At 51.2% G+C, this 110,981-nt stretch overlaps 5 protein-coding genes, 1 long non-coding RNA gene and 1 pseudogene across 8 annotated transcripts; 5 read left to right on the top strand and 2 right to left on the bottom strand.

The window, feature by feature from the left end:
* Positions 1 to 1,526: 1,526 nt before the first annotated feature.
* Positions 1,527 to 14,393, top strand: TMEM221 (transmembrane protein 221). 2 transcript variants are annotated; one of them, XM_054465975.2, is made up of 4 exons: positions 1,733 to 2,052; positions 4,873 to 4,958; positions 12,982 to 13,212; positions 13,858 to 14,333. In XM_054465975.2, the coding sequence occupies exons 1-4, from the start codon at positions 1,733 to 1,735 to the stop codon at positions 13,917 to 13,919; spliced, it is 699 nt and encodes a 232-aa protein (XP_054321950.1). In that variant the 3' UTR covers positions 13,920 to 14,333. The 2 variants fall into 2 exon arrangements, with proteins under 2 accessions (XP_054321948.2, XP_054321950.1); XM_054465973.2 differs by having other exon boundaries at positions 1,527 to 2,052; positions 12,982 to 14,393.
* Positions 14,394 to 24,142: 9,749 nt separating this feature from the next.
* On the bottom strand, positions 24,143 to 29,571 carry MVB12A (multivesicular body subunit 12A). The gene is made up of 9 exons (XM_054465961.2): positions 29,249 to 29,571; positions 29,063 to 29,161; positions 28,839 to 28,935; positions 26,997 to 27,123; positions 25,836 to 25,955; positions 25,619 to 25,725; positions 25,352 to 25,413; positions 24,738 to 24,794; positions 24,143 to 24,517 (listed from the first exon to the last, which is right to left on the bottom strand). The coding sequence occupies exons 1-9, from the start codon at positions 29,507 to 29,509 to the stop codon at positions 24,455 to 24,457; spliced, it is 993 nt and encodes a 330-aa protein (XP_054321936.2). The 5' UTR covers positions 29,510 to 29,571; the 3' UTR covers positions 24,143 to 24,454.
* A 1,594-nt stretch (positions 29,572 to 31,165) lies between these two features.
* On the top strand, positions 31,166 to 32,542 carry LOC129021033 (high mobility group protein B3-like; annotated as a pseudogene).
* Positions 32,543 to 33,707: 1,165 nt separating this feature from the next.
* On the bottom strand, positions 33,708 to 50,533 carry LOC134738872 (uncharacterized). Of its 2 annotated transcripts, XR_010125052.1 has the most exons (5): positions 50,223 to 50,533; positions 49,910 to 50,129; positions 36,316 to 36,323; positions 36,115 to 36,199; positions 33,708 to 35,053 (listed from the first exon to the last, which is right to left on the bottom strand). It is a non-coding gene; the product is annotated as an uncharacterized LOC134738872 (long non-coding RNA). The 2 variants fall into 2 exon arrangements; XR_010125053.1 differs by having other exon boundaries at positions 36,115 to 36,323; positions 50,448 to 50,533.
* Positions 50,471 to 53,306, top strand: BST2 (bone marrow stromal cell antigen 2). Its single transcript, XM_054465960.2, has 5 exons — positions 50,471 to 50,951; positions 51,807 to 51,873; positions 52,055 to 52,115; positions 52,423 to 52,564; positions 52,907 to 53,306. The coding sequence occupies exons 1-4, from the start codon at positions 50,652 to 50,654 to the stop codon at positions 52,547 to 52,549; spliced, it is 555 nt and encodes a 184-aa protein (XP_054321935.2). The 5' UTR covers positions 50,471 to 50,651; the 3' UTR covers positions 52,550 to 52,564; positions 52,907 to 53,306.
* Positions 53,307 to 62,455: 9,149 nt separating this feature from the next.
* Positions 62,456 to 72,642, top strand: CCDC194 (coiled-coil domain containing 194). Its single transcript, XM_054465959.1, has 5 exons — positions 62,456 to 62,817; positions 64,879 to 64,975; positions 65,381 to 65,513; positions 66,063 to 66,209; positions 70,558 to 72,642. The coding sequence occupies exons 1-5, from the start codon at positions 62,494 to 62,496 to the stop codon at positions 70,580 to 70,582; spliced, it is 726 nt and encodes a 241-aa protein (XP_054321934.1). The 5' UTR covers positions 62,456 to 62,493; the 3' UTR covers positions 70,583 to 72,642.
* A 9,358-nt stretch (positions 72,643 to 82,000) lies between these two features.
* PLVAP (plasmalemma vesicle associated protein) lies at positions 82,001 to 109,038 on the top strand. Its single transcript, XM_054465958.2, has 6 exons — positions 82,001 to 82,832; positions 93,538 to 93,634; positions 93,734 to 94,446; positions 99,677 to 99,737; positions 99,899 to 99,980; positions 108,123 to 109,038. Exons 1-6 carry the CDS (start codon positions 82,464 to 82,466, stop codon positions 108,127 to 108,129), a joined length of 1,329 nt encoding a protein of 442 aa, XP_054321933.1. The 5' UTR covers positions 82,001 to 82,463; the 3' UTR covers positions 108,130 to 109,038.
* Positions 109,039 to 110,981: the final 1,943 nt, after the last annotated feature.

The raw sequence follows: 110,981 nt of genomic DNA, 5'->3' as shown, positions 1-110,981 counted from the left end.
GGGAATGGGGAGTGGCTGCTAATGGGGACAGGGTCTCCTTTTGGGGGGATGAAAATCTTCTGGAGCTAGACAGAGGTAATGGTTATACAACACTAAATGCCACTGAATAAAATGGTTAATTTTATGTTATATAAGTTTTGTCTCGATTTTTTAAAGTGCTGTGGGAATAATTTGGGGGACCAGTTGGGGAAGGGATCCAGGATTCTCCCTAGCCTCCTAGAGGAAGCAACTTTTACCCAAAGCCTTGAAGGAGGTAAGCAGAGGGGAAATCGCAGCCAATGACAGAGTCCCTGGGTTGAGATCAAATGAAAAGTGAATTTTTAAATTTTGTTATTTCTTTTTTGAGACACAGCCTCGCTCTGTCGCTCAGGCTGGAGTGCAGTGGCGTGATCTCAGCTCACTGCAGCCTTGACCTCCTGGGCTCAAGCGATCCACCTGTCTCAGTCCCGAAAGTAGCTGGGTCCACAGGCGTGCATCATCACACCAGGCTAACTTCCTTATTTTTTGTAGAGATGGGGTCTGGCTATGTTGCCCAGGCTGGTCTCAAACTCCTGGGCTCAAGCCATCCTCCTGCCTCAGCCTCCCAAAGTGCTGGGATTACAGTCGTGAACTACCTCACCCAGCCCTTTCTCTCTCTCTCTCTCTTTTTTTTTTTTTTTTTTTTTTTTTGACGGAGTCTTACTCTGTCAGCCAGGCTGGAGTGTGCAGTGGTGCAATCTCGGTTCACTGCAACCTCCGCCTCCCTGATTCAAGCATTCCTCCCACCTCAGCCTCCCGAGTAGCTAGGACTACAGGCCATGCACCACTACGCCTGGCTAATTTTTTTTTTTTTTTTTTTAGTAGAGACAGGGGTTTCACCATGCTGGCCAGGCTGGTCTTGAACTCCTGACCTCAAGTGATCCGCCCACCTCGGACTCCTAAAGTGTTGGGATTACAGGTGAAAGCCACCGCGCCTGGCCTCCTTTCTCTTTTTTATTTTTTATTTTTTTAATTAATTAATTTATTTATTTATTTTGAGACGGAGTCTCGCTCTGTCGCCCAGGCTGTAGTGCAATGGCATGATCTCAGCTCACTGCAACCTCCGCGTCCTGGGTTCAAGCAATTCTCCTGCCTCAGCCTCCCAAGTAGCTATTTACAGGCTCCAGCCATCACGCCCAGCTAATTTTTGTGTTTTTAGTAGAGACGGGGTTTCACCATATTGGCCAGGCTGGTCTGGAACTCTTGACCTTGTGATCCGCCCGCCTCGGCCTCCCAAGGTGCCGGGATTACAGGCGAGAGCCACCGCGCCCGGCCTCCTTTTTCTTGTTTTAAACAACAATACAATCGATGCTTAGGGCGGCAGGGGGCGGGGTGGTGCCCTTTTCTGAACTTAGCGAGCTGTGGGGTTCCCGCGATCCAGTCCCTCGTGGGGCCTCCCCGCCCTGCGCCCCGTGCCAGGCCCCGCCTCACCAGGCCCAGTGGACCAAGAGGGGGCGCCCGCGGTGCCCCAGGAGAGAGGAGAAAAGACTTTGTCCCAAGTTTTCGCGGAGATTCGGCGTCCCGGCTGCGACCAGCACCCGGGAGCCCCCGTCCGTCTGGCGACCCCCAGCCCAGCCCCCGAACTTTCAGACACTCCCTGCAGCCCCGCCCCCTCGGGGACCCCCTGAGGACCCTCGGACTCCCCCCAACTCCCCTGCCCCCTAAAACCACTTCGATTCCTCAACTGTTCCCCCGGCCCGCAGGAACCCCCGCCATGGCCCGCTCTTACGGCGGCAGGGTGCTGGCCGCAATGACCCTGCTGGGCATCGCGGCGGCCGTGCTGGCGGCGCTGGGCGCGCAGCTGCTGTTCCAGCTGCAGGCGGGCCGCGCCGAGCTGCGGGGTCTGCGCGCCGAGGGGCTGGGCCAGGAGCTGGGCGCCGGCCCCGGACTGCCCGAGGACGCTGCCGGGGCGCTGCTGCCGCTCGCCGCCGCGCTGGCCGCGCTGGTGCTTGTGCTGGGGTTCACCTGCTTGCTGCTCGCCGCGCTCTGTGGCCACCTGGGCGCCGAGCTGGCGCGGGGGCCTGGCCCCAGGAGGTAGGGGGACTGGCCTCACCGCCTCGGAGGCCCGGCTGGGGGCTGGGTGAGCCTGGATGAACCTCTTCCCGTCTTTTGGCCTCAGGCTGGGGGGACAGCTTCCCTCCCCACTTCCCTCTCCCCACCACTCCATGTATCTCTGCCTCCCTCCTTTCCTCTCTTCCTCCCTCCCTCCCTCCCTCCATTCTATATTTGTTAAATTTTGCAGCAGGTGCAACCACTGCTGTGTCTCTCGTTTTGCAGATGAGGAAACTGAGGCTCAAAGAGGGTCCAGGATCAGCTTGCCTGTATCTCAAACAGGGGAGGCTGAGCTCTCAGGCTGTCTGGCTTGGAAGTGGGTGGGGGGGCGGGACAGTGCTGGACTTGAACTTGGTTCTGGGTAGAGCCAGCCAGAGCCTGTGTCCTGGCCTGAAATTGAGTTCCTTCCTCAGGGACCTGAACTCAGGGATGTGGTCATTGAGGGACCTCTATCAGGGGCAGTGGTTGTGGAAGGATGAACCCTCCTTGAGCTGAGGACTCCGCTGTCCCACATAGTAGTGTTTCTCTCCAGAACGTCGGGGGAGAGGAGCCCAAATTCTAGTCCAGAATTCTGTGAAATTGAGCAGATGAGAACTCCCACCATTGGGGTAGATCCTATCCAGACCACGTACCTTCCACCCAAGGGACAATGAAATGCATGGGTCCCATGGGTCAGCAAACATGTGTTGGGTGCCTGCCTGCAGGGGAATGGATCTGGCTCAGGGCATCAGAGACAGCGGGGACCAAGTGGACCCAGACCTGCTCTCATGGAGTCACAGAAAATAAGGAAACATAACAAGGGCCAGGCATGGTGGTTCACACCTGCAATCCCAGCACTTTGGGACTTTGGGAGGCAGAGGCAGGAGGATCATTTGAGGCCAGGAATTTTTTTTTTTTTTTTTTTGAGACAGTCTTTCTCTGTCACCCAGGCTGGAGTTCAGTGGCGCTATCTCGGTTCACTGCAGCCTCCACCTCTTGGGTTCAAGCAATTCTCCCACCTTAGCCTCCCGAGTAGCTGGGAATACAGGTGCCCACCACCATACCCAGCTAATTTTTGTATTTTTAGTAGAGGCGGGGTTTCACCATGTTGGCCAGGCTGGTCTCGAACTCCTGACCTCAAATGACCCACCCACCTTGGCCTCCCAAAGTGCTGGGAGGCCAGGAATTTGAGACCAGCCTGGGTAATATAGCAAGACCTTGCCTCTACAAAAAGAAAAAAAATAATAATTAGCTAGGTGTGGTGGTGCATGCCTGTAGTCCCATATACTTGAGAGGCTGAGGCAAGAGGATTCCTTGAGCCCAGGAGGTCAAGGCTGCAGTGAGCCATGATCATGCTTAGAATAACCACTGCACTCTAGTTTGGGCAACATAGTGAGACCCCATCTCTAATAATAATAATAGCAGATGGTAATGAGTGCTGAGAAGGAAAGGAAACAGAGAGATGGGATAGAGAGGAGATAGGACTTTGGGATTTCTTCAGCTTAGGAGGGTTGTGAGTGAGGAGGAAGGTGATGTGATTTAGGTTTTCAATGACCATCTCTAGCCACTGTGCTGAAAAGGGGACAGGAGGGAAGGCAACAGGAAGACGGGGAAGGCGTCCACTTTCATTATACTGGTGGGAGCTGAGTGAGGATGGAAGCTCTCATAGCCTCCATTTCCTCCTCAATCAGTCTCACCTCTTGGGGTCGCTGTTTGTACCATCAATAACAGCACGTGAAACTCAGTAAAATAATGGAAGCCAGGTGTGTAGCAAGTATCTGCACATAGTAGCTGCATCCTGAGTGTTGGGTGTTTGATTGGACTCATGTATATAGATGGATTATAGGGGAAAGAGAATGGATGGTGGACGGATGGAAGGAAGGATGGATGGATGGATGGATGGATGGATGGATGGATGGATGAGGGGTGGATCGATAGTGAATGGGAGATGGATGACCAGTGGATGGGTGGGTGAGGGATGGATAGATAGGATAGCGGAGGGTGTTTGAATGGATGGATGGATTAATAGCACACGGTTAAATGGGTGGAAGGCTGTATATGAGTGCTGGTCGAATAATCAATGAATATGAATGGCAAATGGATGGTGGACACTGACTTGGAAAAATGGAATGGTGGATGGATGGAGCATAGATAAATGGATAGATATCAGATAGGTGGATGGTGGATATCTAAATGATTGTATGGATGGATGAATGGATGGGGCTGATGGATGGATAGATAAGTGGATGGATGAATGAATTGATAAGTGGATGGATGAATAAATGAGTGGATGGATGACTGCGTTGATGGATGGATAAGTGGACGGACAGATGGATGGATGGATGGATGGATAAGTGGATGGATGGATGAATGGAAGGATGGATGGATGGGTGGATGGATGAGTGGACAGATGGATGAATGGGTGGATAAATGGATGAATGGATAAATGGATGGATGGATAAGTGGATGGATGGGTGAATGGGCAGATGGATGGATGGGTGGGTGGATGGATGGATGAGTGGACAGATGGATGAATGGGTGGATAAATGGATGAATGGATAAATGGGTGGATAGATGGATGAATGGGCTGACAGATGCATGAGCTGATGGATGAATGGATGGATAGATGGAGAGTGGATAAGTAAATGGATGTAAATGGGTGGGCGAGTAGATGGATGATGGTTAGGTACTCACATAGATTTTGGGTCCCTGAAAGCTGGCTCCTTGTCTCATTTAAGCTGCTCTCCCTCCCTGTCCTCACTGACCTCCCCCCACCAGCTCCACTTCCTGAACCCTTTATCTTCCTGCTCCCCTTCATTCCAGGTCTGACTGGTTTCTCTACGACTGCCGCCTCCTCAGACACGTGGCCCTTGGCCTTTTCTGCTGTGGGATCTCCGTCTACTTAGCAGGTGTGTGCTGGAATAGAACGTGGGGCATGGGACCCTGGGTTGGGTAGAGAGCAGCAATGGTCCCCTAACTGGGATCAACTCTGCAGGCAGCCTCCTTGAGTTCACCTCCAGGCTCTGACACTTCCTTGCTTTGGTGCCTTGGGCAGTCTCTCTGTGCCTTGATTTCCTCATCAGTACAATGGGAATAACTGTCATTACCTCACAGAATCCCTTGAGGAGATTTTGAGATTTAATCCTCATGAAAGCCCGTAGGACCAGGCATAGTAGCTCACATCTGTAATCCCAGCAATCTGGGAGACTGAGGTAGGAGGATCACTTGAGGCCAGGAGTTTGAGACCAGCCTGGGCAACATAACAAAACCTTATCTCTAAAAAAAAAAAAAAAAATATATATATATATATATATATATATATGGACTTGGTGTGGTGGTACACACCTGTAGTCCCAGCTACTCGAGAGGCTAAGGTGGGAGGATCGCTTGAGCCCAGAAGGTTGAGGCTGCAGTGAGCCATGATCGCACCACTGCACTGCACTCCAGCCTGGGTGATACAGTGAGACCCTATCTCATTAAAAATAATAATAATAATCATAAGCCCATGGATGGTATCTGACTCCAGCAGGGACTCCACAAATGCTAGTTGTCATCAGAACACTTCTGATTCATCAGTTTTATACATTTGTTTGAATAAAAATTTTCATGGCCTGGGTGGTGTCTAAAGATAGCATTTTGGCCAGGCGCAGTGGCTCACGCCTGTAATCCCAGCACTTTGAGGGGCCGAGGCTGGTGGATCACCTGAGGTCAGGAGTTCGAGACCAGCCTGGTCAACATGGTGAAACCCCATCTCTACTAAAACTACAAAAAAAAATAGCCGGGCATGGTGGCGGGTGCCTGTAATCTCAGCTACTCAGGAGGCTGAGGCAGGGGAATCACTTGAACCCCGGGGGGCAGAGGTTGCAGTGAGCCAAGATCGCACCACTGCACTTCAGCCTGGGCAACAAGGGCAAAACTCCGTCTCAAGAAAAAAAAAAAAAGAGCATTTTACAGGTTGGAATGAGTAAAAGCTGTTTTGGTTACAAATATCAATCTCCAGTTCAAAAATGGCTTAAGAAAAAAAACAAGGATACCCCAGATGCCGGAATGCACCACACTGTCCTTCCTTCCTGATTTGTAATAACTTTTCTTCAATCAACTTTCTTTCATTCATCCGGGCTGGTAAAGGAACCAAATCATTAAGTGTCTTTCAAGAGACTCCTAATGCCTTATATTTGGTTTTAGTCTTGAAACAAATGTGTTGATGATGCTGCAGACTCAACGCTGAATCATATATAAGTCCCTGCCAGCCCTGTAAACAATCTGTTTTACAGCAAGAAAAAATATCCCACTGAATGAAAAAACAGGATTTGCTATTACTTTTTTTTTTTTTCATAGTCCCACCACAGAAAAATAGAAGTTTAAAAAGATATTTAGGCCGGGTGCGGTGGCTCACGCCTATAATCCCAGCACTTTGGGAGGCCGAAGTGGGTGAATCACTTGAGGGTAGGAGCTCAAGACCAGCCTGGCCAACATGCTGAACCGCACCCGGTGAAACTTTATCTCAATAAACAAATAAATAAATAAATGTTTAAAAATATATATTTAAAAAAATTTTTTCGATGCGGAGTCTCGCTCTGTCACCCAGGCTGGAGTGCAGTGGTGCGATCTCAGCTCACTGCAAGCTCCGCCTCCTGGGTTCACGCCACTCTCCTTCCTCAGCCTCCCGAGTAGCTGGGACTACAGGTGCCCACCACCACGCCTGGCTAATTTTTTGTATTTTTAGTAGAGATGGGGTTTCACCGTGTTAGCCAGGGTGGTCTCGATCTCCTGACCTCAGGTGATCCACCCACCTCGGCCTCCCAAAGTGCTGGAATTACAGGCGTGAGCCACCGCGCCCGGCCCTGAGCCACCGCTCAGGGCCCTTAAAATATTTTTAATGAGATGTGAGCCTAAGGCTCACTGTGGGAGTTTATATACGTGAAGTGCACGGAACGCTGCATAACTTTTGTTGTTTGACTTAATGAAATGCTCCAGAGGTAGTTTTTTTTAAAAAAGGAGAAGGGATGGATGACTTGTGCATCTGAAATTATCAGGGGAAGCTGGCTTCAGGTGTGGCTGGATGCAGGCGCTCAAATTAGGTTATCAGAAATGCCTCTCGGCCGGGTGTGGTTGCTCACACCTGTAATCCCAGCACTTTGGGAGGCCGAGGCGAGTGGATCACTTGAGGTGGAGTTTGAGACCAGCCTGGGCAACATGGTGAAACCCCATCTCTACTAAGAATACAAAAATTAGCCAAGCATTGTGGCATACCCCTGTAATCCCAGCTACTCCAGAGGCTGAGGCAGGATAATTGTTTGAACCTGGGAGGCAGAGGGTGCACTTAGCCGAGTTCATGCCACTGCACTCCAGCCTGGGCGACAGAGTGAGATGCCATCTAAAAAAAAAAAAAGAAAGAAAGAAAAGAAAGAAATTAGCCAGGCATGGTGGTTCATGCCTGTAGTCCCAGCTACTCAGGAGGCTGAAGGCAGGAGAATCGCTTGAACCCAGGAGGCGGAGGTTGCAGTGAGCCGAGATTGTGCCACTGCACAGCCTGGGTGACAGAGCGAGACCCTGTCTCAAAAATGATGATGACAATAATAATAATAATAATAATAATAGTAATAGAAAAAAGAAATAGAAATGCTTGTCACTTCACCTCTTCATCTGCTGTTCCCTGAGTGGGCTTCTCTCTGAGAAAGATGGCTCTATCTGTAAGCACTTTTGACACGATGCCTGGAGCCTTGAGTCTTTGCACAGGCCAACAGAAATATTAAAGACCTAGGGAATAAGATATCCTCATTCTAAAATACAAGAACAATTACAAAAGGAAAAAAAAGGTAACATTATGTCAGCCTCACTAAGCGTAAAATTGAGAATTCATTCACCTCCCATTTAGATTGTTTTTGAGGCTAGGTGACCTCATTCAGCAAGAATTCCCCAAGCACATCCAACTAATCATCCATTCATTGCTAGCTAGAACTAAAAGAATAATTACAAAATCCCTTTCAAAATGTTTCCAGCAAAAAAAAAAAAAAAAAAAAGTCCTTGGCCTTGCTTTCACATGTGGGACATCATGCAGTGTGATAACTTCCAAAGCAATAGTTCAGAGCCAGAGAACGGTATAAACAGCCTGGAAAGTGCCAAAAAAAAAGTCCCCCATGTGTTCTGGGCCCCTCTCCTACCAATACCCGAGACACTGCAGGAAAATCTATCTGTCCCAGTAGCCCAGGCTAAAGTCTCAGGGCTGACTCTGGCAGGCTGAGCTTGGGCGATGTAATATTCCTCCACCAATCACTAACATCAGGGGAAGCAATTAATGCTCTGATTGGCTGAGCTTGGTCCAATGGGGACATCATTGATGCCAAAGTGGGTTACTGATCCCAAATCCACTCTGCAGTGTAGAGATAGGGGCCAGATCAGGGATTCTCCACTGAGACTGATTCTGGCCTCAGAGGAACTTTTGTCACTGCCTAGAGACATTTTTGGTGGTCGCCACAGAGTTGAGGGTGGGATGCTACTGACATCTAGTGGGTAAAAGCTGCTAAACGTCCTACGATGCACCACCACTAAGAATGGTGCCAACTGTCTGCAGGAGAGGCTGATGGAGGGCTAGCTAGCTCGGGTCCTCAAAGTCCCTTCTTTTTTTTTTTTTTTTTTTTTTTTTTTTCCTCTGAGATGGAGTCTTGCTCTGTTGCCCAGGCTGGAGTGCAGTAGAGTGATCCCAGCTCACTGCAACCACCACCTCCCAGGTTCAAACGATTCTCCTTCCTCAGCCTCCCAAGTACCTGGGATTACAGGAGCCCACCAGCATGCTCGGCTAATTTTTGTATTTTTAGCAGAGACAGGGTTTCATCATGTTGGCCAGGCTGGTCTCAAACTCCTGGCCTCAAGTGATCCGCCCACCTCGGCCTCCCAAAGTGCTGGGGTTACTGGCTCGAGCCACCGTGCCTGGTCCCTCAAGGTCCTTTCTTATTCACATTGGCTGACTGAGGCCAGAGAGAGGTTGTGAATCTCTCAGTGTCCCCCAAGCCTGGGGTGTGGCAAACCTGTGGGCACCGGAGAGTAGAGAGCAGAGGCTGGCTCCTCCACCTTGACCCTCACTGCCACCCCAGGCAGAGACAGATAGAGATGCAGGACCCTGAGAGCTGAGTTGCTGGGGGTGTTTCTGGTTTTGTTTGTTTAGAGACAGGGTCTTGCCATGTAGCCCAGGCTGGACTTGAACTCCTGGCTCAAGCAATCCTCCTGCCTCAGTCTCCCAATCCAAGTAGCTGGGACTACAGGCGTGCACCACCATACCCAGTTAAGTTGCAGTTTCATTGTGGCAAAGTACACATAACAAAAACATTACCATTTTAGGCCGGGCGCGGTGGCTCACGCCTGTAATCCCAGTACTTTAGGAGGCCAAGGCGGGTGGATCACGAGGTCAGGAGATCGAGACCATCCTGGCTAACAAGGTGAAACTCTGTCTCTACTAAAAATACAAAAATTAGCCGGTTGTGGTGGTGGGCGCCTGTAGTCCCAGCTACTCAGGAGGCTGAGGCAGGAGAATGGCGTGAACCCAGGAGGCAGAGCTTGCAGTGAGCTGAGATTGTGCCACTGCACTCCAGCCTGGGCAACAGAGCGAGACTCCGTCTCAAAAAAAAAAAAAAATTACCATTTTAACCAGTGTATTTTATTTCTATTTTTTGAGACAGGGTCTCGTTCTGTCACCCAGGCTGGAGTGCAGTGGTGTGATCATAGCTCACTGCAGCCTCCATGTCCTGGGCTCAAGCAATTATTCTGCCTCAGCCCCGCAACTAGCTGGGACTATAGGCAAGCACTGCTATTCCTGGATAGTTTCTTTTTTGTAGAGACTGGTCTCCCTATGTCACCTGAGCTGGCGTCGAAATCCTGGCCTCAAGCAACCTCTCATCTCGGCTTCCAAAAGTGCTGGGATTACAGGTGTGACCCACCTCGCCCAACCTTTAACCACTTTAAAGTGTACAGTTCAGTGGGATTTAGCACATTCACGGTCTTAGGCAACGATCGCTACTATCTGGTTCCAGAATATTTTCATCACCCAACAGGAAACCCTGTCCCCATTAGCAATCACTCCCCATTCCCCCTTCCTCATCCCTGGCAGCCACTAATCTACTGTCTGTCTCTATGGATTTACTTGTATTTTTTTTTTCTTTTTTCTCGAGACAGCGTCTTGCTCTGTTGCCCAGGGTAGAGTGTAGCGGCACGATCTCGGCTCACTGCAACCTCCACCTCCCAGATTCAAGTGATTCTCCTGCCTCAGCCTCCCAGGTAGCTGGGATTACAGGCACATGCCACCACACCTGGCTACTTTTTATATTTTTAGTAGAGACAGGGTTTCACCATGTTGGCCAGGCTGGTCTCCAACACCTAACTTCAGGTGATCCACCCACCTCGGCCTCCCAAAGTGCTGGGATTACAAGCATGAGCCACTGCGCCCAGCCAGGATTTGCCTGTTCTGGACATTTCAGATCAATGACACCTCACACTCTGTGGCTATTTGCATCTGGCTTCTCTCACTCAGCATGATGTTTTCCTGGTTCATCCACATTGTAGAATGGAACGGTGCCTCATTCCTTACATGCTGCATCAGATTCCCTCATATGGGTATTCCACCAACAGGGAGGCTTTTTTTTTTTTTTTTTTTTTTTAGACGGAGTCTCGCTCTGTCGCCCAGGCTGGAGTGCAGTGGCGCAATCTCGGCTCACTGCAAGCTCTGCCTCCCGGGTTCATACCATTCTCCTGCCTCAGCCTCCCAAGTAGCTGGGACTACAGGCACCCGCCACCACGACTGGCTAATTTTTTGTATTTTTAGTAGAGATGAGGTTTTACCGTGTGAGCCAGGATGGTCTCGATCTCCTGACCTTGTGATCTGCCCACCTCGGCCTCCCGAAGTGTTGGGATTACAGGTGTGAGCCACCGCGCCCGGCCAGGGAGGCTTCTTAAGAGATAGAGCAGGTGGTCGGGCGCAGTGGCTCATGCCTGCAATCCCAGCACTTTGGGAGGCCGAGGCAGGTGGATAACCTGAGGTGAGGAGTTCAAGACCAGCCTGACCAACATGGTGAAACCCCGTCTCTACTAAAAACACAAAATTAGCCAGGCATGGTGGTGCATGCCTATAATCCCAGCTACTCGAGAGGCTGAGGCAGGAGAATTGCTTGAACCCGAGAGGCAGAGGTTGCAGTGAGCTGAGATTGTGCCACTGCACTCCAGCCTCGGCAACAAGAGCAAAACTTAATCTAAAAAAAAAAAAAAAAAAAAAAGAGCAGGTAGGTCCCGTTTCTCCCCAGCTCCAAAATCCCCCTACTCATTGCTCTTAGAAGAAAACCCAGTGGGGCACAGTGGTTCACGCCTGTAATCCCAGCCTTCTTGGCAGGCCAAGGCTAGAGGATCACTTGAGCTCAGGAGTTGGAGACCAGCCTGGGCAACAAGGCGAAACCCTGTCTCTACTAAAAATATAAAAATTAGGCTGGGCCCAGTGGCTCATGCCTGTAATCCCAGCACTTTGGAAGGCCAAGGCGGGCAGATCACCTGAGGTCAGGAGTTCAAGACCAGCCTGGCCAACATGATAAAACCCTGTCTCTACTAAAAATACAAAAATTAGCCGCCATGGTGGCGGGTGCCTGTAATCCCAGCTACTTGGGAGGCTGAGGCATGAGAATCGCTTGAACCCCGGGAAGCGGAGGTTGCAGTGAGCAGAGGTCGCACCAGTGCACTGCAGCCTTGGTGACAGAGCAAGATTCTTTCTCCAAAAAAAAAAAAAAAAATCAGCCAGGCATGGTGGCATGCACCTGTAGTCCCACCTACTCAGGAGGCTGAGGTGGGAGAATCACCTGAGCCTGGGGAGGTTGAGGCAGCAGTGAGCTGTAGCCGAGCCACTGCCTTCCAACCTGGGTGACAGAGCAAGACCCTGTCTCAAAAAAAAAAAAAAAAAAGAAGAAGAACAAGAACAAGAAGAAGAATAAAAAGAAGAAAGAAGGAGAAGAATAAGACCCACACCCCTTTCTGTGGCCCCCAATCCCATCTGGTCCCCAACATCCACTCCTTCCTTAACTCCTCCATCTCTCCCCCACCTCTCCACCTCTCTGCTCCAGCTACACAACCCATTTTTCTTTCTTTTTTCTTTTTGTTCAGACTGAGTCTCACTCTGTCACCCAGGCTGGAGTGCAGTGGTGCGATCTCGGCTCACTGCAGCCTCCATCTGCCAGGCTCAAGCAATTCTCCTGCTTCAGCCTCCTGAGGAGCTGGGATTACAGGCACCCGCCACGATGCCCAGCTAATTTTTGTATTTTTTGTAGAGACAGGGTTTTACCATGTTGCACAGGCTGGTTTCAAACTCCTGACCTCAAGTGATCCACCCGCCTCAGCCTCCCAAAGTGTTAGGATTATAGGCGTGAGCCACTGAGCCCGGCCAGAACCCGTTTTGCTTTTTTCTGAGCCTCAGACACTCTTGGGTGTTTCCACCTCAGGACCTCTGCACTTGCCACGTCCCTGCAGCTGTCATCCTCCTCAGCTCTCCCAGAAGCTGCTGCTTCTTCTCCCAGGGTCTCAGCTCAAATAGCTCCTCCTCAGGGAAGCCCCTGCCCACAGCTGCAGAAATGGGTCTCTTTCTGTTGTCTCCTTCAGAGGCAGCCCTGTGCTTCAGAGCACAGACTCTGGAGCCCACCAGCCTGGGTTAAAATCCCACCTCTGTCACTTCCTGGCTGTGTGGCTTTGAGGAGTCCCCTAACCTCTCTGGGCCCCAGCTTTCTTCTCTGTAAAATGGATGTGATGATGATGCATGCATGGGATGTGGGAGGATTAGATGCCTATTCTATGTGCCCGTCATGTGGCAGGGTTTTTCGTGAGTTCTCCCTGTGTGCAAGAACTCCCTGAGGGCTTGGAGGGCAAATGTTTGTTGACTGAATAAATGAGAGTCGTTTCCTTCCCTAGCACTGTCCATCTATGCCTTGCTACTTTTCGAGATCGAGACAGGCGCAGCAGCCGCTTCCATCCTCGGCTTGGGCGCCCTGGTTCTGGTAGCTGTGCTGACCCACACTCTCCTCCGGGCTGCCCGGGCCGCCCGCCGTGGGCTCCATGAGTTGTCCCCGCCATCCTTTGAAGATGACCTCGCCCGCCCTGCTGAAGTCTCCAAGGCCAGCCCCAGAGCTCAGCCTCAGCAGGGTATCCATCGTCGGACCCCCTATTCAACCTGTCCAGAGCCTGGGGACCCCTTTGGGTCCATGGCCACTGCCACAGCACCTGCAGCCCTGGGTGGAGGCTGGGAGAGCAGTCTGCCTGCATCCCGAATGCACCAGACACTGTCGGCTGGCCTGCGGCACTGGGACGGGGTTACCCACGAGATGTGTCGAATGCTGGGCCACAGACCAGGGAGCACAGGGAAGGACTCCACACTGGTGTGAGCCCAGGGATGAGGAATAGAGACCTGGTGTAAGAAAAGGATACCATAGAGATAGGTTCGGGTTCAGCTGCAGTAGCAGTAGGACTTGATTTTTCTGTCATTTTATTGCATCCTTGGCTTTTGTCCTCAAGGTTGCCTCGTGGCACAAAATAGTTGCCAGAGCTCCAGCCTTCACCTCCTCATTCTGAGGGAAAGTCAGAGGCCAGCGCTGGCTGGGTGTCTCCTGGAAGTTTTCCCATGAAGCCTCGAAACCCTTCTTTTTATATCCCACTGGCCAGAACAGAGTGACTTGCTGCAGGGGAGGCTGGGAAATGCGGCTGTCCAGATGGATGAGATTCTGTTACTGGCAGAAGGGGAGCGGGGGGGCTTAGGCAGTGATTCTCTAAGTGTCTCCATCCATTTTACAGATGAGGAAACCGAGGCCCCAAGAGAGGCAGTGACTCACCAGGGGGCCCACGGCCAGGACTGAGCACCAGAGCCAGGATTCTCACCTGAACCCCGTAATCTCCATGCTGCTGATGTGCAAGTCTCAGACTCTGCAAAATCCGCCGCACCCCCTCGGGCTGTGAACATTTCAAACCCATGTGTGCCAAGCTTGGAGCAGCCCAGGGCCAGGGGCACGGCTGGAGGGCTGGACCCAGGTTCCTGGCTGTGGACTCATGGCTGAGGGCTTAGCCGCTTTGTGCCTCAGTTTCCTCATCTGTAATATGGGGACACGAAGTGGCCCTGTCTCCAAGGGCTCTGACAAGACACATGACTTCATGTGAGGCATTCCGGGGACCCCCACACAATAGGTCCTCAATGTGTGTTAATCGTTCTCATGATGCTGCTGCTGCTTCTGGGGTGTAGGCCTGGGTAGTTTCTGGGGCTCAAGGAAGTAACAGAGGGGTCTCCAAAGGTCTCCTGTCTTGCACAACCCACAAGTAAACTCTGGTGTTCACTATCTGTGTGTTACTCAATATTCAATTGTGCTGCGTGGCCAAGCCCAGGCCCATGGGTGGGACTTGGGTCAGGGGAGGGAAGGGCACGAGTGAGGGCCAGGCCATGCCCCTTGTAGTCCCCAGGCTGGGACACGTGCTCCACCAGTTAGTTTGGTTTGGTTTTGGTTTGAGATGGAGTCTTGCTCTGTTTCCCAGGCTGGAGTGCAGTGGCACGATCTCAGCTCACTGCAACCTCCGTCTCCTAGGTTCAAGCAATTCTCCTGCCTCAGCCTCCCGAGTAGCTGGTCTTACAGGCGCCCGCCACCATGCACGGCTAATTTTTATATTTTTAGTAGAGACAGGTTTCACCATGTTGGCCAGGCTGGTCTCGAACTCCTGACCTCAAGTGATCCCCTGCCTCGGCCTCCCAAAGTGCTGGAGTTACAGGTGTGAGCCACTGCTCCTGGCCTTTTTAAAATTTTTTTGAGATGGAGTTTTGCTCTTGTGGCCCAGGCTGCAGTACAATGGCCCAATCTCGGCTCATTGCAACCTCTGTCTCCCGGGTTCAAGCGATTCTCCTGCCTCAGCCTCCCAAGTAACTGGGACTACAGGCAAGGGCCACCATGCCCGGCTAGTCTTTACATTTTTTGTTTGTTTGTTTGTTTTTGAGACAGAGTCTCACTCTGTCGCCTAGGCTGGAGTGCAGTGGCACGATCTTGGCTCACTGCAACCTCCGCCTCCCTGTTTTAAGTGATTCTCCTGCCTCAGCCTCCCAAGTAGCTGGGACTACAGGCAAGGGCCATCATGCCTGGCTAGTTTTTACATTTTTAGTAGAGATGGTGTTTCACCATGTTGGCCAGCTGGTCTCGAACTCCTGACCTCAAGTGATCCACCCACCTTGGCCCCTCAAAGTGCTACAGGTGTGAGCCACCACGCCTGGCCTGAATTGTATACTTTTAAATGGTTAATTCTATGTTAATGTGATTTTTCACCTCAACACATTTAAAATTTTTTTTTTTTTAAAGAAAGGGATTTGCTCTGTCACCCAGGCTGGAATGCAGTGTTGTGATCATAGCTCACTGCAGCCTCAAACTCCTGGGCTCAAGTGATCCTCCTGACTCAGCATCCACAGTAGCTGGGACTACAGGCATGCACCACTACACCTGGTTAATCTTTGTATTTTTTATTTTTGTAGAGATGGTGTTTTGCTATGTTGCCCAGGCTGGTCTCGAACTCCCAGGCTCAAACAATTCTACCTCAGCCACCCAGTAGCTGGGATTACAGGGGTGTGCCACCATGCTCCCTCCCACACACACAAAAATAAAGCAAGGCTGGCGCAGTGGCTCATGCCTGTAATCCCAGCACTTTGGGAGGCTGCGGTGGGCAGATCACGAAGTCAGGAGTTCAAGACCAGCCTGGCCAACTTGGTGAAACCCTATCTCTACTAAAAATACAAAAATTAGCTGGGCATGGTGACGCAGGCCAGTAATCCCAGCTACTCAGGAGGCTGAGGCATGAGAATTGCTTGAACCGGGACCCAGGAGGTGGAGGCTGCAGTGAGCCGAGATTGTGCCACTGCCCTCCAGTCTGGGCTACAGAGCAAGACTCCGTCCCCCACCAAAACAAAAAAAAAACACACAAAAAACAAAAAATTAGCTGGGCGTGGTGATGGGTGCCTGTAATCACAGCTACTCGGGAGGCTGAGGCAGGAGAATCACTTAAGCCGGGGAGGCGGAGGTTGCAGTGAGCCGAGACCACGCCACTGCTCTCCAGCCTGGCCACAAAGCGAGACTCCATCTCAAAAAATAAATAAATAAAAATAAATAAATAAAAAATTGCACCTTGGGCACCTCAGCAACCTCACCCTAGGCTGGTCCCTGCTTTTCCTCCTGATATCTCGAACTTGAACCTTGGAAATGATAAGGTTCCAACTTGGGAGGCCAGGCTGAAAACCACCCCCCTCGTCTGCACTGCCTGGAAGGGGAGCCGAGTTACTGAGCATCTTCCTATCTCAGCCAGAATCAGGTGAGGCGCAGGGCAAGGCTGGTCCTGGGGCTGCAGCCAAAACCTGCAGACTCCAGGCACCTGATATGGGTTTGGCGTGCAGCTTTCAGAGTGTTCCGGGAGCTGGGCAGACCTGCCTTAAGGAACAGTCATGCAAACTCAGTTTCATTCTTTATAAACAGAGGTGATCTCCCCTACCCGCCAAGCCATAGGCACAAGGCCCCAGTCGAAAAGGGTAGAAATGTCTCCATTAATTCCACGGGCCTCGCAAACACAAGCTCTGTCAGCATTCTGGTATGTTCTAGGGTATGAACAGTATCTGTCAAAGATGTTGTCTTGCGAGAGGATCATCCTTGCGAGAGGCCAGGAGTTCAAGACCAGCCTGGGCAATATAAGTAGACCCCCATCTCTAGGAAACATTAAAAATTAGCCAGGTGTGGTGATGCACACCTGTGGTCCCAGCTACTTGGGAAGCTGAGGCGGGAGGATCAGCAATGATTGAACCAACTGCAATCCAGCCTGGGCAACAGAGCAAGACACCATCTGTTTATAAGAAAAGCAGGCAGGGTGCATTGGCTCACTCCTGTAAGCCCAGCACTTTGGTAGGCCAAGGCAGTCGGATTGCTTGAGGCCAGGAATTCAAGACCAGGCTGGCCAACACGGCAAAACCCCATCTGTACTAAAAATACAAAAATTAGGCCGGCCACGGTGGCTCACGCCTGTAACCCCGGCACTTTGGGAGGCCAAAGTGGGTGGATCATGAGGTCAGGAGTTCAAGACCAGCCTGGCCAACATGGTGAAACCCCATCTCTACTAAAAATGCAAAAATTAGCTGGGCATGGTGGTGGGCATCTGTAGTCCCAGCTACTTGGGAAGCTGAGGCAGGAGAATCGCTTGAACCCCAGAGGCGGAGGTTGCAGTGAGCCGAGATCGTGCCCCTGCACTCCAGTCTGGGCGACAGAATGAGACTCCGTTGCAAAAAAAAAAAAAAATTAGCCACGCATAGCCAGGTGTGACGGCTCATGCCTGTATCCCAGTACTTTGGGAGGCCGAGGCGGGTGGATCACTTGAGGTCAGGAGTTCAAGACCAGCCTGGCCAACATGGTGAATCCTGTCTCTACTAAAAATACAAAATTAGCCAGGTGTGGTGGTGCTTGCCTGTAATCCCAGCTACTTGGGTGGCTGAGGCAGGAGAATCACTTGAACCCAGGAGGCGGAGGTTGCAGTGAGCCGAGATCACACCATTGCACTCCAGCCTGGGCGACAGAGCCAGATGCTGTTTCAAAAAAAAAAAAAAAATTCCATGGGCCTTGCAAACACAAGCTCTGTCAGCATTCTGGTATGTTCTAGAGTGTGGACAGTATCTGTCAAAAATGTTGTCTTGCAAGAGGATCACCTGAGGCCAGGAGTTCAAGACCAGCCTGGGCAACATAGGGAGACTCCATCTCTACAAAAAAATTAAAAATTAGCCAGGCGTGGTGCACACCTGTGGTCCCAGCTACTTGGGAGGCTGAGGCAGGAAGATCAGCAGTGACTGAACTACTGCGATCCAGCCTGGGCAACAGAGCAAGACCCCATCTGTTTAAAAGAAAAGTAGGCAGGGCACAGTGGCTCACTCCTATAATCCCAGCACTTTGGGAGGACAAGGCAATCGGATTGCTTGAGGCTAGGAGTTCAAGACCAGCCTGGCCAACATGGCAAAACCCCATCTCTACTAAAAATACAAAAATTAGCTGGTCATGGCCGGGCGCTGTGGCTCACACCTGTAATCCCAGCACTTTGGGAGGTCAATGTGAGCAGATCGCTTGAGGTCAGCAGTTCCAGACCAGCCTGACCAACATAGTGAAACCTCATCTCTACTAAAAATACAAAAATTAGGCCAGCACGTTGGCTCGTGCCTATAATCCCAGAACTTTGGGAGACCGAGGCGGGTGGATCACTTGAGGCCAGGAGTTCAAGATCAGCATGGCCAACATGGTGAAACCCCGTCTCTAATAAAAATAAAGAAATAAGGACTGGGCACGGTGGCTCACGCATGTAATCCCAACACTTTGGGAGGCCGAGGCGGGCGGATAACCTGAGATCAGGAGTTTGAGACCAGCCTGACCAACATGGTGAAACTCCATCTCTACCAAAAATACAAAAATTAGCCGAGCGCAGTGGTGGGCGCCTGTAATCCCAGCTACTAGGGAGGCTGAGGCAGGAGAATCGCTTGAACCCAGGAGGCAGAGGTTGCAGTGAGCTGAGACTGCACCATTGCACTCCAGCCTGGGCAACAAGAATGAAACTCCATCTCAAAAACAAACAAACAAAAATTTAGCTGCGCGTGGTGGTGGGCACTTGTAGTCCCAGCTACTCGGGAGGCTGAGTCATGAGAATTGCTTGAACCTGGGAGACGGAGGTTGCAGTGGGCCAACATCGCTCCACTGCACTCCAGCCTGGCGACAGAGCGAGACTCCATCTTAAAAAAAAAAAAAAAAAAAAAAAAAAAACCAAAACTACAAAAATTAGCTGGGTGTAGTGGTGCATGCTTGTAATCCCAGCTACTCGGGAGGCTGAGGCAGGAGAATCACTTGAACCCGGGAGGTGGAAGTTGCAGTGAGCCACCGAGACCGCACCACTGCACTCCAGCCTGGGCCACAGAGTGAGACCCGGTCTCAAATAATAATAATAATAATAAAAGAAGAGAAGGATAGGCACAGATCCTGGACTTAGTACTGTGGTTCCCAGAGCCCTCAGCTCCTTCCTCTGTATCCCAAGATGATGTAAGCTCAGCCTAGAAATGTTAGGATTGATGATACCCAAGTCAGAAGCAGTTGGAGTAGGCTCCATCGGGCCCCTCCAACCCTTGCGTGATGCAGTCCCCAGGCCTGCCTGGGCTCAGAGGGCTGGGATTTTGCAGGGTGAGTGGCCCTGTCATCAGTGACAATTGGTCTAGTCGGACCCAAGGCCAGGATGGGTCATCCTCAGGCCCCTGGTCACACACAGACTCCCCAAAATGAGATCTGGGGCTGCTTTTGGGGCAGCTGAGAAGGACGGCAGAGAGGACAAATGGCATTTGCTTTCTGGCTGGATCGGGTTCTGTGGCTGGCGCCAGAGGAGCGTGGGCGAGACCTGGCAGATGATCGGGAGCTAGGAGATGCAGGCAGGTGCCTTAGCACCAGAGACCTAGTTTTTCCAAGGCAGCTGAAGAGTCTGGGGAAAGGGTGTACATTTTGCATCATCCCCGCTCACCTCCCTTTCCAGAAGAACTCACTGTCCCCCATCTCAGATTCCCAGGGCCAGGCCAGGTCTCCGCCCTGACAAAGACTCTCTTCTTGGCCTAACTTGAGTCAGAGTCCTCTGAAATCTCTTCTGCATTGGGCCTTGACCTTGGCTCCCATCCTGTCTTTGATCTGTCTCGCCCAGTTTTAGCAAGAATCCTGCTAAGTCAGTTTCTTGATAGCTGATCGCCCTGGCCTGGCTTCAGCAAGGATCCTATTAAGAGAGTTTAAGGTGACTCCACAAGCCTTTATAATTTTCTATCCACTGACCCCCCTTGCCCTGCTCCGTGGCTATAAATCCCCCCTTGTTGACAACTTCGTGGATTCCGAGTTGAGCTCAATCTTCCATGCAGTAGTCTTGAATAAAGCCTTGTTTACTTTTAACAATCGTCAGAATTATATACGTGTGTGGATTTTTCTTTTTTCTTTTTTCTTTTTTTTTTTTTTGAGAGGGAGTCTCACTCTGTTGCCCAGGCTGGAGTGCAGTGATGTGATCTCGGCTTACTGCAACCTCCGCCTCCCAGGTTCAAGCAATTCTCCTGCCTCAACCTCCCGAGTAGCTGGGACTACAGGCACCCACGACCATGCCCGGCTAATTTTTTTTTTTTTTTTTGTATATGTAGTAGAGATGGGGTTTCACCATGTTGGCCAGGCTGGTCTTGAACGCCTGACCTCGTGATCCGCCCACCTTGGCCTCTCAAAATGCATGGTGGCTCACGCCCGATCATGTGTGTTTTTTTCATAGAGATGGTGTTTCACTGCTGCCCAGGCTGCCCTTAAGCTCCTGAGCTCAACAGATCCTCCCAGCTTGGCCTCCCAAAGCCACTGTTGCACCCAGCCCCCAATTTTTTTTTTTTTTTTGAGACAGGGTCTTGCTCTGTCACCCAGCCAGGAGTGCAGTTACGAAATCATAGCTCACTGCAGCCTTCACCTCCCAGACTCAGGCGATCCTCCCACCTCAGCCTCTCGAGTAGCAGGGACTACAGGCACGTATCACTATGCCCGGCTAATTTTTAATTTGTACAGACAGGGCCTTGCTGTGTTGCCCAAGCTGGTCTCAGACTCCTAGGGGCTCAAGTGATCCTCTCGCCTCAGCCTCCGATAGTGCTGGCATTACAGGCATGAGCCACCATGGCTGGCCAACTTTAATTATTTAAAAGCTTGCATGTTTCTTTAGACAACACCGTCCTCACTGTGAGAAAATGACCCTCCCATTAGGCCGGTTTCTGTACCACTACAACTAACAAAGTCTATTGCCGCTAAGAAATAAGACTTAGCTTTGCTATTTATTTATTCATTTACTTAGAGATAGGGTTTTGCTCTGCACCCAGGCTGTTTACTTTTTTTTTTTTGCACACAGAGTTTCGCTCTTGTTGCCAAGGCTGGAGTGAAATGGTGCGATCTTGGCTCACCATAACCTCTGCCTCCCGGGTTCAAGCGATTCTCCTGCCTCAGCCTCCCGAATAGCTGGGATTACAGGCATGCGCCACCATGCCCCACTAATTTTGCATTTTTAGTAGAGACAGGGGTTTCTCCATGTTGGTCAGGCTGGTCTTGAACTCCCGATCTCAGGTGATCCGTCCGCCTCGGCCTCCCAAAGTGCTGGGATTACAGGTGTGAGACACCGTGCCCTGCCTTACTTATTTATTTATTTAGAGACAGGGTCTCACTCTGTCACACAGGCTGGAGTGCAGTGGCGCAATCATAGCAAACTGCAGCCTCGACCTCCTGGCCTCAAGCGATCTTCGTGCCTCAGCCCCCAAAAGTGCCGGGATTACAGATGTGAGACTCCAAGTATGACAGCCTTAGTTTTTCTTTTTCTTTTTGAGATGGAGTTTCACTCTGGTTGCCAAAGCTGGAGTGCAGTGGTGCAATCTTGGCTCACTGCAACCTTGACCTCCCGGGTTCAAGCAATTCTCCTGCCTCAGCCTCCCAAGCAGCTAGGATTACAGGCATGTGCCACCACACGCAGCTAATTTTTGTATTTTCAGTAGAAACAGGGTTTCACTACGTTGGCCAAGCTGGTCTCGAACTCCTGACCTCAGGTGATCTGCCTGCCTCGGCCTCCCAAAGTGCTGGGATTACAGGTGTGAGCCACCATGCCCAGCCAGCTTTTCTAAACCACAGAGATCTGGTGGATGTTTACAACTGCAGCAGAATGTCGGCCACCACAAGACTACAACAGCCCAGAGGAGAAACAGCAGCACAGCAGCCATCGTACACGTCCATGGGCATGTACTTATGGGAGAAGGAAGGTGTGAGTTTAGGGTGGTGAATTTCTTCTTTTTCTTTTTTTTTTTTTTTTTTGAAATGGAGTTTCACTCTTGTTGCCCAGGCTGGAGTGCAGTGGCACAGTCTCAGCTCACTGCAACCTCCACCCCCCAGGGTTCAAGCGATTCTGCTGCCTCAGCGTCCCAAGTAGCTGGGATTACAGGCACCTGCCACCACGCCTGGCTAATTTTGTATTTTTGGTAGAGATGGGGTTTCACCATGTTGGCCAGGCTGGTCTCGAACTCCTGACCTCAGGTGATCCGCCCGCCTCAGCCTCCCAAAGTGCTGGGATTACAAGCATGAGCCACTGTGCCTGGCCACGTTCTTGTGGTTTTTGTTGGTGATTTTGCTATTGAAATTCCCCCAGACACCGAAATGCTGTCCAGGATTCCTAAGTACCAAAAGGCTGCGATGGCTGGGCTCGGTGGCTCATGCCTGTAATCCCAGCATATTGGGAGCTGAGGCAGGAGGATTGCCCAAGGCCAGGAGTTCAAGACCAGCCTGGGCAATATAGTGAGACCCCCCCCCATCAGTACAAAAAAAAATTTTTAATTAGCCCAGTGTAGCCTGTAGTCCCAGCTACTCAGGAGGCTGAGATTGGAGGATCACCTGAGCCGGGGAGGTCAAGGCTGCAGTGAGCTATGATCACGCCAAAAATAAAATACTTAAAAAAAAAAAAAGTCTGTGATGCACCTCATGGAGAAAATCCGTTATAGAGAAGCTTTATGCAGACATGAGTTTCGGTGCTGTTGGCTGTGAGTTCAATGTAAATGAATCCACCGTAGATATTAAATAAGGTGTTTTTAAACAAATGTACATAAAACAAGGTTGTATGAATTGGTGGATGAAAATGGTGTGGCCTGGGCCGGGCTCAGTGGTTCACGCCTGTAATCCTAGCACTTTGGGAGGCTGAGGCGGGGGATCACTTGAGGTCAGGAGTTTGAGACCAGCCTGGCCAACAAGGTGAAACGCCGTCTCTACTAAAAATACAAAATATAAATTAGCTGGTTATGGTGGCCCGAGCCTGTAGTCCCAGCTACTCGGCAGCAAGGGGTGCAGGCTGAGGCAGGAGAATCACTTGAATCTGGGAGGCAGAGGCTGCAGTCAGCCAAGATCATGCCACTGCACCCAGCCTGGGCGACAACGTGAGATGCTGTCTCAAAAAAAAAAAAAAAAAAAAAAAAAAGGCCCAGGTGCAGTGGCTCACACCTGTAATCCCAGTACTTTGGGAGGCCGAGGAGAGTGGATCACAAGGTCAGGAGATTGAGACCATCCTGGCTAGCACGGTGAAACTCTGTCTCTACTAAAAATACAAAAAAGTAGCTGGGCGTGGTGGCGGGCGCCTGTAGTCCCAGCTACTCAGGAGGCTGAGGCCAGAGAACGGCGTGAACCCGGGAGGCGGAGCTTGCAATGAGCCGAGATCGGCCACTGCACTCCAGCCTGGGCAACAGAGCAAGACTCCGTCTCAAAAAAAAAAGAAAGAAAAGAAAAGAAAAAAGACAGCAATTGCTGGGTTTCAGTCCCAGTTGTGGCCTTAGCATCTCCATCTCAATTTCTCTATCTGGAAAATGGCAACAAAACCTGGGCTTCCCAGTCGGTTGTAGGGAGACTGAATGAGGTAATAATGGTGCATCGCGTGTTGGGGATGTGGCCACTGCAATAGAAACGGTACTTGTTTTATTATTATGCCCAATGATGGAGGGCCGGGACAAGGTCTTCTCTATGATCTAGAATCCAGACTCACTCACTCCCTGAGCCTGTTTCCCACTCTGTAGAATGGAAGACCCAAGCTGGGCGCGATGGTTCACGCCTACAATCCCAGCACTTTGGGAGGCCGAGGCAGGCGGATCACCTGAGATCAGGAGTTCAAGACCAGCCTGGCCAACACAGTGAAACCCCCTCTATAGAAAATACAAAAAATTAGCCGGGCGTGGTGGCGGACGCCTGTAATCCCAACCACTCGGGAGGCTGAGGCAGGAGAATCGCTTGAACCCCAGAGGTGGAGGTTGCAGTGAGCCGAGATCGTGCCACTGTACCCCAGCCTGGGCCACAGACGAAGACCCTGTCTCAGAAAAAAACAAACAACAACAACAAAAACAAAAAACAAAAAAAACCGGAGACCCAGCAGCACCGCCTCCCCACCATGATTTCACCCACTTGCCCGGAGCAAGAGTGGCCGAGTCTCAGTTCCACGTGCCTAGTGTGGACAGGTGGCAGGATCAGGACTCCAGAGGGCGAGAACCAGGTAGTGTTTATTGCCAGGAGGACACCCGCACAGCCTCCGGACCCCAGAGGGTTTTGACACGAATGGCTTAAAGGCACTGGCTTCTGTCCAGCTCCAGCCCTGCCCGGCAGGGCGTGGGGACGGAGACCCCATCACCACACAGCCTCAACCCGCCCCCTCCTCCAGGGCTGCAGCTCCGCCCAATGGCTGAAGATAGCAAATGCCTTGCAGGGCAGAGGTTCCCAGGATGCAGTGAGGCGGGGTGGCCCCAGGCTGGCGGGGAGGTGGCGTAAGGGGGCTTTTTCCGCCGACGGGTGAGGGACTATGAGACGCTGGGGGGCAGGCGGGCAGCCGCGGTCTTCTCCACCACGAAGCCGTAGTTATACTGGGGGACGGGGAGAGCGAGAGTGAGCAGGTGCCAGAGTAAAGAGAGGGCCAAAGCGGGGGTGACTGAGGAATGGCAGAGGGGGTACTTGAGTGGTCTTCTGCCCTGGAGAGATGGGGTGTGTCTGGGGGAAAGTGGGGATGGGGAAAACTGGGACATCCTGGGGCAGATGAGGGGCGCCCCAGCCCCTCAGTCACCTCCTCCCTAGCCCTGCACCCACCTCCTCCTCAATGTCCGCCAGAGACTTGATGGTCAGGTCCCCAAATGCAGAGAAGGCCTGGCGGGCAGAGGTGGGTCAGCCTTGGGCCCGATCTCAACCTGAAACCCCCTTTCCCTCGTCTTCAAGGAGTCCTGCCCCCCCCGACCCCCACACTCCCCCAGTATTCCCTCGGACATCCCTCCCCCTTATTTTTTTTGTTTGTTTTGTTTTGTTTTTAGAGACAAAGTCTCTAAAGCCGTGCCTGGCTAATTTTTGTATTTTCAATAGAGACGGGGTTTCACCATGTTGGCCAGGCTGGTCTCGATCTCCTGGCCTCGAGTGATCCAGCTGCCTTGGTCTCCCAAAGTGCTGGGATCACAGGCGTGAGCCACCATGCCCGGCATCCCTCCCCCTTCTTGTCACAGCCTCTAGCTACTGGTGTCCAGCTGCTTTCTCTGGATGGATCCCTCCCCATTCTGAGACTGAAGACCTTCCAGCTGCCACCTGGAGGTGACACACTCCAGCCCCAACCCAGGATGTGGCCCTCTGTGCTGGGGCACTGGATACAGGGATGTCCTGGAACCCAGAATGGTGATGGCAGGTGCAGACCCAGGCTCCCTGAGACCCCGACTCACCAGGGGGCTACAGCTCTTGCCCTCAAATCGTGGGTGGAGTGTGAAGGGAACCCCATCCATGGCTGAAAAACACATGCGAGGGGAGGAGGTGAGGTGTAGGAACTGCCCACTCCATCCACAGAGGCCCAATCCGCACAGCCTGGCTCCTTCAGTCTTTACAGAATCCAGAGTTGGGAGAGGGAGGTAGGAAGATCCTTCCTGGTCGTGTAATCTCAAGACAGTCACACCCTCCACCTCCATGCCTCAGTTTCCCCACTCTGTGCTCACCTGAGATGCCATAGAGGCTGGAGGCCTCGTAGATGGAGTCATTCCTCCGCAGAGTGGATGCCCGAGAGCCCAGCCTTGACGGTGTCCGCTCCAGGAGGCCGCCCTTACTGGAGGTGGGATAACTCAGGTTAAGTCTCATCCTCCCACAATGGCCACCCCCACTCCAGTGCCTGAGGGCTCACCTTGGCCACCCCCACTCCGGTGCCTGCGGACTCACCTTGGCTGGCTGGCTGCATCCAGAGAGAGGCCCTGCATGTCCCGGCTGAGACCTCGGGGCTTGGGCACTGGCCTCGGGGCCTTGGCCTTCTTGCACCAGATAGCAAAGCCGCCCATGTCCCTGGACCGGGAGGGAAGGTGGGAGGGATGCTGGCCCGGTGTGGGGCTAGGGTTGAGGATAGCCCCTGGAGAAGGCAGGGGACCCGGGCATCCAGGTGACCTCTGCCTTTTGGGGGATTTTTTTTTTTTTTTTTTTTGAGACGGAGTTTCGCTCATGTTGCCCAGGCTGGAGTGCAATGGCGCGATCTAGACTCACTGCAATCTCCACCTCCCAGGTTCAAGCGATTCTCCTGCCTCAGCCTCTGGATTAGCTGGGATTACAGACAACGACGCCCAGCTGATTTTTTTTTTTTTTTTTTTTTTTTTTTCAGTAGAAACAGAGTTTCACCATCTTGGCCAGGCTCATCTCGAACTCTTGACCTCAGGTGATCTGCCCGCCTTGGCCTCCCAAAGTGCTGGGATTACAGGCATGAGCCACCATGCCTGGCCTTTTGGGGGATTTTTGTTTCAGCATCTTGACCCACACCCCAAGCACCACACCAAACTAATACTGCTGGGTTCAAATCACCGCTCTGTCTACTTTATTTTTATTTATTTTATTTTATTTTTGAGATGGAGTCTCGCTCTGTGGCCCCCAGACTGGCGTGCAGTGGCGCGATCTCAACTCACTGCAACCTCCACCTCCCAGGTTCAAGCAATTTTCCTGCCTCAGCCTCCCAAGTAGCTGGGACTACAGGCATGTGCCACCATAACCGGCTAATTTTTTGTATTTTCAGTAGAGATGGGGTTTCAACATGTTAGCCAGGATGGTCTCGATCTCCTGACCTTGTGATCCACCCGCCTCAGCCTCCCAAAGTGCTGAGATTACAGGCGTGAGCCACCGCGCCCAGTCCTGTTCTGTCTACTTTAGACACCAAGTCACTGACCCCTAATGACAGTCCTACAAGATGGTATATATGTCCCGGTTTTAACATGCAGAATCTGAGGCTCAGAAGGTAGAAGAAGGAACAGGAGACCTCAGGGGTGTCCTTGGGGGTCAGATTGGTGAGATCATGAGTTGGGAGGGCAGGGAAGGTGGCTAGACACTGCGGGGTGGCCCTACCCTATTCGAAGGTATCCAGGCACTGTCTTGGTCTTCCCACTCAGCCGGACATCAAACACAGCCGTGTCCGCGGCTCCCAGGGGCAACAGCTTCACACACATGCGTTTCTTCTTGGACACAGAGGCCTCTGGGAGTGGGGGGGGCAGGGGAGTGAGAGAGGGAAGCCAAGTAGGGGTGGGAAGGCCCAAAGATGACTCTAGGATGAGGCTCACCAGTGTGCTGTTTAAGGCAGGCACATGGACAGCACTGGGGATGGGGGTGGGAGGAGTGGTTAAATCATGAATGGTATAGATGAAGGAGGGGATTCCACGCAGCCTTTAGGAGTTGCTGGAGTACGCTGATCTTCGGTGATATGAAGCTGCATTCATGGGGTGGCTAGCTGTGGAATCGGACAGAGCTGGGTGCCCATCCTGGCTCTCAAAACTTACTTTCCATGAGCCCTCTAATCCTATAGAGGTTGGACAACTAGCATCCATGAGCCAAATCTGGCTCAAGGTCTGTTTTCTTTTCTTTTCTTTTTTTTTTTTTTTTTTGAGACAGAGTCTCACTCTGTCGCCCAGGCTGGAGTGCAATGGCGCAATCTCAGCTCACTGCAACCTCCGCCTCCCAGGTTCAAACAATTCCCTTGCCTCAGCCTCCTGAGTAGCTGGGACTACAGGTGCCCGCCACCATGCACAGCTAATTTTGTATTTTTAGTAGAGACGGGGTTTCACCATGTTGGCCAGGCTGGTCTGGAACTCCTGACCTCAGGTGATCTGCCCGCCTCAGCCTCCCAAAGTGCTGGGATTACAGGTGTGAACCACCACACCCAGCCTAAGGCCTGGTTTCATACAGCTCATGTGTTAAAAGTGATTTTTACATTTTTAAGGAATTGTAAAAAAATTGAATATGCAAAACACGTCATCTTCCCTGTAAAGCCTAAAATATTTACTATCAGGCCCTTTATATAAAAGTTTGCCAACTCTAAGAAAAAATAAAGAAAAAAAAAGTTTGGCCGGGTGCGGTGGCTCACGCCTGTAATCCCAGCACTTTGGGAGGCCCAGGCAGATGGATCACCTGAGGTCAGGAGTTCAAAACCAGACTGACCAACATGGAGAAACCCCGTCTCTACTAAAAATACAAAATTAGCCGGGCGTGGTGGCGCATGCCTGTCATCCCAGCTACTCTGGAGGATGAGGCAGGAGAATCGCTTGAACCCGGGAGTCGGAGGTTGCGGTGAGCCGAGATCGCACCATTGCACTCCAGCCTGGGCAACAAGAGCAAAACTCCGTCTCAAGAAAAAAAAAAAAAATAAAGCTTTGCCAACTCTAGTATGAATGAATATAGCCTGAGTCAAATAAAAACGACAAGAAAGGGTGGGAAAGTTCAAGTGGGGCTGGGAGGGCTGCACTACGGTTGTGGGCCCAGAAGAGGAGAGGGGTAGGGAAGGGTGAAGGTGACATCTGAGGGAGAACGAAGAATGAGCTACAAAAAGGAGAGAAAAAGTGCCCCAGGCAGAGGAAGCGGCGTGTGCAGCCTGGAAATGAAAAAGAGAACTGCGCAGTGGTTTTGCTTGGCTATGGTGTAAAAAGACACAAGTAGCACAACAGTAGTGAAACAGGTGGCGTGGACTGAACTCTTAATTCGACGATGGAGGCTGTGCCAATCACATCACACATTTTGAATCAGGACAGGGGATGTCGGTCCACCCTAGGGCAGGGCTCTGAGTCCTCAGCCAACCCTGTCATCACCCCGGGTGCCAGGGGGCAGCCGAGGCTCAGATACCGCGCGCCCGTCGTCCCTCCTCCCCCGCTGCTCCCTGCAAGGGACCCGGACAACTCTCGCCTCCGAAGCAGGGCTTACTGGAATCCATGGGGTCGCAGACCGGGGAGAAGCCCAGCGGCAGGGCGCTCTTGTCCACCACGATCTGGATATCGGCCACCACGTTCTCCTGCGGGTTCTGGGGGTGGAAGGGGGACACGGCGAGGGTGGCCTAGCAGCAGGGACAGCGCACCTGGCATAGGGCACCGTGAATGGACAGGGGAGGTGGACAGACCCTGGTGGTTCCGAAGGTGGGCACCCCTTACCTCTAGGCTGCCCAGAGAACTAAGGCACAGGAAGTAGCCAGATTTCTGCGCGAAGCTCTTGCCAAAGCTGGCGGGTGCCCCCTCGACGGTGCAGGAGATCTACCGGGAGGACGCGGGTCAGCGCCGGACTCCCACCCCACTGCGGCTGCCTCCCCCATTCGACCCCCGCCCCTCGACGCCGCTCACCGCGCTGAAACCCCGCGGCGGGGGTGCAGAGGCCGACGACCAGGCCAGGCCAGCCAGCGGCACGGAGTCTGTCCCGGGTACGGGATCCATCCTGCGAGCCGAGCGCCGAAGGCGGGGTCGCGGGGCACAGCCTCGAACCTCGGTGCAGCCTCCCGACGGCAGCGCTCGCGATCGAACTACAACTCCCAGAAGGCCATGCGGGGCGGAGATTGCCCGGAAGCGCAGTATACGCGTGCCCGAGGAGCTGCTGGCCAATGGCATGGGGAGGCGGAGCCACGGCACCACGCATCGCCAGGGTTGCGCGCGTGAGCGACGATGGCGGAAAAAAGGGCTTGCCGGCTTTCCACGCCCAGCAACTTCCGCCGGAAATGCTACGCCACAGGACCAAGAGACTCGTTCTCTGCAAATCTGCACTACGTTCCCCAGAATTCCTTGCGGCCTCAACAGCTAGTCTAGAGAAAAGCTCGGTGCTTAACGGAAAAGTTGGGAGATTTGTGGCCGCGCGCAGTCGCTCACGCCTGTAATCCCAGCACTTTGGGAGGCGGAGGCGGGCGGATCATGAAGTCAAGAGATCGAGACCATCCTGGCCAACGTGGTGAAACCCCTTCTCTACTAAAAATGCATTGTGAAGAATCTGCAATTCTAGTTCTGGGAAATCATCCCAAAGGAAATCATCTGTGGGATACGCAGCTATTGATTTAAAGAGCGAGTACTATGGACCATCATGAGCCTTGAAATCTTGGGTATAACTTGAAGACTTGTTCACAGGAACAATGCTTTTAAAAAGCGAGGTATAAAAGAATTTATTGCCTGTAGTCCCAGCTACTGAGGATGCCACCAGCAAACCGAGTTACCTCCCCACTTTGTGTAGATGGCAAAGAAGGAACATCCAATCGGAAAAGGCAATCGGGTTTTATTCACTGGCCAGGAATGGAGAAGGAGAGGCTCTCACTTTAACTGCCCCTTCTCCCTCAACAGTAAAAAGCATAACGTTTTATTGTTTCTTCCCCTGGGTACAGGAAAAGAGAGGAATGCTAGCATGTGCAGAGTGGGACTCCAGACACGCAGGCTCAATTCATGAGCCTCAATTCATGGGTTGTCTTCATACAACCCATCTACACAAAATGGAGATTTTCTTTTAAGAGAAGGAATTCTAGCATTATAATTATATATTGATGATCTAAAGTCGACTAGAGGTCGTCTGTTCCAGTTTGTGCTGATTTAGGGATCTTATCTTCCTCTGGTATCTGGTCAGGGGTCAAGAAGCTCTGGTGACATCCCTGGCTGTCTGCAATCTTTAAGCAGCTGTGCCCTTTTTTTTTTTTTTTTGGACTAAAAAAACAATAAGAAAAAGAACTTTCCCAGTTATTTTATCAGGGCTGTCATGGTAACAGGGTAACAGGAGGCTGAGGTGGGAGGATCGCTTGAGTTCAGGAGTTTGAATCTAGCCTGGACAACATAAGGAGACCCCTGTGTTTAAAATGAAAGAAAGGGAAAAAAAGTATTTACTATAATAATATGCTTTTAGGCCTGGCGCGGTGGTTCACACCTGTAATCCCAGCACTTTGGGAGGCCGAGGCGGGCGGATCATCTGAGGTCAGGAGTTTGAGACCAGCCTGACTAACATGGTGAAACCCCGTTTCTACTAAAAATATAAAAAATTATCCAGGCGTGGTGGTGCGCATCTGGAATCCCAGCTACTCGGGAAGCTGAGGCAGGAGGATCACTGGAACCCGGGAGGTGGAGGTTGCAATGAGCTGAGATCGCGCCATTGCACTCCAGCTTAGGCAACAAGAGAGAAACTCGTCTCAATAATAATAATAATAATATGCTTTTTTACACCTATTGGGGGAAAAGTTTAGAAAAATAGGGAAGAAGTGTCCTGCGCTGCCCAGACTAGCAAACAATACAGTCAGGATGGCTAATGGTGACCCCAAGAAACCAAAGGGCAAAATGTCTGTTTATTGTTTCTTTGTGTAGATGTACAGAGAAGACCATAAAAAGAAAAACCGGCCTGCCACAGTGACTCACGCCGGTAATCCCAGCACTTTGGGAGGCCAAGGCAGGCGGATCACGAGGTCAAGAGATCAAGACCATCCTGGCCAACATGGTGAAACCCCGTCTCTACTAAAAATACAAAAATTACCTGGGCATGGTGGCAGGCGCCTGTATTCCCAGCTACTCGGGAGCCTGAGGCAGGAGAATCTCTTGAACCTGGGAGGAGGAAGTTGCAGTGAGCCGAGATTGCGCCACCGCACTCCAGCCCGGGCGACAGAGCGAAACTCCATCTCAAAAAAAAAAAGGAAGAAGAAGAAGAAGAAAAATCCAGAGGTCCCTGTCAATTTTGCAGAATTTTCCAAGAAATATTCTGAGAGTTGGAAGACAGTGTCAGTGAAAGAGAAGTCCAAATTTGATGAAATGGCAAAGGCGGATAAAGTACACTAGGATCGGGAAATGAAGGATTATAGACCAGCTAAAGAGGAAGGAAGAAGAAAGAGCCTAATGTCCCCAAAAGGCCACCGTCTGGACTCTTTTATTTTTTATTTTATTTTATTTATTTATTTTTTAAAATTTATTTATTTATTTATTTATTTATTTTTCTTTTTGAGACGGAGTCTCGCTCTGTTGCCCAGGCTGGAGTGCAGTGGCGCAATCTCGGCTTACTGCAAGCTCTGCCTCCCAGGTTCAAGCGATTCTCCTGCCTCAGCCTCCAGATTAACTGGGACCACAGGCGCGTGCCACCACGTCTGGCTAATTTTTGTATTTTTAGTAGAGATGGGGTTTCACCATGTTGGCCAAGCTGGCCTCAAACTCCTGACCTCAGGTGATCCACTTGCCTTGGCTTCCCAAAGTGCTGGGATTACAAGCATGAGCCATCACACCCAGCCAACTGTCTGGATTCTTCATGTTCTGTTCAGAATTCCACCCCAAGATCAAATCCGCAAACCCTGGCATCTCTATTGGAGATGCGGCAAAAAAAAAAAAAAAAAAAAAAAAAGCTGGGTGAGATGTGGAATAGCTGAAGTGACAGTGAAAAGCAGGCTGACGTCACTAAGGCGGCAAAGCTGAAGAAGAAATATGAGAAAGAGGTTGCTGACTGTAAGTTGAAAGGAAAGTTTGATGGTGCAAAGGGTCCTGCTACAGTTGCCTGGAGAAAAGTGGAAGAGGAAGATGAAGAAAGAAGAGGAGGAAGACAATGGAAGAGAAAAACTGTTTCTATGCCAGGAGTGATGGCTCACTCCTGTAATCCCAGCACTTTGGGAGGCCAAGGCGGGTGGAGGTCAGGAGTTTGAAACCAGCCTGGCCAACATGGTGAAACCCCATCTCTACTAAAAATACAAAACATTAGCAGGGGGTGGTGGTGCACACCTGTCGTCTCAGCTACTCCGGACACTGAGGCAGGAGAATTGCTTGAACCCAGGAGGGGGAGGTTGCAGTGAGCCGAGATCACGCCACTGCACTCCAGCCTGGGTGACAGAGCGAGACTCCGTCTGAAGGGAAAAAAAAAAAAAAAAAAAGGTGGTTGAGACCAGGGCAGTGTCATCCCAGCACTTTGGGAGGCCAAGGTGGACGGATCACTTGAGGTCAGGAGTTGGAGACTAGCCTGGCCAACATGGTGAAACCCCGTCTCTACTAAAAATACAAAACAATTAGCCAGGCTTGGTGGCAGGCGCCTGTAATCCCAGCTACTCCCAAGGCTGAGAGAGGAGAATTGCTTGAGCCCCAGAAGTGGAGGTTTCAGTGAGCAGAAATGGTGCTTCTGCACTCCAGCCTGGGTGACAGAATGAGACTCTGTCTCAAGAGAAAAAAAAAGCAGGCTGGGCACGGTGGCTCAAGCCTGTAATCCCAGCACTTTGGGAGGCTGAGGTGGGTGGATCACAAGGTCAGGAGTTCGAGACCAGCCTGACCAACATGGTGAAATCCTGTCTCTACTAAAAATACAAAAATTAGCCAGGCGTGGTGGCATGCGCCTGTAATCCCAGCTACTCAGGAGGTTGAGGCAGGAGAATCGCTTGAACCCAGAGACAGAGATTGCAGTGAGACCAGATCACACCACTGCACTCCGGCCTGGGCGACAGAGCAAGACTCCGTCTCAAAAAAATAAGTGGTTGAGTTTTTGGCAAGGCCTATTATTTAAACCATAGCCTAAATATCTTCCATAGTTAGCTTGACCCAGTAGCCCAGGAATCATTAAGAGAAAAGTAAGGTGGGGTTTGGATTAGTTTAGTTTACTGTTCTAATGTTCTCACTGATATAACTTTTGCAATGGTGATTTCATCAGTTGGGTGCAGGAAGATTGTGAGGGTTCTTTCGTTTTGTTTTGTTTTTGTTTTTTGAAATGGAGTTTCACTGTTGTTGCTGAGGCTGGAGTGCAAGGGCATGATCTCGGCTCACTGCAACCTCTACCTCCCAGGCTCAAAGTGTTATACCCAAGCGAGTTAGAGAAAACGCCACACTTCGAGACAAATTAAGAGTCCTTTATTTAAGCCGGCAGCTAAGAGAGGGCTTGACGCTCCAAAATTCTCTCGGCCCCAAGGAAGGGGCTTGATTTACTTTTATACCTTGGTTTCGGAAGGGGAGCGGAGCTCAAATGCAATAAATCTACAGAAGTAAAAACATGCAAGAATCGAAAAACAAATGGTTACAGAGAAATAAACAATTTAAAAGACAAATGGTTACAAAAAAAAGCAACGGAACCAGGTGCCGGGCTCTAAATCCTTCATAAGAGTTAGATATGGATGCTATGCCGGACACAGACTCAAGGCTTTATGTTGTTATGTTTTTGAGCAAAATCCTGGGAACTTCATACATTGTTTGTTCCAGTACCTTATCAGTTAATTGGGCTCCTTTGAAATGCTGAGGATCTGCTTACACAGGTTAACTCCTTGAGGAAGGGAGTTGGGTAAGGAGCCCTTAATGTCTTGTAAATCAAGGGGCCAGATGGAGTTCGTCAGGCTTTCCCAGCTAAGGGAGAGTCTATTCATATGGGAAACAAGGCTAGGTAATTAAGGAGACAAAAAGGGAAAATTTAAAAATAGGGTTAGTAAAAACAAGGTTAAAATAGGGTTAGTAAGAAAACAAGGTTAGGCATTACAAAAGGATTTTCCTGTCTCAGCCTCCACTGGGATTACAGGCTCGCACCACCACGCCCAGTTAATTTTTGTATTTTTAGTACAGACAGGGTTTTGCTAGGTCACCCAGGCTGGTCTCGAACTCCTGGACTCAAGCGATCCGCCAGCTTCTGCCTCCCAAAGTGCTGGGATTACAAGGGTGAACCACCCCACTGATCAAGGGGAACATATTAATACTTTGTTTGTTTCTTTGTTTTGAGACGGAGTCTCACTTTCTTGACCAGGCTGGAGTGCAGTGGCATGATCTCAGCTCACTGTAGCCTCCATCTCCCAGGTTCAAGCAATTCTCCTGCCTCAGCCTCCCAAGTAGCTGGGATTATAGACACGCACCACCACACCCGGCTCATTTTTGTATTTTTAGTAGAGACGGGGTTTTACTATGTTGGCCAGGCTCGTCTTGAACTCCTGACCTCAAGTGATCCGCCTGCCTCAGCCTCCCATAGTGCCGGGTTTACAGGCATGAGCCACTGAGCCCAGCCAGAAACATATTAATACTATGAACAACACTCAGCCCTGGGCTGGTTAAGAGGCTGGAGACTGAAAGGTGGTGTTGATTGACCATGGACCCAGGGAAATATCTGCAGTGGGTTAAGGATACTGTGTGTCTTACAAAACAGAGATACAGATGCTGCCTAAGAACCAGGTCCTCCTGGAACCGGTGCCAGGGAAGGATCTGGAAGGAAAAGAAGAATACCTGTGATGGGTGTGAGAGAGGAGTGCCACTCACTGTTCACTGCAGCAGCAGGCGACAGGTGAATTCTGAATTCTTTTTTTTTTCTTTTTGAGACAGAGTCTTGTTCTGTAGCCCAGGCTGGAGTGCAATGGTGCGATCTCAGCTCACTGCGACCTCCGCCTCTCGGGTTCAAGCAGTTCTCCTGCCTCAGCCTTCCAAGTAGCTGAGATTACAGGTGTTCACCACTACGCCCATCTAATTTTTGTATTTTTAGTAGAGACAGGTTTTCACTATTTTGGCCAGGCTGGTCTCGAAGTCCTGACCTCAGGTGATCCACCCACCTCAGCCTCCCAAAGTGCTGGGATTACAGGTGTGAGCCACCACTCCTCACCAAATTCTGAATTATTCTTTATGGGAAGTGAGAGCTTGGGACATAGGCATCCCCTTGGACCCAGTAACCCCACTTCTGGGAGTTCAGTTTAAGGAAAGCCTGCAGTCAAGTCCAAAACTTATCAAATGACAAGGGCAAACTATGATGGGGAGCTGTAATGTACAAAGTGCTAAGCTAGGCACTTTCTATATATTGCTTTTTCCTGTCAAAGAAAATAAAAATATGAGGGCCTTCCAAAGGCAATTTGCCAAAGGAAAAGTTGTTGTTGTTGTTTGCATTGGTTTGTTTGTTTTTGAGACATGGTCTCATTCTGTTGTCCAGGCAGGTGTGCAGTCATGCGAACATGGCTCACTGCATCCTCGATCTCTTGGGCTCAAGGGACCCTCCTACCCAGCCTCCTGAGTGGCAGATCACCTGAGGTCAGGAGTTGGAGACCAGCCTGGCCAACATGGTGAAACCTGGTCTCTACTAAAAATACAAAAATTAGCCAGGCATGGTGGCAGGTGCCTGTAATCCCAGCTACTCAGGAGGCTGAGGCAGGAATTGCTTGAATGCAGAGGCTGCAGTGAGCCGAGATCACACCACTGCACTCCAGCCACCACAGGCGCAGCCACCATGTCCAGCTAATTTTTAAATGTTTTGTTGAGGTGGGGGGTGGGGGGAAACTCACTTTGTTGCTCACGCTAGTCTTGATCTTCTGGGCTCGAGTGATCCTCCTGCCTAAGTGTTGGGATTACAGGCATCTACCACTGCGTCTGTACCAAAGGGAAAGTTAGGTCTGGAGACTGAGCCACACAACGCTGAAGTTCCTTTCCCAAATGCGTGGCTGTTGCTTCCTGATTGTGTTAAGTGGTTAAGCGTTGTACCTTACCCAGATGCCTACAAAAAGAAAAAAAAAAAAAAAAAAAGCCCTCACACATCTCCAGATGATCACCCTCACAAATTGTTCATATGTAAATTCTTTGCTTACCCCTAAATCTTTCCAAGATGTCCAGCCTCCCATAAACAAAGATATGTAACCTTAGGTTTGCAAGCTCTATGTGACCCCTTGTCCACGGAACCAGTCTGTTGAATTTCATCCTGACAGCACTGATTACAAGCTTACTTTCCCTGGTGCAAAACAAAGACAGGATGACATCCATCAGCCCTCCACCAGATCCTGAGACAGCTGCAAAATTAATCTTTCCTTTACTCCTTCTTCAAATGTTTATCTTAGGTATAGCCATAGTTTCAGTTTCCCTGGGCACTAATTAAAGTCAGAATAATGTAACTGATGAGAAATCTCACCGCCTATTTTCTTTTTACTGTTTTCTCTGAGTTGATGGAGATACTGTTTCAGTTTCTAATTTGTGTGGACATTCCAATCGACTGGGAAGCAGCTGTTATCACACCCCTGCTATGAGAAAGCAGAGGTTGGCTGGGGGCAGTGGCTCACACCTGTAATCCCAGCACTTTGGGAGGCTGAGGCGGGTGGAACACTTGAGGCCAGGAGTTTGAGACCAGCCTGGCCAACACGGTGAAACCCCATCTCTACTAAAAATACAAAAATTAGCCGGGCATGATGGCACACACCTTTGATCCCACCTACTCGGGAGGCTGAGGCAGGACAATCACTTGAACCAGGGAGGCGGAGGTTGCAGAGAGTCAAGATTACATCACTGCACTCCAGCCTGGGCAACAGAATGAGACTCCATCTCAAACAAGAAAGAGAGACAGAAAGAGAGAAAGAGCGAAAGAGAGAGAAAGAAAAGCAGAGGCCCGAGGGAAAGGAGCTGGTTCACCACAATGGAATTTGAGCCCAAGTCTGACTCCAAACCTGCACTCAGTTCCCCCCAGGGCAGGGCTTGTCACGTCTGGTGGCACCTCTGACACTTGGGGCTTGGTCATTTACTGTGGGGGGCTGTCCTGTACACTGTAGTGTGTTGAGCAGCATCCCTAGCCTACATCCCTAGATGGCAGGGGCACTCCCAGCCCCCGCGGTGACAATAAAAATGTCTCCTGGAGCAGAATCGCCCCCACCCGCTGAGCGCCCTGGGGCCAGTGACTTCTTACAGGCATGGAGTTCTCAGATGCCCATCCGCGGCCACATCTCAGTATCGCAAAGTAAGTGAACTATACATGTAGTGTAATAAACAGAAATGAAACAGCTGACGGATGGTTGCGGATGATCTTTGCTCCTTAGTTATTTATTTATTTTTTTTTTAGCCAGGTGCAGTGGTTCACACCTATAATCCCAGAACCTTGGGAGGCTGAGGAAAGAGGATGACATGAGCCCAGGAGTTTGAGACAAGCCTGGGCAACATACAGAGATCCTGTCTCTACAAACAATACAAAACTTAGCTGGGCGTGATGGTGGTGAGTGGCTGTAGTCCCAGCTACTCAGGAGGCTGAGGCAGGAGGATCGCTTGAGCCCAGGAGTTTGAGACAAGCCTGGTCAACATAGTGAGACCCCATCTCCACAAAAAATTAAAAAATTAGCCAGGTGTGGTACTGAGCGTCTGTGGTCCCAGCTACTCGGGAGGCTGAGGTGGGAGGATCGCTCGAGCCCAGGAGGTCAAGGCTGCAGCGAGCTATGATCACACCACTGCACTCCAGCCTGGGCGACAGAACAAGAGCCTGTCTTTAATAAATAAATAAAAGAGGGGAAATTGGGTGTAGGGAATGTGGGAAATTCTATTATCCTCACTGTTTTTTTTCTGCAAATCTAAAACTATTCTAAAATAAAATGTTGGCCGGGCACGGTGGCTCACGCCTGTAATCCCAGCACTTTGGGAGGCCGAGGTGGGCAGATCACGAGGTCAGGAGATCGAGACCATCCTGGCCAACATGGTGAAACCCTCTCTCTACTAAAATACAAAAATTAGCTGGGCGTAGTGGTGCATGCCTGTAATCCCAGCTACTTGGGAGGCTGAGGCAGGAGAATTGCTTGAGTCAGGGAGTTGGAGGTTGCAGTGAGTGGAGATCGCGCCACTGCACTCCAGCCTAGGTGACAGAGTAAGACTCTGTCTCAAAAATAAATAAATAAAATAAAATAAAATGTTTCTTTTCTTTCTTTCTTTTTTTTTTTTTTGCGACAGAGTCTCACTCTGTCACCCAGGCTGAAGTGCAGTGGCACAATCTCAGTGCACTGCAACCTCTGCCTCTGGGTTCAAGCGATTCTTCTGCCTCAGCCTCCCGAGTAGCTGGGATTACAGGCACCCGCCACTACGCCTGGCTAGTTTTTGTATTTTTAGTAGAGACAGGGTTTCACCATGTTGGCCAGGCTGGTCTTGAACTCCTGACGTCAGGTGATCCACCCACCTCAGCCTCCAAAGTGCTGGGATTACAGGCATGAACCACTGCGCCCAACTGAAATGTTTCTCTAAAATAATAATAATAATAATAATAAATAAATAAATAAATAAATATATATATATATATATGAAGCTAAAACCAAAAGAATGCCAGTGGCTGGGTGCAGTGGCTTACTCCTGTAATTCCAACACTTTGCGGGGGCTGAGGCAGGAGGATCTTTGGAGCCTAGGAGTTTGAGACCAGCCTGGGAAACATAGTGAGACTCCCATCTCTACAAAAAATAAAAAATTAGCTGGGCGTGGTGGTGCACACCTATAGTCCCAGCTACGCCAGAGGCTGAGGAGAGAGGATCGCTTGAGCCCAGGAGGTCAAGGCTGCAGTGAGCTATGATTGCACCACTGCGCTCCAGCCTGGGCAACAGGACAAGATTCTGTCTCAAAAGAAAATAAAAAAAGAAACAGAATGGTAGCATAACAGTTTCCATTTCTAATTTTATTGCAAAAGTAATTGTGGTTTCTGCCATTACTTTTAGTAAACATAATTAATTAATGCCATTAAAAGTAATGGAAGGCTGGGCGTGGTGGCTCATGGCTGTAAATCCCAGTACTTTGGGAGGCCGAGATGGACGGATCATGAGGTCAGGAGTTCGAGACCAGCCTGGCTAACATGGTGAAACCCCGTCTCTACTAAAAATACAAAAATTAGCTGGGCGTGGTGGCGGGTGCCTGTAATCCCAGCTACTCAGGAGACTGAGGCAGCAGGATTGCTTGAACCCAGGAGGCGGAGGTCAGAGGTTGCCGTGAGACAAGATCATGCCAATGCACCCCAGCCTGAGAGACAGACGGAGACTCCATCTCAGAGAAAAAAAAAAAAGGCTGGGTGCGGTGGCTCAAACCTGTAATCCCAGCAGTTTGGGAGGCTGAGGTGGGCAGATCACCTGAGGTCGGGAGTTTGAGACCAACCTGGCCAACATGGAGAAACCTAAACCTCTCTACTAAAAATACAAAATTAGCCGGGCATGGTGGCGCATGCCTGTAATCCCAGCTACTAGGGAGGCTGAGGCAGGAGAATTGTTTGAACCCAGGAGGCGGAGGTTGCGGTGAGCTAAGATTGCATCATTGCACTCCAGCCTGGGTAACAAGAGTGAAATTCCGTCTCAAAAAAAAAAAAAAGGTAATGGCAGAGGCTGGGGGTGGTGGCTCATGCCTGTAATCCCAGCACTTTGGGAGGCCAAGTCGGGTGGATCCCTTGAGGTCGGGAGTTCGAGACCAGCCAGGCCAACATGGCGATACCCCGTCTCTCCTAAAAATACAAAAAGTAGCTGGGCATGGTGGCAGGCATCTGTAGTCCCAGCTACTCAGGAGGCTGAGGCAGGAGAATCGCTTCAACCCAGGAGGCAGAGGTTGCAGTGAGCCGAGATTACACCACTGCACTCCAGCCTGGGTGACAGAGGGAGAATATATTTAAAAATATAAAATAAAATATAGGCCGGGCACGGTGGCTCACGCTTGTAATCCCAGTACTTGGGGAGTCCAAGTTGGGTGGATCACCTGAGGTCAGAAGTTTGAGACCAGCCTGGCCAACATGGCAAAACCCCATCTCTACTAAAAATGCAAAAAGTAGCCGGGCATGGTGGCAGGCATCTGTAGTCCCAGCTACTCAGGAGGCTGAGGCAGGAGAATCGCTTCAACCCAGGAGGCAGAGGTTGTAGTGATCGAGATCGTACCACTGCACTCCAGCCTGGGCAACAGAGAGAGATTCCCTCTCAAAAAAAAAAGAAAAGTAATGGCAGAAACCGCAATTACTTTTGCACCAACCAATATATAAAAATACATTATATATTTAAAAATATAAAATAAAATATAGGCCGGGTGCAGTGGTTCACGCCTGTAATCTCAGCACTTTGGGAGGCCGAGTCAGACAGATCACCTGAGGTCAGGAGTTCGAGACCAGCCTGGTCAACATGGCAAAACCCTGTCTCTACTAAAAGTACAAAAATAAGCCAGGCATGGCGGTGGGCGCCTGTAATCCCAGCTACTCAGGAGATTGAGGCAGGGGAATCGCTTGAACTCGGGAGGTGGAGGTTGCAGTGAGCCAAGATCGTGCCACTGCACTCCAGCCTGGGCAACAAGAGCGAGACTCCATCTCAAAAAAAAAAATTAATTAATTAATTAAATAAAACAAAATAAAATAAATATATGTACTTAAATATATATATATATATATATTTATTTTTAAATAGAGATAGGATCTCGCTATGTTGACCAGGCTGGTCTCGAACTCCTGGCCTCAAGCAATCTTCCCATCTCAGCCTCCCAAAGTACTAGGATTGCAGGCATGAGCCACTGTACCCATCCCACCATTTGTAATTGTGGGCGGCAAGCCACCCAGGCGCCAAGGCAAGAGACCGAGGACATAAGCTGTTCCAGTATAATAAAATATAAAACAAGAATAGTTATACCAGATATAGATCTTAGAGATATATGTATATCATTAATCATTAGTTTGTAGTAATTACTCTTTATTCCAATACTATAATAATCCTCGCTCTACAATCATAACCTAGGAAAAACCAGGCCATACAGAGATAGGAGCTGAGGGGACATAGTGAGGTGTGACCAGAAGACAAGAATGCGAGCCTTCTGTTATGCCGGGACAGGGCCAGCAGAAGGGCTCCTTGGTCTAGCAGTAACGCCAGCGTCTGGGAAGACGCCCGTTGCCGAGTGGACGGTGGTCTAGCGGTAGTGAAAAGTGTCAAGGAACAACACCTGCTACTTAGCAGACCGGGAAAGGGAGGCTCCCTTTCCCCAGGAGAGTTTAGAGAAGACTCTGCTCCTCCAGCTCTTGTGGAGGGCCTGACATCAGTCAGGCTCGCCCACAGTTATCCGGAGGCCTAACCGTCTCCCTGTGATGCTGTGCTTCAGTGGTCACGCTCCTAGTCCGCCTTCATGTTCCGTCCTGTACACCTGGCTCTGCCTTCTAGATAGCGGTAGTCAATTAGTGAAAGTACTAAAAGTCTCTCATATGCAGAAATAATGGCGTAAGCTGTCTTTCTCTCTGTCTCCTCTCTCTCTATGCCTCGGCTGCCAGGCAGGGAAGGGCCCCCTGTCCAGTGGACATGTGACCCACGTGACCCTACCTATCATTGGAGATGACTCACATTCTTTACCCTGCCCCTTTTGCCTTGTATCCAATAAATAACAGCGCAGCCAGACATTCAGGGCCACTACCGGTCTCCGCGACTTGGTGGTAGTGGTCCCCCGGGCCCAGCTGTCTTTTCTTTTATCTCTTTGTCTTGTGTCTTTATTTCTACACTCTCTCGTCGCCGCACACAGGGAGAGACCCACCGACCCTGTGGGGCTGGTCCCTACATCTGGCGCTCTGACGTGGGGCTCTCCCTCGCTATGTGAAGTTGCACCCTGAGCGCGGGATTCAGCGGAGGAGTTCAACGAGAGATTCCTGAGGATTGCGGTCAATAAGCTTGGTGGTAAGCTAGAGTACTCAGAGTATTCTGGGGACACGATGGGACAAGCCAGTACTAAGTAATCAGACTTGGGTAGAGTCACAGGCTCCCTTGAAGCCTGGTCCCTTTCCTGCAAATCGGACTCAGTTAGAGTCACAGGCTCCCTTGAAGCCTGGTTCCTTTTCTACAAATCAGACTCAGAGTCACAGGCTCCCTTGAAGCCTGGATCCTTTCCTACAAATTGGACTCGGGTAGAGTCACAGGCTCCTTTGAAGCCTGGTCCCTTTCCTATAAATCGGACTTGGTTAGAGTCACAGGCTCCTTTGAAGCCTGGTTCCTTTCCTCCTACTCAGACTTGGCTAGAGTTACAGGCTCCCTTGAAGCCTGGTCTGCACTTGCCGTGGCAGCCTGGTTTTCAGGCCCATGAAAGACCTGCTCAGCAGGTAATCTGGTCTCAGCCTGGCTTTCAGTTTTTCAACTCTCCTTCTATTCAAAATTCTAGCCCTTTTTCTGCTTCTGGTCCGGTCGGGACTGCTGTTGCCAATACTACCGTTGCCGCTCATAAGCAACAAATTACATACAACCCTGAAAATGACACTCCTCTTATAAGGGCTATAGCTCAGGCAAGGGAATACGGGGATCCCAAAGCCTGGCAATTTCCTGTAATTTTACCACCTCCAGTACCTGCCACCCCAGCAGCACAAAATCACCCACAGCCCGTTGATCTTCCTCAGCAGGCGGCTGATTTCATGGTACCTTCACGCTCTGTATTAACATCTTGTTTTTCTGCTTCACAACAAGCAGTCACAGCAGCTGGCTTGGTTATCGCCCCATAAAAAATTCAGATTTCTTCCCCTTATCACTATTTAGGAATGCAGCTAGAGGACAAGGTCATTAAGGCTCAAAAAGTTCAACTCAGACGAGACTCCTTAAAAACTCTAAATGATTTCCAAAAATTACTTGGAGATATTAATTGGATTCGTCCCTCCCTAGGCATTCCTACTTATGCTGTGTCTAATCTTTTTGCAACATTACGGGGCAATCCTGATTTACACAGTAAAAGGTCCTTGACTCCTGAGGCAGATTCTGAATTACAGCTTATAGAACAATGCATTCAACAGTCTCAGGTTACCGGAGTGAATCCACATTTACCTTTTGAAATATTAATTTTTCCCACTGAACATTCTCCAACAGGACTCATTATTCAGGCACATAATTTAATTGAATGGTGTTTTCTTCCACACAACTCTTTATGGACACTAACTATTTATCTAGATCAAATTTCTACCTTAATTGGTCAGGCTCGTTCTCGTCTCCTTCGTCTTTCGGGAACAGAGCCCCAAAAAATCATTGTTCCCCTTACCTGATTACAAGTTCAACAGGCTTTTGCTACTTGCATTGCTTGGCAAGTACATTTGGCAGGCTTCCCGGGTATAACTGATAATTACTATCCTAATGTAAAATTATTTTCGTTCCTTAAACTCACGTCTTGGATTTTTACCTAACATTACTAGAAACACCCCATTATCTAAAGCTGTCACTGTTTTCACTGATGCTTCCTCTAATGGCCGAGCAGCATATATAGGACCCAGAGAACATGTTCTTAGCACAGGAGCTATTTCAGCACAATGAGCTGAACTGCTTGCTGTTATGGCTGTCCTTGAAGATTTCCCTGAACCAGTTAACATTGTCTCTGACTCAGTGTATGTAGTACACGTTGCTCGCAACATTGAAACTGCCTTAATCAAATTTTTGCCTGATAATAACCTATTCTTTCTTTTTCAAAAGTTTCAGTCTGTGCTCAGAGCAAGGTCTGCTCCTTTCTACATTACTCACATTGGGGCCCCCACACCCCTCCCCAGACCCCTCTCAGCAGCAAATGCCAAAGCTGATACATTAGTTACTCCCATTTTTACAGATGCAGAAAATTTTCATGCTTTAACTCATGTCAATGCTGCGAGACTCCGAAAAAAGTTCCCCCTTACATGGAAACAAGCTAAAACCATTATATGTCACTGTCCTACTTGTCAAGTGTTAATTTTACAGCCACTTTCTTCCGGAATTAACCCTAGAGGACTTTCACAGAATGCTCTCTGGCAAATGGACGTGACTCATTATCCTCCTTTTGGCAAGCTTTCTTTTATACGTGTAACTATTGATACCTTTTCTCATTTCATTTGGGCCACTTGTCAAACAGGAGAAAGTACAGCTCATGTTAAACGACATATGCTTTCCTGTTTCTCAGTTATGGGCTGTCCCGAGAAACTAAAAACTGATAACGGCCCCGGCTACACTAGTGCTGCTTTTAAAAAGTTTACTCAAACATGGGCAATTACTCACACAACTGGCATCCCCTATAACTCTCAAGGACAGGCCTTGGTTGAACGAGCCAATAAAACACTCAAAGATCAACTTCCAAAACAGAATACTAAATCAAAGGGAGATGCTGCTACTCCTCATGCCCAATTAAATCTGGCTCTTTTTACACTAAATTTCTTAAATCTAACAAGAAATCAACCTTTTACAGCGGGAGAACAACATTTCACTGGAAATAAATTTGATCCACAAAAAGGAATGTGGGTACGGTGTAAGGATGCAAAAACTAACACATGGGAATTGGGCACGGTCATAATTTGGGGTAGGTGTTTTGCTTGTGTTTCCCCAGGAAAAGGACTACAGCTAGTGTGGGTCCCCTCCCGACAATTAAAATTCCACCATAACTCCAAAGATAAAACGCTCCCACAAACAAAAGGCAAAGACCCATCAGAAACCAAAGAGCAACTTTCACTGCCTGACATATACACTTCATGACCTCCACATTGAGACAAAATCTCGCCATGTGACCTACAACACCTCTCGTTCAACTCCACCAATATGGGGTCATATAAAGGTTTTATCTCATCAAACAGAAAATTTCTTAAAAGAAAAAGGAATCCCAAAAACCACCGGTCATATAATTCTGGCTGCCTTTATGGTAGTCAGTGCAGCGGTAAGTATACCACCGGTTGGGGCAATTCATAATTATACTTACTGGGCATATGTTCCTTTTCCCCCTCTAATTCGGTCTGTCTCCTGGATGGACTCCCCAGCAGAAGTTTACACTAATAATAGTGCATTCATACCGGTCCCTAATGATGCATTCATACCGGTCCCTAATGATGATCGGTTTCCTGCTCAACCGTAAGAAGAAGGTATGCACTTCAATCTGTCAATTGGCTATAAATATCCACCACTATGCATTGGGATGTCACCTGGCTGTTTAGCTTATTCTCACCAGAATTGGATGTGGACTGTACCGTCCTTTACAAAGGATACTTATCAACTACATAATGTGTTCAGTATTAATTCTTTTCAACTTCTCACTGTCAAACTTACTCCACATGAGGAATGGAGAGTTCCTCTCACTACCAAAACTAATAAAACAAAAGGACTGTCAGACTGTCCAAAGAAACCTACAAAGGGGCCTTTTATAGTGACTTCAATTTTATGGGATAATTGTAATGCTCCTAAGGCTGTTGTGCTCCAAAGTCTAGCCACCGGTATTGTTATAGATTGTGCTCCAAAAGGGCATTATTGGTGAGATTGCTCTGGCAAAAATACCTCATGCTCGGAGTTTATTTATTTATTAGATTATATAGAGCATGGATGGCAGTCTTACATGCTGAGACAATGGGTGTCTCCTTACCCATTTAAATGGATGGACGCAGGCATTGCTCCTCCTACACCAAAAATGATTCATCCCTTTGTTACCCCAGAACATCCTGAACTATATAAATTAGCTGCAGCCTTGACAGGAATAAGGATGTGGAACACTACCTATCAACTCCTTCACACTAATACCAAAACACCCACATTCAACATCACCTTCATATCTGAACAGGTGATACCCATCAGGAGCTGTGTCAAACCCCCTTACATGCTGTTGGTTAGAAATATAATTATCATTCCCAATACACAAACTATAGAATGTGATAACTGTAAGCTGTTCACGTGCATTGATGCTACTTTTAATCCCACTACAAGTATTCTCTTGGTAAGGGCTAGGGAGGGGGTATGGATACCAGTTTCTTTACATCGTCCATGGGAGTCTTCCCCCTCTATTTACATAGTCAATGAAGTTCTTAAAGGTATCCTCAAAAGAACAAAGAGATTTATTTTTACTCTTATTGCAGTCATTGCAGGACTAATTGCGGTTACTGCAGCAGCAGCAACTGCTGGAGTTGCCATCGACAGTTCTGTTCAAACCACTCAATATGTTGAAGCATGGCAGAAAAGCTCCTCCAGACTTTGGAATTCTCAGGCTCAAATTGATCAAAAATTAGCTAATCAAATTAATGACCTCTGCCAAAGTGTAATCTGGCTGGGAAATAGAGTTATGAACTTGGAACACCGTATGCAATTACAGTGTGATTGGAATACTTCTGATTATTACATAACACCTTATGCTTATAATAAGATCAACATAGCTGGGAAGAGGTTTCAAGACATTTAAAAGCCTGGAATGATAACTTAATCTTGGATATTTCACAACTTAAAGAGCAAATTTTCGAGGCTTCACAAGCCCATTTATCCACTGTTCCTGGCTCAGACATTTTTGAAGGCATAACTAAACAATTATCTCATTTTTATCCCTTCAAATGGCTCAAACCCTTCGGAAGATCATTGTTGTTACTGGCATTATTAATATTGGTATGCTTATGTTGTCTCCTTTTAGTCTGCAGATGCCTCCAAGGAGTCCCAAACCAAGTCCTAAGTCAACGACAAGCAATGATGGTGATGGCGATCCTAGTTAATAAAAAGGGGGGAGATGTGGGCGGCAAGCCACCCAGGCGCCAAGGCAGGAGACCGAGGACACAAGCTGTTCCAGTATAATAAAATATAAAACAAGAATAGTTATACCAGATATAGATCTTAGAGATATATGAATATCATTAATCATTAGTTTGTAGTAATTACTCTTTATCCCAATATTATAATAATCCTCGCTCTACAATCATAACCTAGGAAAAACCAGGCCATACAGAGATAGGAGCTGAGGGGACATAGTGAGGTGTGATCAGAAGACAAGAGTGGGAGGCTTCTGTTATGCCTGGACAGGGCCAGCAGAAGGGCTCCTTGGTCTAGCAGTAACGCCAGCGTCTGGGAAGACGCCCGTTGCCGAGCGGACGGTGGTCTAGCGGTAGTGAAAAGTGTCAAGGAACAACACCCGCTACTTAGCAGACCGGGAAAGGGAGGCTCCCTTTCCCCAGGGGAGTTTAGAGAAGACTCTGCTCCTCCAGCTCTTGTGGAGGGCCTGACATCAGTCAGGCTCGCCCACAGTTTTCCGGAGGCCTAACCGTCTCCCTGTGATGCTGTGCTTCAGTGGTCACGCTCCTAGTCCGCCTTCATGTTCCGTCCTGTACACCTGGCTCTGCCTTCTAGATAGCGGTAGTCAATTAGTGAAAGTACTAAAAGTCTCTCATGTAGAAATAATGGCATAAGCTGTCTTTCTCTCTGTCTCCTCTCTCTCTCTGCCTCGGCTGCCAGGCAGGGAAGGGCCCCCTGTCCAGTGGACACGTGACCCACGTGACCTTACCTATCGTTGGAGATGACTCACACTCTTTACCCTGCCCCTTTTGCTTTGTATCCAATAAATAACAGCACAGCCAGACATTCGGGGCCACTACCGGTCTCAGCGCATTGGTGGTAGTGGTCCCCCGGGCCCAGCTGTCTTTTCTTTTATCTCTTTGTCTTGTGTCTTTATTTCTACACTCTCTCATCGCCGCACACAGGGAGAGACCCACTGGCCCTGTGGGGCTGGTCCCTAAGGTAATTTTAAAGGGAAGAGCAACAAACTTTCAGTTTGCAGGGCTGGGACTGTTTACAGCTGCAAAATTTAGAGAGGACATCAATCTATTATTATCCACATTTTACAGCTGGGGAAATCAATGCTAAGAGAGGAAATTCATTTGCCCAGGGGCACACCACACCTGCCTCCAGTGTGCAATTCATGCAATTGTGATTTCCGACCTGGTCCCAAACTAACCCTAAAGTTTGCAGGCCAGAACAGTGCTACTCAAAGAAGTCAGTTTAGTCAAATAAGTCAGGCAAAGGTCGTGTCTTTGCACCTGGAGTCCTGGCCAGGCTGGTAGGTCCCTCCTCCTGGGACAAGTTCACCCTCAGAATTTTCAGCAAGATCATCTCCCACAGCTTGTTAATTGGTTCTTGGTTCTAAGTGATTTTTTTGTTTATTTGTTTAAGAGATGGGGTCCCACTCTATCAACCAGGCTTGAGTGCAGTGGCACAATCATAGCTTGCTGCAGCCTCAAACTCCTGGGCTCGAGTGATCCTCCTGCCTCAGCCTCCCAGCCTCAGCCTAGGACCACAGGCATGTACCACCATGCGTGGCTCTAAGTGGCTTTAATGCGGTCCTTCTGAGGGATGTTGGAGTGAGGGCCTGGGGGGAGTTCCCCAGGCCTTCTGGGAGGCCTGGGCTCTGGCCTTGACCTCGCCTACTGTCTGGCCCTGCTGAAAACAAAAAAAAAAAACATGGAAATGGCAGACTTAACAGAATCTGGGCTATGGTCAGGATGTGGCTGAAGAAGCCACGAGAAAAACATGCAGTCCCCTTTCAGCGGTCATGCCCAGCAGTTGGGTGCCGATAATGGGCCTGATTTCCTGTAGGAAGCCCTGGCTCTCTTGGCCACATGGACAGCAGGTCGGTGCAGCCTGAGTGCTCCCCCCACCCCAGTGTCCAACGCCCCCCGCACCCGCCCCATCCCAGGCTTCTTCCAGGGATGTCTCCCAGGACTGTGGGGTTTAGCACATCCCAAATGGAGCCAACTATCTTTCCTCAAAGAAAAATCCCCACTAGGCCAGGCACGGTGGCTCATGCCTGTAATCCCAGCACTTTGGGAGGCAAGAGGCAGGCAGATCACTTGAGGTCAGGAGTTCGAGACTAGCCTGGTTAACATGGCGAAACCCCTTCTCTACTAAAAATACAAAAAAAATCAGCCAGGCATGGCCGGGTGCGGTGGCTCATGCCTGTAATCCCAGCACTTTGGGAGGCCAAGGCGGGTGGATCATCTGAGGTCGGGAGTCCGAGACCAGCCTGACCAATATGGAGAAACCTAAACCTCTCACTAAAAATACAAAATTAGCTAGGCCTGGTGGCACATGCCTGTAATCCCAGCTATTCAGGAAGGCTGAGGCAGGAGAATCGCCTGAACCCGGGAGGCAAAGGTTGCAGTGAGCCAAGATCGAGCCACTGCACTCCAGCCTGGGCAACAAGAGCAAAACTTGGTCTCAAAAAAAAATTAGCCTGGCATGGCGGCCCACACCTGTAGTCCCAGCTACTGGCCAGGCTGAGGTGGGCGAATCAGTTGAATCTGGGAGGTAGAGGCTGCAATGAGCCAAGATTGCACACTGCACTCTGCACTCCAGCCTGGGCGACAGAGCAAGACCCTGTCTCAAAAAAAAAAAAAAAAAAAAAAGAAAAGAAAAGAAAAGAAAAAGAAAAAAAAGAAAGATCCTTGCTATATGTCCATGTTCAAGCATTATCTTCCCATCCATCTGCCCTGAGCCAGAGGCCTGGCAGGTGGCATGTGCATCCATTGAGCACCTACTGGATACCAAAGCACTTTACTGGCATCTCCTCCCTGGCCTCTCCTGGAGATACTGGCCCTGTTATTCCCCTTTGCAGATGAAGAAACAGGCTCAGAGAGTTTACTTGGTATCCTTGAGTCCCAGGAGCACTTTTTCTGGAAGTAGGAGCTTGTTTCCTGCGGGTGCCAGGACAGAGACCGACATTGTTTGTTGGCTGGGTCGGTCTCCCAGTTTTCAGCTGGCTCCAGTCTCACCTGCTGCTCACGCACCCTCCATGGCTCCCATAGTCCCCTCGGTGGGGACAGGGGCACTGGATGAAGCCCTGCTCATCACCACACAGACACCTGAACACAAAACCCAGTCCCTAGGGTCAGACCCAGGCCCTACCCCCAGACCCAGACCCAGGCCCAGGCCCTGCCCTCACTCTACCACTCAACTGTGTAACCTCAGTTTCCCCAGGTGGAGACCGGACCAACAACGATGGCCTCTGCCTCTTCAGGTCATGGTACAGATGAATACAGGCTGGCATGGCCTAGGCACTCAGTAACACACAGCAGAGGCACAGGGACTTAAGATGGAGTGTCCCAGGCAGCCACAGTTGGCTGGCACCCAGTTGGGAAGGGCCCAAGGGCTTTTAAAGCAGGGTGAAAAAAAAAGCCCACCTCCTTTCTGGGAAACTGAAACTGAAAGCCTAACTAATCCTCTGCCTGTAGGTGCCTCATGCAAGAGCTGCTGGTCAGAGCACTTCCTGGAACTTGCTATTGGTCAGGAAGGTTCCTATGCTAATAAAGGGGTGGCCCGTAGAAGATTCCAGCACCCTCCCCTAACTCCAGGCCAGACTCCTTTCAGCTAAAGGGGAGATCTGGATGGCATCTACTTTGTATGACTATTGCAGAGTGCCCATGGGTGACATCTGTAAGAAAGATGGGGATAAGCGCTGTAAGCTTCTGCTGGGGATAGGAATTTTGGTGCTCCTGATCACAGTGATTCTGGGGGTGCCCTTGATTATCTTCACCATCAAGGCCAACAGCGAGGCCTGCCGGGACGGCCTCCGGGCAGTGATGGAGTGTCGCAATGTCACCCATCTCCTGCAACAAGAGCTGACCGAGGCCCAGAAGGGCTTTCAGGATACGGAGGCCCAGGTCACCACCTGCAACCAGACTGTGGTAAGATCCTCAACTCCCTTGGATGGCCTAGTACTAGGGGGTGGAGGGGACAAGAATCTCTCCCCAGAAATCTGACACAGGGTGGGTCTCCAGGGAGATGCAGGGGAGGTCCTGAAACTGCTCCTGGGCCCCCACATCAAGGGACCTAGGTTCCCCTACCAGGGTTTGGGGGCCTCTAACCCAGTCCAGGGCACTGGTGTAGGGGAAGGATGTTAAAACTCTCCAGATCCCCCAAATCAGGGACCTCAGTATCTCCCTGGGACTTAGGTGAATTTATAAATTCTTTCCAGGGCACTGGTGTCGGGGGCCTTGAAACTCCTTGTGGGCACCAGTCCTGGGGGAGTAGAAATCCGTATTCAGGGTTGAAGGGGGACCTCAGCAGACCCAGAAAAAGGGGGCTTTTGAAATTTTCACTTCATCGCTAAGAAACTGAAATATTCACCTAGGTCCTGATATGGGGGAATCTTGAAACTCTAGCTGGGCATGTCACTTGAGCTGTGAAATCCCACTGCATTCTGGATTTGGTAGGGCCCTCTAACTGTTCTTGGGCCATTGCTCAGGCAATCTGGAAATGTCTACTAAAGTTTGGTTATCGATAGCCTCCAAGTTTCCACGTGGGGTGGCCTCAAAGCTCCCATTTTGAGGACCCACACGCTTATGGGTGGCCCTGGGAGAGTGTGGGGTTGTGGCTGTTCTTTAAGGTTGGAGACCATGGTGCAAGAGAGGGTTGGAAGAAAACCTGAAAGGGGTTTGCATTTAAGCCCCTCTGTCCCCAGGACCTAGGGAGGAAGCCCAGGTCCCAGGGGCAGCAGCCAAACTCCCCAGGCCAGAACCCCAGATTCTGACTCTTCTTAGATGGCCCTAATGGCTTCCCTGGATGCAGAGAAGGCCCAAGGACAAAAGAAAGTGGAGGAGCTTGAGGGTGAGAAAGGGAGAAGGGAGAGGGCTGGGGAGGGGTGAGTCAGGTATGGAAGAGGGGGTGGGGGCAGAGAGACCAGGGCTGGAGGTTGGGGTAAGGGGGAGGTCCTGTCCCAGAGTGGAGCAGGGCCCCAGCATGGCCACGTGCTGACCCGCCCCCTGATTCTGTCCTCCCACCCCACCAGGAGAGATCACTATATTGAACCATAAGCTTCAGGACGCGTCTGCGGAGGTGGAGCGACTGAGGTCAGAGATAACCTTCCCCGGCTACCCTCCACCAGCCACACTCCTCTCACCCCCACATCCCTAACCCAAGACCCAGGATTTCCTTTGCTCCCAAAATCCCCATTGCCCCAAGGGATAAGGCTCGAGTCCCACCAAAGGACAACTTAGCCCCTAGGGTCACAGAGCCATGGGTGGCCGCTGTCCATTCCCTCCCCAGTGACTTGGATTGGAGCGGTGCGGGGGCGACTCCCGGGGGCGATGGGCTTACAGGGAGGGCGGCAGGAGCCAGGACGAGCAGATGCCTGATTTGCCCCCATCTGTACCGCAGAAGAGAAAACCAGGTCTTAAGCGTGAGAATCGCAGACAAGAAGTACTCCGCTAGCTCCCAGGACTCCAGCTCCGCGGCGGCACCCCAGCTCCTGATTCTGCTGCTGGGCCTCAGCGCTCTGCTGTGAGATCCCAGGAAGCTGGTCAGTGAGGAGGGGGCGGCCCCGGGAGGGAGAAGAAAGCTGGGGAAGGGGGGCGGGGAAGCAGAGGCTCCGAAGTCTAGAGAGAGAGGCTGCAGGGGAAGGGACTGGGCGCAGACGTGAGGGGCCTTGGGGAAGGAGGAAGAATCCAGTGAGAAGGGTGCCCTGGATCGGGGGCGGGCCTATAGCTGTATGGGGCGGGGCTATCCATGGGGGCGTGTCTATCTATGGAGGGGAGGGGCTTATGGGTGGGTGGGGGCGGGTCTAGCTATAGGGGCGGGGCTTGGGGCGGCGCCAGTGTCTGCTGCCTCCAGTCTGCCCTGAGTCCCTCTTCTGGTCCTTTAGGCACATCTTGGAAAGTCTGGTTCCTGCTCGGCTTTTCGCTTGAACACTCCCTTGATCTCATCAGTTCTGAGCGGGTCATGGGGCAGCACGGTTAGCGGGGAGAGCAAGGGGTAGCCGGAGAAGGGTCTCTGGAGCAGGTCTGGAGGGGCCATGGGGCAGTCCTGGGTGTGGGGACACAGTCGGGTTGACCCAGGGCTGTCTCCCTCCAGATCCAGTCAGGGAATGAGTCCCCCCTCTTGTCTCCCACCCTGAGATTGGGCATGGGGTGCGGTGGGGGGGCATGTGCTACCTGTTGTTACGAGTTTTTTTTTTTGATTTTTTTTTTGCGGGGGGGGTGCTTTTTTCTGGGGTCTTTGAGCTCCAAAAAATAAACACTTCCTTTGAGGGAGAGCACACCTTACTCTCGAGTTCCTGGAGTGTCACTGTGTTAGTCCCCAAGCGTCGGGCCGCCCCTGCAGATGAGAGTGGACCCCCCATTGACGACAACACCTCCCTTCCCTGCTCCAGGACGTTTTCAGGAGCCCACGGAGTTAGGGGAGGCATCACCCCAGTTCCTCCCAGCCCTCGTCTCTGCTGGGATCAACATAAGAACTGTGCACCCTCATCAGGGCTCACCGTTTCCCAGGTGTTGTATTCTCATCTCCTCCCTAGAGCCTCTCTTGACCTGGGGATCCAGTGAGGAAACTGAGGCTGTAACTGAGAGTAACCTCGTCTTGCTTCCCCTCCCGCCTGTAGAAAATGCTGGGCTGGGATTTAAACTGGGATCTGTACACACACACAGGCCATGCATTGTCAGAATGTTTCCCCCTCCTTCATCCCCCAAACTCTCTGTCCCTCTTTTTTTTTTTTTTTTTTTTTTTTGAGACGGAGTTTCACTCTTGTTTCCCAGGCTGGAGTGCAATGGCACAATCTCAGCTCACCGCCACCTCCGCCTCCCGGGTTCAAGCGATTCTCCTGCCTCAGCCTCCCGAGTAGCTGGGATTACAGGCATGCACCACCATGCCTGGCTAATTTTGTATTTTTAGTAGAGACCGGGTTTCTCCATGTTGGTCAGGCTAGTCTCGAACTCCCGACCTCAGGTGATCTGCCCGCCTTGGCCTCTCAAAGTGCTGGGATTACAGGCATGAGCCACCGCCCCCGGCCCTTTTTTTTTTTCTTTTTTTGAGACAGAGTTTCGCTCTGTTGCCCAGGCTGGAGTAGAATGGCGCGATCTTGGCTCACTGCAACCTCTGCCTTCTGGGTTCAAGTGATTCTCCTGCCTCAGCCTCCTGAGTAGCTGGGATTACAGTACTACACCACCACACCTGGCTAATTTTTTGTATTTTTAGTGGAGACGGGGGTTTCATCATGTTGGCCAGGCTCGCCTCAAACTCCTGACCTCAAGGGGTCTACCCACCTCGGGCTCCTAAAGTGCTGGGATTACAGGCATGAGTCATTACACCTGGCCCGATTCCCCAAACTGTTATTCATTCTGCAGTACCCAGCTCTGGGAACCCCTCCCCCAGAGAGTCTCTCTGCTTCTCCACAGTTGAGGGCTGCAATCCCGACGGACCCTTCACCTACCTTCTTCGATCCTCAAAGACGCCATAGTCCCTTCCTTTTCTGTTATCTTACTTCCTCCAAGTTCTCCCAGAATCCCGGCCATTGTCTCTGCAGCTGCAACTCCTGTTCGTGGTAATGGGGCCAGGAGCCCCTTGTCCCAGATTTCTGTGCTGTCCTAAGGTCCCACAGTCCCCTGCCCAGATGGTCAGTGAGATTAAAAAAAAAACAAAAACAAAAACAAAAACAAAAACAAAAAAACCCTCTGGCCAGGCACAGTGGCTCACGCCTATAATCCCAGGACTTTGGGAGGCCGAGGCGGGTGGATCACTTGAGCTCAGTTCAAGACCAGCCTGGCCAACATGGTGAAACCCCATTTCTACTAAAAATACAAAAAAATGGCCGGGCGTGGTGGTTCACGCCTGTAATCCCAGCACTTTGGGAGGCTGAGGTTGGTGGATCACGAGGTCAGGAGATCCAGACCATCCTGGCTAACACGGTGAAACTCTGTCTCTACTAAAAATACAAAAAATTAGCCAGGTGTGGTGGCATGCACCTGTAGTCCTAGTTACTTGGGAGGCTGAGGCCGGCATGAAAATGGCTTGAACCAGGGAGGCAGATGTTGCAGTGAGCTGAGATCGCACCACTGCATTCCTGCCTGGGTGATAGAGCGAGACTCTGTCTCAAAAAAAAAAAAAAATTAGCTGGGGGTGGTGGATCGTGCCTATAGTCCCAGCTACACAGGAGGCTGAGGCAGGAAAATCGCTTGAACCCAGGAGGTGGAGGTTGCAGTGAGCTGAGATCACGCCACTGCACTCTAGCCTGGGCGACAGAGCAAGAGTCTGTCTCAAAAATAAATAAATAAATAAAACCAGGCCTCCACTTCCATGGTTCCTACTGCTGTCCCAGGGAAGGGTCCCCAAATACCTCCCCTGCCACAGAACCCCCCGGCCCTCTTGCCCCCTCACTTCCCCTTGCTCACCACCTCCACCTTTCCTGATCCCAAGTTCCTTTTTGCCTCAAGGCCTTTGCCCAAGCTCTGCCTGCTGCCTGGAACACCCGTTCCTCACTCCCAAGGTATGGGCAGGGTCTCAGCCTCAGCAGCATTGGTGGTTTGGGCTGGATGGTTCTCTGGGTGGGGATCATCCTGTGCATTGTAGGATTTTGTTTTTGTTTTTTGTTTGTTTGTTTTTTTTGAGATGGAGTCTCACTCTGTCTCCCAGGCTGGAGTGCAGTGGCGCGATTTCAGCTCACTGCAAACTCCGCCTCCCAGGCTCAAGTGATTATCCTGCCTCAGCCTCCCGAGTAGCTGGGATTACAGGCACCCGCCATCATGTCCGGCTAATTTTTGTATTTTTAGTAGAGACGGTGTTTCACCATGTTGTTCGGGCTGGTCTTGAACTCCTGACCTGAAGAAATCCACCCGCCTTGGCCTCCCAAAGTGCTGGAATTACAGACACGAGCCACGGCGCCCAGCTGCATTGTAGGATGTTAAACGGCATCCCTGGCCCCCACCCAGGAGGATGCAAGTGACACCCTCCCAAGTTGTGACAATTAAAAACGTTTCCAGGCTGGGCATGGTGGCTCATGCCTGTAATCCCAGCACTTTGGGAGGTTGAAGGGGGAGGATTGCTTCAGCCCGGGAGGTCAAGACCAGCCTGGGCAACATAGGGAGACCTCCATCTCTACAAAAAATTTAATAATTAGCTGGGCATGGTGGCACACGCCTGTAGTCGCAGCTACTTGGGAGGCTGAGGCAGGAGGATCACCTGAGCCTGGGATGTCAAGGCTGCAGTGAGCCGAGATGATGCAACTGCCCTCCAGCCTGGGCAACAGAGCCAGACTCTGTCTCAAAAGAAAAAAAATGTCTCTATATGTTGCTAAGTGTACCCAGGAGCAGGGTGGGCCCTCACTTCTGTGGCCCTGGCTTGCAAAAAAGCTAAAGCCGCTTTGCAACTACTAAGCTATTTCATCCCCACCAACAGCCCCGGTGAGGCCTAGGGTAATTTCTGGACTTTTTCAGGGGTTTTTGGTTTTTTTGTGGTCTGTTTGTTTTTTGAGATGGAGTCTTGCTCTGTTGCCCAGGCTGGAGTGCAATGGTGCGATCTCAGCTCATTGCAACCTCTGCCTCCTGGGTTCAAGTGATTCTCCTGCCTCAACCTCCCAAGTAGCTGGGATTACAGGCATGCACCACCACACCCAGTTAATTTTTATATTTTTTAGTAGCGAAGGGGTTTCACCATGTTGGCCAGGATGGTCTTGAACTCCTGACCTCAGGTGATCCGCCGACCTCTGCCTCCCAATGTGCTGGGATTACAGGCGTGAGCCACCATGCCTGGCCTTGTTCAGAGATTTTTTTTTTTGAGATGGAGTCTCGCTCTGTCGCCCAGGCTGGAGTACAGTGGCGCAATCTTGGCTCACCGCAAGCTCTGCCTCCTGGGTTCACGCCATTCTCCTGCCTCAACCTCCCGAATAGCTGCGACTACAGGCGCCCACCACCACGCCTGGCTAATTTTTTTGTATTTTTAGTAGAGATGGGGTGTCACCGTGTTAGCCAGGATGGTCTCGATTTCCTGACCTCGTGATCCGCCCGCCTCAGCCTCCCAAAGTGCTGGGATTACAGGCGTGAGCCACCGTGCCTGGCCTTGTTCAGGGTTTCAAAGCTGGTTGGGCAATTAACCCTCCACATTCTGCGGATTTCCTTTTGCCCAGGAAACAAACGCTCCCCACGTGACCTCCTCCACTCACCACTTCCGACTTGGGCCATGGAAAGGTCCCCAGACTATGCTGCTGCTCCACCCACCCCCACCCCTACTCACACTCCCCCACTCTTCCCCCACAACCCCCACCCCCATCCTGCCTGGGCTGTATTTTGCTAATAAGATTCACCCAATATCGTGGATTCAACCCCCAATCCCCCCACACAATGGCCTGGGTGTAAATTTCCCTACTTCCTAAAATGTCCCATCTTCCCTCCCTATTTTGTCCTTTTCCTGAGAGACCTGACTCCAAGGCTGTGACCCACCCAGGGGTTGAGAAGCTGACAGCTGTGGGGTTCTGCAGACCCAAGTGGGAATTTGGCAGTGACCAGCCGCTGCTGAGTGTCCCTGCTCTGGGACTCGACCTCTCTGAGCTCTGGTTTCTTTTCTTTCTTTCTTTTTTTTGAGACAGGGCCTGTCTCTGTCACCCAGGCTTAAGTGCAGTGCTGCGACCTTGGATCACTGCAGCCTCAATCCCCTGGGCTCCAGCAATCCTCACACCTCAGCCTCTTGAGTAGCTGGGACCACAGGCATGCACCACCATGCCCAGCAAATTTTTTTTTCTTTTAAATAATAAAGACAGGATCTCACTATGTTGGCCAGGTTGATCTTGAATGCGTGGCCTTAAGCAATCCTCCTGTCTTGGCCTCCCAAAGTGCCAGGATTACAAGCGTGAGTGAGCCACCATGTCCAGACACAGCTCATTTCTTATTTTTTCTTTTCTTTTCTTTTTCTTTTTCTTTTTTTTTTTTTTTTTTTTGAGACAGAGTTTCACTCTTGTCACCCAGGCTAGAGTGCAATGGCGTGATCTCCGCTCACTGCAACCTCCCCCTCTTGGGTTCAAGCAATTCTCTTGCCTCAGCCTCCCGAGTAGCTGGGATTACAGATACCCACCACCATGCCTGGCTAATTTTTTTTTTCTTTTTGAGACTGAGTCTCACTTTGTCGCCCAGGCTGGTGTGCAGTGGCACGATCTCAGCTCACTGCAACCTCTGCCTCCCAGGTTCAAGGGTGCTTCAGCTTCCCGAGTAGCTGGGACTACAGATACCCACCACCACGCCCGGCTAATTTTTGTATTTTTAGTAGAGATGGGGTTTCACCATGTTTGCCAGGCTGGTCTCAAACTCTTGATGTCATAATCCACCCTCCTTGGCCTCCCAAAGTGCTGGGATTACAGGCGTGAGCCATTGTGCTGGCCAATTTTTGTATTTTTGGTAGAGATGGGGTTTCACCATGTTGGCCAGGCTGGTCAAAAACTCCTGACCTCAGGTGATCCACCTGCCTCGGCCTCCCAAAGTTCTGGGATTACAGACATGAGCCACCATGCCCAGCCCTAATTTTTTTAATGTTTTGTAGAGATGGGGTCTCACCATGTTGCCCAGGCTGTTCTCAAACTCCTAGGCTCAAGTGATCCTCCCACCTCAGTCTCCCAAAATGCTTGGGTTACAGACGTGAACCAGCATGCCAAGCCTGGTTAAAAGAGTTTTTTCCAGGACAAAGTGTGAGGGCAGAGTCTATCCAGGGCCACAGGGACACCAAAGAATGAGGATGAGTGCCTCTCATGCAGGGAAAAGTGTGGATCATTTGGTTGTTTGTTTGTTTGAGACGGAGTCTTGCTCTTGTCACCCAGGCTGGAGTGCAATGGCACGATCTCGACTCACTGCAACTTCTGCCTCCCAGGTTCAAGCGATTCTCTGCCTCAGTCTCCCGAGTAGCTGGGATTACAGGCGCCCGCCACCACGCCTGGCTAATTTTTGTATTTTTGGTAGAGACAGGGTTTCGACATGTTGGTCAGGCTGGCCTGGAACTCCTGGCCTCGTGATCCGCGACCTGCCTCGGCCTCCCAAAATGCTGGGATTACAGGCACGAGCCACTTTCGCCTGGCCTGGATCGTTTATAAAGCCACAAACAGAGGTGCTGACAGAAATACATTTCCCATGCAAAGGCTAGCATACAGATAGGAGATTAGATTGGCTACTATTGACTGTGTCCTAAGGGGGTTGCTTACACATTCTATTGTAAAGAGGTGAAAGTCACAAGGGTCTCTATCTCCAACAACATTTAGTCTATGCTTGAATGAAGACTAGGAAGTCTAGTTAATGTGGGATATCTCCACACAAAGAAAGGCCAGGGGTTGGGAATGGGGTGGCTCAGTGGCTCACAGTGGTAGTAATCCTAGCATTTAGGGAGGCCCAGGTTGGGGCATCGCTTGAGCCCAGGAGGTCAAGGCTTCAGTGAGACATGATGGCACCACTGTACTCCAGCCTGGGTGACAGAGACCCAGTCTCAAAAAAAAAAAAAAAAAAAAAAGAAAAGAAAAGAAAAAATAAAGAGGCAAAGAGGCCAGACGTGGTGGCTCATCCCTGTAATCCCAGCACTGTGGGAAGCCGAGGTGGGCAGATCACTTGGGGCCATGAGTTCGAGACCAGCCTGGCCAACATAGTGAAATCCTGTCTCTACTAAAAATACAAAAGTTAACTAGGCGTGTTGACAGGTGCCTGTAATCTCAGCTACTTGGGAGGCTGAGGCAGGAGACTCTCTTGAACCCGGAAGGCAGAAGTTGCAGTGGGCTGAGATCGTGACATTGCACTCCAGCCTTGGCAACAGAGCTAGACTCCATCTCAAAAAAAAAAAAAAAAAAAATTAGCTAGGAGTGGTGGCAGGTGCCTGCAATCCTAGCTACTCAGGAGGCTGAGGCAGGAGAATTGCTTGAACCCAGGAGGCAGAGGTTGCAGTGAGCCGACACTGCACTCCAGCCTGGGCGACAGAGCAAGACTCCATCTCAAAAAAAAAAAAAAAAAAAAGAAAAGAAAAAGAAAAAGAAAGAAAGAATGAATTAATGAATAAAAGAAAAGAAAGAAAGGTTGATTCAGTTTCCAGGGCTTAACTATTACCCCTTGACATAATAAATCTGGAAGGTCCTAAAATTTTATTTTATTTTTTACACGCCTAAATTCTGGACCCGCCAAAAAAGAAAACAATTACTTCTGATTATTTGAGTTTTCATTAACTGAACTCATATCACAGGCAGAAAGACTAAAGTCTATCAACATACCTGAATACACTTTTTTTTTGTTTTTTGAGACATGGTCTCACTCTGTTGCCCAGGCAGGAATGCAGTGGTGTGATCTCGGCTCACTGCAGCCTCCACTTCCTGGACTCAAGCGATCCTTCTGCCTCAGCCTCCTGAGTAGCTGGGACTACAGGTGCACACCACATCAGGCTCATTTTTAAATTTTTTGTAGAGATGGAGTCTCACTGTGTTACCCAGGCTGGTCTGAAACTCCTAGGCTCAAGTGATACTCCCACCTCCACCTCATTTCTCATATTAATCTTCCTTTCGTGAGTTGATTGTTCAAGGAAACTTTAGAGGGTGAAGGGGAAGATCACCCAGTTTGATGGGAAAGGTGGGGGTCGGGGGGAGAATCAGTCACACACATAAATATATAATTACTTTTTTTTTTTTTTTGAGACAGAGTCTCACTCTGTCACCCAGGCTGGAGTGCAGTGGCACGATCTCTGCTCACTGCAACCTCCGCCTCCTGAGTTCAAGAGATTCTCCTGCCTCACCCTCCTGAGTAGCTGGGATTACAGGCACCAGCCACCACACCTGGCTAATTTTTTTTTTTTTTTAAGACGGAGTCTTGCTCTTGTCGCCCAGGCTGGAGTGCAATGGCACGATTTCAGCTCACTGCAACCTCCCCCTCCTGGGTTGAACCCATTCTCCTGCCTCAGCCTCCCAAGTAGCTGGGATTACAGGCGCCCGCCACCACGCCCGACTAATTTTTGTATTTTTAGTAGAGACAAGGTTTCACCATGTTGGCTAGGCTGGTCTCGAACTCCCGACCTCAGGTGATCCACCCGCTTCGGCATCCCAAAGTGCTGGGATTACAGACGTGACCCATTGCGCCCGGCCTACAATTATGTTTTTAATGTCAGGGCCCTAGGAGCTGATCAAAAGGGGGTAGTGTTGAAGAGGGGGACTTTCTGTAGGAGGGGACCTGTTAGCAGAGCAGCAATTAGCCAGGCAGAGGAGAAGAAGGTGTAAAGGCCCTGCGGTGGGAATGCGCTTGGTGGAAGAGCCTTGGGGAGGCCACCGGAAGGAGTGAAAAGAAAATGACCTTAAAGGTGTGATCAGGTCCTTGCAGGTGTAAGGAGGGAGAGAAGGGGCAGGGGGAGATCGAGAAGGAGAAACAGGAAGAGGAGGGAGGAGGGGGAGGAGGCGGAGTAGGAGGAAGGAAGGGGAGGGGAGAACGGGTTATATTCTAAGAGGGAAGGGGAGCCACAGCCCAGTTGTAATCACGTTGTAAGATTGCCTTCTGGAGGCCCAGTGGTGAGCAGGCGGGAAGACAGGGCCGGTCCACCCTGTTGTCTACCCTCTGGTCCTCTTCACAGCCGGTGTGGCAGCCTAAACCCTGCCAACCATAAGTCAGTGGAGTATCCTCCCATCTCCCAATGCGGTTACCCCATCAACAGAATGGAAACCACAAGCCAGATGTGGTGGCTCATGCCTTTAATCCCAGCACTTTGGGAGACCAAGGTGGGAGGATCGCTTGAGCCCAGGAGTTCAAGACCAGCCTGGGCAACATAGTGAGACCCTGTCTCAAAAAAACAATCAAACAAAAAAATTAAAATTAGCCAGGCGCAGGGGCTCATGCCTGTAATCTCAGCACTTTGGGAAGCCGAGGTGGGCAGATCATTTGAGGTCGGGAGTTCGAGACCAGCCTGCCCAACATGGTGAAACCCCATCTCTACCAAAAATACAAAAATTAGCTGGGCATGATGGCAGGTGCCTGTAATCCCAGCTACTCAGGAGGCTGAGGCAGGAGAATCGCTTCAACCAGAGACGGAGGTTTCAGTGAGCCGAGATTGTGCCATTGCACTCCAGCTTGGGCGACACACACACACAAAATTAAGATTAAAAAATATTGGAAACGACATATCCCCAAATGATAGCCAAGCACTTCGTTTGCAGATGCGGTCTTTGGCGCTTCCTACAGATGTGCCAGCTTGATTCCTACCAAGCCCTACCAAGCAGGAGTTAATACTCTCCCCATTTCACAAAGGGGGAAATTGAGGCACAGAGGGCAGCACGTGGGATGCAGGAACCCAGAACCCCTAGTCCTTTCTTGGGCTTGACGGGATGGACCAGCCCCTGGAGGGGGTCCAACCCCTCCCAACGGACTGGGAAGCCACGGCCAGGCTGGGCGGAACCGTGGGTGTCCCTGGCGCCCCAAGGTGCCAATTAAATATTCGTGGCCGTCTGGGGCCAGAGCTGTGGACCGCGGCATGGCCGAGCCGGGGCCGGAGCCCGGGCGTGCCTGGCGGGTGCTCGCCCTGTGCGGGGTGGCGGTGTTCCTGGCTGCGGCAGCAGCCGGCGGGGCCCTGGTAGCCTGGAATCTGGCCGCCTCGGCTGCTCGGGGACCTCGCTGCCCGGAGCCAGGGGTCAATGCCACGGCGCCGCCCGGGGACCCGCCGCCTGGGGTCGACGAGCTGCGGCGCCAGCTGGCAGAGGCTGCCGAGCGGGAGGAGGCCCTAGCCAGGCAGCTGGACCAGGCGGAAAGTATCCGGCAGGAGTTGGAGAAGGCATTAAAGGCCTGTGAAGGCCGCCAGGTAGGTGGGCCGGGTAGAGGGGGAGCTCGAGAATCCAGAATGTTGAGATAAGAGAGGGCCTGCCCACACATACCCAGGGTTCCCTCCCTGTGCCTCGGTTTCCCCAGTTCCTCGAATTGAGAAGGCATTGAGAATAGCGCCCTAATGCTTTCCAACCCTTAGATGTCAGCTCACCATGGAGTCTACCTTCTGATTAGAAAGGTGGATCACCTGAGGTCAGGAGTTCGAGACCAGCCTGGCCAATATGGCGAAACCCTGTCTCTACTAAAAATACAAAAATTAGCCTGGCGTGATGGTGAACGCCTGTAATCCCAGCTCCTCAGGATGATGACGTAGGAGAATCGCTTGAACCTGGGAGGTGGAGGTTGCAGTGAGCTGAGATGGCGCCACTGCACTCCACTGCAGCCTGGGTGACACAGCGAGACTCCATCTGAAAAAAAAAAAAAAAAAAAGTCTCACTGTCCTTTGCTATTTGCCAGACAAATGGTGTCTGGAGAAACCCCAGACCACCGGAGGCCTTCCCCCATGTGCCCACTCAGCCCCACTCCAGCCAGTTTCCAGCAGCCCTATTTTGAGAGAGGGACATACATGTCACCTGTAATTAGGAGGCTAAAGTTGGCCTCTTGGGGGAGGTACCTGCTAGGTCCTCCTTTTCCTCTGACTAACCCTTCAGACTTTTTCTTAACCCTTTCCAGCCCCGAGCCTGCCAAAAGAACTGTCCTCAAAATCCCAGCCATTTCCATTTATGGAGTGACTACTGTATACCTCTGGGCACACCCCTCATTCCACCCCAACCTCCCAGCTCAGCCGAGGTAGTGCAGCATCTGAATATTAAAAATCAAAATGGGGCCGGGTGTGGTGGCTCATGCCTGTAATCCTAACACTTTCGGAAGCCAGGGCGAGTGTATCAGTTGAGTCAAGAGTTCGAGACCAGCCTGGCCAACGTGGTGAAAACCCGTCTCTACTAAAAATACAAAAATTAGCCAGGTGTGATGGTGCATGCTTGTAATCCCAGGCGGAGGTTGCAGTGAGCTGAGATCCTACCACTGCACTCCCGCCTGGGCAACAGAGCAAGATCCCATCTCAAAATAAATAAATAAATAAATAAAATCCAAATAAACCCCTACCCCTTTTCTGCCCCCTGGACCAAGAGAAGGGACTGGGGCAGTCAAGGTTAAGAGGAGCCTACTCCAAGTTCAAGTTCTGGCTCTGCCCCCTTGCTGTAAGATGCACTGAGGAAGCTGGACCAGTCGTTTTGCAGAATGTCCTACAGAGGCAACCGACACATACCCCAGAAATTCAATCATTGTCAACCATCAAATTGCCCTGTGTTGGTTTTTGTTGTTGCTGGTTTTGTTTTGTTTTGTTTTGTTTTGAGACGGAGTCACGCTCTGTTGCCCAGGCTGGAGTGCAGTGGCACGATAGCTCACTGCAACCTCCACCTCCCAGGTTCAAGTGATTCTTCTGTCTCAGCCTCCCAAGGAGTTGGGATTACAGGCACCCACCACCACACACGGCTATTTTTTTATTTATTTTATTTTTTTATTATTTTATTTTATTATTGTATTTTATTTTATTTTATATTTTATTTTATTTAAGTAGAGATGGATTTTCACCATGTTGGCCAGGCTAGTCTCGAACTCCTGGCCTCAAGTGATCCGCCTGCCTCGGCCTCCCAAAGTGCTGAGATTACAGGCGTGAGCCACGACGCCCGGCTCACTGTGTTGGTTTGAAATCCCATCAGCGAGTCCCAGACGGAGCTGAAAGTGGAACTTGAATCTGACCGCAGAGCTAAGCACTCTCCACTTCCTGGTGGCTTAGGGTTGGTGGCATTGGACCTGAGCAGAGATCTCCCTCCAGGCAGGCAGCTGTCACCACTCGGTGCCCCAGGTTTCAGAAGCCACTTCTGTATTTTACAACTACAAGGCCCCAAAGGACATTCCACACAAAGCTCAGGACACAGGGTCCCAGGTGGCTTCTCACTGTCCCCAAAAGGGCCAGGCCGATTCACTCCTCCCCTCCTCTGCCTACACCCCCTCCCACTTCCCCTCCACTCCTCAGAGCCGGCTTCAGACCCAACTAACAACACTGAAGATTGAGATGGACGAAGCCAAGGCACAGGGGACCCAGATGGGGGCCGAGAACGGGGCGCTGACAGGTGCGTTGGGGTGTAAGGAAGTGGGCAGGGAGAGAGGTGGGAGCAGCCTAGGTGAATCCTGGTTATCCAAACAAGCACAGTTGCAAACGTAATGCAAATAACACGGATAAAAACGCAAAAACTTATGAAACGAATGCAAACAACATGCAGAGGCCACGCAAATGTCACAAAAACAACGCAAATGCCACAAAACATGCAAACTCCTTGTAAACGACTCACAAAAGCAATGCAAACCTATGAAAAGCTATGCAAATAGCACGTGGAAGCCATGCAATGGTACACACAAATTTAATTCAAATAAAGGAAAGCGTGCAAACGGCATGCAGACTATCAACTTGGATTCCGGCGTGCGTGGGGCGGGTGGGCCCGCGGTCTCCAGCCTGACCCCGCCCCCTGCGCCCGCAGAGGCCCTGGCGCGCTGGGAGGCGGCGGCCACGGAGTCTGCGCGGCGGCTGGACGAGGCTCTGCGGCGAGCAGGCGTGGCGGAGGCCGAGGGCGAAGCCTGTGCGGCCCGGGAGGCGGCGCTGCGCGAACGCCTGTGAGTGAGGGGCTGGCCCGAGGGCGGGGTCGGATGGACGGGGACCCAGGCGCGACCAATGCTTGCGCAGGGCTACATTCTTTCGGCCAATCATTACTTTGGGCGTGGAATTGTGGGCGGGACATTGTTGATTTAATAGGTAGATCCTGGAATTGGAACCTAAGGATGGAGAAGGGAGTGGACTCTCTTGGGATTCCAGGCTGGGGCGGGCATTCTAGAAACTTAGGTCCCCAGGATCCAACGTCGGTGGGAGCCCCGAGAGGGACGGGGAACGGAAGAGAAGGGAGCAAGGAAAAGGGAGTATCGAGGGAGAGGCTGGTGGTCTGGGGACAGAGCTTCTGGGGATGTAGCTGGGAGTCTCTAGGGAGGCGTCCCGGGAATGGCTGGGGGTCGAGAACGGATGCCGGATCCTGGGGAGCGGGAAACCCTGGGAGATGGGGATCTCTGGGGATGGAGTTCCCAGCAAAGGGACGCTCTGGGGGATGAGGGCTGGCGATGTCTGGGGACAGGGGTCCAGAGGCTGACAGCCCCCTTCCCCCTTCCCGGCAGTAACGCCCTGGAAGCCGAGATGAGCCCCCAGCGCAGAGTGCCCCGGCCGCGTCCCCGCTCGGGGTCCCGACCCCGGCCCAGCCCTCGCTCGCGCTCTCGCTCCGGAAACTCCGGGGGCTGCCGGCGGCCGGCGCGGCGCGCACGAGGGTGAGTCGGCCCCCTGCCGGAAGGGGGCGTCGGCCTGGAGGACACATATGAGGGGGATCTGCGGGGACGTGTATAGAGGCACCCCCACGCTGGATGCGACGCTCAGCTTTAGACCCTGGAGACGTCCTGAACGGAAACTGCACAGAAAAGAGCCTCAGCCCTCCCTCCCCCACCATGTAAAGTGCTTATTCTACAGACAGGGAAACTGAGGCCCAAGTGATCATGCAGTGAGCTAGTGCTTAGCTGGGATTTGAAGTCCCCTCTAACAACAGTGTTGCCGTCATCCCACAGATATGAGAACTGGAGGTCTAGCCGTGGCTCAGGAATAACCGGAAAGGGTCACTTTCCCTCTTTGGGTTTCAGTTTACCCTATCTGTAAAATGGGTGATTGGACTCATGAGAGGGAGCTGATTTGACAACAAAAGCTGACAAAGGTGGCACAATAGGAAAACCGCAAATCCCTAACCCTGTGAGAAAGGTACAAAACTCCCAGATGGAATTTAAACAAAAAAAAAACAAGTAACATGTTTATTTTGGTTTGGTTTTGAGTTTTGAGTTTTGCTCTTGTCACCGAGGCTGGAGTGCAGTGTCACAATTTGGGCTCACTGCAGTCTTCACCTCCCAGGTTCAAGCAATTCTCCTGCCTCAGCCTTCCAGGTAGCTGGGGTTACAGGCCCCCACCACTACGCCCAGCTAATTTTTGTATTTTTAGTAGAGACGGGGTTACACCATGTTGGCCAGGCTGGTCTCGAACTCCTGAGCTTAGGTGATCCGCCCACCTCGGCCTCCCAAAGTGCTGGGATTATAGGCATGAGCCACCACTCCTGGCCCATGTTTTTAACCTACACTGCAACAAAGGTGACTTATGCCTGAGATGGAGCAATGGTTCAATATTCCCAAGTCTGTTAATTGCTATACTAATAGATCAAATGAGGAAATGTATAAATTGTGGGGAAAAAAACACATCAAAATCAGTGCCAAGGTGAGGACGTCCACTGTCAAGTAGTTTTTTTTTCTGGGAGCACTAGCCAATGCAATTACACAAGAAAAATAAAAGCTACAGCTCTCGCTCTCCCTCTCCCTCTCCCTCTCCCTCTCCCTTCTTCGGTCTCCCTCTCCTTCTTTTTTCGGTCTCCCACTATTATCGAAGCTGGACTGTACTGCCATGATCTCGGCTCGCTGCAACCTCCCTGCCTCGGGCTCCTGTGACTCTCCTGCCTCGGCCTGCCGAGTGCCTGGGATTGCAGGCGCGTGCCGCCACGCCTGAATGGTTTTTGTATTTTTGGTGGAGACGGGGTTTCGCCGTGTTGACCGGGCTGGCCTCCAGCTCCTGGCCTCGAGTGATCTGCCTGCCTCGGCCTCCCGAGGTGCTGGGATTGCAGACGGAGTCTCGCTAACTCAATGCTCAATGGTGCTCAGGCTGGAGTGCAGTGGTGTGATCTCGGCTCGCTGCAACCTCCACCTGCCAGCCTCCTGCCTTGGCCTCTTAAAGTGCTAAGATTACAGCCTCTGCCCCGCCGCCACCCCGTCTAGGAAGTGAGGAGCATCTCTGTCTGGCCGCCCATCGTCTGGGATGTGAGGAGCCCCTCTGCCCGGCCGCCCTATCTGGGAAGTGAGGAGCGCCTCTGCCCGGCCGCCCATCATCTGGGATGTGAGGAGCGCCTCTGCCCGGCTGCCACCCCGTCTGGGAGGAAGTGAGGAGCACCTCTGCCCGGCTGCCACCCCGTCTGGGAGGAAGTGAGGAGCACCTCTGCCCGGCTGCCCCGTCTGGGAGATGAGGAGCACCTCTGCCCGGCCGCCCCGTATGGGAGGTGAGGAGCGCCTCTGCCTGGCCGCCACCCCGTCTGGGAGGAAGTGAGGAGCGCCTCTGCCCGGTTGCCCCATCTGGGAAGTGAGGAGCGCCTCTGCCTGGCCGCCACCCCGTCTGGGAAGTGAGGAGCGCCTCTGCCCGGCTGCCACCCCATATGGGAAGTGAGGAGCGCCTCTGCCCAGCCGCCCCTTCTGGGAGGTGAGGAGCGCCTCTGCCCAGCTGCCCCGTCTGGGAGGTGAGGAGTGCCTCTGCCCAGCCGCCCCGTCTGGGAGGTGAGGAGCACCTCTGCCTGGCCGCCACCCCGTCTGGGAGGAAGTGAGGAGCACCTCTGCCCAGCTGCCCCATCTGGGAAGTGAGGAGCGCCTCTGCCCGGCTGCCACCCACTATGGGAAGTGAGGAGCGCCTCTGCCCAGCCGCCCACTCTGGGAAGTGAGGAGCGCCTCTGCCCGGCCGCCCACTCTGGGAAGTGAGGAGCGCCTCTGCCCGGCCACCCACTCTGGGAGGTGAGGAGGGCCTCTGCCTGGCCACTCCGTCTGGGAAGGGAGGAGCGCCTCTGCCCAGCCGCCCCGTCTGGGAGGTGAGGAGCGCCTCTGCCCGGCCGCCACCCCGTCTGGGAGGAAGTGAGGAGCACCTCTGCCCGGCCGCCCCGTCTGGGAAGTGAGGAGCGCCTCTGCCTGGCCGCCACCCCGTCTGGGAGGAAGTGAGGAGCGCCTCTGCCCGGCTGCCCCATCTGGGAAGTGAGGAGCGCCTCTGCCCGGCCGCCACCCCATATGGGAAGTGAGGAGCGCCTCTGCCTGACCACTCCGTCTGGGAGGTGAGGAGCGCCTCTGCCCGGCCGCCCCGTCTGGGAGGTGAGGAGTGCCTCTGCCCGGCCGTCACCCCGTCTGGGAGGAAGTGAGGAGCACCTCTGCCAGGCTGCCCCGTCTGGGAGATGAGGAGCACCTCTGCCCGGCCGCCCCGTCTGAGAGATGAGGAGCACCTCTGCCCGGCCGCCCCGTCTGGGAGATGAGGAGCACCTCTGCCCGGCCGCCCCGTCTGGGAGGTGAGGAGCGCCTCTGCCTGGCTGCCCCATCTGGGAAGTGAGGAGCGCCTCTGCCCGGCCGCCCACTCTGGGAGGTGAGGAGCGCCTCTGCCTGGCCACTCCGTCTGGGAAGGGAGGAGCGCCTCTGCCCAGCCGCCCCGTCTGGGAGGTGAGGAGCGCCTCTGCCCGGCCGCCACCCCGTCTGGGAGGAAGTGAGGAGCACCTCTGCCCGGCCGCCCCGTCTGGGAAGTGAGGAGCACCTCTGCCTGGCCGCCACCCCGTCTGGGAGGAAGTGAGGAGCGCCTCTGCCTGGCTGCCCCATCTGGGAAGTGAGGAGCGCCTCTGCCTGGCCACTCCGTCTGGGAGGTGAGGAGCGCCTCTGCCCGGCCGCCCCGTCTGGGAGGTGAGGAGTGCCTCTGCCCGGCCGTCACCCCGTCTGGGAGGTGAGGAGTGCCTCTGCCCGGCTGCCACCCCGTCTGGGAGGAAGTGAGGAGCACCTCTGCCCGGCCGCCCCCTCTGGGTAGTGAGGAGCGCCTCTGCCTGGCCGCCACCCTGTCTGGGAGGAAGTGAGGAGCGCCTCTGCCCAGCCGCCACACCGTCTGGGAGGTGAGGAGCGCCTCTGCCCGGCTGCCACCCGGTCTGGGAGGAAGTGAGGAGCGCCTCTGCTGGGCGGCCCCGTCTGGGAAGTGAGGAGCGCCTCTGCCCGGCCGCCCCGTCTGGGAGGAGAGGAGCGCCTCTGCCCGGCCGCCCTGTCTGGGAGGTGTACCCAACAGCTCCGAAGAGACAGCGACCATCGGGAGCGGGCCATGAGGATGATGGCAGTTTTGTTGAAGAGAAGGGGAGGAAGTGTGGGGAAAGGAAGGAGAGATCAGATTGTTGCTGTGTCTGTGTAGAAAGGGGTGGGCATAGGAGACTCCATTTTGTTCTGACTAGGAGAAGTTCTTCTGCCTTGGGATGGTGTTGATCTCCGGCCTTTCCCCCAGCCCCGTGCTCTCTGAAACATGTGCTGTGTCAACTCAGGGTTAAATGGATTAAGGGCGGTGCAAGATGTGCTTTGTTAAACAGGTGCTTGAAGGCAGCATGCTCTTTAAGAGTCATCACCACTCCCTAATCTCAAGTACCCAGGGGCACAAACACTGCAGAAGGCCGCAGGGTCCTCTGCCTAGGAAAACCAGAGACCTTTGTTCATGTGTTTATCTCCTGACCTTCTCTCCACTATCATCCTATGACCCTCCCATATCCCCCTCTCTGAGAAACACCCAAGAATCATCAATAAATACTTCATAAATTAAAAAAAAAAAAAAAAGAAAAAGAAAAGCTACAACTAAAAGGAAGAGAATCTATAGGTTGAATCACAAGAAAGAGCTGTTTATATGGGTCAAAAATCATTGAAATATGGACAATTTTATATTGCTCAATTTCACATGAATGTATTAGTGGATTTTCTTGTTTTTCTAACCTTTAAACATTTTTAGCTTGTTATCTAAATTTAACCTTTATATTTGGCATAACTTCAGACTTACAGAAAATTTGGTAGATTAATCTCCAACTCCTTAACAACACGAAGGTTATGGGCACCAGTTCTCCATGCAGTTGAAAATTCACACATAACTTTGACTCCTCCAAACTCAAGGCTGGCCAGGTGTGGTGGCTCACGCCTGTAATCCCAACATTTTGGGAGGCCACGGCAAGAGGATCACTTGAGCCCAGGAGTTCAAGACCAGCCTGGTCACCATAGCAAGAACCTGTCTCTACAAATAATATCAATAATTAGCTGAGCATGGTGACATGCATCTGTAGCCCCAGCTACTTGGGAGGCTGAGGCAGGAGGATCACTTGAGCCCAGGACGTCAAGTTTGCAGTGAGCCATGATCACACCACTGCACTTCAGTCCTCTGAGTGACAGAGCAAGACCCTGTCTCAAAAATTAAACATGAAAAATTAAAGCTAGAAAAAAATTATTAAGAAAATCATGCTGGGCACAGTGGTTCATGCCTGTAAGCCCAACACTTTGGGAGGCTAAGGCGGGAGGATCTCTTGAGCCCTGAAGTTCAAGACCAGTCTGGACAACATAGGGAGACCCTGTCTCTACAAATAATTGTTTCAAAATTCTTTGGGAGGCTGAGGCGGGTGGATCACTTGAGCTCAGGTGTTTGAGACCAGCCTGGGCAACATGGTGAAACCCATTCTCTACCAAAAATACAAAATATTAGCTGGGCATGGTGGCATGCACCTGTGGTCCTATCTACTTGGGAGACCGAGGTGGGAGGATCACTTGAGCGTGGGAGGCCGAGGCTGCAGTGAGCCAAGATCGTGCTAGGGTGACTGGAGCAAAACCCCTTCAAGAAAAGAAAGAAGAGAAAGAAAGAAAAAAGAAAGAAAGAAAAGAAAAGAAAGAGAGAGAAGAAAGTAGCCAGGCTTGGTGGCATGCACCTGTGGTCCCAGCTACTTGGGAGACTGAAGCAGGAAGATCACTTAAGCCCAGGAGGTGGAAGCTGCAGTGAGCCATGATCATGCCACTGCACTCCAGCCTAGGTGACTGAGTGAGATCCTGTCTCAAAAAAAAAAAAAAAAAAAAGAAAGAAAGAAAAAGAAGAAAAAGAGCCCTGGCGTGGTGGCTCATGCCTGTAATCCCAGCACTTTCGGAGGCCGAGGTGGGCGGATCACGAGGTCAAGAGATCGAGACCATCCTGGCTAACACGGTGAAACCCTGTCTCTATTAAAAATACAAAAAATTGCCGGGCATGGTGGTGGGCATCTGTAGTCCCAGCTACTTGGGAGGCTGAGGTGGGAGAATGGCGTGAACCTGGGAGGCGGAGCTTGCAGTGATCTGAGATCGCGCCACTGCACTCCAGCCTGGGCAACAGAGTGAGACTCCGTCTCAAAAAAAATAAATTAAAAAAAAAAAAGAAAAGAAAGAAAGAAAAAGAAAAAGTGTCTGTCCATCCACAGTGGAACACTATGCAACCACCATTTAAACGGCCAAAGCAGCTCTTCTCTAACATATGTTAATGTGAAAAGCAGGAGAGTGATAGGTTGTATACTTTTTTTTTTTTTTTTTTTGAGACAGAGTCTTGCTTTTGTTGCCCAGACTGGAGTGCAGTGGCGCAGTCTCGGCTCACTGCAACCTCTGCCTCTCGGGTTCAAACGATTCTCTTGCCTCAGCCTCGAGTAACTGGGATTACAGGCGCCCATCACCAGGCTCAGCTAGTTTTTTGTGTTTTTAGTAAAGACGGGGTTTCACCATGTTGGCCAGGCTGGTCTCAAATTGCTAACCTCAGGCGATCCACCCTCCTTGGCCTCCCAAAGTGCTGGGATTGCAGGCGTGAGCCACCGTGCCCGGCCCCCCCACTTTTTTTTTTTTTTTTTTTTTTTTTTGGTGTGTGTGCAGGGCTTGGGGAGGGGACTTTTATCCAAATATCTCTGAAGGAGATGCTGGTCACAGTCTCCACCTCTGGGGAGTGAACCAGGGGTCTGGGAATTGGTGGGGGACATACTTGCACATTTCTCTATGTACCTTTTGTAAAAACTGCATTTTTAAAAACCATGCACATGTATCACTTATTACAAATTAAAAATTAAAAATTGTTTTTAAAAATGTCTGGGCTGAGTGTGGTGGCTCGTGTCTGTAATCCCAGCACATTGGGAGGCTGAAGCAGGAGGATCACTTGAGCCCAGGAGTTGGAGAACAGCCTGAGCAATGTAGGGAGACCACCATCTTTACAAAAAGTTTAAAAATTAGCCAGGCGTGGTGGTGCACACCTGTAGTCCCAGCTACTTGGGAGGCTGAGGCAGGAGAATCGCTTGAACCCTGGAGGTAGAGGTTGCAGTAAGCCAAGATCACTCCACTGCACCCCAGCCCGGGTGACAGAGTGAGACCCTGTCTCAAAAACTAAATGAATAGGCTGGGCACGGTGGCCCACACCTGTAATCCCAGCACTTTGGGAGGCCAAAGCAGGTGGATCATCTGAGGTCAAGAGTTCAAGACCAGCCTGGCCAACATGGTGAAACCCTGTCTCTACTAAAAATACAAAAATTAGCAGGGCAAGGTGGTGGGCGTCTGTAATTCCAGCTACTTGGGGGGCTGAGGCAGGAGAATCGCTTGAATCTGAGAGGCAGAGGTTGTAGTGAGCCCAGATTGCACCACTGCACTCCAGCCTGGGCGACAGAGCGAGACTCCATTTCAAAAAAATAAATAAGTAAATACAAATAAAAATTAGCCGGGCGTGGTGGTGCACACCTGTAGCCCCAGCTACACGGGAGGCTGTGCCAGGAGAATCGCTTGAACCCTGGAGGTGGAGGTTGCAGTGAGCCGAGATTGTAGCCACTGCACTCCAGTCTGGGTGACAGAGTGAGACCCGTTACTCAAAAACTAAGTAAATAAAGAAATAAATTTTAAAAATTCCTAAGAGGCTGGTGTAGAGAGGGGATTGGAAGCTCTTGGAACTCTGACACCACCCCCTTTAGCCAGTCCTGCCCACGATCCTCCCATCCACCTGGGGTTTGTAGGTGCCTGATCAGGACCTTCACCTGAGAGGGGGCTCATCTGGAGTCTCTGTCTACGGGAAAAACGAGGCTGCGGGAAGGGGAGATCTAGCCGTTGTGTTCCGCCAACGGCCACCAGGGGCCGCCCCAGCCAGCAGATCCGGTTGCAGCCTCCTGAGGGCCCAGAGTTTGAGAGTCGGACAGGGTGGGTCTGAGACCACCTCCCCCGGCCCTGGCGTCAATCCAGAAGCCAGCAGGAAACGGTTCCTCTTTCTGGAGTCAGCCAGAGCTGGAAGCCTGGAGACTGGCCTCGCCCCAGCCAGGACCCCAGGGACGCAAGACCCCCTCACCACGGCGCTGTGTGGTCCAAGAACTGGCCCGTGTAAAGGGCAGGGCACAGGGCTGTCCATGGTGTCATTGTCACCATTATGCATTTATTTCCACTGCTGGCTCCATCTTGACCACACCCGAGGGACCCCTGAACATCAGTTCTGAGCCAGCCGTGGTGGCTCACTCCTGTAATCCCAACACTTTGGGAGGCCAAGGTGCGCTAATCACTTGAGATCAGGAGTTCGAGATCAACCCGGCCAACATGGTGGAACCCCGACTCTACTAAAAATACAAAAAAATAGCTGGGTGTGGTCGTGGGCGTCTGTAATCCCAGCTATTCGGGAGGCTGAGGCAGGAGAATTGCTTGAACCTGGGAGGCAGAGGTTGCAGTGAGCCGAGATCACACCACTGCACTCCAGCCTGAGCAACAGAGTGAGACTCCATCTCAAAAAAAAAAAAAAAAAATCAGTTCTGGGGATGGAGGGTGATAGGGAGCCACGGTAGATGTGTGAGTAGGAGGGGTACGGGCAGAACTAGTGTCAAAGAATGTTGGGAAGCGGGGAATTTGAGGCTGGAGGCTTTGAACCCCAGGGAAGTCATAAGACAGAGAGTCTGTGAATATTCGAGGTGACTTGAGGACGGTAGGCCAAGAACTTGGTCTGCATTGAGGCTCCCCAGATGCCCAGAGAGGCAAACAGCAGTTCTCAGTGAGACCTGCCTCCCACCCTACAGAGCCAGCCACTGAGCTGTCCTTGTTCTGTCTCCCTGCCTCCACCTGTCTAATGATCCCTCTTGGTCTCTGTTGGTCATCTCTCTCTTTCTTTCTTTTTTTTTTTTTTTTGAGATGGAGTTTTGCTCCTTTTGCCCAGGCTAGAGTGCAATGGCGCGATTTTGGCTCACTGCAACCTCCGCCCCCCGAGTTCAAGTGATTCTCCTGCCTCAGCCTCCTGAGTAGCTGGGATTACAGGTGCGCATAACCACACCCAGCAAATTTTGTTTTTTTTTTTTTTTTTTTTTTTTAGTAGAGACGGGATTTCACCATGTTGGCCAGGCTGGTCTTGAACCACTGACCTCAGGTGATCCACCTGCCTCGGCCTCCCAAAGTGTTGGGATTATGGGCGTTAGCCACCGCACCCAGCCTTTTTTTTTTTTTGAGATGGAGTCTTGCTCTGTTTCCCAGGTTGGAGTGCAGTGGCGTGATCTCAGCTCACGGCAACCTCCACCTCCCTGGTTCAAGCGATTCTCCTGCCTCACCTTCCCAAGTAGCTGGGATTACAGGCGTGTGCCACTACACTGGGCTAGTTGTTTTTTTTTTTTTTGAGACGGAGTCTCGCTCTGTCGCCAGGCTGGAGTGCAGTGGCGCAGTCTCGGCTCACTGCAACCTCCGCCTCCTGGGTTCAAGCGATTCTCCTGTCTCAGCCTCCTGAGTAGCTGGGATTACACGCACGTGCCACCACACCCAGCTAATTTTTGTATTTTTTTTTAGTATTTTCACCATGTTGGCCAGGCTGGTCTGGAACTCCTGACCTCATGATCAGCCCGCCTCGGCCTCCCAAAGTGCTGGGATTACAGGTGTGAGCCACTGTGCCTGGCCAATATTTTTATTTTTAGTAGAGACAGGGTTTCACCATGTGGGGCCAGGCTGGTTTCGAGCTCCTAACCTCAGATGATTCACCTGCATCAGCCTCCCAAACTGCTGGGATTACAGGCGTGAGCAACAGCACCTGGCCACTGCTGGTCATCTCTCTAAGTGTCTTTCTGTCTCTGGTTATCTCTGTCTGTCTACCCCTGTCTCCAGGGCACCATCCTGGGTAATCCCTATCCGTGGCCACACTGGAGCTCCCCTCCCATAGCTGGAGGGACAGGGGTAGGGGACAAAAATGGAAAGCCCATAGTGGCCTTGGCAGGAGGGGACATGGGCTAGCTGCAACCTGACCTTTCCAGCCCCCCAGTCACAGGCAAGGAAGTGGGTCCCTGTTTATTTATTTATTTATTTATTTATGACACCGAGTTTTGCTGTTGTTGCCCAGGCTGGAGTGCAATGGCGCAGTCTCAGCTTACTGCAACCTCCACCTCCCGGGTTCAAGCAATTCTTCTGCCTCAGCCTCCCCAGTAGCTGGGATTACATGCATGCGCCAGGACACTTGGCTAATTTTGTATTTGTAGTAGAGATGGGGTTTCTCCATGTTGGTCAGGGTGGTCTCAAACTCCTGGCCTCAGGTGATCTGCCCACCTCAGCCTCCCAAAGTGCTGGGATTACAGGCGTGAGCCACCACGCCCGGCCTAGGTCCCTGTTTTTCAGCAGGGAACACAGAGTCCCAGAGAGCACAGGTTTCCCCCACCTCACAGAGGGACTCTCTTCACTGCCTCCGTCACCTCCAAAAGCACAAAACTTAATTTCACTTCGATTAACCAAAAACCAAACCCATAGACATGAAAGTGGAGGGTTGGCCGGGGGCAGTGGCTAATGCCTATAATCCCAGCATTTTGGGAGGCTGAGGTAGGAGGATCACTTGAGGTCAGGAGTTCAAGACCAGCCTGTCCAATATGGTGAAACCCAGTCTCTATTAAAAATATAAAAATTACCCAGGGGTGGTAGTGCGTAGCTGCAGTCCCAGCTACTTAGGAGGCTGAGCCAGAGTTGCTCTAACCTGGGAGACAGAGGTTGCAGTGAGCCGAAATGGCACCACTGCACTCCAGCCTGGGCGACAGAGCGAGACTCCATCTCGAAAAAAACAAAAAGCCAGGCGCAGTGGCTCACGCCTATAATCCCAGCACTTTGGGAGGCCGAGGTGGGCAGATCACAAGGTCAGGAGATCGAGACCATCCTGGCTAACACAGTGAAACCCCATCTCTACTAAAGGCACAAAAAATTAGCCGGGCGTGGTGGCGGGCGCCTGTAGTCCCAGCTACTCTGGAGGCTGAGGCAGGAGAGTGGCATGAACCCGGAAGGAGGTGGAGCTTGCAGTGAGCCGAGATCGTGCCACTGCACTCCAGCCTGGGCAACAGTGCAAGACTCAGTCTCAAAAAAAAACAAAATAGTGGAGGGTTTTCTGAACTTCGCTGAAATCTTTCTTCACCAGAAATATCACTTCCTCAAGGACCTTCCTGAAGTTCTGAGTGATTTTTTTTTTTTTAACTCGTGTCTCCATGAGGACTTCAGTGTCAGTTTTCAGGGAGTGACACAGAGTTGACTTCCTCATGACAGTTTTTCCTTCTCCACTCAAACAAACAAATGAAACCAAATCAATTGTTTTCTGTTTGGAAAAACAAAAGGGTTTAAAAAGCAAGCCTGATTTTCTGATGCCCTCCAAGGGAATTTGAAGGGATTCATGTGCAAAATTTCCTGTGAACATGACGAATTGTTTTCAGGAAAAAACCCAACACTCACATCAGGGCTGATGCATTTGACTTCGTGTAGATTCTTGATCAGGCACTAACATTCTCCCTCCAGATTTTTCTGGCCAAGGACACAAACAGAACATTTTCATAAAGTCCATGTTTGGAGATTTCAGACATCGCAGGCAAAGATGTCAATGAAAACAACCTCATTGAAGGACAAATTGGTGACAACTATCAAAATGTAAAAATGTGCCCACTTTGAGACCCAGTAATTTCATTCATTTCTGGAAATTTGATTTTCTTTCTTTCTTTCTTTCTTTCTTTTTTTTTTTGAGACCGGGTCTCACTCTGTCACCCAGGCTGGAGTGCAGTGGTGTGATCTCGGCTCACTGCAACCTCTGCCTCCTGGATTCAAGCAATTCTCTGCCTCAGCCTCCCAAAGTAGCTGGGGCTACCACACCCGGCTAATTTTTGTATTTTTTGTAGAGATGGGATTTCAACATGTTGCCCAGGCTGGTCTCAAACTCCTGGACTCAAGTGATCCGCCTGCCTTGGCTTTCCAAAGTGCTTTGGATTACAGATGTGAGCCACCGCACTCAGCCAGGAAATTTGATTTTAAATCTTCTTTTATTTATTGAAAAACTAACTCAGAAAAAATCTAAGTGTCCATTTGTAATTTTATGGTAATGTATCTGGGGAAAACCTAAACAGCCAGCGATAGGAGTCAATGAATCTCAAAGACATAATACTGTGCAAAAAGAGGAAGGTCTATCTTTACCTTTTTTTTTTTTTTTTTTGAGACAGAGTCTCACTCTGTAGCCCAGGCTAGAGTGCAGTGGCACGATCTGGGCTCACTGCAACCTCTGCCTCCCGGGTTCAAGCAATTCTTCTGCCTCAGCCTCCCGTGTAGCTGGAAGTACCGGCATCCGCCACCATATCCGGTTAATTTTTGTATTTATAGTAGAGATGGGGTTTCACCATATTGGCCAGGCTGGTCTCAAACTCCTGACCTCGTGATCTACCCGCCTCAGCCTCCCAAAGTGCTGGGATTACAGGTGTGAGCCACCACGCCCAGCCTACCTTTTCTGTTAAAAAAAAAAAAAAAAAAAATCAGGCCTGGCGCAGTGGCTCACGCCTATAATCCCAGCACTTTGGGAGGACGAGGTGGGCGGATCACCTGTGGTCAGGAGTTCGACACCAGCCTGGCCAACATGGCGAAAGCCCACCTATACTAAAAAATACCAAAAAAAAAAAAAAAAAAAAAAAAAAAAAATTAGCCAGGCATGGTGGTGTGCACCTGTAATCCCAACTACTCAGGAGGCCGAGGCAGGAGAATCACTTGAACCCAGAGGTGGAGGTTGCAGTGAGCCAAGATCATGCCATTGCACGCCAGCCTGGATGACAAGAGCAAAACTCTGCCTCAAAACAAACAAACAAAAAGTTACAAAGTTAAATCAGCTAATATAACAAATGATCCAAAATGGAAACATCACAAATTAAAGGTGTGAGATCAAATTAGAAAAGGACACCAAATATTGTTTTTGGGCTTGATACAAATAACATTGGTATGTATATTTAAAACTCTGCTTCTCACATGGTGAAAACTGTTCAAAATTGTGGCACATCAGTACCATCAGGTCCAGGGGGGCTTTTGGTTTTCTGGGAGTTTGAGGTTGCCTTTATTTTTCCTTGTCAACTGATATCACATTCATACATACATAGATGCAACATCTTCTGTATACAATGAAGAACAGCCAAGATCTTAAGTGCACACCAAGACCCACACCTCCTGGCATTGGCCCAGACACTGCACCCAGCCTCAGCTCCTCTGCTGGACCCTGGTCACCCACACTACATCCCCATCATGCTCTCCTTTCCCCAGTGCTCTCACAGGCCTCAGGCACTGGTAGCTGGGAATGCTGCCCCTCCGCTAAGTCTCAGTTCCTCAGACTGAAATCAGAGGCCAGGCATGACCCAGCCCTCACATCTTAAAAAATGCCATCATTGCCCGGTGTGGTGGTTCATTCTGTAATCTCAGCACTTTGGGAATCCAAGGCAGGTGGATCACCTGAGGTCAGGAGTTTGTGACCAGCCTGGCCAACATGGTGGAACCCCATCTCTACTAAAAATACAAAAATTAGCTGAGCAGTAGTGCTGCACATCTGTAATCCCAGCTACTTGGAAGGCTGAGGCAGGATAATTGCTTGAAATCTGGAGGCAGAGGTTGCAGTGAGCCGAGATTGCACCACTGCACTCCATCCTGGGCAACAGAGCAAGACTCTGTCTCAAAAAAAAAGGCCATCATTTATTAAGACTGAGTATGTTCCAGGCATGACGTCAAGTACTTCAAAACTGGCTATGTTGTTGGCCAGGCGCGGTAGCTCACGCCTGTAATCCCAGCACTTTGGGAGGCCGAGGCAGGCAGATCACGAGGTCAGGAGTTTGAGACCAGCATGGTGAAACCCTGTCTCTACTAAAAATACAAAAAATTAGCCAGGCATGGTGGCGTGTGCCTGTAGTCCCAGCTACTCAGGAGGCTGAGGCAGGAGAATCCCTTCAACCCAGGAGGCAGAGGTTGTGGTAAGCCGAGATGGTGCCACTGCACTCCAGCCTGGGGGACAGTGCCAGACTCCATCTCAAAAAAAAAAAAAAAAAAAACTGGCTGTGTTGTCTTCACTTGATTTTGTTTTGTTTTTGTTTTTTGGGTTTTTTTTTTTTTTTTTTTAAACAGGGTCTCGAACTTGTGGGCTCAAGCGATTCTCCCACCTCTGGCTCCCTAATTGCTGGGATTACAGGTGTGAGCCACTGCACCTGGCTATCTCCACTTCGGACAGGAGAAAACTGAGGCCCAGGGAGGGAAAGTCACTTCTCCAAGGCCACAAAGTTGGTAGGTGGCACAGTCAGAACTCAACTCCAGAACTCTAAACTGTAATGCTGGGTTCACTCAGACTACATTACCCCCATTACGGAGGATGTTCTCCTGCCCAGCTCTGGGGGGCTCTGGGTGGGTCTGGCCAACCTGGAGAAATGGCTGGTTGGGCACCCGTGGCAGCCCCCAGCCCTCCTTCCCCCACTAGCAGCCGCCGCCGACGCCGCTGGGAAGGGTCCGGAATCAGGATCAGGAACCACCGGGTAGCTGCAAAGGTCAAAGGTCAGACATGGGTTTCCTGCCCACCCCTGGGAACTTCCTTCTTCTCAACTCTACACTTGCCTCACTGAGCACCACCCTGGAGTACCCCTCCGCTCTGTCAACGACCCCTCCCCACTCTGTTACCCTGGTTAATGGGGGGACGGATCCCCACGCCCCAGCCTTCAGATTGCCCTACAGAGGACAGCAACTGCATGATTGTCACCTGTCCGGGGTCCAGCCTCCTTTCCAGCTCCCTGCTCCTGTTCCTCCAGCCCACCCTGACTCCACGGGGTGGGGGGTACCTGTCCGAGTCTGTCTCCCAAGACTGGGAGTTGCTTGTGGCTGGGCTTGGGACTGACGCCTCTTGGGGGGCCCTGGCATCACCCAGCATGGAGCAAACAAAGAAGGGACTCCAGGGAGGGTTTCCCTGGAGCTCCTGTTCCTGGGAGATAGGCAGGACACACAGAATCCTTTGCTTCCTGGTCCCCAAATCCCCTTCAGGCCCAACTGGGGGGTGACCCACAGCAACCTCAGAAAACTCCCATGGTTTTTTTTGTTTGTTTGTTTTTGTTTTTAGACAGAGTTTCTCTCTTATCTCCCAGGATGGAGTGCAGTGGCCCGATCTCGCCTCACTGCCACCTCCGCCTCCTGGGTTCAAGTGGTTCTCCTGCCTCAGCTTCCCAAGCAGCTGGGATTACAGGTGCTTGCCACCACACGCGGCTAATTTTTGTATTTTTAGTAGAGATGGGGTTTTACCATATTGGCCAGGCTGGTCTCGAACTCCTGACCTCAGGTGATCCGCCTGCCTCAGCCTCCCAAAGTGCTGGGATTACAGGTGTGAGCCACTATGCCCGGCCGCCCATGGGGTTTTGAGTGTCAGGGGAGGAATCTCAGTCCCACCTATCCACCACTTCTCATTCACCATCTCACAGAGCCCCCAGCAGTGCCTCCAGCAGGAAATGATCCTAATCATAACAACAGCCACAGAGTGAGGAGGCACTGGGCATACCCCGTCTCACAAAGGGGAAAAGGGAGGCACGGACATGTGAGGCCTCTTGCCCGAGCTCTCACAGGACAAAGCCAGCTCTTCCCGGCTCCAAGTTCATTAGTCCTTGTGCTGCAGTTTCCTGGAGCATTTACTGAGCATCTAAGTGAACAGGGCACTAGGGGCAATGACAGAGCTTGGGGAGCCAGCGCCACCGCCATCCATAGCTCAGCCCTCCGTGACACCCTCCTATGCAATTACTGATCACCTACTGCTTGTCCATCCCTAGGCTAGCTAAGCGTTTCACACTTTTTCTGTTTTTTTCGAAACAGAGTCTTGCTCTATACCCCAGGCTGGAGTGCAATGGCACGATCTCTGCTCACTGCAACCTCCGCCTCCTGGGTTCAAGCGATTCTCCTGCCTCAGCCTCCTGGATAGCTGGAATTAGAGGCGAGCGCCACCACATCCGGCTAATTTTTGTATTTTTAGTAGAGACGGGGGTTTCACCACGGTGACCAGGTTGGTCTCAAACTCCTGACCTCAGGTGATCCATCCGCCTCGGCCTCCCAAAGTGCTGGGATTATCGGCGTGAGCCACTGCGCCTGGCACATTTGCCACGTTTTGTGGCACTTAATCAGCACCGCCCTGGTGAAGTGGGTGCACGTCTGTAGCCAGCCTGTCTTGAGGTAAGTCAAGTTCGCTGAACTAACAGCGTGAGACCCCGAGGCAGCCCCTTCTCCTCCCTGTGCCTCAGTTTCCTCCGCCACATAAGGGAGACAGCAACAGACCTGGCATGATTCAGCGACCTAATCACAGCAGGTACTGAGAACAGCACCCGCCACCAAGTAAAGGCGAACGCGAGGCTCGAAGAGGCCAGGAATGCCTGACCAGCCAGCCAGCGCCCCACCCAGCATTAATCAGAGGGGTCCAGCCGGTGCCCTGGCTCTGGGCCCTCAGCCCCACCCCCACCCTCTCACAGCCAGAGTGGGAGTGTTGTGATAACCCGCAGCCCCCGTTTCCTCCGGGCCAGGAAGGAGCCAGGCAGAGGAAGTATTAAGAGGAGTAATATAAGCACTCCCCCCTGCGAGGCGGGGGCCAGAGCAGGCCGGGTGGCGAGCAGGGACGGTGCACCGGACGGCGGGATCGAGCAAATGGGTCTGGCCATGGAGCACGGAGGGTCCTACGCTCGGGCGGGGGGCAGCTCTCGGGGCTGCTGGTATTACCTGCGCTACTTCTTCCTCTTCGTCTCCCTCATCCAATTCCTCATCATCCTGGGGCTCGTGCTCTTCATGGTCTATGGCAACGTGCACGTGAGCACAGAGTCCAACCTGCAGGCCACGGAGCGCCGAGCCGAGGGCCTATACAGTCAGCTCCTAGGGCTCACGGCCTCCCAGTCCAACTTGACCAAGGAGCTCAACTTCACCACCCGCGCCAAGGATGCCATCATGCAGATGTGGCTGAGCGCCCGCCGCGACCTGGACCGCATCAATGCCAGCTTCCGCCAGTGCCAGGGTGACCGGGTAAGGCTGTGGGCAGGACAATCGCCCTGGGGACCCTGGGCAAGCCCCCTCACCTCTCTGAGCCTGAGTTTCCTCATCCAAGAGAGGGGGACGATCACAGGACCGATGTTCTCTTTTCTTATGAGACACAGTCTCGCTCAGTCTCCCAGGCTGGAGTGCAGTGGTGCAATCTCGGCTCACTGCAACCTCTGCCTCCTGGGTTGGAGTGATTCTCCTGCCTCAGCCTCCCGAGCAGCTGGGATTACAGGCATGTGCCACCATAACCGGCTAATTTTTGTATTTTTAGTAGATATGGGGTTTCACCATGTTGGCCAGGCTGGTCTCAAACTCCTGACCTCAAGTGATCTGCCTGCCTTGGCCTCCCAAAGTGTTAGGATTACAAGCGTGAGCCACTGCACCTGGCAGATTTTTGTTTTTTCTTAAGAGACAGGGTCTCCATCTGTATCCTGGGCTGGATGGAGTGCAATTACTATCATAGCTCACTGCAACCTCAATCTCCTGGACTCAAGTGATCCTCTTGCCTCAGCCTCCTGAGTAGCTGGGACTACAGGCGTGCACCACCACGCCCAGCTAATATGTTTATATTTAGCAGAGATGAGGTCTCACTATGTTGCCCAGGCTAGTCTCGAACTCCTGGGCTCAAGCAATCCTCTCACTTCAGCCTCCCAAACTGCTGGGATTACAGGTGTGGGGCACTGCGTCCAGCTAAATTTTTTTTATTTCTTTTCTTTTTTTTGGTGGCAGGGTCTCACTCTGTCACCCAGGCTGGAGCACAGTGATGTGAGCATAGCTCACTGCAGCCTTGACATCCTGGGCTCCAGCAATCCTCCTGCCTCAGCCTTTTGAGTAGCTGGCACTATGGACATGCCACTATGCCCAAGTCATTTTTTATTTTTGGTAGACGTGGGGTCTCGCTATGTTGATCAGGCTGGTCTTGAACTCCTGGGCTCAAACAATCCTCCCTCCTGGACCTCCCAAAGTGCTGAGATTACAGGTGGGCACCACCACACCTGGTAATTTTTTTTTCTTTTTTTTTTTGAGACGGAGTCTCGCTCTGTCACCCAGGCTGAAGTGCAGTGGCACAATCTCGGCTCACTGCAACCTCCACCTCCCAGGTTCAAGTGATTCTCCTGCCTCAGCCTCCTGAGTAGCTGGGATTACAGGCGTGTGCAACCATGCCAGCTAATTTTTGTATTTTTAGTAGAGACAGGGTTTCACCATGTTTGCCAGGCTGGTCTCAAACTCTTGACCTCAAGTGAGCCACACCCACCTTGGCCTCCCATAGTGCTGGGATTACAGGCATGAGCCATCATGCCCTGACCTGGTGCCGGGGCTAACTTTTTTTTAGAGACAGAATCTCACTATGCTGCTGAGGCTGGTCTTGAACTCCTAGGCTCATCCTCCTAAAGTGCTGAGATTACAGGCATGAGCCACCATTCCCAGCCAGCAACATTTTTTTTAACTGTAAGTATATTCCATGCAATATTTGAGATATAATTTTGAAAATAATATTCATTGTCTTTTTGGAATCCAAGTTTAATTCTCCTCCTGTGTGTTAATTGGCAGTCCTGAGCCCATAACTTACTATGCATGAAGCTCCCAGAATGTGCCAGAACTAATCAGAGGGGTCCAGCACACACTAGCTGCAAATAAGTGGCTGAAGACCGGCTACAGTGGCTCACACCTGTAATCCCAGCACTTTGGGAGACCGAGGCAGGAGGACCACCTGAGTCCAGGAATTTGAGACCAACCTGGGCAACATGGTGAAACCCTGTCTCTACAAAAAGTACAAAAATTAGGCCAGGCATAGTGGCTCACACCTGTAATCCCAGCACTGTGAGAGGCCAAGGTGGGTGGATCACTTGAAGTCAGAAATCTGAGACCAGCCTGGCCAACCTAGTGAAACCCCATCTGTACTAAAAATACAAAAATTATTAGCCGGGTATGGTGGTATGTGCCTGTAGTCCCACCTACTCGGGAGGCTGAGGCAGGAGAATCACTTGAACCCGGGAGGCAGAGATTGCAGTGAGCCGAGATCTCACTACTGCACTCCAGCCTGGGCGACAGAGGGAGATTCTGTCTAAAAATAAATAAATACAAAAATTAGCCAAGCATGGTGGCACATGCCAGTAGTCCCAGCTACTTGGGAGGCTGAGGTGGGAGGATCACTTGAGCCCAGGAGATCAAGGCTGCAGTGAGCCAAGATAGTGCCACTGTACTCCAGCCTGGGTGACTGAGTGAGACCCTGAATGGAAAAAAACAAAAAACAAAAAAAGGATGGACTGAATAAAAATTCACAGTGTTTGGTTCCTATTCAATTCTAGCATGTATAAACAATCCATATTTGCTGTATGCTGGGTGTTGAATTTAGAAATATTAACTCATTGCCAAATCCCAGGAAGTAGGGAGAAGCTTTTGTTGTTTTGTTTTGTTTGAGACGGAGTCTGGCTCTGTCTGGAGTGCAGTGGTGCAATCTCGGCTCACTGCAAGCCCCACCTTCTGGGTTCACACCATTCTCCTGCCTCAACCTCCTGAGTAGCTGGGACTACAGGTGCCCGCCATCATGCCCGGCTAATTTTTCTATTTTTAGTAGAGACCGGGTTTCACTGTGTTAGCCAGGATGGTCTCGATCTCCTGACCTTGTGATCCACCCGCCTTGGCCTCCCAAAGTGCTGGAATTACAGGCGTGAGCCACCGTTCCTGGCTGTTTTGTTTTATTTTGTTTTGTTTGAGACAGGGTCTCCCTCTATTGCCAAGGCTGGAGTGCAGTGGAAAGTCTCGGCTCACTGCAACCGCTGCCTCCCAGGCTCAAGCGATTCTGTTGCCTCAGCCTCCCGAGTAGCTGGGATTACAGGTGCGCCCCACCATGCCCGGCTAAGTTTTGTATTTTTAGTAGAGACGGGGTTTCACCATGTTGGCCAGGCTGGTCTCAAACTCCTGACTTCAAGTGATCCGCCTGCCTCGGCCTCCCAAAGTGCTGAGATTACAAGAGTGAGCCATTGTGCCTGGCCAGCAGAAGTTTTAAACCCTTTGCAGGCAGGAAAGTGAAGGCAAGAGAGAGGGGAGGTGACTTTCTTGAGGTGGCAGAAACAGGTGGGCTCTCTGGGCACAGTCACAGCTGCAAATCTGGGGTCTCCTGGAGACCATTGCGCCACTCTCGCACCCCAGCTTGTGTCAAACACACTAGACAATTATCCCCGTGTTCTCAGACACAACTTCATCCAGGGGGTGTCCTGCCTGCCCTGAGACATTGTGGGGAGCAGGTGTGGGGCTCTCTCCTTAAGGGTGAGGTGGGTGAGAGATGGGAGTGTGGGGTGAGGGAAGGCTGAAGAGGCAGCTTCAGGGTCTTCCAAGGAGGTGACCTGGCTGGCCAGGGCCAAGGCAGTGGCAAAGACAGACCTCCCATAGGACCTCAGACCACCCAGCCGTCCGCACTGGGCAGGAAGGTAAGCTCAGCCCCCTCAGTCCTGCTCAAGGCAGAACTCGGTCTCCTCACCTCAGACCCCTAATGGCGGGGCCCTACTTCCACCTCAGCCCCTCGCCCAGAGCCCCAGGGGTAGGGCCCTGTCTCCATCCCCCAAAACCCTGGGGCAAAGCACTGTCTCCCCAGATGCCCAGAGTATGTTGGGTCTCACCTCAGACCCCAAGATGGGGTGGAACACCCCTCAGTCCCCAGGGCATCACTGTGCCCCTCCCTCAAACCCTCCCAATAGGGTCCTGCCTGCCCCTCAGATCCTCAGATTAGAGCCCTGCCTCCCCTCTCAGACCTGAACCTGGCTAACTGGTGTCATTTCATTTTTTTTTTTTTTTTTTTTTTTTTTAAGACAGAGTCTAGCTCTGTCGCCAAGGCTGGAGTGCAATGGCACGGTCTCTGCTCACTGCAGCCTCTGTCTCCCGGGTTCAAGCAATTCCCCTGCCTCAGCCTCCCGAGTAGCTGGGACTACAGGCGCCCGCCAACATGCCCTGCTAATTTTTTTTTGTATTTTTAGTAGAGACGGGGTTTCACCACGTTAACCAGGATGGCCTCGATCTCCTGACCTCGTGATCCGCCCGCCTTGGCCTCCCAGTGCTGGGATTACAGGCGTGAGCCACCGCACCTGGCCTGTCTTTTCATTTAAAAAAAAATTATTGGCTGGGCGCGGTGGCTCACGCCTGTAATCCCCACACTTCGGGAGGCTGAGGCGGGTGGATCACTAGGTCAGGAGATCGAGACCATCCTGGCTAACACAGTGAAACCCCGTCTCTACTAAAAATACAAAAAAAATTAGCCAGGTGTGGTGGTGGACACCTGTAGTCCCAGCTACTTGGGAGGCTGAGGCAGGAGAATGGCATGAACCCGAGAGATGGAGCTTGCAGTGAGCCGAGATTGCACCACTGCACTCCAGCCTGGGCGACAGAGCAAGACTCCATCTCAATAAATAAATAAATAAATAAATAAATAAATAAATAAATAAAATAAAAATAAATAAAAACATTATTTATTTTATTCTTATTATTACTATTTTTGACACAGAGTTTCACTCTGTCACCCAGGCTGGAGTGCAGTGGTGCAATCTCAGCTCCCTACAACCTCTGCCTCCCGGGTTCAAGTGATTCTCCTACCTCAGCCTCCGGAGTAGCTGGGATTACAGGCACCTGCCACCAAACCCAGCTAATTTTTTGTATTTTTAGTAGAGATGGGGTTTCACCATGTTGGCCAGGCTGGTCTGGAACTCCTGACCTCAGGTGATCCACCTGCCTCAGCCTCCCAAGACACCTCTTCTCTATAAAAAATAAACTAAAAATTAAAAAAGAAACTTAAAAATCACAGCCTTTTTTTTTTTTTTTTTTTAGAGACATGGTCTCACTACATTGCCGAGGGGCTGGTCTCGAACTCCCAGCCTCAAGCAATGTTCCCACCTCAGCCTCCTAATGACTAAGGCTTTTGAGAACACAAGGCATTCCCCATGTCCCCCCTGGACATTCACCCAGGGCCAACTTCAAAAGGATGAAGGACAGAGAGTTGCAGAAAGACAAACTCTCCTGATTCTTCATGTCTTATTATATTTCTGCAGAGGGTTCTCTTCCAAAGTTTGAAAGGCATGGCTTTAGTTTGTTAAATTGTGAACACTTTCTTTAAAAACAGCTTTGCTGGCCAGGCGTGGTGGTTCACACCTGTAATCCCAACATTTTGGGAGGCCAAGGTGGGTGGATTGCTTGAGCTCAGCAGTTTAAGACCAGCCTGGGCAACATGGTGAGACCCCATCTCTATAAAAAATACAAAAATTAGCCAGGAGTGGTGGCACGTGCCTGTAATCCCAGCTACTTGAGAGGCTGAGGTGGGAGGACTGCCCGAGCCTGGGGAGGCTGAGGCTGCAGTGAGCTGTGATCACATCACTGCACTCCAGCCTGGGTGGCAGAGTGAGACCATGTCTCAAAAAAAATAAAATTAATTTAAAATAAAAACAGCTGGCCGGGCATGGCGGCTCATGTCTGTAATTCCAGCGCTTTGGGAAGTCAAGGCAGGAGGCCGAGGCCAGTGGATCACTTGAGGTCAGGAGTTCGAAACCACCTGGCTAACATGGTGCAACCCCATCTCTACTAAAATACAAAAATTAGCTGGTCATGGTGGTGTGCCCCTGTATTCCCAGCTACTTGGGAGGCTGAGGCACGAGAATTGCTTGAACCCAGGAAGCAGAGGTTGCAGTGAGCTGAGATCACACTGCTGCACTCTAGCCGGGCCACAGAGCGAGACTCCATCTCAAAAATAATAATAATAAAAAAAATTTTTAAAAACAGCTTTATTGATATATAATTCATGTATTATACAATCCACCTATTTAAAGTGTACAATTTGATGGGGTTTTTTTGTTTTTGTTTTGTTTTGTTTTGTTTTTTGAGATGGAGTCTCGCTCTGTTGCCCAGGCTGGAGTGCAGTGGTGCAATCTCACTCAGCTCATTGCAAGCTCTGCCTGCCAGGTTCACGCCATTCTCCTGCCTCAGCCTCCTGAGTAGCTGGGACTACAGGTGCCCGCCACCACGCCTGGCTAATTTTTTGTATTTTTAGTAGAGACACGGTTTCACCGTGTTAGCCAGGAAGGTCTAGATCTCCTGACCTAGTGATCCGCCCGCCTCGGCCTCCCGAAGTGCTGAGATTACAGGCGTGAGCCACCGTGCCCAGCCAATTTGATGATTTTTCATACATTCACAGAGTTGTACATTCATCACCACGATCCATTTTAGAACATTATTTTAGAACATTATTTTAGAACATTTTCACCTTCCCAAAAGAAAACCCACGTCCCCATCAGCAGTCACTCCCCATTCCCCTCCCCCAACCCCTGGCAGCCACCAACCTGCTTCCTGTCTGTATGGATTTGCCTGTTCTGGGCATTCCATGTCAATGGAATCTCACACTCTGTGGCCTTTTGTGTCCGGCTTCTCTCACTTAGGCACCATGTTTTTGGGGTTCACACACATTGCAACATGGATCAGTGCTTCCTTCCTTTTTATGGCTGAATCATGTTCTATGTATGGAAGGAACACATTTTGTGCGTTAATTCATCGCTGACAGGCATTTGGGTTCTTTCCACCTTTTGGCTACTGTGAATCGAGCTGCTGCGGACATTCCTGGCAAGTTGATGTGAGGCTGTGTTTCCATTGCTCTGGGTATATGCCGAGAAGTAGAGTTTCTGGGTCATGTGGTAACTATGTTTAACATTTTGAGGAACTGCCAGACTTTCCCAAAGCAGTTGCAACATTGTACATTCTCACTAGTACTGTCTGAGAATTCTGATTTCCCCACATCCTCATCAACACCTGTTACTGTTCATTTTGGGGGCTTATGGGTTTTTAAAATAGCCACCCTCGTGGGTGTGAAGTGGTATCTCACTGTGGTCCTGATTTGCATTTCCATAATGGTTAATGATTTTGAATATCTTTTTCTTTCTTTTTTTTTTTTTTTAGACAGAGTCTCGCTCTGTCACCCAGGCTGGAGTGCAGTGGTGCGATCTTGGCTCACTGCAACCTCCACCTCCCGGGTTGAAGCAATTCTTGTGCCTCAGCCTCCCAAGTAGCTGGGATTACAGGCACCCGCCACCAGGCCTGGCTAATTTTTTTGTATTTTTAGTAGAGATGGGGTTTCACCATGTTGGCCAGGCTGGTCTCGAACGCCCAACCTCAGGTGATCCACCCGCCTTGGCCTCCCAAAGTGCTGGGATTATAGGCGTGAGCCACCGCGCCCGGCCGATTTTGAATATCTTTTGATATGCTCGTTGGCCATTTGCATATCTTATTTAATTTAATTTTTCTTTTTTTTTTTTGGACATAGAGTCTCACTCTGTTCCCCAGGTTGGAGTGAGGTGGCACAATCTCGCCTCACTGCAACCTCCGCCTCCCGGGTTCAAGCGAGTCTCCTGGCTCAGCCTCCCAAATAGCTGGGACTACAGGCATGCGCTTCCATGCCTGGCTAATTTTTGTATTTTTAGGAAAGATGGGGTTTCGCCATGTTGGCCAGGCTGGTGGTGGGCAGATCACTTGAGGTTAGGAGTTCGAGACCAGCCTGGCCAACATGGTGAAACCCTGTCTGTACTAAAAATACAAAAATTAGCCAGGTATGGTGGTGCACGCCTGTAATCCCAGCTACTCGAGAGGCTGAGGCTGGGGAATCTCTTGAACCTGGGAGGCGGAGGTTACAGTGAGCTGAGATCGTGCCACTGCACTCCAGGCTGGGTGACAGAGCAAGACCCTGTCTAAAAAAAAAAAAAAAAAAAAAAAGATTTCTTTTTTAAAGACTGTTGTTTGCCTCATGAGATGGTGTTAGCATTTGTATTAATTTGCTGGGGCTTCCATGACAAGGTATTACAGACTGAGTGGTACCAAGATCAAAGTGTTAGCAGGGTTGGTTCCTTCTGAGGCTATGAGGGAAGGATCTGTTCTAGGTTTTTTGTTTGTTTGTTTTGAGACCGAGTCTCGCTCTGTCACCCAGGCTGGACTGGAGTGCAGAGACGCGATCTCGGCTCACTGCAACCTCCGCCTCCCCGAGTTCAAGCAATTCGCTGCCTCAGCCTCCCCAGTAGCTGAGATTACAGGCGCCCGCCAACATGCCCGGCTAATTTTTTTGTATTTTTAGTAGAGACGGGGTTTCACCATCTTGGCCAGGTTGCTCTTGGACTCTTGACCTGGTGATCCACCTGCCTCGGCCTCCCAAAGTGCTGGGATTACAGGCGTGAGCCACTGCAGCCGGCCTGTTCCAGGTCTTTCTACTTGGCTTGCAGGTGGCATCTTCTCCCTGTGTCTGCTCTTGGTCTTCCTTCTGTCCGTGTCTCTGTGTCCAAATCTCTTCTCTTTATAAGGACGTCAGTCATGTTGGATTAGGACCCACCCTAAGGACCTCACCTTAACTTAATTACCTCTCTAAAGACCCTACTTCTGCCAGGAGAGGTGGCTCATGACTATAATCCCAGCACTTTGGGAGGCCGAGGGGGGCGAATCACCTGAGGTCAGGAGTTTGAAACCAGCCTGGCCAACATGGTGAAACCCCGTCTCTACTAAAAATACAAAAATTAGTTTGGCCGAGTGCGGTGGCTTATGCCTGTAATCCTAGCACTTTAGGAGGCCGAGGTGGGCGGATCACCTGAGGATGGGAGTTCGAGACCAGCCCGGCCAACATGGAGAAACCCTGTCTCTACTAAAAAATACAAAATTAGCCAGGCGTGGTGGTGCGTGCCTGTAATCCCAGCTACTACGGAGACTGAGGCAGGAGAATCACTTGAACTCGGGAGGTGGAGGTTGCGGTGAGCCGAGATCATGCCATTGCACTCCAGCCTGGGCAAAAAGAGCGAAACTCCGTCTCAAAAAAAAAAAAAAAAAATTAGCTAGGCAGGGTGGTGGGCCCCTGTAATCCCAACTACTCAGGAGGCTGAGGCAGGAGAATCACTTGAACCCGGGAGGCAGAGGTTGCAGTGAGCTGAGATCGAGCCATTGTACTCCAGCCTGGGTGATAGAGCGAGACTCTGTCTAAAAAAACAAAAAAACCCTACTTCTAAATACAGTCACATTCTCAGGTACTGGGGATACAGTTGAGCTCATAGCAGCATGCTTGTCCAAATCAGTTGACCATAGCCAGGCATGGTGGTGCACACCTGTAATCCCAGCAATTTGGGAGGCTGACGGGGGAGATCATCACCACCTTGGGCAACACAGTGAAACCCCGTCTCTACAAAAACAAATTTAAGGCTGGGCATGGTGGCTCACGCCTGTAATCCCAGCACTTTGGGAGGCCGAGATGGGTGGATCACCTGAGGTTGGGAGTTGAAGATCAGCCTGACCAACATGGAGAAACCCCATCTCTACTAAAAATGCAAAAATTAGCCAGGTGTGGTGGTGCATGCCTGTAATCCCAGCTACTCAGGAGGCTGAGGCAGGAGAATCGCTTGAACTCAGCGGGCGGAGGTTGCAGTGAGCCGAGATCGCGCCATTGCACTCCAGCCTGGGCAACAAGAGCAAAACTCTGTCTTAAGAAAAAAAAAAAAATTTAAAAATTAGTCAGGCATGGTGGCACAGGCCTGTAGTCCCAGCTACTGGGGAGGCTGAGGCAGGAGAATCACTGGAACCCAGGAGTTCGAGTCTGCAGTGATCTATGTTCACTCCACTGTACTCTAGCCTGGGCAACAGAGTGAGACCCTGTCTCTTTAAAAAAACAAAAAAAATTCAGGGCTGGGAGGCCCTGGCAGATGGATTCTTTGAGCTCAGGAGTTCAAGACCAGCCTCGGCAGCATGGTAAAACCCCCATCTCTAAGGAAAATACAAAAAATTGGCCAGGAGTGGTGGCGCATACCTGTAGTCCCAGCTCCTCGGGAGACTGATGTAAGAGGATTGCTTGAGCCTGGGAGGTCAAGGTTGCAGTGAGCTGAGATCAGGCCACTGCATTCCAGCCTGGGTGACAAAGTGAGACCCTGTCTAAAAAAAAAAAAAAAAATTCAGAGCTGGGCACAGTGGCTCAAGCCTGTAGTCTCAGCACTTTGGGAGGCCGAGGTGGGTAGATCACCTGAGATCAGGAGTTCAAGACCAGCCTGGCTAACATGGTGAAACCCTGTCTCTACCAAAAACACACAAAAAAATTAGCCAGTCGTGGTGGCAGTCACCTGTAATCTCAGCTGCTTGGGAGGCTGAGACAGGAGAATTGCTTGAATCTGGGAGGCAGAGGTTGTGGTGAGCCAAGATTGCGCCACTGCACTCCAGCCTGGGCAACAGCAATAGGAGTGAAACTCCGTTTCAAAAAAAAAAAAAAAAGAAATTCAGTTGACCATAAATGTGGATGTAATATTTTTAAAGTTCATCCATGTTGTAGCATGTATTTATACTTTGTGTCTTTTTATTTCTGGATAGTAGCAACTGTAAACGCTTTTGAAGATCAGACAAACATCCACTATATTTTTGTTTATTTATTTTTGTTTGTTTGTTTTATTGAGATGAGAGTCTTGCTCTATTGCCCAGGCTGGTCTCAAACTCCTGGGCTCGAGTGATCCTCCCACCTCAGCCTCCCAAGTAATTGGGATGACAGGTGTGAGCTGCCACACCTGGCTTCCAACTTCCCCTCATAAAGGGACCATGCCGTTGTGAACTCAGCCCACTCTGGCCACCAGGGTGCTCGATCTGGGTCCAGGCAGTCCCGGGGGCAAGACACTAAGCTCTGTCCTGCGTCCTTCCCCTACCTTCCGGGCAGGTCATCTACACGAACAATCAGAGGTACATGGCTGCCATCATCTTGAGTGAGAAGCAATGCAGAGATCAATTCAAGGACATGAACAAGAGCTGCGATGGTGAGTGCTAAGGCTGCAGGGAGCAGGGGTGGTGGACTCCCTGCCCAGTGCTCTTGGCAGCCCCCAATCTTCCTGGGTCTTCTGGTCCTGTTTCCTTAGCCTTGCTCCTCATGCTGAATCAGAAGGTGAAGACACTGGAGGTGGAGATAGCCAAGGAGAAGGCCATTTGCACTAAGGATAAGGAAAGCGTGCTGCTGAACAAACGCGTGGTGGAGGAACAGCTGGCTGAATGCGTGAAAACCCGGGAGCTGCAGCACCAAGAGCGCCAGCTGGCGAAGGAGCAACTGCAAAAGGTGCAAGCCCTCTGCCTGCCCCTGGACAAGGACAAGTTTGAAATGGATCTTCGTAACCTGTGGAGGGACTCCATTATCCCACGCAGCCTGGACAACCTGGGTTACAACATCTACCATCCCCTGGGCTCGGAATTGGCCTCCATCCGCAGAGCCTGCGACCACATGCCCAGCCTCATGAGCTCCAAGGTGGAGGAGCTGGCCCGGAGCCTCCGGGTGGGTATCGAAAGCGTGGCCCGCGAGAACTCGGACCTCCAACGCCAGAAGCTGGAAGCCCAGCAGGGCCTGCGGGCCAGTCAGGAGGCGAAACAGAAGGTGGAGAAGGAGGCTCAGGCCCGGGAGGCCAAGCTCCAAGCTGAATGCTCCCGGCAGACCCAGCTAGCGCTGGAGGAGAAGGCGGTGCTGCGGAAGGAACGAGACAACCTGGCCAAGGAGTTGGAAGAGAAGAAGAGGGAGGCGGAGCAGCTCAGGTTGGAGCTGGCCATCAGAAACTCAGCCCTGGACACCTGCATCAAGGCCAAGGTGGGCTTGCGGGCCCCAGAGGGAGGCTGCAGTGGAGTTAGGTCCAGATGCCAAGAGGGTGGTGGTGATGTTGAACTTGGAGTTGGCTTTGAGGATGGCTTCCTGGTCTAGGTTGGGTGAGTTATGACTCTCTAGGATCAGGCATTAGGATCAGGATAGAGCTTGGAATGGGGATGGGCATTGAGAAGAGTGTAGGGTTAAGAACGGAATTAGAGTGCCAGGTGCAGTGGCTCATGCCAGTAATCCCAACACTTTGGGAGGCCAAGGCGGGCGGATCGCCTGAGGTCAGGAGTTCGAAACCAGCCTGGCCAACACGGCGAAATCCCGTCTTTACTAAAAATACAAAAATTAGCCTGGTGTGGTGGCGGGCATCTGGAATCCCAGCTACTCAGGAGGCCGAGGCAGGAGAATCCCTTGGACCCGGAAGGCAGAGGTTGCAGTGAGCCAAGATCGAGCCATTGTACTCCAGCCTGGGTGACAAAACAAGACTCCATCTCAAAAAAAAAAAAAAAAAAAAAAAAAGACTGGAATTAGAGGTAGGGTGGATATTGGGTCTAGGGTTGGGTGAGGGGGTGGATCTAGAATTTCTGTTGCTTTTGGGTTTGGGTTGAGTTGAGGCATGGAGGGTGGATTTAGGATGGATGCTGTGATGACCTATTGGTGGCTGTCCACTCTATGGATGGTTATAGGATTGTAGTCATGTGGATGGAGAAGTTTATTGGCATTAGGATTAGGGTAGAGTTTGGAATTAGGAATGACATTGAGAAAGGATTAAGAATTGAGGCTGGCTGGGCATGGTGGCTCACACTTGTATTCCCAGCATTTTGGGAGGCCGAGGTGGAAGGATAGCTTAAACTCAGGAGTTCAGACCAGCCTGGGCAACATAGCAAGACCCCACACCAGGCTGGGTGTGGTTGCTCACGCCTGTAATCCTAGCACTTTGGGAGGCTGAGGCAGGTGGTTTGCCTGAGCTGAGTTTGAGATCAGCCTGGGCAACACGGTGAAACCTCGCCTCTACTAAAATACAAAAAATTCGCTGGGCATGGCGGCATGCGTCTGTAATCCCAGCTACTTGGAAGGCTGAGACACGAGAATCTCTTGAACCCAGGAGACAGAGGTTGCAGTGAGTCAAGATCATGCCATTGCACTCCAGCCTGGGTGACAGAGCGAGACTCCGTCTCAAACAAACAAAACCCCATCCCTACAAAAAAAATAGAAAAATTAGGCCAGGTGCGGTGACTCACGCCTGTAATGCCAGCACTTTGGGAGGCTGAGGTGGGTGGATCATGAGGTCAGGAGATTGAGGCCATCCTGGCTAACATGGTGAAATCCCGTCTCTACTAAAAATACAAAAAAAAAATTAGCTGGGTGTGGCGGCATGCGCCTGTAGTCAGTCCCAGCTACTCGGGAGGCTGAGGCAGGAGAATGGCGTGAACCTGGGAGGCGGAGCTTGCAGTGAGCCAAGATCACACCATCGCACTCCAGCCTGGGTGACAGAGCAAGACTCTGTCTCAAAAAAAAAAAAAAAAAAAATTAGCCAGGTGTGGTGGCACACACCTGTAATCCCAGCTACTTGGGAGGCTGAGAAGCGGGAGGATTGCTTGAGCCCAGGAGGTTGAGGCTGCAGTGAGCCGGGATTGCACCACTGCACTACAGCTTGAGTGAAAGGCCAAGACCTTATCTTAAAAAAAAAAAAAAAAAAAAAAAAAAGGAAAAGAAAAAGGAAAGAATTGAGGCTGGCATTAAAAAAAAAAAAAAAAAAACGGAAATCATGTCCTTTTCAGCAACATGGATGCAGCTGGAGGCCATTATCCTAAGAGAATTAATACAGAAACAGAAAATCAAATACCGCATGCTGTCACTTATAAGTAGGAGCTAAATATTGGGTACAAACAAGGATGGGAACAACAGACACTGGGGTTCCATAATGGGAAAGGGAGGGAGGGAGGGGGGAAGGGGTTAAAAACCTACATTTTGGGTACTGTGTTCATTGCTTGGGCAATGGGACCATTAGAAACCCAGACCTCTATGACCAGGCACGGTGGCCCACACCTGTAATCCCAGCACTTTGGGAGGCCAATGTGGGCGGATCACCTGAGGTCAGGAGTTCGAGACCAGCCTGGCCAACATGGTGAAACCCCGTCTCTACTAATAATACAAAAATTAGCCAGGCTTGGTGGCAGACGCCTATAATCCCAGCTGCTTGGGAGGCTGAGGCATAAGAATCGCTGGAACCCAGGAGGCAGAGGTTGCAGTGAGCCCAGATCGTGCCACTGCAACTCTAGCCTGGGTGACACAGCAACACTCCATCTCAAAAAAAAGAAACCCAAACCTCTGCATCATGCAATATACCCAGTGTAACAAACCTGCACACATCCCCACTGAATCTAAAATAAAATAAAATCTGCTCCAAATCCTAAAAAAGAAAAATGAGGCCGGGCGCAGTGGTTCACGCCTGTAATCCCAGCACTTTGGGAGGCCGAGGCGGGTGGATCACGAGGTCAGGGGTTCGAGACCAGCCTGACCAACATGGTGAAACCTCGTCTCTACTAAAAATACAAAAATTAGCTGAGCGTAGTGGTGGGCACCTGTAATCCCAGCTACTCTGGAGGCTGAGGCAGGAGAATTGCTTGAACCCGGGAGGCGGAGGTTGCAGTGAGCTGAGATCGTGCCACTGCACTCCAGCCTGGGCGACAGAGCGAGACTCTGTTAGGCTGGGTGTGGTGGCTCATGCCTGTAATCCCAGCACTTTGGGAGGCGGATCACCCGAGGTCAGGAGTTCAAGACCAGCCTGACCAACACGGTGAAACCCCATCTCTACCAAAAATACAAAAATTAGCCAGGCATGGTGGCACACACCTGTATTCCCAGCTACTTGGGAGGCTGAGGCAGGAGAATCACTTGAACCCCGAAGACGGAGGTTGCAGTGAGCCAAGATCGTGCCACTGCACTCCAGCCTGGGCGACAGAGACTGTCTCAAAAAAAAGAAAGAAAGAAAGAAAGAAAAATGAAAGAATTGAGGCTGAGTTTGAGTGTAGGGAGCTAGTGGGTTCTTCTATGGCTGGGATCTGTATTGGGGCTAGGTTCGGAGTTAAAATCCTGTATTTGAGTTGAGTTGAGGAACCAGGGGAGTTGGTTTAGTGTTGGGAGTGATATTGGGGTGAGGATGCCTAGAGGAAGAGTTGATGTGAAGGTTGAACTCATGTTTAAGTTGGGCTGAGATGAGTTTTTGGTCACTGCTGTGTCTGGAGCTGATTTGAGTTAAGGTTAGGATTTCACTTAGGATTTCATTGATTTTAGAACTGGGGTTGAATTTGGAATTTGGGTGGTGAGAAAAGCTTGCAAATTGAGTCAGGGATGCTTGTAGGAGGTGAGGTTGGGTGAAGAATGATCTAGGATCTCAGTTACTTTGGGACTGAGTTGAAGCACTGAAGCTGGATTTGAGGCTCTGTTAGCTGGAGGTGGCTGGTGGGTATAGAGATGCTTAGAGGTTGCACCCAAGGGTGAATTTCGGATTTCATTGGCATTGACATAAGGATTGGTATTGACAATGGGTTAGGAGTTGAGGTTGGGTTGGTTTAGGGTGACTGGTGGAAGGTTGAGTGGGCTTGGAGTTGAGTTGAAGGATTGGGTGACCCTGGGTTATGGCTGGGGACATTGGGGTTGAGTGACGATCAGGGCTGGGTCGAGAGTAAAATCTGGGGTAGATGCAAATCTCAGGGTCGAACTGGGTTGAGGTGGATTTGGGGTAACTGACCAGCTTAGGACTGTTTCGGGTTAATATCAGGGGCTCCATAGGGCCTTAGGATTGGGGTGAAGTTTGGGTTGGGATTGGAACTGAGTGTGGGTTTAGGATGGGAGCTGGGTAGAGGCTGGGGTCTGGGGTTGAGTGGGTTGAGCATGACATTGCACAAGTGTTTGTAGGAGGGCATGTTGGAGCCCAGGGCTGGGGCTGGGGAAATGGATATTTTCCCTTTTTTCTTTTTGAGACAGAGTTTCGGTCTGTCACCCAGGCTGGAGTGCAGTGGTACAATCTTGGCTCACTGCCACCTCCGCCTCCCAGGTTCAAGCAATTCTCCTGCCTCAGCTTCCCCGAGTAGCTGCGACTACAGATGCCCGCCACCAGGCCCGGATGATTTTTTTTTTTTGTATTTTTAGTAGTGATGGGGTTTTCCCATGTTGGCCAGGCTGGTCTCGAACTCCTAACCTCAGGGGATCTGCCCGCCTCGGCTTCCCAAAGTGCTGGGATTATGGGCGTGAGCCACTGCGCCTGGCCCGAAATGGATATTTTCATAGCGGTTGGGTCAAGAGAATGGTTGGGGTCAGAGTGAGATCTGAAGATATGGTCAGATACAGTTTATAATTAGGATTGGGTTTAGGCTGGGGCTTGATTCTAAGGAAGATTGACTTTTCATGTTGGGATCAGATTTTAGGTGATTGAGTTCAGAATTGGCTTTGGATTTCAGGTTTTGGGGGATTGGCTCAGGGATATTCCAGGGGTGGCATTTAGGATCTGGGTCCAGTTGGTCTACAGGGTAGGTTGGCTTCATTCTGAAGGGGGCTGTGGTGGGTGAGTAGACTCCGATGGGGTCTTGGGTTGGAACTAGATTCACCCTGAGGCTGTGATGGAGACAGGGGTAGGCCAGCTCTGCAGCATGGGGCCTCGGGACTGCCGAGGTGATCAGTCCCACAAGTCCCCAAGCCATCTTGTGGTGTCCCCAAGTCTTGTGGTGGGTGCAGGTGATTCCATGTTCATGACCATGTGTGTCTTTCTACATGGGGTCTGTTACCCTGCCCTGGAAGGACTTTAGAGACGCTGGTCTTGAAGGGCATGAAAGTGCAGAACCCAGCCAGGCACCGTGATTCATGCTTGTAATCCCAGCACTTTGGGAGGCCGAGGCAGGTGGATCACCTGAGGTCAGGAGTTCGAGACCAGCCTGGCCAACATAGTGAAACCCCAGCTCTATTAAAAATACAAAAAATTAGCCAGGCATGGTGGCGTGTGACTGTGGTCCCAGCTACCCAGGAGGCTTAGGCAGGAGAATCACTTGAACCTGGGAGGCGGAGTTTGCAATGAGCCAGGATCACACCACTGCACTCCAGCCTGGGCAACAAAAACGAAACTCTGTCTCAAAAAAAAAAAAAAAAAGAAAAGAAAAGAAAAGAAAAGGCAGAAGCCTGTCTGGGAAGCCCTGGCTCCTACCAACCTCCCTCCGTCTTTCTTTCACAGTCGCAGCCGATGATGCCAGTGTCAAGGCCCATGGGCCCTGTCCCCAACCCCCAGCCCATCGGTGAGTGACAAAAGACAGAGCCAAGTAGGGGAGGGGCCCCTTTCACCTCGAACCCCACCCCAGCCCCACTCTCTCACTCCCCTGGGCTGCCAGCCCATCCCTAGCCCAGGGGCAGGGGCAACTGAAGCTGTAGGTCAAGCCTCACCTCTCTCCCTCCACAGACCCAGCTAGCCTGGAGGAGTTCAAGAGGAAGATCCTGGAGTCCCAGAGGCCCCCTGCAGGCATCCCTGTAGCCCCATCCAGGTAAGGCACTGGGCAGACTGCAGTTGTTCAGTCTTCGGACTGTGGGCAAAGCTAGGACCAATACTGAGGGTGGAGGGAGGCTGATCTCACGCTTGCTTCTTCCTTAATTGAGCACCTGCTGTATACTAGGTCATGTATGGTTGGGCGTGAGGGACACAGCAGTATCCAAGACACATCCAGTCCTGTCCTCATGAAACTCCCTGAGTAGTGGGTTAGACAGCGTCATGATGGGACTACCAAAGAGCCTACACTTATTAGGCACCTACTGGGAACCCCATGCAGTTCTAAGTACTTTGCAAGATGAATTTCATGTAATCTTCACAACTTAACAATAATAGTAGGGCAAACTACTATTCTACCCACTTTCCAGATGAGGAGAATGAGGCACAGAGAGGGCATGCCCTGTACCCCAGGGAGCACAGCAGAGCTAGGACACGAACCCAGGCCATCGGACCCCAAATAGGCAAGAGAGAGCCTTGGTGAGGAACAGCTGGAGCATGAGGAGCTGGCCTCAGGGAAAGCAGGGGGAACAGTGTTCTAGGCAGCAGGAACAGCCAGGCCAAAGGCCTGGAGGCTGGACAGGGGTGAGGGAAGGTAATGAGCAGAGGGAGAGAGGGGGGAGTGGCATCCAGGAATGACTCCTGACCTTTGCTTTCTAGAAAATGAGTCTCAGCTGGGCACGGTGGCTCATGCTTCGAATCCCAGCTACTTAGGAGGCTGAGGCAGGAGAATTGCTTGAACCTGGGAGGCAGAGGTTGCAGTGAGCCGAGATCACGCCACTGTACTCCAGCCTGGACGACAGAGTGAGACTGTCTCAGAAAAAAAAAAAAAAAAAAAAAAAGAGGCCGGGCGCGGTGGCTTACGCCTGTAATCCCAGGCCAAGGTGGGCGGATCATGAGGTCAAGAGATCAAGACCATCTGGCTAACATGGTGAAACCCCGTCTCTACTAAAAATACAAAAAGTAGCTGGGCGTGGTGGTATGCGCCTGTAGTCCCAGCTGCTTGGGAGACTGAGGCAGGAGAATCACTTGAACCCGGGAGGCAGAGGTTGCAGTGAGCCGAGATGGCGCCATTGCACTCCAGCCTGGCAACAGAGCAAGACTCCATCTCAAAAAAAAAAAAAAGAGAAGCCAGGTGCGGTGGCTCACGCCTGTAATCCCAGCACTTTGGGAGGCCGAAGCGGGCAGATCACCTGAGCTCAGGAGTTCAAAACTAGCTTGGCCAACATGGTGAAACCCTGTCTTTACTAAAAAAAAAAAAAAAAAAAAAAAATACAAAAATTAGCCGGGTGTGGCACCTGTAATCCCAGCTACTCCAGAGGCTGAGGCAGGAGAATCGCTTGAACCCGGGAGGTGGAGGTTGCAGTGAGCCAAGATTGTGCCACTACACTCCAGCCTGGGCGACAAAAAAATAAAAATAAAAATAAAGAGTCTCAGCTAGGCACTGTGGCTCACACCTGTAATCCCAGCACTTTGGGAGGCCGAGGTGAGAGGATTGCTTGAGCCCAGGAGTTCAAGACCAGTCTGGACAACATAGCAAAACCCCCTCTGTACAAAAAATACAAAAATTACCCAGGTGTGGTGGTGCGCACCTGTAGTCCGAGCTACTCAGGAGCCTGAGGTGAGAGGATCGCCTGAGCCCAGGAGGTGGAGGCTGCAGAGAGCCAAGATTGCATCCCTGCACTCCAGCCTGGGAGACAGAGTGAGACCCTGTCTTGGAAAAAAAAAAAAAAGACAGTCTCTGAAGTCAAGGGCCTGGAAATGCTTTGCTAATTGCAAGGTGCCATCCAAAAATGACCGGAGCAAGGGACTAGGGGCCTCTGTAGGAAGCAGCGAGGGCTCCTGACACACGCTCAGGTCATGGCTTGATGCCTGTGCCCCCCGCTTCCTCCCAGAGTCAGTCACTTCTCAGAGGGCGGCCTGTGCGTCACAGGGATGGTGACTCAGGCCACCGCCCCAAGAACAGCCTGTGCTCTCTCTGGGGTCCTGCTACACCACTGACGGAGGAGTCAGGGCCTGGCATTGCTGTTTGCAGTTCAGGACCCGAGGCTCAGGAAGGCACCAGGACTTTAAGTCAGATCCCTTTGACCCCAAACACTGTGCCTATGACCATTTTGCCACGGAGCTATTGTCAATCTGGGTCTGTTGCAGCCTCAGAGGGCTAATACGGGATTTCTGGCCAAGTAGATTTCCGAAAGCTTTGCCGCCAACTCCCCAGGATGCATCATGTCCAGCTCCATTTCCACCTCTTCTTTTTTTTTTTTTCCCTTCTTGCATACCCTCTCCAACAGGGAGCTCACTCCCTCGCCAAGCTGTCTCTCAACCCCTTTGCTCTAGACGGCTCTGCCTGGGAGAAAGTTCTCAGCCCTGAGCAGCCCATAGGGAGGGAAACAAAAAGGTGAGGAGGAGATTCCCCGCTCCAAGCAAACACAATTTTCCTCTCTCCATCTTGGCCGAAAGCCCTCATGGCAAGGAAGCAGGTTCTATTATTATCCCCACTTCTCAGAGGAGGAAACTGAGGCCCCAGGGAAGTGAGCAGCCTGGGGTCACACAGTGGAGAATCAGGGCCAGGCCCGGGCTCCCAGCCCAGGACTGTCAGGGCCTCGGCTGAGAACCAGGGAAGCTCTTGACATTGTTTACCCCAAACTGACGTCCACCTGCCGAGAAAACAATGTGTACTTAAGCCTGGACCTTGCCTGCTTCTCTCCCCACGGTCGCAGGAAGGGCCTCTGGCCTGCTGGCTTCTGCCCTTGACTTGCCTTCCCCTGAGAGAGGCCGGGGGCAAGTAGGCTGGGGCTGTCTGTTCTGGGTTAACTGGGCAACTTGGGGAGAGTCACTGGAATTTTATTTTTTTAATCATTATTTTTTTCGAGACAGGGTCTTGCTCTGTCACCCAGGCTGGAGTGCAGTGGCACGATCATAGCTCACTGCAGCCTCAAACTCCTGGGCTCAAACAATCCCCCTGCCTCAGCCTCCCCAGTGGTTGAGCCTACAGGTACACTCCACCATGCCTAGCTAAATTGTTATTTTTTTTTTGTAGAGACAGGGGTCTTGCTATGTTGCCCAGGCTGGACTCGAACTCCTGGCCTCAAGTGATCTTCCTGTCTCGGCCTCCCAAGTAGCTGAGTCACTAGGATTTTAGATGCACCTAATGAGGTGGTGGGACAAGACTCAGCATTAAATCATCCACCTCATGCATCGGGAGAGTTGATTTTTCCTTTTTCACTCCTTTTTCTTTTTTTTCAGATGGAGTCTCACTCTGTCTCCTAGGCAGGAGTGCAGTGGCGCAATCACAGCTCACTGCAACCTCCGTCTCCTGGGTTAAGCAATTGTCCTGCCTCAGCCTCCTGAGTAGCTGGGATTACAGGAGTGTACCACCACACCTGGCTAATTTTTGTATCTTTTTCTACAAAATTTGTAAAAATTTTGGGGTTTCACCATGTTGGCCAGGCTGGTCTCAAACTCCTGGCCTCAAGCGATCCGCCCTCCTCGGCCTCCCAAAGTGCTGGGATTAGAGGTATAAGACGCCCCCTCTGGCCTCCACTCTTATTCCTTGTTTTGTTTTGTTTGTTTTTGAGACGGAGTTTCTCTCTTGTTGCCCAGGCTGGAGTGCAATGGCCCGATCTCAGCTCACCGCAACCTCCACCTCCTGGGTTCAAGTGATTCTCCTGCCTCAGCCTCCCAAGCAGCTGGGATTACAGGCATGTGCCATCACGCCTGGCTAATTTTGTTTTTTTAGAAGAGACGGGGTTTCACCATGTTGGTCAGGCTAGTCTCGAACTCCCTACCTCAGGTGATCCACCCACCTCAGCCTCCCACAGTGCTGGGATTACAGGCATGAGCCATCACACCCGGCCCACTCTTATTCCTTCTAAGCCTTGATAAAGTCTCAGTTTAGTGGGACGCAGTGGCTCACGCCTGTAATCCCAGCACTTTGGGAGGCTGAGGAGGGCGAATTGCTTGAGTCTAGGAGTTCGAGTCCAGCCTGGGCAACATAGCAAGTCCTCGTCTCTAAGAGAGATAAAATAAAATTCTCATTAATATAGTGTTTAGTTTAAAAAAATTAAATAGACAAAGCCTCAGCTGGTATTAACTTGCTCTAACGGCTTCCAGACACTTGCGCATCTCCCGTGTTCCCAAATCGATGGCCGACCCAGGGCCCCGCATCAGCTGGGCTTCGGCATGAGGTCTTGCTCTTATGGAAAAAAAATCTTTCTTTTTCTTTTGAGGTGGAGTCTTACTCTGTCGCTGGGCTGGAGTGCAGTGGCGCAATCTCTGCTCACTGAAACCTCTGTCTCCCGGGTTCAAGCGATTCTCGTGCCTCAGCCTCCCGAGTAGCTGGGATTACAGGCACGTGCCAGCATGCCCGGTTATTTTTTGTATTTTTTAGTAGAGACAGGGTTTCACCACGTTAGCCAGGCTGGTCTCGAACTCCTGACCTCAGGCAATCTGCCCGCCTTGGCCTCCCAAAGTGCTGGGATTACAGGCATGAGCCATGGTGCCTGGCCTATGGAAAATTTTAAAGTCATTTTCTGTTGGTGATATGTGCGCCAGCTTTCTTTTACTTGATGAGACTGAGTGTCCCTTCCCGCAGATCACATGAGGCAGAGCAAAAACAAAAACAAACAAAAAAAGTAGAGACTGAGTGTCTTTGGAAATCAATGTAAGTTTCTTTAAAAATGATATAAAGACAGTAATGGCTGGGTATGTTGGCTCGCACCTGTAATCCCGGAACTTTGGGAGGCTGAGGCGGGCAGATCATGAGGTTAAGAGTTCAAGACCAGCATGGCCAACATGGTGATACCCTGTCTCTACTAGAAATACAAAAAATTAGCTGGGCATGCTGGAGCGTGCCTGTAATGCCAGCTACTCGGGAGGCTAAGGCAGGAGAATTGCTTGAACCAAGACCTGGGAGATGGAGGTTGCAGTGAGCTGAGATTGCACCACTGCACTCCAGCCTGGGCTACAAAGCGAGACTCTGTCTCAAAAAAAAAAAAAGAAAATTAACCAGGCATGATGGCATGCACCTTAGTCCCACCTACTTGGGAGGCTGAGGCAGGAGGATTGCTTGAGCCGAGGAGGTCAAGGCTGCAGTGAGCTATGATCACGCCACTGCACTCCAACCTGGGTGACAGAGGAAGACCCTGCCTCTAAAACGTTTTTTAAAGGGCAAATATTAAGTAAATCTTGGTCCAGGAGCTATGTGGCTGAATATGGCAAAAATTGCAATGGGAAGAGCTTTTTTTAAAAAAGATTTTATTATTATTATTATTATTATTATTATTATTATTACTTTGAGATGGAGTCTCACTCTGCCACCCAGGCTAGAGTACAGTGGTGTGATCTCAGCTCACTGCAACCTACACCTCCCAGGTTCAAGCGATTCTCCTGCCTCAGCCTCCCGAGTAGCTGGGATTACAGGTGCCCGCTACCAGCCTGGCTAATTTGTTTTTGTATTTTTAGTAGAGATGGGGTTTCACCATGTTTACTAGGCTGGTCTTGAACTCCTGATCTCAGGTGATCTGCCCGCCTCAGCCTCCTAAAGTGCTGGGATTACAGGCTGGGCCACCACACCTGGCCAAGATTTTATTTTTATTTTTAATTTAATTTTTTTTTTTTTTTTTTTTTTTTGAGATGGAGTCTCGCTCTGTCGCCCAGGCTGGAGTGCAGTGGCGCGATCTCGGCTCACTGCAAGCTCTGCCTCCCGGGTTCACGCCATTCTCCTGCCTCAGCCTCCTGAGTAGCTGGGACTACAGGCGGCCACCACCACGCCTGGCTAATTTTTTGTATTTTTAGTAGAGACGGGGTTTCACCGTGTTAGCCAGGATGGTCTCGATCTCCTGACCTCGTGATCCGCCCTCCTCGGCCTCCCAAAGTGCTGAGATTACAGGCGTGAGCCACAGTGCCCGGCCCCTTTTTTTTTTTGAGACAGAGTCTTGCTCTGTTTTTCAGGCTGGAGTGCAATGGTGCCATCTCGGCTCACTGTAACCTCTGCCTCCCAGGTTCAAGTGATTCTCCTACTTCAGCCTCCCAAGTAGCTGGGATTAAAGGCATGCGCCACCACACCCAGCTAATTTTTGTATTTTTAGTAGAGACATGGTTTCGCCATGTTGGCCAGGCTGGTCTCAAACTCCTGACCTCAGGTGATCCGCCCACCTCAGTCTCCCAAAGTGATAGGATTACAGGTATGAGCCACTGCGCCCGGCATTATTTTTTTAATCTTTTTTATTTTTTGAGAGAGTCTTGCTCTGTTGCCCAGGCCGCAGTGCAGTGGTGTGATCTCGGCTCACTGCAACTTCCACCTCCCGGGTTCAAGCAATTCTCATGCCTCAGCCTCCCAAGTAGCTGGGATTACAGGCAGGCACCACCAGGCCCGGCTAACTTTTGTATTTATAGTAGAGATGAGTTTTCACCACTTTGGCCAGGCTGGTTTTGAACTCCTAGCCTCAAATGATCCCTCCACCTCGGCCTCCCAAAGTGCTGGGATTACAGGCGTGAGCCACCGTGCCCGGTCGTATGGGCTTAAGATGGGAGTCCAGCCCTGGCTCTGAGCCGGACACGTGGTTAATGTTGTTCAAGTTCACTGTTACGACTCTCATGATTCGTTTGTCCATTCGAGCCGTATTTACTGAGCAGCTGCTGGTAACCGGGCATGGTGCTGGGTGCTGGGAACAAGGCACAGAAACCCGCTGCCCTCATGGGGCTCACTGTCTAGTGGGAGAGATGGATGATAAATTAGATGAACGGGTCACTCAAGGGTCCTTTGGTGACGGGCAAGATAGAGAAAGGGGCAGGAAGCATAAGAAGGTTGGAACTTTCTACCAGAGACAGGGCAGGCTACACCGAGGAGGTGATATTGAAGCAGAAACCCAAAGGAGGTGAGGGAGGAGCCATGGGGGGATCCCAGGAAGGGTGCTCCAGACAGAGGACACAGCCAGGGCAAAGGCCACAAGGTGGGACCGTGCCTTGTGTGTTTGAGGGAAGAGGCCGGTGTGGCTGGAGCGGAGTGATGGAGGGGAACGAGAGGAGGACGTGAGGGCAGGGAAGTGATGGGAGCTGATCAAGCCCTGCCTGTGGCTGCTGTGAGGACCTGAGCAGATGGGGGATGTGCATGACCCAGTTCAACCATCCACAAGTTCCTCTGGTCACTGTTGGGGAACAGACTAGGGGACAAAGAGCTGGGGACCAGGACAGAGGGATGTGCATTGACCCAGTTCAAGCAAAGATGGAGCCTTGCAGGCTGGCAGCGGGGACCAGAGCTGGGTAAATGCTGGTTGAGGACGGAGTCTGGGGCCAGGGCCAGGGCCCAAAGCCAACCAAGGAACGTGAGGCCACTCGGGCCCCAGGGAAGAGCTGGGGAAGGAAGGGAGAGGACCAGCGGAAGCGGGACTTGGCCACAGCCCCCTCCTCCCTCAGCAGGAAACAGGCTCTAAGCCAACCCCTGACCCCTCACAAGAACTTCTGCCAGGCCCAGGAGGGGGAGGGCATCCCAGATAGCAAGACAACTCCGCTCGTGCAAAGGCGGTGGGGCCGGGGGGTGCGGAAGCAGTGTGATGGCTCTTGGAATTGTTGGGTCTTTGGCACAGCAGGAGTCCCTGATGGGGAGGCCTGGCAGGGGTAGAGGGGTGGAGCCCTGAATGCCATGTTGTAAGGTTTGGACTTTGTCCTGAGGGCACTGGGGAGCCATGGAGGACATGTGAGCAGGAGCAGGCAAAAGAGGAAGACTGAAGCCTTGCCTTGGGAACCAGTGTAGGGGTCTGGGGGAGCGGAGGCTTTGGGGTAAATTCTCAGTATCCCCAGAATGTTGGGAGGCACTGGGGAGAGTCAAACAAGCTGTAGCAGAGGCTTGGGGCTCTTGAAGTGGCCACTCTGAATCTCAGTCTCTTCATCTGTATAATGGGGAGGAACACACCTCAGTCTCACCATCCTGGGGAGGTTCAACACATGAGAGTCTCATGGAGAGGCTGAACCCGAAGGAGCCCTGGGGTCCTGAGGAACAAGTAGGGGCCCAGGGTGGGAGAAGGCAGGGCCAGGGTCCTCAGGATGTTGTGTTCCTGCTGAGGACGAGCCTCCAGGGCCCGGCGAGGTTTGCCCTTCCCTCTCTCTGACACTCTGTTGTGTTACCATCCCCTTCCTGCCCTAGTGGCTGAGGAGGCTCCAGGCCTGAGGACCAAGGGATGGCCCGACTCGGCGGTTTGCGGAGGATGCAGTGAGATGCTCGCAGCGCCCGACACAACCCCCTCCCGCCGCCCCCAACCACCCAGGGCCACCATCAGACAACTCCCTAAATGCAAACCCCTAGTACTCTCTCACACCCGCACCCGTGCCTCACGATCCCTCACCCAGAACACACGGCTGTGGAGATGACGTCACGCAAGCATTGCCGCTGACGTCACATATCACCGTGGTGATGGCGTCACGTGGCCATGTAGACGTCACGAAGAGATATAGCGATGGCGTTGTGCAGATGCAGTACGTCGCACACAGACATGGGGAACTTGGCATGACGTCACACCGAGATGCAGCAATGACGTCACGGGCCACGTTGACGTCACACAACATATCAATGTCAAAGAGACGCGGCGATGGCATCACACAGATGGTGATGATGTCACACATAGACACAGTGACAACACACACCATGACAACGACACCTATAGATATGGCACCAACATCACATGCACGCATGCCCTTTCACACACACTTTCTACCCAATTCTCACCTAGTGTCACGTTCCCCCATGCTGGCACACGGGCCAAGGTACCCACAGGATCCCATCCCCTCCCGCACAGCCCTGGGCCCCAGCACCTCCCCTCCTCTAGCTTCGTTGCTTCCCAGCCACTTCCTCATCCCTAGTGCCTATACCCGGAGGTGAGAACAGGAAGCCATTTACCTCCACTCCTTGAGCGTGTTTCCAGGCCCCCCTCGGGGCCCTGATCCGGGGGTGAGGGTCACCTGTTGTTGGGAGGGGAGCCACTCCTTCTCCCCCCACTCCCAGCCCTGCCTGTGGCCCGTTGAAATGTTGGTGGCACTTAATAAATATTAGTAAATCCTTCAAAGACTCCAGAGGTGTGATTTCTGCTTTTAAAGGTACCACATGGTTTCTGGGCATGGTGGCTCACACCTGTAATCCCAACACTTTGGGAGGCCAAGGCGGGAGGATCACTTGAGGTCAGGAGTTCGAGACTAGCCTGGCCAATGTGGTGAAACCACATCTCTACTTAAAATACAAAAATTAGCTGGGCGTGGTGACGCACACCTGTAATCCCAGCTACTCGGGAGGCTGAAGGAGGAGAATCTCTTGAACTCAGGAGGTGGAGGCTGCAGTGAGCCAAGATCGAGCCACTGCACCCTAGCCTGGGCAACAGAGCAAAAACAAAACAAAACAACAACAACAACAACAACAAAAAGTACCACATGGCTATGAAGGAGAAGACTGGAAAGAAGATGAAAGCAGGGAATCTCTTCCCCAACTTCTCCAGGCCACAAGACCCTTCAACCTGGAACAAACGTTGGGGGACACCAGCAGCCCCCAAGGCACAGGCATCTCTATACACAAAGGGAAATAGCAGAGTCATAGCCAAAGAGGGTTTAATGCAGTGGCTACAAGGCACAGCATCATGACGGCAATGCTGTTAAATTTAGTGTTTCCTTTAAACAGCAGGCCAAGAAAGGTGTCTCACATCTGTAATCCCAGCATTTTGGGAGGCTGAGGCTGGAGGATCGCTTGAGCTCAGGAGTTCAAGAACAGCCTGGGCAACATAGCAAGACACTGTCTCTACAAAAACCTTAAAAATTATCCAAGCATGGTGGTATGCACCTGTGGACCCAGCTAATCTGGAGGCAGAGGTGAGAGAATTGCTTGAGCCCAGGATTTCGAGACCAGTTGTGGCAATATAGTGAGAACTTGTCTTTACAAAAGATTTTAAAAATTAGCCAGGCATGGTGGCACACGCCTGTAGTCCCTATAATCCCAGCATTTTGGGAGGCTGAGGTGGGTGGATCACCTGAGGCCAGGAGTTTAAGACCAACTTGGCTAACATGGCAAAACCCCATCTCTACAAAATACAAAAAGCCAGGCGTAGTGGTGTGCGTCTGTAATCCCGGCTACTCGGGAGGCTGAGGCACCAGGACCTCTTGAACCCTGGGAGGCGGAGTTTGCAGTGAGCCGAGATCACACCACTGCACTCCAGCCTGGGCAACAAAGCAAGACTCTGTCTCAAAAAAAAAAAAAAAAAGAAAAAGAAAAGAAAAGAAAAGAAAAAAGAGAAAGAAAGTTCTAGGTTTGCAAAGAACTCTCCAGAAAAAGTACTAGTGTCCAGTTTAAAGACACTTTGGCTCACTGATATCACTAAATTAGCCAGTAGTCAGGGAAAGCAAATCGAAAGAACACAGGGAAATCACATTTCACCCAGCAGACTAGCAAAATGTCTTTTCAAGGCCATAACACCTAACACCTACTGCAGGTAAAGGTGTAGAAAAAAGGTCCTTTTCCTACAAGACTGGTAGAAATTCAAGTCCTGTAATAGCCCGTCCAGAAACTAGTTTAGTGAAACGTAATAAAATCAGGCTGGGTGCAATGGCACATGCCTGTAATCTCAGCACTTTGAGAGCCCTAGGTAGGAGGATCGCTTGAGCGCCACAATTTGAGGTCAGCCTGGGCAACATACGGAGACCTCGTCTCTACGAAAAATTTAAAGAAAACCAGGTGTGATAGTGCGCGCCTGTAGTGCCAGCTACTTGGGAGGCTGAGGTGGGAGAATTGCTTGAGCTCAGGAGTTGAAGGCTGCAGTGGGCTCTGATTCCACCACTATGCACCAACTTGGGTGACAGAGCAAGACCCTGTCTCAAATGAACGCATGCACAAAATTTTGACTCAGTAACCCCATCCCTGGGGCTTTATCTCTAACAAGTACAAACTTCAGAACATAAAGCCAATGGCCGTCAGGAAAAACAGCCTTAAAATCGCTGTCTAGGGCCAGGCATGGTTGCTCATGCCTGT

The sequence above is a fragment of the Pongo pygmaeus genome, chromosome 20, assembly GCF_028885625.2.
Source record: "Pongo pygmaeus isolate AG05252 chromosome 20, NHGRI_mPonPyg2-v2.0_pri, whole genome shotgun sequence".
Taxonomy (NCBI): domain Eukaryota; kingdom Metazoa; phylum Chordata; class Mammalia; order Primates; family Hominidae; genus Pongo; species Pongo pygmaeus.
This window is presented reverse-complemented; position numbering and strand designations above follow the sequence as displayed.

What these genes read in the sequence shown, in the direction of transcription:
- BST2 (XM_054465960.2), top strand. Translation starts at nt 50,652, where the DNA reads ATGGCATCTACTTTGTATGACTATTGCAGAGTGCCCATGGGTGACATC. An exon ending in CCACCTGCAACCAGACTGTG is followed by an intron (nt 50,952 to 51,806) that starts GTAAGATCCTCA and finishes GACTCTTCTTAG; the next exon opens with ATGGCCCTAATGGCTTCCCT. An exon ending in GCGGAGGTGGAGCGACTGAG is followed by an intron (nt 52,116 to 52,422) that starts GTCAGAGATAAC and finishes TCTGTACCGCAG; the next exon opens with AAGAGAAAACCAGGTCTTAA.
- MVB12A (XM_054465961.2), bottom strand. Translation starts at nt 29,509, where the DNA reads ATGCCATTGGCCAGCAGCTCCTCGGGCACGCGTATACTGCGCTTCCGG. An exon ending in GATGCAGCCAGCCAGCCAAG is followed by an intron (nt 25,726 to 25,835) that starts GTGAGTCCGCAG and finishes TCCCACCTCCAG; the next exon opens with TAAGGGCGGCCTCCTGGAGC. An exon ending in CAGCCTCTATGGCATCTCAG is followed by an intron (nt 25,414 to 25,618) that starts GTGAGCACAGAG and finishes TGTGTTTTTCAG; the next exon opens with CCATGGATGGGGTTCCCTTC.
- PLVAP (XM_054465958.2), top strand. Translation starts at nt 82,464, where the DNA reads ATGGGTCTGGCCATGGAGCACGGAGGGTCCTACGCTCGGGCGGGGGGC. An exon ending in CATGAACAAGAGCTGCGATG is followed by an intron (nt 93,635 to 93,733) that starts GTGAGTGCTAAG and finishes CTGTTTCCTTAG; the next exon opens with CCTTGCTCCTCATGCTGAAT. An exon ending in ACACCTGCATCAAGGCCAAG is followed by an intron (nt 94,447 to 99,676) that starts GTGGGCTTGCGG and finishes TTTCTTTCACAG; the next exon opens with TCGCAGCCGATGATGCCAGT.
- TMEM221 (XM_054465973.2), top strand. Translation starts at nt 1,733, where the DNA reads ATGGCCCGCTCTTACGGCGGCAGGGTGCTGGCCGCAATGACCCTGCTG. An exon ending in CGGGGGCCTGGCCCCAGGAG is followed by an intron (nt 2,053 to 4,872) that starts GTAGGGGGACTG and finishes CCTTCATTCCAG; the next exon opens with GTCTGACTGGTTTCTCTACG. An exon ending in GATCTCCGTCTACTTAGCAG is followed by an intron (nt 4,959 to 12,981) that starts GTGTGTGCTGGA and finishes TTCCTTCCCTAG; the next exon opens with CACTGTCCATCTATGCCTTG.
- CCDC194 (XM_054465959.1), top strand. Translation starts at nt 62,494, where the DNA reads ATGGCCGAGCCGGGGCCGGAGCCCGGGCGTGCCTGGCGGGTGCTCGCC. An exon ending in CGAGAACGGGGCGCTGACAG is followed by an intron (nt 64,976 to 65,380) that starts GTGCGTTGGGGT and finishes CTGCGCCCGCAG; the next exon opens with AGGCCCTGGCGCGCTGGGAG. An exon ending in GCGGCGCTGCGCGAACGCCT is followed by an intron (nt 65,514 to 66,062) that starts GTGAGTGAGGGG and finishes CCTTCCCGGCAG; the next exon opens with TAACGCCCTGGAAGCCGAGA.